This window comes from Eptesicus fuscus, chromosome 24, assembly GCF_027574615.1.
Source record: "Eptesicus fuscus isolate TK198812 chromosome 24, DD_ASM_mEF_20220401, whole genome shotgun sequence".
In the NCBI taxonomy this organism is placed as follows: Eukaryota; Metazoa; Chordata; class Mammalia; order Chiroptera; family Vespertilionidae; genus Eptesicus; species Eptesicus fuscus.
The window spans coordinates 16,733,200-16,877,378 of record NC_072496.1 but is presented as its reverse complement, the minus strand read 5'-3'; the positions used below and the strand labels follow the sequence as shown (position 1 = coordinate 16,877,378).

The following is a 144,179-nucleotide window of genomic DNA, read 5'->3' as shown; positions in this document are numbered from 1 at the left end:
CAACAGCTTGAACTAAAATTAACCTCTAGATACAATCAGCAGGGTGAGTATCCTTGACAAAGCACATGATCCTACAAGGTCGGGTCTTTAAGACTAAATATAGAAATTCCAGCAAAACACCCTGGAGCCCGGACTTGTTTGGAAAAGTCAATGCAGGGCCTTCCACCTTCTGTAAAGTCCCCCCTAGAGACCCCTAATCTTTTGGAGAATCCTCCTTACCGACTTTCCAACCAATTCCTGTGCTTCCCCACAAAACAGGAGACCTGGTCTAATGGAATGATGGCTCCTCATACAGAAACACCTTCACCATGGATCCTCCAGTGAGGAATGTGCACCCTTCCCTGTAAGAGTTGACAGATTTATAATGGGCCCCAAATGCATTATGCACCTTTGTTGATTCATGGTGAGGCCATGTGAGTAATGACACCAAAGAGTCCAAGTCCTAATTCCCAGGACTGGGAAGGTGGTACCTTCTGGAACAGAGACACTGTGAGAATGTACATTTAGGAAACTGGGAATCCCCTTCCCACCAGTTTTCAATGACAGGTTCCTTATTTTTCTTGATCCCTGCCTGCATGATCTTTAATGTTTCTACTTCTCACAAACTCTTGTTCCTCATTATTCAGGTATTTCCTATGATGATACAAGCAGTCTTTATCATGCCCTGCACTGACTTCCGGGCCTTCACTGGAGGAGGCTTTATACCCACATATACAGTAACTCTCTTTCCATGAACACCAGGCATATTTCTATCATCTGCCTCAAAACAAGTCCAGCTTCCTTCCCTTAGCCAGTTCCACAGTCACGTCCAGATTTATGGGTAGTTTCCCAGCAGTGCTCCTCTCTGGTACCAGAACCTGCTCCAGTCCCTGTGGCTGTTGTAGCCAATCCACATGGACTGTGGAAATTCAGCATTTTCTGAGGAGTTCTTTGTAAAAACACACAAAACAGTACTCACCAAAGAAAGTACTGATGAATTGAACCTAATAAAAAAAATATTTGTCCCACCAAATATTCCAACAAAGGAATTAACTTATAAGCTTAGCGAGATAATATATTTCAGAATCATGTGTCTGATGGGAGAATGTGTGAATTACAAGCTAAGGATGTATGTTGTAGGGGAGAGCCCAACACCCTCTCACCACAGTGAGCATCCCCAGGGACAGGGCAGAGGGAGGTTGATTGGGAAGGTTTCATGACAGGGTTGAAGTTCCGTTTCCTGTGAGAAAATGAATGCTAGGAATTCTCCAATTCCCCTCACTCTGAACCCCAACATCACTGATAACACTAGACTGAGAACACAGGTCAATCTCCTTCTACCAGCATTTCCACCTGTGAATGATTCAGGGCAGTACACATACATGATCACTACCTTCATGTCTTGTATATTCTCCATTTAAAACCACGATTATTTCTGATGTAACTAGTTTGAGGTCTCTGAAAACAAGAAAAGTGTGCACAGGAAGTGCCCAAAGTAGTCACAATTATAAAATTTGCAGCGTCAAGAGTAAGGGGTGTCCAACTGCCTGGGATTGAGGAGTACTTTCTCAGGTCAAAGTAATGTGGCAAATTAGGACATAAAATATTAAAAATGTCTGTCCTTTTTATTTTTTAAACAAGGGTAGAAAGTGTTTGTACAACATGAGACTTAAAAATTTAGAAATTTTGGCTTCATTAGGGTTCTGAGATTCAGAAATTGTCTGAACAAATACTAGTCCCTTTTGCATCTGTTTGAAAGATGCATGAGAAGGAAAAAGTGTAACCTGCTCTTCTGGTCCATGTTTCCTCTTATGCTCAGAAAGGTGAGGCTGTGCTTTGACCTGAATCCAATGAGACTCATAACTCATGTGGCCCTCTGTCCCTGATTTACATTCTGAGTGAGATCAAGGGAAGATATGCCGCCACACAGGCCTCAGAAAGACCAGTGTATCCTAAGCCTCAGGCCCTACATGTATAAGAATGGTTGCCCCACATGCAAATTTCTGTTCAAGCTCCAGGGTAAATCCTCTCCTGGGCTGTGCAGGCTCACAGCTCTCTCTTCACACAGGGCTTAGGTCTCTGGGAAGGCAGAGCTGTGATTTAGAAGATGAGACTGCTGGGTCTTCTCCTGTGCCTGGTGACAGCCCCCAAGGTGAGGGTCTCAAGGGTCATACAGGGGTCAATGGGATGGCTGTTATTGCACTTGACTGACAGGACTGATGCTCCTTGTCCCCAGGTTTCCTGTCCCAGGTGCAGCTGCAGAAGTTGGGACCAGGACTGGTGAAGCCCTAACAAACCCTCACCCTCACCTGCACTATCTCTGGATTCTCTCTAACAAGCTATGGTGTGCACTGGACCCACCAGGCTCCAGGAAAGGGTTTGGAGTGGGTTAGGGCTGTATGGTATGATGGAAGTACAAACTATAACCCAACACTGAAATCCCGCCTCAGCATGACCAGGGACACATCCAAGAGCCAAGTTTACTTAACACTGAACAGCATAAGAGCTGAGGACATGGCCATGTATTACTGTACTAGAGACACAGTGAGGGGAGTCAGTGTGAGCCCAGACACAAATCTCCCTGAGGAGACAGCAGGGCTGGGCTACAGGGGGCGCTCAGGGCACTAGGGAAGCACAGGCCTCACAGATTCTGTGTTGCAGCCCCAGGAGCAAGTTGCAGGTGGTGTTTATGGCTGTTTCCTCTGAGGGTTCTGGGCTTGCTTTCTATATAACAGCTTCTCCCAGATTCTCCCTAGACCTATTGTCCTGTGACTACCACTGATGGCTTTGTATTATAACATTTTTATTAAATTAGTAGGGACTCTCTCAGATGCAGCACAGGAGGCATTTTTCATTTGGAGGAAGACAAATGCACAGGGGTTGGTGAGCCTGGGGACACCATCAGCACACATCAAACTGTAGGAAGCGGTTATAGGGTTAAGCCTCGGACTGACCTGCTGGCAAAGTCACAAACAAGTTCGTTTGGAGGGCAGACCCCTTCCAGCATAATTAAGCCTGATCCTGTAACAGATCCCTAGATCCTTCCTGGGTAGCTAGTGGGCTGTGGGAGGGACAGCAAGTGCTGCCAAAACAAGTGAAACTTATAAGAACACTGTCAATTGCCTTGTTTGTCCTTGATTATAAATAAAGCCTCAGCTTTGCAGTCTAGATCTGTGGCCTCAGCCAGACACAGAAAGATCCACCCAGGCTCCCAGCTTCATGAATCTATTTCTGCGTCTTGTTTTCTTTATTTCTATTATTTTCTCAATCCCTGGCCACCTCCATTTAGAACCGGTTCGTTCATCTCTCTTTCTGCGCGCGACATGGAAAAGGGAGATCCCTGCCATGTCTGGCCCCCGCCGCATCAGGCCCCCGCATCAAACTCTGTCCATGAAATATGGAACTTTCATGAACCTCCCTGCATTCCAGGAAGGCCCAGCAAGTCTGTGGCAGATGTCTTCTGGAAGAACTTTCCTTCAGATGATGCGTGAGTCTCCCAGCAATGGCCTTGCTTCAGTGTCACTGCTGAGCTCAGCCGTGGTCTGGGAGTCCTTCACAGCTGTGTATTCAGCCAAGTCCATGGTGGATTTCAGGGAGCAGCAGCTGAGACCTGATTCCTTGTGCTCCTGGTATTGGAGAGAAGGAGGGTGCATTCTCAGGACAACACACTTTATCAATTCTATACAAGATAACATGGTTTTATTTCATTCACTTGGATGGCACATGAAATAAATACGTGGTCTGCAAACAACTGCAATTTCCACACTGACCCCAATGCACTGTGCCTTAGTTCTGTAAGGATTCATGCTGGCTGAGTGTAGCCTCTCACAGGAGGAATTGTTAAATGTGGTGAGGAGACTTGTTCCTGTTTCCATTGGTTCCTCTCCATGCACAGAAATATTCAGTGGAATAACTTTGTATGATTTTTCAAAAAAATCCCTTCCTTCTCAAAATTGAGAGCAGACATGTGTTTGAATGGTGATTCTCAGGTAGGAGCTGGTCCTGCCCACCACAGAGCCAGCAGAGAGCAGACAAGAACTGCAGTTAATAGAGGAAGGTCTTTCCCTGAGTGGGGACTTAGAGGTGCTCCCCTGTCAGTTCATGTTGCTCAGATCTACCTGTGGGATACAGAATTAGGACGCCGGTTAGGTTGTCACTGCTCAGCTCCACATATGTGCAAGTGCTGCCTACTTGCTGTGAAGTTCAACAGTTGTGTTTATCAGTCCACTTATTGGTTGCTTCAGTTTGAAATTTCTCCCTGACTTTGCAGATGGGTATGCATTTTTAAAAATAATTGAAGTAATAACCAAAGCCTCTCAGCAAAGGGAAGTTCATGTCACATGGATTCAAGGGTGAATTCTATCCAAATTTCAAAGAAAAAAGAGTACCTTCTCAATCAGTTCTTCTCAAACACTTACAAGAATTGAAAAAGAGGGTAAACTGCCAAACTAATTTATTGAGGTGACCACTACTTTCATACCAAAGCAAAATAAGTACACAAACAAAAATGACAGGTCATATCCCTGATGAACATAAATGCTAAAATCCTCGACAATCCTATATAATAAAATTCTAATAAATAAATCGGCCGAACGGCAGAAAGACCGGTCCCTATGACAAACACTGACCACCAGGGGTCAGAAGCTCAATGCAAGAGCTGCCCCCTAACACTCAGTGCACTCCCACAGGGGGAGCTCCGCTCACTCAGAAGCCAGGCTCATGGCTGGCGAGTGCAGTGGCAGTGGTGGAAGCCTAAACTGGTGCAGGCCTAAGCTGGCAGTTGGGTATTCCCCATGGGGTTTTAGACTACAAGAGGGTGCAGGCGGGGCTGAGGGATCCCCCAATAGTGCAGGAATGTTGTGCACTGGGCCTCTAGTACAAGATAAAACCTAACAACATCATGAAAGCATCATTTACCATCAAGTGGGCTATTGTCCTAGAATGCAAGAATGGTTCAACCTTTATAAATCAGTAAACTAGATACACCCATCCACAGAATAAAGGAGAAAACTATATTGTCATATAAAAAGATATAAAAATCCCATTGAAAATGTTAAAACACCTTTATGATAAAAATTATCAATAAATTTGATATAGAAGTGGTATACCTCAACATAATACCTGCTGCATTTCTATAGAAAACTGGTAACATTATGCTACATAGAAAAAATTGCAACACAATTTTTCTAACATCAAGACCAAGACCAAGGCACACCAGTGACAACTTCTATTTAACAAAACTGGTAGTCCTTGTCAGAGTTATGTGGCAAGAAAAAAATAAAAATAAATCTGTAAATTAGAAAGGAGCCAATAAATCGTCCCTCTTTATATCTACGGACATGACATGATATTAGATATAGAAAACCCTGAAGACTTCACAAGAAAATTGATAGAACTAGAAAGGTAACTCCAGAAAGATGTAAGGTACAATATCAACACACAAATGGCTTGAGCCCCTGTACACTCTCAACAAAGTGTCTTCATGACTCTAGGAAATATGTGGGGCTCTTTCAGAGGAAAGTGATGAAAGAAAACTTGAATGAGCTTAACAACAAGGAGATGGCAGTGTAATGAAACAAGATCCCTGGACCTGTGAGTCCTCAGGTACGGATAATCCCCATCATGTTCCAAGGGAGCTTCCCCCACAATGTGGCACTGAGTCAGGTGCAGGTTCCAGTTGACCCACCCCCATCATGTGGGGACATGGTGACAGTGGTCCCAAGCGTCACATGCATATGTCAGGTTTCCAATAACAAGATTTTCATAACTTAAACTTAATTATTCTTACATTTTTATCCACATAGTCATAAAAAAATCTTAGTTTTCATTGAGTTTCATCTATATCCCCAACGTTTGAAACTGGCTTTACTGTTTCTCTGTATGGTTCATGCTTCTGTTTCCCAATGATCCACACACAGGCTCCAATCTCCCCCAACACTTGGTCCACTGGCTCTAGGTTCAAGGTCTGCTCTTAGTTTACCCTGTGATCACTTTATGAGAAAATAAGGAATCGGGTGGAACTTCTGTTTCTTGAACATGACACTCTCACACTTTAATCTACCTCTGGTTGTGACGGTTGATCACCTCACTATGTTAATACAGGTAAACTTCCAAGGTATCATGTTTAGAACTTTACCCTTTCTATTTTTCTATTACATTAATTTTCATGCTGAATTATTACACGATCTTATCCAGCCAGGTAGTACTGAGCCCTCAGTGAGAATGCACTCAGGTCAGGAGATGATTCAGGGAAGCAGTTGGTTCCAAATGGGAGGAGCAGAGACCCAGGTACCAGGGCTAATGCTCATCAGCCGTGAGTGCCCTTGGACACACCATACTCTGCAACGATATCCTTTATGTCAGTGTCCAACCCCAGAGCTCCCTATATAGTAGGAGGACATGCCAATAGGCCCCCCTCTGCTCGTGAATTACAACCCAGACCCGGGATCCCAGGTGTTCCCATTCCCTGGTCAGGAGTGAACACAGACCACTCATCCTGGGGTTTGGATCAGCCAGGTTTTCTTTGCTGCTATTTTAAAAGGTAATGTACAGAGAATGAGAGACACTGAGTATGTGAATGAATATGCACGAGAGAAACACTGGGCATGTGCCATCAGCCTGACCTGCATATCTGTTTGAGACACAGACCTTCCTGCAGGGAGAGGAAGGGCCTGAGCTTCAGGAGATTCCCAGGTCCGCCAGGAGGGGGCGGGCACCAGAGAGCGCTCTAGACACCACAGAGGGCTCAGGACCTGCAGGGGGTGCTCAGGCCCGAGTCAGGGCATGTACCTGGGAACAGGCACCCTGAGGGGCTGAGGACCTTTTACTTTAACATGGGTTTCCCTTCTCTCCTCCTTATTCAGTGGCCCAGGGACACGCTCCCCTTGTCATCTGTGCTCTAAGTGCTCACATTCTCCCTGAGGACAACGATGGTGCGAACTCCATTCTCTTTTCCTAGATGAGCTCTTTCCTGTCTCAGGGACCATTCTCCCAGTAGGTTCTCTTCTCTCTGACACACTGAGCATTCAGGGCACCTCTCCATCCCTGGGAGAGGGTCGCAGTTTCCACAAAGAGAAACATCAGCGAAGTCACACCCTGTGTCCCAGCTCACTCCCTCTGCTTTAGACAAGCCCTCATCTGCCCCAGGGAAGCCCTACATCAGACAGGCACAGATCTGCCCCCAGGAGCTCCCCAACGCCCCCCTCCCCGCAGCTTCCCAGGCAATCTCATCTCCCTGCCACAGTGCACTCTCTGGCTCCGCAGGCACTCAAGATGAGGATGATGGCCAGGGTTTGCTCCTCATTCTCTCCACCCCTCAGTCTTCTGGACCAGAACCAGTCCAAGGGAGGTCCTGACTCAGCTCTCAGAATTCTACATAGAGCAGAGAGGAAGAGGAGCCCAGAGATGAAACCCTCTGCTGCCTGCTGGGTAGCCCTCTGTATGGGTCCCTCTGGGCTCTGTTCTGACATGTGTCTCAGCTTCCACATGGGGAATCCACATGGATCATGAGAACCTGCTAGACAGAGTCCTGGTGTACACATAAGCCCTACTGTCCCTCCAGTATCCCAGGACAACTGCCCCAAGATCACCTCTGCTTTCCATTATCCACATTCTCCTTAGATCTGTCCCAGACCTTGAGCTCCATGGCCAGAGCCCTGCTGACTCTCCCCAGCTCCCCCCATAGTGTCAAAGGCAGAGCAAACCCTGTAAAAACCTACATGCCCCCCTTCATCCACCAGCACCCCTCTCACAGGTCCATGCACATGTGATCACCCCAGGACAGGTCACAGACAGGAAACCTGAAGCTGAGCCAGGACATGGTGACAGCGGTCCCAAGGGTCACATGAAGACATTGAGGTTTCCAATAACAAGATTTTCCTGACCCAAATATGGTTATTCCTAAATCATTAACCACATCATCCCCTAAACCCACCGGGTCATGATGGGGATTCTTCTATATCCCAATATATGAAACTGGATCTACAACAGAGACTAGAGAATAAACACCACAAAGGAGGCAGTGCAGCTGCTACAAGTCCAGCACTAAACTCCCCAGAAGGAACAGGACCCAGGAGCTCTGTCGGTGTCTCTATAGTTCATGCTTCTGGTTCCCAGGGACCCACACAGATGCTCCTCTCTCCCCAACACTTGGTCCACTGGCTCTAGGCTCACACTCTGGTCTTAGTTTATCCTCTGATCAGTTTGGAGGGGAAATAGTGTCAGATGGAACTTCCTGTCTCCTGAACATGAGCCTCCTGCACTTTTATTTATTTCTCTGGTTGTGAGGGTTGGTTCACCTTGGTGTGTTCATTACTGGTGTCTTTCAAAGGCATCTCATTTATAATTTAACCTCTATTTTTTAAATTATTCAAATTTTTATTTTGATGTACATTATGAGAAATGGACTTCTAAAACAACTGAATTTTATGGACAATGAACTGGAAATAAATTAGATACATGTTAAAGTAAAAGGTCACCTAAATGTCTAAACTTAAGGATATAAGAACCACAGATAATCTTTGATGCCACAGTCTTCTATAGGAAGTCGAAGTCCTTCAAACAACGTTGCTATGAAGTGGTCCAGAGCATAACAGCATGCAGGAATGCCTAACAAGGGTGCTGATCAGGACACCTTTCCTTGGTGCTGCTTTGATGATGTCATCCACATGCAGAATCACCTCTGTTGCTTCAGCTGCACACAGATGAACTTGCCACTTCACTTGGACACTGTCTGTGATGCCCAGCATTGCCATCACCAATAGCACCTTCCTTCACATCCAGTCCAGCAGTTGTATTGCCTTCACAAAGGGCAGCTCAGAGCTGTGGCACCAGATCTGCACTGTCACAGCCTGCGTTGGCAACTATAACAGCAGGCAACATCCTCAGTGCTTGAGCCCAAGAATCCATTGCAACAGCTTCTTTACCTGGTGTTTTATTGGCAGGTGTGACACAACATGAGCAGCTCAGAACAGCCTCCTCCTTAAACTGTTCTAGAAGCTTTCACAGTGTGTGCAAGAACACAAAGGGCATCATGCAAAGATCTTTCTGCTTCATCTAACCTGTATTGAGTGGCACCACGAAGAACAATAGTGCTAACCTCACCAAGGGCTCCCCCAGAAACGTGAATGAGCATGTCTTCTCCAAACATGACTTCCTCAATGAGCTTTCAACTTCCAAGCTTCACTAGTTCTGGGTGGTCAAAGGTAGAGGCAATTTCACCACCTGTGACAAGAGCCAGGTGTTCTACATGTTCAGTAGCCATAACCCCAGCAGCACCAAAAAGCTGATCAAGAAAATTATAAATTTATTGCCTGTTAATAAAACAATTTATCCAATGCTTAAGAATATGTTCAATGTTTCTCCATCATTTTTTTTCCTTTTATGCTTCTTCTATTTTAGCAACCTTTGCTGTAGAATCAACTCTTACATGGGAACCAAATATCTTTATTTTGTCTGTATCCATACCAGTATTTGCAATAAGAATTTTCAATTCACTTTGGTTGATTTATTCCATTTTTTTAATCCAACAGAAAGCCTCCATCTAAATAGGAATCTATCCAATTTCCTCCTAGCTTCTTGAAGACATGAATTGCTTCCAGATTACCAGAGCCTTTCAATCAGAGAACAGCTTCTACAGCTAACTTAGTAAAGTGATCTTTGTGATGAGTAAGAAGTTTGGAAGATAATGTTCCTGCAATGTTCACTAAACATTGGTGGGATGTATCTAGATCAGAGCCATGATCAAGTGCAGAATTCAACAGAGCCTGTCTTGCTGCCTTTGTGGCTTCTCTCCAACCCACAGTGATTATCTGAGGATGAATCTTTTGTCAAATTAAACATTCTGCTTACCTTAGCAATTCTGCTGCTAAAACAGGAACAGAGGTAGTGCCATCACCAACTTCACATTCCTGAAACCTTGGCATATCAACTAACACTTTGGCTGTTGGATTAATAGCACTGATGCTTTTAGAATAGCTGCACCCTCATTGGTCCCTATAAGATAGACATCCCCTGCACTGCTTCCCAGAATTGTGTCCATGCCTTTGGGTCCCAAGGTGCTCTTTACCAAGTCTCCCACAGAGATGTACAAATAAAGGAAGAGAGCCTAGGTGTCTCTGCTCTCTCTTCATCAGTACCAACCTGGAAGATGTTGACAGGTGCCAGGGATGCCATGGTTCCGAAGAGGTGATAATTCATGCTTCTCCCTCTCAACTCACAGGCTAGATCCCAGGAGAGAGAAGCCAGATGTCACACCACAAGCTCTGCTCTGCAGGGTGGGGCCTTGGCCACTCACAGAAGGTCTGACCTCTATTTTCTTTTCTTTTTATTTCTTTTTTTATTGTTTAAAGTATTACATATAGTAGTACATATATCCCCGTTTTTTTCCCCATTGACCTTCCCCAGCCTCCCAAACCCTCCGTCGCATGCCCTCATCCCACCCACCCCAAGTGTCTTGTATCCATTGGTGTGCTTATATGCATGCATACAAGTCCTTTGGTTGATATCTTTCCCCCCATCCCCAACACTCCCCAGCCTTCCCTCTGTAATCTGACAGTCTTTCGGTACTTTACTGCCTCTGTATCTATCTTTTTGTTCATCAGATTATAATGTTCTTTATTTTCCATAAATGAGTGAGATCATGTGGTATTTTTCTTTCATTGCCTGGCTTATTTCACTTAACATAATGCTCTCCAGGTCCATCCATGATGCAGCAAATGGTAAGTATTCCTTCTTTTTTATAGCAGCGTAGTATTCCATTGTGTACATATACCATAGTTTTCTAATCCACTCATCTGCTGATAGGCATTTATGCTGTTTCCAAATCTTACTGTGCATTGTACTGCTATGAACATAAGGGTGCAAATATCCTTTATGATTTGTGTTTCTAGTTTTTTTTTCGATATATTCCTAGAAGTGGGATTACTGGGTCAAATGGCAGTTCCATTTTTAGTTTTTTGATGAAACTCCATACCATTCTCCACAGTGGCTGCACCACTCTGCATTCCCACCAGCAGTGCATGAAGGTTCCTTTTTCTCCGCATCCTTGCTAGCATTTGTCGTTTGTTGATTTGTTGATGGTTGCCATTCTGACAGGTGTGAGATGGTACTGCATTGTTGTTTTGATTTGCTTCTCTTGGATAATTAGTGACTTTGAGCAAGTTTTCATATGTCTCTTGGCCTTCCTTCTGTCTTCTTTCAAAAAGATTCCATTTAGGTCCATTGACCATTTTTTTATTGGATCATTTATCTTCCTTTTATTAAGTAGTATAAGTTCCTTGTAGATGTTGGAGATTAAACTTTTATCAGTGATAACATTTGCAAATATGTTATCCCATACAGTGGGCTTTCTTGTTTTGTTGATGGTTTCTTTTTCTGTGCAAAAGCTTTTTATTTTGATGTAGTCCCATTTGTTTATTTTCTCTTTAGTTTCCATAGCCCTAGGAGCGGTATCTGTGAAAAAATTGCTTCTGCATATATCTGAGATTTCTCTGCCTGTGGATTCCTCTAGTAGTTTTATGGTTTCTCATCTTATGTTTATGTCCTTTATCCATTTTGAGGTTATTTCTGTGTACGGTGTAAGTTCATGGACTAATTTCATTTTTTTTGCATGTATCTGTCCAATTTTCCCAACACTATTTATTGAAGAGACTGTCTTGACTCCATTGTATGTTCATACCTCCTTTGTCAAATATTAATTGAGCATAGTGGTTTTGGTTGAAATCTGGATTCTCTATTCCAGGGATCCTCAAACTTTTTAAACAGGGGGTCAGTTTACTGTCCCTCAGACAGTTGGAGGGCCAGACTATAGTTTAAAAAAAAAAAACTATGAACAAATTCCTATGCACACTGCACATATCTTATTTTGAAGTAAAAAAAAAAACAAAAAAAACCGGCAAAAACACCTGCATGTGGCCCACGGGCCGTAGTTTGAGGACGCCTGCTCTATTCCATTGGTTTATATATCTGTTCTTGTGCCAGTACCAGGCTGTTTGGAGAACATTGGCTTTGCAATACCGCTTGAAATTTGGTATTGAGATCCCACCTACTTTGTTCTTCTTTCTCAGGATTTCTGTGGCTATTTGGAGTCTTTTTTTATTCCAGATGAATTTTTGGAGAGTTCTTTCTAGGTCTGTGAAATATGCCATTGGCATTTTAATGGGGAATGCATTGAATCTATAGATTGCTTTGGGTAATATGGACATTTTAATGATGTTGATTGTACCAATCCATGAACACGGTATGTTCTTCCATCTATTTATGTCTTCCTCTATCCCTTTTTTCAGTGTCCTGTAGTTTTCTGCGTATAGGTCTTTTACCTCCTTAGTTAAGTTTATTCCTAGGTACCTTAATTTTTTTGGTGCAATCATAAATGGGATTGCTTTTTTAGTCTCTCTTTCTGTAAGTTCACTGTTGGTGTATAGAAATGCCATAGATTTATTGGCATTAATTTTGCATCCCGCTACATTGCCAAAGTAATTTATTAAGTCTAATAGTTTTCTGATGCAGTCTTTCGGGTTTTTTATGTACAATATCATGTCATCTGTAAATAAGGACAGCTTTACTTCTTCTTTTCCAATTTAGGTGCCTTTTATTTCTTCTTCTTGTCTAATTGCATTGGCTAATACTTCCAGTACTATGTCCAACAGGAGTGGTGAGAGTGGGCATCCCTGTCTTGTTCCTGTTCTTAGGGGAAGTGGTTTTAGTTTTTCCCATTGAGTATGATGTTGGCTGTAGGTTTATCATATATGGCTTTTATTAGGTTGAGGTATGATCCTTCTATTCCCACCTTGCTGAGAGTTTTTCTCAAGAAAGTGTGTTGGATTTTGTCAAATTCTTTTTCTGCATGAATTGATATGACTATATGATTTTTATATCTCAATTTGTTTATGTGATGTATCACGTTTATTGATTTGTGAATATTGTACCATCCTTGGGATAAATCCTACTTGGTCATGGTGTATGATCTTTCTGATATACTGCTGGATCCGATTTGCTAGAATTTTGTTGAGGATTTTGGCATCTATGTTCATGAGGGATATTGGCCTGTAATTCTCTTTCATTGTATTTTCTTTATCTGGTTTGGTATTAGGGTGATGCTGGCTTCATAGAATGACCTTGGTAGTGTTCCTTCCTCTTGAATTGTTTGGAATAGTCTGAGGAGGTTAGGTTTTAGTTTGAATGTTTGGTAAAATTCCCCTGTGAAGCCATATGGCCCCGGGCTTTTGTTTGCCGGAAGCTTTATGATGACTGCTTCAATTTCTTCCATAGTTATTGGCCTATTGAGATGTTTAGATTCTTCCTGATTGAGTTTTTGGAGGTGTATTTTTCTAGGAATATGTCCATTTCCTCCAGGTTGTCCAGTTTGTTGGAATAGCATTGTTTGTAGTATTTTGTAACAATCCTTTGTATTTTGGTGGGTCTGTTGTTATTTCTCCTCTTTCATTTCTGATTTTGTTTATTTGGGTCCTCTCTCTTTGCTTCTTGGTGAGCCTGGCTAGAGGTTCATCAATCTTGTTTATCCTTTCAAAGAACCAGCTCTTGTTTTTTTTGTTTTGTTTTTTAAATCTTTTGTATTATCTTTTTGGTCTCTATGTCATTTATCTCTGCTCTGATCTTCATTATTTCCTTCCTTCTGCTTACACTGGGCTTTTCTTGTTGCTCTCTTTCTAACTCTTTTAGTTGTAGGTTTTGGTAATTTATTACCATTGTTTCTTGTTTTTTGCAGTAGGTTTGTAGAGCTATGAACTTTCCTCTCAAGACTGCTTTTGCTGTGTCCCATATATTTGGGATTGTTGTGTTTTCATTGTCATTTGTTGCCATGATATTTTTTTTATTTCTTCTTTGATCTCTCTAGTAACCCAGTCATTGTTTAATAGCATGCTATTTAGTCTCCATGTGTTTGATTTTTTGGATTGTTTTTAATGTAGTTGATTTCCAGTTTTATGCCACTGTGATCTAAGTAGATGCTTGATATGATTTCTATCTTCTTTGATTTGAAGAGACTTTGCCTATGACCCAATATATGATCTATCTATGAAAATGACCCATGTGCACTTGAGAAGAATGTATATTCTGTTGGTTTGGGGTGAAATGTTCTGAATATGTCAATTAATTCCATCTGGTCTAGTGAGTTATTTAGGATTGATGTTTCTTTGCTGATTTTTTGTTCAGAAGATTTGTCCAATGGTGATAGTGGTGTATTAAAGTCTCCTTCTATGATTGTATTGCTGTCAGTCTCTCCCTTGATATCCTCCAGGATATTTTTTTATGTATTTGGGTGCCCTGGTATTTGGTGCATGTAAGTTTACCAGAGTTATTTCTTCCTGTTGGATTGCTCCCTTTAGTATTATGAAGTGGTCTTGCTTATCTTTTGTTAAGTCCATTATTTTGAGATCTAATTTGTCAGAAATAAGTATTGATACCCCAGCTTTTTTTTTTTTTCATTTCCATTTGCCTGAAAACACTTTTTCCATCCTTTCACCCTCAGTCTGTGTGCATCTTTTTTTCTGAGGTTGGTTTCTTTTAGACAACAGATATATGGGTCATGTTTTCATATCCAATCCGTTATCCTATGTCTTTTGATTGTGGCGTTTAATCGATTTACATTTAAAGTTATTATTGAGAGAGGATAGGAAAAAATGGCGACGGAATAGAGTCGGGTTTGGAGTCTGTTCCTGGGGCGGAGAGTCGGAGCAGCAGAGGCTCGCAGAGGGAGTGTATGTGGGCAAGCCAAGGGACAGCTAAACTCCAGGAGAAGGCGGGGGAGTGCTGGGCAGTGTTCCTCTGACCGCGCAGCACCCACAGGGGCTGGGTCCCCTCCTGGAGCTGCGGGCTCGCCGGGCGCCTCGCCATCTTGCAAGGAAAGGAGGATTTTAGTGGAAACCTGACTTTCCGCGACAACTGCAAACACTGAACTGCTGGGAGCACCAGACCACCGGTCCCCTATCAGCGCAAACATTTGGATTCAAAGAAACTCTTCACTGCACCACGGAAAGGTCAGATTTTGTCTGAAATAAGCTGCGGTTTCTAATCCCCGCGGTGGGTGAGGGAAGCGCTGGGTGAGGGAAGTGCGGCAGCCGCAGGACCAGCAGGAGCCGGGAGGTCTGTGCCTAGAAAAATCAGCGGCAGTTGGAACTGCCGTGATCCGTGAATGAGGAGGGGGGTCTTCTGAGCTGCTAACAGAAGTGACCTCTTGAAAGCAACTCATTTTAATCTGACGAGGAGGGTCAGACTAAGAATTTTCAAAGGAGTGCAGGCTCCTTAGTCTGGTGCACAGACCCACGGTCCGCACACCTGGGCTCTTTCCGACTCTGATTGCTAAGCCCAATACAGAGGCAAACCCAGGTGGAAACCCTGAAAGACTGCAGGGGGAAGGTGTTTTTTCAGAACCTGGGGCCAGAGCTGCATGTGACCATCAGAGAGGCAGCTCTGAGGCGCACACCTCTACAAACCTGTAGTGAGTGCCATAGAAGGGGAAAAAAAAAAAGAAAAAAGAGCTAGAGAGGCCCGGAAGTCAATTCAGAAACACTGCCACCCAGGGGCTGAAACGCTAATTGTCTCTGGTGTAATAAAAAATAAATACGAGAAATTAAGACAGGGCTGGCTTAAAAAGCAGGACTGGCTTCCAACACTGAGGAGCCCTGGAATGAAGCTGAACTGATATACCGCCCAGACTGGGAAAAAGGCGTACCAAACAGAATAATAGAGGAAGTGAATGACAGCCGCTACTGCACATTTTAGTCTTCCTATTTTTTAATTTTCAATTCTTTTTTCAACTTTTTAAATTTTTTATTCTCATATTTTTTTATTTTCATTTTTTGCATCTTATACTTAAGAAACTAATATTTTTTCTTTTTCCTCACTTGATTTTCACCTTTTTAATTATTACATTTTTATTTTCAATCAGCAATATTATTACTATTATTTTACTTTTTTTTTTAATGTCATTTGATTTTCTCTTTCTTTTATTTTTGGATTAGTGTCCTACATTCGATTTGCATCTTTCCCTTACAATCGCTTTACCCTATCTCAAAGCTAACATTATGCCATCACTCTCCTCCTAACCTTTCCCCTTTTGGTCCCCAGTTTATCTTAACCCTTTCTGGCTTTAGATTTTCCCTACTTTTTCAGTTTACTCCCTGCTAAAACTTCACCCTACTTATATATCTAATTCCCAACCCCCTGCTCCAAATCCATACAAACCTCTCTCTACGCTACCTTTAAAAAATTATTTTTCTCTCGGGCCTTTTGTTGTTGTTTGCTTGAATGTTGATTAGATTGAATTTTTATGCTTTTTTATGAGATTGTTTTGATTATTCTTTTTGTTGGTTTGGTTGGTTCTTTTGTTTGCTTTGTTTTTGTTTGTTTTTTACTTTTGTTTTCCCTTGCCTCACTTGATATTAGCTGCTGTTGCAGTTTGTATTAATCTCCAGGCTCGTGTTGCTGGAATTTGCTGGGAATAGTGGTTGTTCTAGTGGAGTTTACTCCCCATATATATAGTTTGTTCCCCTTTTCTCTCTTAGTATCATTCTTGTCTCTCTTACTTTTTTTTCTTTTCTTTTTCTTTTCTGTTATTTCTTTTCTTTCTTTCTGCTCTTTTCCCAAGTTCAGATTCACACTCTTTGTTGTTGTTTTTTTTTTCTTCGTTGTTGTTCTTTCTTTTTACTCTCCCTCTTCCACTCCTATTCCCTAATTTGTCTTTCTCTGGTGGTTACCTTTATTGGAGGTTATTAATATCGTGAATACAATTCTGTTCAGTGCCTTGTCTGTTGTGCCTGGTTGTGTTGTATTTTATACCTTTAAATCAACGCCAGACAGAGAAATCTATATAACCAGACATCCAGAGAAGAGAGACCATGAGGAGACAAAGAAACAGCCCCCACAGGAAAGAGAAGCAGGCATCACCAGAAAAGGAAGTAAACGATTTAGAGGCAAACAACCTATCAGAGACAGAATTCAGAGAAATGGTCATAAAGTGGCTGAAAAGGATGGAAGACAAATTCGACAATATGAGTAAGAACCAAGAAGAAATGAAGAAGAACCAAGAAGAAATGAAAAATGACATCGCTGCTGTAAAGAACTCAATAGAAAGCATCAAGAGTAGACTAGATGAAGCAGAGGACCGCATAAGTGAGCTAGAAGACAAGATGGAAAAAAATACCCAATTACAACAGCTTCTAGAAACAAAAATTAGAAAGATTGAGGAGAGCGTAAGGGAACTTCAGGACAATACAAAACAAAACAACATCAGGATAATAGGGGTGCCAGAAGGAAAGGAAACTGAGCAAGGAATAGAAAACCTGTTTGAAGAAATAATAATAGAAAACTTCCCTGATATAGGGAAGAAAAAACCCACACAAATCCAAGAAGCTCACAGAGTTCCAAGCAAAATGAACCCCAAAAGACCGACGCCAAGGCACATTATAGTTAAGTTGGCAAACACCAACGACAAAGTAAGAATCTTACAAGCGGCCAGAGAGAGACAGACAGTTACATACAAAGGAACCCCCATCAGACTAGCAACTGATTTCTCAACAGAAACTCATCAGGCCAGAAGGGAATGGAATAAAATATACCAAGTCATGCAAAGGAAGGGTCTAAATCCAAGAATACTGTACCCAGCAAGGCTATCAATCAAAATTGAAGGTGAAATCAGGAGCTTCACAGACAAAAAAGGACTAAGGGAGTTTATCACCACCAAACCAGCTATGAAAGAAATGCTAAAGGGTCTGCTGTAAAAAAAAAAAAAAAAAAAAAAAAAAAAGAAAAGAAAGAAATAGGAAGCAAAAAAGGTACACAGGGGTATAGAATAAAAATGGCGTCAAATAAGTACCTATCAATAATAACTTTAAATGTAAATGGATTGAATGCCCCAATCAAAAGACACAGGGTAACAGACTGGATAAGAAAACAAAACCCAGATATCTGCTGTCTACAGGAAACCCACCTCAAAAAAAAGGATGCATACAGACTGAGAGTAAAGGGATGGAAAAAGGTTTTCCAGGCAAATGGAAATGAAAAAAAAGCTGGGGTTGCAATACTTATATCTGACAAATTAGATCTCAAAGTGAAGGACATAACAAGAGATAATGAAGGCCACTTCATAATACTAAAGGGAGAAATCCAACAAGAAGAAATAACTCTGGTAAACATATATGCACCCAATACAGGAGCACCAAGATACATTAAAAAACTCCTGGAAGATATCAAAGGAGAGATTGACAGTAATACAATCATAGTAGGAGACTTCAATACCCCACTATCACCATTGGACAAATCCTCTAAACAAAAAATCAGCAAAGAAACATCAATCCTAAATGACTCACTAGAACAGATGGAATTAATCGACATCTTCAGAACATTTCACCCCAAAGCCACAGAATATACATTCTTCTCAAGTGCACATGGGTCATTTTCAAAGATAGACCATATGTTAGGACATAGGCAAAGTCTCTCCAAATTCAAGAAGATAGAAATCATATCAAGTATCTTCTCAGATCACAGTGGCATAAAACTGGAAATCAACTACAATAAAAACAACCCAAAGAAATCAAACACTTGGAGACTAAACAGCATGTTATTAAACCATGACTGGGTTACCAAAGACATCAAGGAAGAAATAAAAAACATCACGGCAACAAACGACAATGAAAACACAACAATCCAAAATCTATGGGACACAATGAAAGCAGTCCTGAGAGGGAAGTTCATAGCTCTACAAGCCTACTTCAAAAAACAAGAAACACTGGTAATAAATTACCTAACCCAACAACTCAAAGAGTTAGAGAGAGAGCAACAAGATAAGCCCAGTGTAAGCAGAAGGAAAGAAATAATAAAGATCAGAGCGGAGATAAACGACATAGATACCAAAGAAACAATACAAAAGATCAACAAAACCAAGAGCTGGTTCTTTGAAAGGATAAACAAGATTGATGGACCTCTAGCCAGGCTCACCAAGAAGCAAAGAGAGAGGACCCAAATAAACAAAATCAGAAATGAAAGAGGTGAAATAACAACAGACCCCGACGAAATACAAAGGATTGTTACAAAATACTACGAACAACTCTATTCCAACAAACTGGACAACCTAGAGGAAATCGACATATTCCTAGAAAAATACAACCTTCCAAAACTCAATCAGGAAGATTCTAAACAACTCAACATGCCAGTAACGATGGAAGAAATTGAAGCAGTCATCAAAAAGCTTCCGGCAAACAAAAGCCCGGGGCCTGATGGCTTCACAGGAGAGTTTTATCAAACTTTCAAGGAAGAACTAAAACCTATCCTCCTCAGACTATTCCAAAAAATTCAAGAGGAAGGAACACTTCCAGGCTCCTTCTATGAAGCCAGCATCACCCTAATACCAAAACCAGATAAAGACAACTCAATGAAAGAGAATTACAGGCCAATATCCCTCATGAACATTGATGCCAAAATCCTCAACAAAATTCTAGCAAATCGGCTCCAGCAGTACATCAGAAAGATCATACACCATGACCAAGTAGGATTTATTCCAGGAATGCAAGGATGGTACAATATCCGCAAATCAATAAACGTGATACATCACATAAACAAATTGAGAGATAAAAATCACATAGTCATATCAATAGATGCAGAAAAAGAATTTGACAAAATCCAACACCCTTTCTTGATAAAAACTCTCAACAAGGTGGGAATAGAAGGCTCATACCTCAACATAATAAAAGCTATTTATGATAAACCCACAGCAAACATCATACTCAATGGGCAAAAACTAAAACCATTTCCCCTAAGAACAGGAACAAGACAGGGATGCCCACTCTCACCACTCCTGTTTGACATAGTACTGGAAGTATTAGCTATCACAATTAGGCAAGAAGAAGAAATAAGAGGCATCCAAATTGGAAAAGAAGAAGTGAAGCTGTCCTTATTTGCAGATGACATGATATTGTACATAAAAAACCCAAAAGATTCCATCAAAAAACTAATAGACTTAATAAATGAATTCGGCAATGTAGCGGGATACAAAATTAACGCCAAGAAATCTATGGCTTTTCTATACACCAATAATGAACTTACAGAAAGAGAGACTAAAAAAGCAATCCCATTTACCATCGCACCAAAAAAATTAAGATACCTAGGAATAAACTTAACTAAGGAGGTAAAAGACCTATACGCAGAAAACTACAGGACACTGAAAAAAGAGATAGAGGAAGACGTAAACAGATGGAAGAACATACCATGTTCCTGGATTGGTAGAATCAACATCATTAAAATGTCCATACTACCCAAAGCAATCTACAGATTCAATGCACTCCCCATCAAAATACCAACAGCATATTTCACAGACCTAGAAAGAACTCTCCAAAAATTCATCTGGAATAAAAAAAGACCCCGACTAGCCTCAGCAATCCTCAGAAAGAAGAATAAAGTAGGTGGGATCTCAATACCAGATTTCAAGCTGTATTACAAAGCCACTGTTCTCAAAACAGCCTGGTACTGGCACAAGAACAGACATATTGATCAATGGAACAGAATAGAGAACCCAGGTATCGACCCAAACCACTATGCTCAATTAATATTTGACAAAGGAGGCATGAACATACAATGGAGTCAAGACAGACTCTTCAATAAATGGTGTTGGGAAAACTGGACAGATACATGCAAAAAAATGAAACTAGATCACCAACTTACACCATACACAAAAATAAACTCAAAATGGATACAGGACTTAAACATAAGACGGGAAACCATAAAAATACTAGAGGAATCCACAGGCAACAAAATCTCAGACATATGCCACAAGAACTTCTTCTCTGACACTGCCCCTAGGGCAATGGAAGCTAAAGAGAAAATTAACAAATGGGACTAAATCAAAATAAAAAGATTTTTTACAGCAAAAGAAACCATCAACAAAACAACAAGAAAGCCCACTGCATGGGAAAACATATTTGCAAATGCTATCACTGATAAAGGTTTAATCTCCAACATCTACAGGCAGCTTATGCAACTCAATAAGAGGAAGATAAATGATCCAATAAAAAAATGGGCAACAGACCTAAACAGAATATTTTCAAAAGAAGACAGAAGGAAGGCCAAGAGACACATGAAAACATGTTCAAAGTCACTTATTATCCGAGAGATGCAAATCAAAACAACAATGAGGTACCATCTCACACCTGTCAGAATGGCTATCATCAACAAATCAACAAACAACAAGTGTTGGCGAGGATGCGGAGAAAAAGGAACCCTCGTGCACTGCTGGTGGGAATGCAGACTGGTGCAGCCACTGTGGAGAACAGTATGGAGTTTCCTCAAAAAACTGAAAATGGAACTCCCATTTGACCCAGTAATCCCACTCCTGGGAATATATCCGAAGAAACTAGAAACACCAATCAGAAAGGATATATGCACCACTATGTTCATAGCAGCACAATTTACAATAGCTAAGATTTGGAAACAGCCTAGGTGCCCATCAGCAGATGACTGGATCGGAAAACTGTGGTACATCTACACAATGGAATACTATGCTGACATAAAAAAGAAGGAATTCTCATCATTTGCAGCAACCTGGATGGAATTGGAGAACATTATGCTAAGTGAAATAAGCCAGTCAATGAAAGAAAAATACCACATGATCTCACTCATTTAGGGATAGTAAAGAACATTATAAAGTGGTGAACAAAAAGATAGATACAGAGACAGTAAAGCATCAAACAGACTTTCAAAGTACAGGGGGAAAGTTTGGGAAAGGTGGGGGAGTTATGAAATCAAACGAAGGACTTGTATGCATGCATATAAGCATTAACAATGGACGCAAAACTCTGGGGGGGAGGGCATGTGTGGGGGTGGGGGGGGGGGGGGTAATGGTAAGATATGTACACATATAATACCTCAATAAAAATATTTAAAAAAAAATAAATAAAGTTATTATTGATAGTTACTTATTTGTTACCATTTTTATTCTTTACCCCTTTGTTCCTTCTTCACTTCCTATTTCTGTATTTTTTTTACAGCAGACCCTTTAGCATTTCTTGAATTGCTGGTTTGGTGGTAATAAACTTCCTTAGTCCTTTTTTGTCTGTGAAGCTCCTGATTTCATCTTCAAATTTGATTGATAGCCTTGCTGGGTACAGTATTCTTGAATTCAGACCCTTCCTTTGCATGACTTTGTATATTTCATTCCATTCCCTTTTGGACTGATGTGTTTCTGTTGAGAAATCAGTCGCTAGCCTGATGAGGGATCCTTTGTAGGTAACTTTCTGTCTCTCTCTGGCCACTTTTAATATTCTTACTTTGCCTTTGGTGTTTACCAATCTTACCTAATAAAAGAGAAACATGCAAATTAACCATCACTCCGCTACGCCCACAGCCAATCAGAGTGAGTATGCAAATTAACCAAACAAAGATGGAGGTTAATTTGCATATTCAGGCGCAGAGCGGTGTGAAGCCTGCTATGAGGGGAAGGGGGATGGCAGAGGGAGCTACTGGAGTGGTGCTCCAGACAGAAGCGAGGACGTGCCGGCTTCCAGGCCCCAGGCGGCCGGGGAGCAGGGACGTGCCAGCTCCCGGGTGGCTGGGAGTGAAGCCAGGGTCCTATTCTTGCATGAATATCATGCAATGGGCCTCTAGTTTAATTATATTGTACCTTGGTGTCAGTCTTTTGGGGTTCATTTTGCTTGGGACTCTGTGAGCTTCTTGGATTTGTGTGGGGTTTTTTCTTTCCTATATCAGGGAAGTTTTTTGTCATTATTTCTTCAAACAGGTTTTCTATCTCTTGCTCTGTTTCCTCTCCTTCTGGTACCCTTATTATGTGAATGTTGTTTCTTTTCATGTTGTCCCAAAGTTCCCTTAGTCTCTCCTCCTGCTTTTTAATTTTTTTTCTATAAGCTGCTCTATTTGGGTATATTTTTGTATCCTGTCTTCTAGCTCACTGATGCAGTTTCTTTTTCTTCTAGTTTACTCTTGATGCTTTCTATTGAGTTCTTTTCAGCAGCTATGTCATTTTTCATTTCTTCTTGGTTCTTCTACATTTCCTCTTGGTTCTTACACATATTGTCGAATTTGTCTTCCATTCTTTTCATCCACCTTATGACCATTTCTCTGAATTCTTTCTCTGACAGGTTGCTTTCCTCCATTTTGTTTACTTCCTTTTCTGGTGTGGCTTGCTTTTCTTTCTTATGCGGGCTGTTTCTTTGTCTCCCTATGATTTCTCTTTTCCATGTGTCTGGTTATTTAGTTCTCTCTCTCTTGTATTGATTTAAAGACACAAAATACAACACAACAAGGTACAATGCACAAGGCACTGAACATAAATGTATTCATGATATTAATATCCCCAGATAAGCGTGACTACTAGAGAGAGGAAATTAGAGGAAAAGAAAGAAAGAAGAAGGGGAAAAAAGGAAAAAAGAGGAATGCAAAAATGAAATTGAGAATAGGAAAAAAGTAAAAGAGAAAAGAGAGAGAGAATAAGAAAGAAGAGTGGGTAAAACTATATATATGGGGAGAAAACTCCAATAGAACAGCCACTAATTCCAACAAATGCCAGCAACAAGTACTTGGAGGTGAATGCAAACTACAGCTAATATCAAACAAGGCGAGGAGAAACAGAAGCAAAAAACAAACAAAAGAAAAACAAAAAAAAGCAAACAATCTCACAAACAAGATAAAAAATCGATATAATCAAAAATCAAGCAAACAACAACAAAAGGACAGAGAGAAAAAAATTTGGATAGTGAAGAAAGAGAAGAGAGAAGTGTGTATGGACTTGGAGCAGGGGATTGGAAATTATATATATAAGTAGGGTGAAATTTTAACAGGAAGTAAAAGAAGAAATAGGGAAAATCTAAAGCAGGAATAGGATAAGAGAAACAGGACAACAGAAGGGGGAAAGTGGGGAAGAGAGTGTTGTCATAAAGGTAAAGTTGAGATAGAGTAAAATGATACTAAAGGAAAGAAGAAAATAGAATGTAGAACACTATTCCAAAGTAAAAAAAAAAAAAGAGAGAGAGAGAGAAAATGACACTTTTAAAAAAGGTAAAATAGTAGTAGTAATAATACTGATTGAAAATAAAAATTTAATAATTATAAAGGTAAAATCAAGTGAGGAAAAAAAATAAAAAAATAGTTTCTTAAGTAAAAGATGAAAAAAAATAAAAATAAATGTGCAGTAGTGAAGGTTATTCACTTCCTCTACTGTTCTGTTTCCTAGTCAGGACAGTTTTTAAGTTCCCTGCATTCTGCTGCTCCTCAGTGTTATAAGCCAGTCCTGATTTTTAAGCAGGCAGTACGTCTCTATTTCATATTTTCCTTTATTTGTTTTTACACAAGAATCAATTTGTGATTCAACCCCTGGGTGGCAGTGTTTCCAGATTGACCTCCAGGTCTATAGGTCCTCTCTAGCTAGTTTTTAGATTTGTTTTCCCTGTGGCACTTAATACTGGTTTGGTAGAGCTGGTTGCCCCAGAGCTGGTTCTCTGATGGTTATTCCCCGCTCTGATCCCCAGGTTCCAGAAAAACAAGTTTCCCTGCAGTCTTAGAGCGACCCCAATTGGGTGATCCTATGTATTGGGCTTAATAATCAGAAGCAAGGATTTAAAGAGGAAAAGAGAAAAAAAAAAAAAAAAAGAGCCAGAGAAACTGTGTGAACTCCAGGGCTGCACGCAAGTCTGTGCAGTCTTTTTTTCCCCTTGGGTCTAAGCAACCGGCACACTTTTAAAAATTTTAGGCTGTCCTTTTGTGCCCAGATCAAAATGGATTGCTTGTTAGAGTTCCCTTCTGTTAGCAGCTCTGTGGACCCCCTTCCACATTCATGGATCACACCGGCCCCAACAGCCATGGATTTTCCTAGGTGCAGATTTCCCCAGGTCTCCAGCTCCCGCCTAGTGCGCGTTTCTCTCTCCTGACCGGACCACAGACCTCACCTCATCCCAGGTGAAATCTAACTTTCTGTGGTGGAGTGTAGAGCTCCTCTGAATCCACGTGCATGTGCCACTCTGGGACCGATGTTCTCGGGTTTGCAGCTGGTCAGTGGGTGCTATAGTTGTAGATTTTCAGGCTTCCGATGACATCCACTTTTGCCTTCAAGATGGTGTGGTCTCCATGTCCTATCTGGTGGCTCTGGGAGGAAACACAGCAGCAGTGGGGGCTGCCTGGTCAGAGGACCCCTGCCCAGCAGTCCCCCACTCTCTCCTGGAGTATAGCTGTCCCTCAACTCACCAACAAACACTCCCTGTGCGACCACACACTCTCCCATTGTTTTCTCACTCACACAGTATCATGCAATCTGCCTTCCCGTTGGCAGCCATCTTCTTTCTCCTCACCTCTATTTTCTTATGTGACCATGGCTGATGTTTCCCACAGGGTCTACCACTATCACTCCAATGTGATAGGCATCCCTCCATAGTTGCTAATTTCCACAATGTCACAGGTCATTTTCCCCAGTAGACTAACTCCTTCCTTCCTGGGAATGAGCACACCTGAGTAACCCAGACAAACCCACATATGCATAGGCACACCTGATATATGTTCTTCTCTGTGATCAACAGTGTATACCAGTCTCCATCCAGGTAGACTTTCCCCTCTGGCATCTTTGGGCCTGTGCACATCGGTAAACACAAAAGACCAGGGACCCTAATGAGAATGGCCTCACCTGCTTTGGATGTCATGTGCGCTTCCCTCCGCGGCCCTCAGACAGGTCAGCCCACATGTCAAGGTGCTCACCAAAGGCCCAGCATGTTCTCCTTGAGCTGCTCCTGGGGACTCTTCAGGGACCTGCATCCAGAGGTTAGAGTTTATGACTTAATCATCCAACAAGATTATTGACCACACTGGTGGTAAGACTTTGTACTCAAGGCTTTGATCATGAAAAAATGAAGGAAAAAACGTTTCAGAAGCTAAAAGCAATGGATGAAAATCATACTCCGCCCCCCTAGAGTGAGCATGGTGGGCTGTACTGTCTTTTCTACTGCGACTTACTCATATGATCTCAAGCACAATCCTAGAATTCACAGGCACGGTGTCTCAGGGGCTGTATTTAAGGGGCCCGGTTCCTAGACAGGGAACTGCCCTCTGTCCATCTGTTCCCTGTGCTCACTGTTTCCTGTAGCTCTACTGCCAATAGTCATGGAGGGTCCCCCACGAATATCAGAAAACATGGTACCTGAGCTAAACAGGCACTGCTGTGTCACATGGTGAACACTCCAGGATGCTGAGTGCACACCAGGCCTGGTGGCAGCACCTCCCACGTGCAAGCTGAGGACCTGGCACTAGAGGCCCGGGCTGTGGAAGGTTATTATCCTCAGGGTCTCCCCTGATGCAGCCGCCTGAGGCCCAGGGCATCCTTGCAGAGAACCAGCTGTGTACAAGTAGCAGGACCGGGGCTGCCACTCTTTCAGAAATGCCAGGGAAGGCTTCCCCTTGGCAGACATGGCTGCCTTATCTCAGGAAACTGGTTCAGACACATGTGTCAGACTGTATAGCTCAGAAAAACCACTAGGGGGGCATTGTCATCTCCACAATCCTGTCCCAGGATGTCTCCTGAGAGGATTTATGTGCAACCTTCCCTGGAGAACCATAAAAGTCCCACTTTCTGTCCTGGCAGAGTGTGTCTCTCACTATTCACAGCCAAGCTTCTAGAATGTGCAGACCAGCCGCTTGCCCCTGAGTCCTGGCCCAGGCACCCTAGTCCACCCACCCTCACCGTGTGACCACAGGGAGGGAGGAGCCCCCTGGCAACTCAGACAGGTCCTCAGGGAAAGACATGCAAATATGGCGCCTCCCCTGCTCATGAAAGCCTGCCAGGCTGGGTCCCTGCAGACCCTGGAGAGGAGCCCTCCTGTGTGAGCCCCTCAGTGTCCACACCATGGGGTCTGCGCTCATCTGGGCTGCGCTTCTCTTCGCTGTCAAAGGTTCGTCCCTGTGCATCAGGCTCATAGGGACTGGGTGACACGGGGCAGTTCTCAGTCTGTGTCTCTGTTTGCAGGTGGCCTGTGCCAAGTTCAGCTGGTGGAGTCTGGGGGAGGTGTGGTGCCGCCCGGGGGGTCTCTGAGCCTCTCCTGCAAAGCCTCTGGATTCACCTTTACTAACTACAGCATGCACTGGGTTCGCCAGGCTCCTGGGAAGGGGCTGCAGTGGGTGGCACGAGTGAGTAAACCAACTGGAAAGACGCAGTGGTATGCTCCAGCAGTTCAAGGAAGATTCACAATCTCCAGGGACAACCCTACGAGCACAGTCTCTCTAAAAATGACCAAGCTGACATCTGAGGACACGGCCATGTATTACTGTACAAGAGACACAGTGAGGGGAAGTCAGTGTGAGCCCTGACACAAACCTCCCTGAGGGAGACAGGAGAGCTAGGCTGCAGGGGGGCTCAGTACCCACAGATTCTGTGTTGAGGCCCCAGGTGCAGTTGCAGGTGGTGTTTATGGCTGTTTCCTCTGAGGGTCCTGGGCTTCCTCTCCATATAACAGCTTCTTCCAGCTTCTACTTAGACCTATGGTCCTGTGACTACCCCTGATGGCTTTGTATTATAACAGTTTTATTAAATTAGTAGGGATGTGCTCACATGCACTACAGGAGACATTTTTCATTTGGAGGAAGAACAATGCAGAGGGGTTGGTGAGCCTGGGGAAACCATCAGCACACGGATTCCCAGGTTCCCATTCCCTAATCAGGACCGAGCACAGACCACTCACCATGTGCTTTAGGCTCAGCTGGGTTTTCATTGTGGCTCTTTTAAGAGATAATTTATGTACAACAGGAGAAACTGAGTATCTGAATGGATATGAGTGAGAGAAATAGTTGACGTGTAAATTTCCTGACCAGGACATATTTTTGTTTGCATGTGTCCAGTTTGAGGTGCTGCTGGTAAAGTCTGGGAAGGTTAGGTGCATCCTAGGAGGTATCTTAGAGTGTCCTGTTCAGCCTCTGGATTCATGTTCAGTAGCTACTGGATGCAGTGGGTCCCTCAGGCTCCAGGGAAGGGGCTGGAGCTGGCTGCTGTAATTAATGCTAACAGTGATACCATAGCCGAAACCGGTTTGGCTCAGTGGATAGAGTGTCGGCCTGCAGACTCAAAGCTTTGATTCCGGTCAAGGGCATGTATCTTGGTTGCAGGCACATCCCCAGTAGGGGGTGTGCAAGAGGCAGCTGATCGATGTTTCTAACTCTCTATCCCTCTCTCTTCCTCTCTGTAAAAAATCAATAAAATATATTAAAAAAAAAAAAAAAAACAAAAAACGGTGATACCATATACTATGCCAACTCTGTGATGGGCCAATTCACTAGCTCCAGAGACAATGCCACGACCATGCTGTATCTACAAATGAAGAGCCTGAGAGCTGAGGACACAGCCCTTTATTACTGTGCTAGAGACACACAGCCAGGGGAAGTCACAAACCTCCCTGAGGGAGACAACAGGGCTGGGCTGCATTGGGTGCTCAGACCAGCAGGAGGAGCTCATTACCCACCCATTTTTAGTTTCAGCTGAAAGAGCAGTTGCAGGTGGTGTTCATGGCTGATTTCTCTGAAGGTCATTGCCTTCCTCTCCATATAACAGTTTGTCCAAGAGTATCTCTAGACCCATGGCATAGTGAATACCACTGATTACTTTGTATTTTAAAAGATTTACGCTACTAAATAGAAACATGCTCACATGCAAACATGTTGTGTATCACTTATTCACTTATAGGGGAAGAAAAATGCAGAGGAGTTGGCGAGCCTAGGGAAACTGTCAACACGCAATCACAGTCTCTCCACAGAATGTGGAACTTGGTTAACTTGCCTGCATTTCAGGGAGGCCCAGAAAATCCACTGGAGATTTCCTGAGAAATCTATGTTTCTGACAGATGACACCTGTGTCTCCCAGCGATGGCCCTGCCCTAGTGTCACTGCTGAGCTCAGCCATAGTATGGGATTTGTGCACAGGTGTGCCTTCAGCACAATCCAGGGTGGATTTCAGAAAGCAGCGGTGGGGACCTGCTCCATGGAGATAGAGTAAGGGAGGTACATTCTCAGGACAACACACTTTATTAATTCTGTACAAGATAACATGGTTTTATTTCATTCTTGTGGATGGCATATGAAATAAACAATAGTCTTAAACCAACTATTGTTGCAACACTGAGCACAGCCTCTGAATATCAACAGTTGTACTTCTCGGTCCAGTTAGTTGGAGCTCAAATTAGGAATTGGATCTCAAATCGGCTCCCTTGCTATGAATTTAAAAAATAATTTATGTAGTAGTTAAAACCTTCCAACAAATACAAGCCAAAGACCAAATGGAATCAAGGGTGAATTCCATGAAAAACTCAAACAAGAGTTCATAAATTTTTAATCAATTCTTCCTGAATTCTTCTATTAATTAAAAGAAGAGTCAACACTTCCTAAGGTATTTATTGAGGTGACCATTACAATGATACCAAATCAAGTAAGGACACACAAAAATGTCAGGTCCATATCCCTGATGATCATAAATGCAAAAACCCTCAACAATATGTGAGGAACCTTAACACCACATTGAAAAGATCACTAACCATGATCCAGTGGGATATTGTGCAATAATGCAAAGATAGTTCACTTTTTGTAAACCAGTAAATGGGCTACCCTCATCCACAGAATGTAGAATAAAGTATACCATCATATCGGTTTATGTACATAGAATATAGCATTTAATTTTTTTTAAATCCCTTCATGATTAAAATTATAAACAAATTAGGTGCAGAAGTGATAGGCTTCAATATAATAAAGGCCGCATTTGAGAAGCCACCAACTGACATCATGCTACACAGAGAAAATTTCAAAGCTATTCTTTTTGCATCAGGCTCAAGACAAGGGCTCCCCTGCGACTACTTCTATTGAACAAAATTAGAAAGCCTTGTCAGAATACTTAGGCATGAAAAAAAATACAAAATCTATGCATCAGACAGAAACGTGTTAAAATGTCTTTATCTCTATACATATGGCATGATCTTGTATACAGAAAACCCTAAAAACTGCACCAGACAACTGAAGAACTAGAAAGGGAACTCAGGAAAGACATAAGGTACAACAGCACACAAATGGCTGTGCCCACTCTCATCAAAGTGTCTTCAAGACTCTAGGAAATATGTGGGACCGTTTCAGATGAAAGTGAGGAAAGATATGGCTAAACAAGGAGATCAAAACCTATTGAAACAAGAATCCTGGACATGTGTGTCCTAGGTCTTGGTTAATCCCCCATCATGTTCCCAGGTAGCTTTCTCCTCAATGTGGTGCTGAGTCAGGTGCAGGTTCCAGTTGATTCCATCATGTGGGGACATGGGACAGTATTCCCAAATGTCACATGCAGGCATCAGGTCTCCAATAACAAGAGTTTCATAGCTAAAACCTAATTACTCCCAAATCTTTACCTGCATCTTCACCACAACAACCTAGTTTTGACTGAGTTTCATCTACATCACCAATGATACAAAAAAGTCTCACAAATGAGTCTACAGAATAAACACCATAAAGGAGGCTGTGCAGCTGCTACAGGTCCAGCAGCAAATGCCCCTGCAGAAATATGACTGCTCTTCTGTCTCTGTAGTTCATGCTTCTGGTTCTCAATGATGCAAACACACACTCCACTCTCCTCCAATACTTGGTCCACTGGCTCTAGGTTCACACTCGGGTCTTAGTTTGTCCTCTGATCAATTTATAGGGGAAATATTGTCAGATGGAACCTACTATCTCCTGAACATGAACCTCCTGCACTTTTAATTCTTACACCGGTTGTGAGGGTTGGTTCAACTAGGTGTGTTCATTACTGGTGACTGTCAAAGGCATCTAATTTATGTTTTTACCTCTATTTTCTTCTGTGACCACGTCTGGCTTTTCCCACAGGGCCCACCACTATCACTCTAATGTGATCAGTGTCCCTCCACAGTTGCTAATTTTCAGTGTCACAGCTCATTTCCCCAGTAGACTAACTCCTTCCTTCCTGGGAATGAGCACACCGAGTAACCCCCAAAAACCCCCATACTCATAGACACACCTAGTGTATTTTCTTATCTGTGATCAACAGTGTGTACCAGTCTCCATCCAGGCACAGCTCCCCACTCTGGCCAGGTCGGATCCGTGCACATCTGTAAAAACCAAGGCGCCGAGGACGCTGATGAGAATGAGAATGGCCTTATCTGCTCTGGATGTCAGGTGCTCTCACCTCCATGGCCCTGGGACAGGTCAGCCCACATGTCCAGGTGCTCACCAAAGGGCTAGCATATTCTGCTTGAGCTACTCCTGGAGACTCTTCAGGGACCTGCCTCCAGGGGTTAGAGTTTATGACTAAATCATCCAACAAGATTATTCACCACCCAGGTGGCAAGACTTTGCACTCAAGGCTTTGTTCATGAAAAAATGAAGGAAAAAACATTTCAGAAGCTAAAAGCAATGGATGGAAATCAACCCCTGCAGAGGTGGGCCCACTTCCTCGTGTCCCAGAGCAAGCAGGACAAGCTGTGTTGTCCTTTCCACTGCTACTTACTCATATAATGTCAAGCACAATCCTAGAATTCACAGGCACAGTGTCTCAGGGGCTGTATTTAAGGGGTCTGGCTCCTGGACAGAAAATTGCCCTCTGTCCATGGTGAGTCTGTGCCCTGTGCTCACCGCTCCCAGCAGCTCCACAGCCAACAGTCATGGAGGTCCCCCACAAATATCAGAAAATATGTTCCATGAGCTAAACAGGCACTGCTGTGCTGCATTATGGACACCTCAGGATGCTGAGTGCACAACAGGTCAGGTGGCAGCACCTCTCATGTGCAAGCTGAGGGCCTGGCACCAGAGGCCTGGGCTGTGGAGGGTTATGTTCCTCAGGTTATCCCCCGAGGCGGCCGCCAGAGGCCCAGGGCATCCTTGCAGAGAACCAGCTGCGTACAAGTAGCAGGACTGGGGCTGCCACTCTTTCAGAAATGCCAGGGAAAGCTTCCCCTTGGCAGACATGCCTGCCTTGTCTCAGGAAGCTCTTTCAGACACATGTCTCAGACTGTGAGGCTAAGAACAACCTCTAGGGGGCACTTTCATCTCCACAATCTGGTCCCAGGATGTCTACTGAGAGATTTTATGTGCAACCTGCATTGAAGAACCTTAAAAGTCCCATGTTCCGTCCTGGCAGAGTGTGTCTCTCACTATTCACAGACAAGCTACTACAATGTGCATAACAGTTGCATGCCCCTGAGTCCTGGCCTAGGCACCCTGGTCCACCTGCCTTCCCCATGTGACCACAGGGAGGGAGGAGCCCCCTGGCAACTCAGACAGGTCCTCAGGGAAGACATGCAAATGTGGTGCCTCCCCTGCTCATGAAAGCCTGTCATGCTGGGTCCCTGCAGACCCTGAAGAGGAGCCCTCCTGTGTGAGCCCCTCAGTGTCCACATCATGGAGTCTGCGCTCATCTGGGCTGCGTTTCTCTTCGCTATCAATGGTGCGTCCCTGTGCATCAGGCTCATGGGGACTGGGTGACACGGGGCAGTTCTCAGTCTGTGTCTCTGTTTGCAGGTAGCCTGTGCCAAGTTCAGCTGGTGGAGTCTGGGGGAGGCGTGGTGCTGCCTGGGGGATCTCTGAGCCTCTCCTGCAAAGCCTCTGGATTCACCTTCACTGACTATGAAATGCACTGGGTCCGCCAGGCTCCAGGGAAGGGGCTGCAGTGGGTGGCAGGAGTGAGCCAACCAATGGAAAGGATCAGTGGTATGCTCCAGCAGTTCAAGGAAGATTCACAATCTCCAGAGACAACCCTTCGAACACAGTCTCTCTTAAAATGACCAAGCTGACATCTGAGGACCTGGCCATGTATTACTGTACAAGACACAGTGAGGGGAAGTCAGAGGAGACAGCAGAGTTGGGTTGCAGGAGGTGCTCAGGACCAATAGGGGTCGCTGAGAACCAGCAGGTGGATCTCAGGACCTGCAGGTCACATGTCTACTCTTGGGTAGGTGCAGAGGGGCAGGGGCAGGCTTCCTATTGAGATGCGTGTTTTCCTCACCTCTCCACGTTGTTTTCTGGTCCCAGGGAAGAGCATGTCTTGTTCTTTGAATCTCTAAGTTCTCACATCATCGCTGGGACCAGAAGGAGAAGGAGCACTGTGTTTGCAGGTGAGTGATGAGCTGTCACTAGAGATTCCCTTCAGCAGTTCCCTACAGGACCTTCTCCATGAGCAGATCAGCCTGAGGATTCTCACAGCTCTGATGGGGACACATTTCCTTCAAAGGGAAACAGCACTGACATCAGTGCCCTCGGGTTTAAGCTCACACTCTCTCTGACCCAGTCAGTGTGGCTCCATGCTAGAGCATTGACTTATGACCCAGGAGGTCATGATTTGATTCGGGTCAGGGCACATGCCCAGGATGTGGATTGGTTCCCCAGCAGGGAGCATGCTGGAGGCAGCTGAGCCATGATTCTCTCTCACCATTGATGTTTCTATCTCTCCCTCCCTGGCTGAAATGAATAAAAATGTCTCTAATAAAAAAGTGTAATATGCTAAGTAGACCAGATGTCCTTCTGGATGAAGCCAGGGCTGCAAGGGAAGCCCAGGTCCTGGGTGCCAGAGGGAAGCCAGTGCCAGCAGCCAGGGGAAGGAAGGCCTAAGCTTGGCAGGAATTTCATGCATTGCGCGTCTAGTATTTAAAAACAAACAAACACCAAAAAAAAAGAATCTCGCACTCTCTGTCCTCAGACTGTCACCCACTGCCCTACATGGCCCCTTACTTCAGACAGGCACTCCCATGCCCCTTGCTGTCTTGAATAAAATTTTAGTCATCAATGCATACAACCCACTTCATCTATTCATTTGACATGAGCATTCCTCCAGAGTCACCGAGGACATGTCCCAGACAAGTGGCCTGAAACTGCCATCAGACCTCTTCATGCAGGAACGTTCCTGATGGACATTTTCTGTAGCGATAGAGATTCATATGAGTTGTCACATTGCTGTGAACATTGTTTAGAAAAGATGTTGCTTAATGCAGGGCACACATGTGACAACACATTATCAGGGCAAGAGCCACATAGAGGATAAATGTACACTGACTTACAGGATGTGGTGGCTCAACTTCCAGGTGCTTGATGGACCAGCACAGACCCACGGGCCTGAGGAAATGGGGATGTCCCTGAACTCTCCCTGGTAGGAGCCTGAGTAACTACCAGTGGTGTCTGAATTCTCACTCCCAACAGCGTACTCAGGGCAGGACTTCCCATGAGGGTGAACCAGAGACGCTGATGCTGGAAGAGATGGAGGCCTCTGCAGGGGCTGATGGTGCAGCTGTGGGTCTCTGAGCAGTGAGTGTCTCTATGTGGGAGGTGGGGGACTGAGGGCAACAGGGCAGGAGCTCACAGGGAAGTTAACCATCAGGATGGAGCATTAAGAATAGACAGACTGCTAGCCCTTCCTGGAATGAGGATCCTGAGGAATCAGAGTCCCTCCCCAAGCAGGCCTCACTCACCTGCCCAATGTGGCCCTGACCATCAGGTGACCTGGGAGAGCAGAAAACCTGACAGATGACAATGCTGCTGCCTCCTCCCCTCCCATTTCTGAGGTGCACACCCAGCTGAATGAGGGGGTCTCTGGGGACAAACTGCAATGCACCCCTGAAGCTATAGGGGTGACCCATCTCCACCTCTTACTCTCCCTGACCTGTTCTTACCTGCATCTGGGTGTACAGGACCTGAAAGAGCATGGACACACAAGAGCCTGCTCTTCAAAGTCTGTGTTTGTATCCTGGGTACATTTGATTGGCTTCCAAAGAAAGTCACATCCAGGCCTAGAATTCCCTTGTAGTCCCTGCTCATATGCTATGTACAGGGAAGAAGGGTAAATGTGGATTTCATAGCAAAGAAAAACATCACAGTGTGTGTGTGTGTGTGTGTGTGTGTGTGTGTGTGTGTGTGTGATTTATTAAATACTAAAAGTGCTGTGAGAGTTGGCCCAAGGCCGGGATACTAACATGGGACTTTCAACGAGAGGAACCTAAGGACATAAGAGGCCCTAGGGCCCCTGGGAGCTTCTGGATGAGGGGAGGGTTACCTGTGTCTGTGAAACTGGGAGTTCCAGGGAAGGGCTCCCTGGTGGCTTCCTAACGCCCTGATTTTGGATCTCCCTGCAAATCCATTGGGTTCAGTAAGGCCAGTTCACTCTATGGAGAGATATCAAAACCATATGGTGTCCTTAAGGAAACAATCTGTAGTCTGTCCTCAGGGCACAGCCTTCACTACTGTACTAGAGACACTGTGAGGTCAATTCCCTGTGAGCCCAGACAAGCTTCTCCCATGCAGAGCCAGTGCTGGGCAGCAGGGTGAGCTCAGGACCTGGAGCTCAGGCTGCTGCCCCAGGAGCTGGTGTGAGGGAGCTGGGCAGGGGATCCTCCAAGTCCTGGGTCTTCCTCTCTTCATACAAACAATCCAAATAGAAATTTGGACATGACTGCTGAGGTGACTGTGAATATCCTGCTCTATCAGAGCATTTACCAAACTCAATGAGACATGAGAACCACACACAAGGGAGGAGTGTCTATGGTTTCGGGATATCTGAATTGTAGGGATTTGAGGTAGGGATGGATTTTTTACCTCATTAGGGGCAGTATTTTGATCCAGGAAGAAGACATGCAGGTATCAAAACCCAGAGCTGGTCCAGGTGGCCCCATGTCACACAAAGGTGGGTCCACAATATGGAGCATGTCCTGTGGAGGCTGGTTCCTCAGTAGGAGGAGCTCTGACTGCACAGAGGTCCTAAACCTTGCAGATGACTCACCTCCTCCACAAGAATTAGGACTTGAACACTCAGACTCTCACTGAGCCTGGTCCCTATGTTAACCATCTTCTCTCAGGTAGGGTCAAGACCTCAGCTATGAAATACTCTGCCTCATGAATATGCAAAATAGAGGAGGTAGACTAGGTTAAATATGGATAAGTCTGTGCCCTGAAGGCATCACCCACAGCCACAACCTCCCCTACTGAAGTGCTCACAGCACAGCCCTCACCATGGCCTGGAGCTGGAGAACCCTCCTCCTGGTGGCCATGGCTACAGGTAAGGGGCTCCCATCCTGGGTTGAGGATGGGACCAGGGATAGTCAAGGGGGACTTCCACCCACTCCTGTCTCCTCTCCACAGGTGTCCACTCCCAGGTGCAGCTGGTGCAGTCTGGGGCTGAGGTGAGGAAGCCTGGGGCCTCCGTGAAGGTCTCCTGCAAGGGTTCTAAATACACCTTCTCCAGCTACTGGATGCACTGGGTGCGACAGGCCCCAGGAATGGGCCTGCAGTATATGGGCTGGATCAACACAGAAACTGGGACACCTACTTATGCTCAGGGCTTTTCAGAAAGATGTGTCTTCTCCATGGACACCTCTGTCAGCACAGCCTATCTGCAGATCAATGGCCTCAAGTCTGAGGACACGGCCATGTATTATTGTGCAAGGCACAGTGAGGGGAAGTCAGTGTGAGCCCAGACACAAACCTGCCTACAGGAGAGGCTGAGACCACCAGGGGGCGCTCAGGGTCCCTGAACACAAGAACCACCCCAGCAGCAGGTGCAGTTGGAGGTTGGGGCTGGTTTCCTGTGTGGTTTCCTCTTCATGTCACAGTTTCCCTCAGGGAACCTCTGGATTCCGGACTCTGCACTTACCTCGGAAGTCCCTGAGTTAGAAAAGTCTGTTGTAAAGAAACGCAAACTTTCTCATGTGGACAAAAGGCACAGAGTCTCTTTCAGACACTCTTGTGTCCAATTGACAATCATCTAATTTTCTGACCCAAATGCCGTGAATCTAACAAGAGGCTCCGCTGACTTAAAAGTACAGCTCACCTGAATGCTCACCTTAAATTGAAAAAATCTCTATTTCTAGCCCTGGCCAACACAGTTATTTGAACTCAAAGCTGAGAAGAAAAACCCCAGTGATGACAGTCATTGTCTTGTCATCATGCTCATAGCACCAAGAGTAAATGACACCAGGCAGAGGCAGAGGGAGACACATAGCTAGGCTGACGACAAACACAAACATTAAGGGACATGGGATGTTCATTATGCATGTGATTGAAACCTCTGGGAAGCATAGGAAATGTCCTTCAGTCAGAGCTGGTTTGATGAAGCCATAAAAGGAGACTGGCCCAGGGCTTTTATTTTATCCAGGCGGTTGGGGATGGTGAGGAATTCCGCTTCCCGCGGGTGATTTCAATCTCAAAATGACATCTAAAGAGAAAACTATAATTTCTTAACTGAATGTGCATGTCAGGGGCAGATGGAGAAGAGGCAGCAATGAACCATCAGTTGTCAGAACTCAAACAAAAAAGAAAATAGCGTATGGCTACCCATTTTGCTTACAACTATAAAAAAGCAAAAATTGAGATGAAGCATTCTTATGTGTGTACAAAAAACAAGAGCTAAAAAAAATGAGAAGAATAATGATAAGTAAGCAAATGATGAGGATGATGAAAATTATGATGGTGATGATGATGATGGGCTGAGACAGTTCCATTGAAATTATGGCTCCTTATAAAGATACACCATCAACAAGGCCCCTCCCACGGGTGTTGTCCACTCTTCTCTGTAAGTGTTGACATATTTTCTACTGGGAGCCCAGTGAATTATGCAGCTTGATTGATCCCTGATGTGACCAGGTGAGTAATGAGGAAAAAAGAGTCCAAGTGTGAATCTTCTGGACCTGGGAAGGTGTTACCTTCTACAACGGAGACACTGTGAGAATGTCCATGTAGGTAACAAGGAATCACCTATCCACAGGGTCCTATTTCTCTTTATCCCTACCTGCATGATCCTTAACATCTCTATTTCTAAAAATCTCCTGTTGATATTTGTTCAGGTATTTTCCCCAATGATAGAAGCTTTCTCCATATGCCCTGCATTTTCTGCTGAGCTTTTAGTGGAAGATGCTTTAAACCCATATTTAGAGTAACAATCTGTTCATGTAAGTCAGGCATATTTCTGATGTGTGATTCAAAATAAATCTTGCATCCTCCCCTTACCCAGTTCCAAAGTTAACAATATAGGACTTATTAAAAGGATCTTTTATTATGAACAAGTGGAATATCATCCATAATGCAAGGATTGTTCAATGTCTGTAAACCAGACTGTAGAATGAAAACATTTCATCACACTCTCTGACCCGGCTTGTGTGGCTCTCTGGTTGAGAATCAACCTATGAACCAGGAGGTCATGGTACAATTCCTGGTCAGGGCACATGCCCAGATTGTTGGTTTGACCCCAATAGGGAGTGTGCAGGAGGTGTCTGATCATGATTCTCTCCCATCATTGATGTTTCTATCTCTTTCCCTTCCTCTTGGAAATCAATAATAATGTATTTTTCAAATATATGCTCACTCTCTCTGTCCTCAGACTGGTACAGACTGTCTCTACATGGCACCTTCCCTCAGACAGGCACTCCTGTACCCATTGCAATCTTCAATATAACTAGAGGCCCAGTGAACAAAATTTGTTCACAGGTAGTGTCCCTAGCGGCCCCTGGCTCCCAGCCAGGGACTCGCTTTCCCTATAGCCTGCTGCCAGCCAGGGCCTTCGTTCATTCTGCACCTCCCCCTGGTGGTCAGCACATGTCATAGCAAGCTATCAAACTCCCAATTGGTCGAACTTCCGAGGGGACACTTTGCATATTAGGCTTTTATATATAGATTTTAGTGATCAACACACACAACCCACTAAATATATTAATCTGGCATGTGCATACTCGATGGTCACCCAGGACATGTGTCAGACAAGTGTCCTGAAGCTGACGTCAGTCTCCTGCTAAGCCGACCCTCCATGAACCATGGCAATACCAGGAAACTCAATGCTACTGATGGATAGGCCTGTGCAAGGTGAGGGCACAACCAGCACAGAGCACTCCTAACAGAAAACACACCTTATGTCAGACACTCTGCCGTCTGTAGGACATCACAGGACACAAGCCCCTGTGATGGGCTGGGTGGGCTGGTGAGCCCAATGTCACGGTGTCCCCAGTACCAGAGCTTATGGAGACAGTGAGATATCTGTGAAGGTGAAAGTCAAAGCACAGACACAAAGCAGACCTGGGAGAGCAATCCACAGCTGGAATAACTTCAGAGAAAATGCAAAGTTTAGTAAATGATGGTAAGAGAGGTGTTTACTAACAAAATTGAAAAGGGGGAAGAAAATGTGTACTTACATTGAGTGTAATTAAACACAAATGAAAACTAATTATTTCCTGGACATTTTTTTCTTATAAAAATGTGTTTTTATTGATTTCAGAAAGGAAGGGAGAGGGAGAGAGAGAGATAGAAACATCAATGATGAGAGAGAATCATCTATCAACTGCCTCCTGCACACCCTCCACTGAAGATTGAGCCTGCAACCCAGGCATATGCCCTGACCTGGAATCAAACTGTGACCTCCTAGTTCAGTGATGGCGAACCTATGACACGCATGTCAGCACTGACACGCATAGCCATTTCTGATGACACACGGCCTCTGAGGCGGCCACATGCCGAGGATGAAACATTTGCTGCTCCTGAGGATGAAACATTGGCGACTAGAGTCTTGGAGTTAGTTTTTTCCTCAAAGTGACACACTACCTGAGTTATGCTCAGTTTTTTGGTGAAGTTTGACATACCAAGCTCAAAAGGTTGCCCATCACTATCTAGTTCATGGGTCAATGCTCAACCACTGATCCACACCAGTTGGGCTCAGCTTTTCGTTATATTAATTCCACTGCCTAAAAGTACCAACTGCCTGGATTGCACACACAAATTCATAACCACAGAAACTTCCAAATATCAAAGTAGCAAGGTACAGCCCCATTTTGTAATTAATAAGTAAACTGTATGTTTGCAAGAAATCCTCAGGTTCCATTTCCTTATACTGCTGTCCTCCTCACAGACTAGCCCTAAACTTAACCATGGTCTTCTCAGCCCAGCCCTCTGCTGGACAGAAAGGCACAGCGTCAGGATGCCCCAGGGCTCAGGGTGACACTAGGGTGCCTTGGCCCCCACAGTCCTGGCCTGGGATGTCTCCTACGTGGCGGCTTAGCAGCAGCCTGCAGGGAGAGTCTTCTTTCACAATCCCACCGCCCTCAGGTGGCGCCCATTCTTTATCCCCTGGACACTGAAGGCTGCCTGTACTCCTGTCTTCAGACTGCAGTTCCGTTCTCCCTTTCCTTCCTCTGCTTCTGGTCTACATGCAGTTCCACAGGCTGCTCTCCTAGGTCAGGAGCCCTCGGCCCTGGCCAATCCAATCCGTCGGCTTCTCCTCACACTCTGAACAGGCTTGGTGCAGCCTTTGTTGTGGTGGCCACGTCCATTCCCTGAATATCTGTTCCCTGTCATCAAGCTTGTCTGCGGGACAGGCCCAGTGCACCCTGGGCTGTGTCTCCACAGCTCCCTGGTATTTAATATGCCACATGCTCAGGACCACTTGGGTAATCTGTGTGAAAGTCCAGTCAGACTGTTAACACTCTAAATTACAGTCTGATGCATTAACCCATTAAATGAATCACCACCTCAGGGTTCAGCAGGGTCAGAGCCTCCAGGACTCCAGGTGCTTTGAGGACAATCACGGTTGACTTGCATGCGCGTGGCTGTGTCCCCTGTGTCCACCTCGGGGCGTCCCCAGTCCTGGCCCTGGGGGCCAACCAAAGCACCTCCCACCAAGGCCAAAGCAGCTCCTGTCCAGGGCCTCTCTGTGACCAGGTTCGGTCAGCCTCCTCCCAATCTCTTCCCAACCAGGCAGTGACCTGTAGACTTGAAGGGCCATCTCTGCACAGCCCACTATCAGCAAGAATCCCATCAAGCTGGTTTGGCTGGAATCCCCCACCCTCAGTATGTGCTTGCCCTCAAGGCCTCATTAAGCCCCTCCCACCCCCCACCCCCCACCCCCCTCCCCGCAACCCCTCCTCAAATGTCTGGTCACCCTGGCCAGCCCCCAGGCTAAAGGCTGTCAGGGCGACTCACCAGGCCCCCGAAGCCCTGCTGTTCCCTCTTAGCACCTGTCCATCCACTGACCCCACCTTCTCCCTGCACCTCAATTCCAACATGTGCTTGTTTCATTCAGACTTGAACCATCTCTCCTATTGACTACCCCTCTGGACCCTAGCCCTGATTCAGTCTGCCTTCCTCTTCCTTCCTTAACAAGTGTGAGGGTGAAGGTATTCCCTCAATGCTCTGCCCACTGAGGGCCTGAGCCAATCAGGACACCTGGCAGCCCTGCCTGTCAGTAGGCCCAGCCCAGAAAGTGCCTGCCACACACTGGGGTCTTGTTGACTTGTGACCAAGTCCCCTTTGGCAGGTGGCAGTTCCCACTTGGGTGTCCTGCCAGGCCAGCAGTCTGGGTGCCCGCCTCGCTCCCTCCTGGGGGCTCAGACATGCACCTCGCCTCGGGCCCCTCGGTTCTTGGTTATGAATGCTGGGACATCTCCCCTGGAGGGCAGGGCAGGGAATATGCAAACTCACCTAGGAGACCCCTCTTTTAACCCAGGAATTCCCTCCCCACCACCCAGAAGAGTGCTCAGAGCTGTCCTCACTGTCCCCCTCCAGCATGGCTGTGCCACCACCCTGGCCATCCTCCTGTCTGTGTTCCCAGGTGAGTCACAGACAAGGTGTTGGGGTCCCAGAGAAAGGAGGCTGGGAGACAGCCCGCCCTGAGTCCTGCTCTCCCATGCAGGTGCCTGCACTCGGGGCAGCTGGTGCAGTAGGGGGCAAGGCGAGAACACCTGGGGAGTCTCTGAGGATTTCCTGCAGCTTCACCTGCTGTTGGTTGTATCTGGCTGCAGCTTCACCTGGTGTTGGTTGCATTGGGTGTGCCTGAAGACGCCAGGGCAGGGCCTGGAGTGGATGGGATGGACCTGGCCTGGTGATGGGGATACCAGATACAGCCTGTCCTTCCGAGGCCAAGTCACCATCTCCACAGACAACTCCATCAGCACAGACTACCTGCAGTGGAGCAGCCTGAAGGCCTCTGACATGGCCATGTATCACTGTGCGAGAGGGACACAGTGAGAGAAACCACATCCTGTGGGCACCAAAACCCTTTTGCCAGTGCAGGGAAGAGGCCCAGCACCTCCCCGCGGACTCCTCAGATCCGCCCCCAGAGGAAGCAGTGTCTGCTGTGCCTACAGGAATGAGAACAGAAGGTCAGCGTGAAGGAGCCAGGCCCTGATGGACCCGTGGGACCGCTCCCTGACCCTCTACCTGGGAGGCAGCTGCTGTGCAGAGCTCACCCCTGGGCTTGGACTCGGCCCCTGATGCTCGTTGTTTCTTCTCAGCAGCTGAGCAGGGAGCGCTGCAGATAACCTCAGTGTCCCCAGCACCCTCAGGGCCACCTCTCTCCATCCTTGAACACAAGCCTCTCATCTTGGATAATGTGTCTGTTTTCTCTTTAAGGTCATACAAATTCTTCACTCAGTGTTCTCATTCTTGACGTGGTGCTTTTCACAACAAAAATTGTACTATTTTTTGAGTACTTATTGTATTTTTTTTATTTCAAAACATTATTGGTTTTATGGGGTTTGCACTGTTCTGCTAATTTTGACAAGGTTTCTTCCTGTAACCAGGTGGAATATAGCAAGTTCTGACGATAAAATTCCATGTCTCACACGTGCTGTAGATGGACTTCCGTTCCTTTTATACATTTTGCCTGCTGGTTCTTTTTTATTTCATCTTCTGCTAGAATTTGCTCCTCATTTGCGGAATCTACCAAGGAACAGTGTCGGAGCTTCGGATGGGATGACGGCAGAGGGTGTGGTCCCCAGGGCTCCTTCAAACAGGGAGAACCTGTGTTTTATAAGAGGCTGAGCACTTGCATTTATTCGGAACCGGTTTCATATCAAGGATGAAGTTGTTGTGTCGCTCCTGTTGAAGCCTGTGATGGCTGATGCTCTAATGCACGGACACACCTCGGCAATCCCACGCGTGTCTTCCGTGTTCCTCACATGCAGCCTCTCAGGGGTGTGGCTGCAGGAAAGCTCCCTCTTCATCCCAGTCTCCATCCCTCCTGCTGTGGAAACTAGCAGTGTTATCCTCTGTCAGCGGCCGTCCTGGGGGAGGGTATGATTGACACATTTTGCTTATTAATACATCTTCCAAAGTAAGGGAGGATTATAAAGCAGTACAAGTATTAATTCCCAAGAAGACCCACATATTAATTATTTATATATCATTAGAGACTAGAAGCCACCTTGGCGTTGCTGGTCTATGGGTCAGAGCACATTATATTTGCCTTTGGTTTCACTCTTGTTTGGGGAGTTCTGGGAGGATTCGCCTTGTTTGCCCTGTGCTGTGTTTACCCTGTGACTACACTCAGACACCAAGCAGGGTTTCTCTCAGATTCTAGGGAAATCCCAGGAGAAGCACACGCAGGCCATAGATGGCAGCACAGTCCACAGGCACCTGCACCCAGCATATGGCATGCAATTTCCTACCCCTACCTAAGAGAGCCCTGGAGGCAGGTGACCATCACCCACACCACCCTTAGCTTGGGTCACTACACCTCTGCCATGCAAACCGACCCAGCTTCAAAGAGAAATCCAGGCAGGTGTGCAGTGTCACTGTGTTCCTGGCTCTGGGCTGGGGTCCCTGGGAGCACTGACTTGTGCAGACACACGAGGCCCCTCCACGGGTCCTGCTCCTTCTGCTGTCCACTGTCTGTAGTACGTGACCCATCAGTCTCAGAAATGGGGTGATGGCATGAGTCAAGTGTCTGTGTGACCCACAGTGGTTCCCTGTCCCCAGGTCTCCAGCCTGAGGACCATCTCAAAGAATAGGAACACCAAGTAGAAGTCTCCTCCCAGATGTCCAGTCTCACCTGAGACACCCCCCCTGCACCCCCCAGGTTTGGAATATTATGTGTGTGGATCCACCGTCACCCAGGAAAGGGGCCGGAGAGGGTCAGTGTGATCTGGACTAAAGGGAAAACTCAGCAAGTCTCCACCCTACAGCACTGATGAGCATCTCCAGGAACACAACCCAGAACCGAGTGTTCATGCAGCTGAGCAGTGTGACAACCAAGGATACAGGTGTGTAAGACTGTTCCCAAGAGCTGTGGTCCAAATCCAGTGGGAGCCAGACATAAGGTCCCTGCAGAGGCAGAAGGGCCAGCTGCAGAGAGCACAAAGCCACCAGGAACCCCAGTATGGCCAGCGGTGGTGGCATTTCACTCTGTCACTTTGGGGGATATGGTTGCCGCTCCCAACAGGCACAGAAAGGGTTCAGTCTGGCCTGGGCAGGGTCTGCTCCAGTCTCTATTGACTTCAACACAAGCAGGAAAATTGCATCATTCAAATGCCTGATGAAGGCTAGGTGATCCAGGGCCACGGTCCCTGGGGGCTCTGGGTCTGGGTCTTCCCAATAAACAGCCACACACAGCAGCCTACTCCCCAGAGCATTGGACAGACTTAGTGGGTCCAGAGGCACATGGAGGGGCTGCAGCCATGACAGTTACCACTGACCTCCTAACACCCACATGGAGATGTCCATGCACATTAGGGCTGGAGAGGGTCTCTGGCCCCTGGTAACAGAGCGGACAGACTGAGGCTGTGGGGATCACAATAGTGGTCCTGGGCCCAACACAGACCTCAGGTGCATGTGACAGACCTGGGGAAACTGGCTCCCCTTAGGTGATGGAGAACCACCTCCCAGGTGAGGCACAGCCTTCTCCCTGGTAGTGAGGACTCTGAGGCCACAGGTGGACCCGCCCTGAAGTGGGGGTAACACCAGAGCACTCATCCATGCTCTCATCTCACACCATGGTTCTGCACCCTCACTGGGCAGGTCCTGCTCTGCCTTGGAGTTGGTTCAGGAGAGCAGTGGTGGCCAGTGTGGAAGGATCAGTCCAGATTCTGGGCTCACTGTTACCAGATGTGGTCATTGGACATGTCCCAAACCTGCCTATGATCCTGTATTTAGTTATTAAAATATTTTCATAACACCATTCTCCCCCAGGAGACTTTCAGCTGCATGGAGACACTGCCCTCCCTGTAGGTGTCCAACCCCAGAGCTCCCTAAATAGCAGGAGGACATGCAAATAGGGCCCTCTCTGCTCATAAAAACCAGCCCACCCCTGACCCTGCAGCTCTGGGACAGGAGCCCAGCCCAGGGATCCCCAGGTGTTCCCATTCCGTGATCAGGACTGAACATAGACCACTCACCATGCAGTTTGGGTTCATCTGAGTTTTCCTTGTGGCTCTTTTAAGAGGTAATTTATGGAGAACAGGAGACACTAAGTATGTTCGTGGATGTGAGTGAGAGAGACAGTGGGTGTGTGAGAGTTTCTTGACCAGGATGTCTCTGTGTTTGCAGGTTTATTGTGTGAGATGCAGCTACTGGAGTCTAGGGAGGGTTTATGCATCCTGGGGGGGTTTCTGAGACTCTCCTGTGCAGCCTCTGGATTCACCTTCAGTAGCTCCTGGATGACCTGGGTCCACCAGGCTCCAGGGAAGGGGCTAGAGTGGTTATGTCAAATGAATCCTGATGGAAGTACCACAAACTATGCCAACTTTGTGAAGGGCCGGTTCACCTTCTCTAGAGACAATGCCAAGAACAAGCTGTATCTGCAAATGAACAGCCTGAGAGCTGAGGACATGGCCATGTATTACTGTACTAGACACACAGTGAGGCGAAGTCAGTGTGAGCCAAGACACAAACCTCCCTGCAGAGGACCTGTGACCATTAGGAGGCCCTCAGGGTCCCTGACCACAAGTGGCATCTCAGCAGCAGGTGCAGTTGGATGTCTGGGCTGGTTTCCTGTGTGGTTTCGCCTTCATGTCACAGTTTCCCTCAAGGAACCTCTGGATTCTTGATTCTGCACTTACTTCTGACGTCTCTGATTTAGAAAGTCTGTGGTAAACAGAGACAACTTTCTCATGTGGCCAAACTGCAGGGAGTGTCTTTCAGAGACTCTTGAGCCCAAATGACAATTAATCATCAAATCTCTGACCTGAATCAGCTAAATCTAACCAGAGTCTCTCCTGTTGCAACAGTGCATCTCAGCTCCACACAGCTCAGGGTCCCACCAGCCAGAAACAGAACTCGTGTGTTCTGGACAGTGAGCACCAGAAGCCTATGAATGCAAAGCTAGAGAAGAAGCACACTGGTGGTGACAGTCATTGACTTGGCATCATGATCATAGCACCAAGAGTAGGTGACATCAAGGAGAGGTAGGGGGACCCACGGCAACTTGGTACAGATGACCAGGATGATGATAAACACACACCAAGGGACATGGAATGTTTATTATGCTCATAGTTGAAATCTCTGGGAAACAGGAAAGACCCTTCGGGAAGTCAGATTTGATTTGATGGATCCAGGAAAGGGGACTGACTCAGGGATTTTAATTTGTCAAGGTGGTGGGTGAGGGGGAGGAATTCTGCTTCAAGGGGCTTGTGTGGTTTCAACCTTTTTTTATTATTATTAAGAGCCAAACAAACTTTTATATTTCAAGGATATCCCAAATGAGTTACTGGTGAGGTTACAGAAGTTCCCACTCATGCCATAGCAGCAAGAATAAACAATTCTGCAAGTTAAAGTAATTACCTCTTTGGATACATAAAAACAATATATTAAAGGATGTCACCAAGTGCAAAAAGACATTCAGCAGAGCAAAACAAACATCAGGCTGATTGTCCTCACAAGAGGACAGATTGTCCTTCTGGAGTTCAGTCCCAGGAAACAGCTGCCACAGGAAAAACAGGTCCAGACATGGGTTTTTATCAATTCGTTACAACTAGTCAAATGCAAATTCAAAGGAAGTTGAGGTTTAGATTTCCCATGACTGTAATAATAACTTAGAAAAAAGAGAACCTTTAACCAAACATCTCATATCTAGGTTGAGCAAGAAATGAGCAGTAAGACTCAGCCAGGGTATATGACCATGACAGCACTTCTGCTGCTGAGCCCTGAGCATCTCCCTCAGGATGAACTAGAATTGCTCCTGTACCAGCATTTCTATTATCTGCTCCTTTGTGTGAGTATCAGGTCTCAGCCACTTCCTAGCAAGCGCTATCAGATGCCTGAAGACTTCCCTGGCCCTAAATGAACCCTCACAGTAGAGCTTCCTGAGTATCTGCCTGAAGACAAGAGTGTTGATAGGATTCCTTCCTGGCCCTTCTCAACATTCTTGACACAGACTTTTTCAAGGTTCTTTGGTGGATGCCCAGAAGGCACTTGTGTAACCTGGGCCTGGGGAGCTGCTGTGAGGACATCTCCTGGCTTCTTGGCCGCTACCTATTTTACTGAACAATTATAAAAATTGAGAAAATGTTGAGAAAAAGGGTCATTATGTGAGTACAAAAACATTCTCCATAGAAAATGAGACAAATGCTTATAAATAACAAAATAATGATGATAATGGTCATGGTGGTGATGCTGATTGCTGGGACTGACTAGCAGACCCTGAGCGATAGAAGAATGGATTACTCTGACACATGTATCTTTGAAAAAGATGGCTAAGGGGCTGCCTGGCTAAAGGAACCAGATAGCCCGGTTCACCTGCCTGTTTAGGCTTTTATTTTAGCAAGAGCGTGAGCTAAAATTAACCTCTAGATACTACCATCAGGAAAAGTACCTTGAGAAAGCACATGCTCCTACAAGGTCATGCCTAAAGACTAAACACCTGGGGGCTTGGACTTATTAGAAAAAGTCAGGGCGGGAGCTGCATTCTTCTGCAAGGTCACCCTAGAGGCCCACATACTTTCGAAGATTCCTCCTTACAGATTTTCCAACCACGTCCTGTGCTTCCCCACAGATGATAATGGTGATGACCATAGAATTGGACAGGGTGTGTGGTTCATTGTTCTGGGTGAGAGCTCTCTCCTATCCAAAACTCTAAGTTGTTTGGAAAAATTTGTATCAACTTTAAGTTGTGGCCATTGTGGTTTTAATTTCCAATGACATCTAAAGAGAAGATTCCTGCTTTTATTATTTGATAAAAAGTCAAAGTGTGTGGACAACCACCATGTCTACAAAATATGAGGATGATTATAAGTAAGCAACTGATGATGATGACGATGTTGGTGATGATGATGATGATGATGATGATGACGACGATAATGATGGACAGAAACAGAGGTCCTGGTCTAAAGAAATGAAATCTCCATATAAGGACACACCATCATAATGGCTCCTCCAGTGAAGGGTGTCCCTCTCCCTTGTAAGTGTTGAGATATTTCATAAATGAGAGCCAGTGAATTATGCAGCTTGGGTGATTCATGGTGTGGCCAGGTGAGTAATGATCCCAAAGGTGTCCAAGTGCAGATCCCTTGCACCTGGGAAGGTGTTACCTTCTAGAACAGAGACGCTGTGAGAATGTGCATGTAGGAAACCAGGATCTCCTTCCCACCAGTTTGCAGCAACATGTTCCTTATTTCTCTTGATACCTGCCTCCAGAATCTTTAATGTTTCTACTTCACACAAACTCCTGCTCTTAATTATTTGGGTATTTCCTACGATGATAAAAGCTATCTCTATCATCCCCTGCACTTCCTTCTGGGCCTTCACTTGAGGAGCTCTTAAACCCATATCTCCAGTAACTCTGTATTCATGAACATCAGGCATATTTCTGTCATGTGACTCAAATCAAGTCCAGCTTCCTCCCTATACCCAGTTCCATAGTCACGTCCTGATATATGGGTGGTTTCCCCAAAACGCTCCCCTCTGGTACCAGAACCTGCTCCTGTCCCTGTGGCAGCTCTAGCCAATTCACATGGTAAGTGGAGGCTCAGCATTTTGGGGGGAGTTCCTTGCCTTACCATGTGAGAGACACAGTCAGTGTGAGCTCAGACACAAATCTCCCTGAGGGAGAAGCTGCAACCACTAGGAGGCGCTCAGTATTCCTGAACACAAGGACTATCCCAGGAGCAGGTGCAGTTGGAGGTTTGGGCTGCTGTCCTGTGTGGTTTCCTCTCCATGTCACAGTTTCCCTGAGAAAACCTCTCTGGATTCCTAATTCTGAGCTTACCTCTGAAGTCTATGAGTTAGAAAAGTCTGTTGTAAACAGAGAAAACTCTCTTGTATGGATAATCTCCAGAGAGTGTGATTCAGACACACTTGTGCTAAAATGACTATTAACTACCAAATCTTCTGACCCATGCCATGTAAATCTAATAAGAGTCTCTGCTGACTCAACAGTGAAGCTCACCTGAATGCTGCATAGCATGCATCACAAGTATGTGACCCCAAAGCTAGTGAAGATGGACCTCAGGTGGTGATGGTCATTGTCTTGGCATCATGATCACAGCACCGAGAGTAGGTAACACCAGGAAGAGGCAGAGGGACCCACAACAGCTTGGTGCAGATATGCAGGCTGATAACACACACACACACACACACACACACACACACACACACACACACAGAGGAAATGGAATGTTTATAATGCACATAATTGAAATCACTGAGAAGCACAGGCAAGGTCCTTGGGAAAGTCAGACCTGATTTGATGGAAACTGGAAAGGAGATTGGCTTGGGGCTCTTCTTTTGGCGAGATATTTGGGGATGGGTAGGAATTCTGCTTCAAGGGGGTGGTTTCAATCTCACAATGATATCTAAAGAGAAACTTAACCAATTTCCCGCGTCGAGGGCAGATTGAATAGACACAGCAATGAGCCATCACTTGTTAGAAGCCAAACCAAAAAAAAATAGGTTATGGCTATATATTTTACTTAAAAAATATACAAAATGAGCAAAAATTGAGAAAGAGTCCTTAAGTGTGTACAAAAACCAGGTCTAAAGAAAACAAGAAGAATAATTATAAGTGAGCAAATGATAATGAAGATGGTAATGATGATGATGGTGGTGGTGCTGGTGATGGTAATGATGGTATGATAGAATTGGAAAGGAATCTTGATCCAATGTCTTGGTGAGAATCTGTACTTTTCCACCAATCTGTCAACCGCTTTTTCAAAGGCATGTATCAACTTACAGTTGGGCTATTGAGGTCTCAATCCCCAGTGGTATACAAAGAGTAAATGCTTGCTTTCTTTTCTGATAAAAAGGAATTGTGTTTGGACAATCACCATGTCTATCAAAAATCAAAGAATGATTAGAAGTAAGCAAACTGTGATGATGATGATGATGACGATCATGATGATTATGATCATGATGATGATTATAATGAAGATAATGGACTGAGACAGGAAACCTGGTCTAATGGAATGATGGAAACTCATACTGACACACCATCACCATGGCTCCTACAGTAACTGGTGTCCACTCTTTCCTGTAATAATTGGCATATTTACAATGGGAAGCCAATGAATTAGGCAGCTTCCTTGATTCATGGTGAGACCAGGTGATTAATGAACCAAACCCAATGGTGTCCAAGTACTAATTCCCCATAACTGGGAAGGGGTTAACTTCTAGAACAGAGACACTGAGAATGTGCATGTAGGAAACAGGGAATTCCCTTCTTAACAGTTGGCAGTGACAGGTTTATTATTTCTCTTGATCTGCCTATCCCCCTCCCACTCAGTGATCAGCTCCCATCCACGGGGTTGGAGGGTGAGGGGGTAAATCGGCCTGGGAGGCAGCCACACCTCCCAGAGCTATCCAGTCCCAGGGGAAGCCTGGGGTGTCAGCTTCCAAAGGGCCTGTTCCCCCATGGTGTGATCCCCCCACACACACCTATAGCTTTGGAAATTCCCTTGCCCCCAGCCAAGTGATTGGAGAGGGGGGGGTAATCTGGGCTATGCTGTCCAGCAAACCTCTCCCATTGGGTAGAAACTTCTGACCAGGTTAGGGAGGTAAATGGGTTTTGTTTAAAATCTTTAGAAACCACAAAGGAAATGTCTGAGGTAGGGTTTCATATCGGAAGTAACGTACAACTAATTTCTGAAGGCAAATGGGGACATTGCATTTACATTACTGGAGAGTATCCCGAGGTCCAGAGATTGGCTCTGCAAGGGCAGTGGCTTGGGTGCTCCCCACCTTGGTTCCTCAGCACCTTGGGCAAGGCTTGAGCAGGGGAGGGCAGTTAGGGGCAAACAGGCTGGCAGGCAGCAGTTAGGCATCAATTAGGCTGGCAGGCGAGTGGTTAGGGGGTGACCAGGCTGGCAGGCAGAAGCAGTTAAGGGCAATCAGGAAGGCAGGCAGGCGAGCAGTTGGGGGCCAGCAGTCCTGGATTGGGAGAGGGATGTCCGACTGCCCGTTTAGGCCCGATCAGGGGATCGGGTCTAAATGGGCAGTCGGACATCCCTTGAGGGTTCCCAGATTGGAGAGGGTGCAGAGTGGGCTGAGGGACACACACACCCCCATGCACGAATTTCATGCACCGGGCCTCTAATATAGAATAAAGTCTTTAAAATTAAAAATCACTTCAGAATTACAATTCTTAACAGGTTGGTTGTAGAACTGATGGACCTCAATATACTAAAGGCCACATTTGAGATGCCAACAAGTGACATCCTGCTACATAGAGAAAATTTCGAATCTTTTTTTCTTACTTCAGGACCAAGACACAGGCTCCCCTCTGACTACTTCTATTCATCCAAACTAGAAGCCTTTGTCAGGGTAATTAGGCAAGAAAAGGCATTTGAAATGTGTAAATAAGAACGAAACAAGTTAAAATGTGTTTTTTTTTCTTATCTGTATGCAGATGACATGATCTTATACATAGAAAATCCTAAAAACTGTATGAGAACCTAATAAAGCTAGAATTCAGGAAGGATATATGATACAAAACCAACACACAAATGGCTTGTGCCCATGCACACTCTCAACCAGGAAAAGTCAAGGAAATATGTGGGCTATTTCAGAGGAAAGAAAACTTGAACTGGCTAAACAACAAGGAGATGATGAAACAAGAACCCTGGACATGTGTGTCCTTGGTCCTGGTTAATCCCCCCATTCATGTTCCCAGGGAGCTTTCCCCCTAATGTGCCACTGAGTCAGGTCCAGGTTCTAATTGACCCCCATCATGTGGGGGCATGGTGACAGTGGTCCCACGGGTCACATGCAGACATCAGTGTAAGGGTTTGGCTGGTGACTAAGGCTGTGCAAGAATTCACAACTAAATGGAGAGATACACAAAGGATTTTATTTTACTTTCAAGAAAAAGGAAAGATCTCATGTGTCACTAGTCAATACAGGGCAGGGAAGAAACCTGACTTCCAGTGTTCAGGAGTAATGGCTGCTGTTGCTAGGTGTCGAGGAAGGGAGAAGAATTTGGGGCTGAACTTGAGCAGATACCAGGGGGATTTTCTTTAAAAGTTACATTGTTTCACTTACCAGCAGACTGGCAGATGCCCTAGGCACATGTCTCATCAGTATATTCCCCTGATCTGTAACATGTGAGGAGCACAAGGTATGAGGGTTTACAAAGAGGCTTGTGTGAAGGGGAGGGGAGAAGGGAACTTTCTACTAACCAGAGACTCCTTGGTGGGAATTATCCCTAAATTCTGAAAACAGCAGAAAGGGATGCAACAATGCAGACTTGAGAGTAGCTTATCTTGTCCCTCAATTTGAACAGAGGGGCTGTTTGAATCAGAGGAGCTAACAATTTGGGGTTCAATGATCAGGTGTTTTGCATAAATTGTGGTGGCCACTTCAATGGAAAAGAAAGGCCCTTTTCCTGTCCTTACAATCAGGTTTCAAATCACATTTTCATGACCTAAACTTAAGACTCCTAAATCGTTACCTGCGTCTTCATGAGACGCATCTAGTTATGACGGAGATTCTTCTATGTCCCAATGTATGAAACTGGATCTACAACAGAGTCTAGAGAATAAACACAACTAAGGAGTCAGTGCAGCTGCTACCCTTCAGGACCAAACTCCCCTGAAGGAACAGGACCCAGGAGCTCTGTCGGTGTCTCTATAGTTCATGCTTCTGGTCCCCAGGGAACCACACAGAGGCTCCTCTCTCCTCCAACTCTTGATTCACTGGCTCTAGGCTCACACTCTGCTCTTACTTTATCCTCTGATCACTTTGTAGGGGAAATAGTGTCAGCAGGAACTTCCTGTTTCCTGAACATGAACCTCCTGCACTTTTACTTCTTTCTTGCGTTGTGAGGGTTGGCTCACCTTGGTGTATTCATTACTGGTGCCTGTCAAAGGCATCTCATTTATATTTGACTTCTATTTTCTTTTTTTATTGTTCAAATTTTTATTTTGATGCACATACTGAGAAATGGAATTTTAAAACAACTGAAATAAAATGAACAGCAAATAAATTAGACCCATGTTAATTAAAAGGTCAGCTAAAGGTTTAAACTTAAAGCTATAAGAACCACACATAAATTTGCACCCCAAGTCTTCATTAAGAAGTTGAAGTCCTTCAAATAATGTTGCTATAAACTGGTCCAGAGCATAATGGCTTATAGGAAAGCTTAACAAGGGAGTGATCAGAGACACGTTTCCTTGGTGCTGCTTTGATGGTGTCATCCACATGCAGAATCACTTCTGCTGCTTCAGCTGCACACAGAAGAACCTGCCATTTCACCTGGAAACTTCCTGTGATGCCCAGCATTGCCACCACTAATAGCACCTTCCTTCATATCCAGTCCAGCATTTGTATTGCCTTCATGATAGGCAGCTCAGGGCTGTGCCACCATATGTGCACTGTAATAGCCTGCATTGTCACCTATAACAGCAGGTGACATCCTCAGTGCTTAAGCCTAAGACTCCATTGCAACAGCTTCTTTACCTGGTGTTTATTGACAGCTGTGACACAGCATGAGCCATCAGCAGCTCAGCACAGCCTCCTCCATAAACTGTTCTAGAAGCCTTCACAGTGTGTGCAAGAACACAAAGGGCATCATGCAAAGATATTTCCGCTTCATCTAAAATGTGCCGAGTGGCACTACGAAGACCAATAGTGCAAGCCTCACCAAGGGCTCCCCTAGAAACGTGAATGAGCATGTCTTCTCCAATCATGACTTCCTCAATGAGCTTGCAACTTCCAAGCTTCACTAGTTCTGGGAGGTCAAAGGTAGATGCAATTTCACCACCAGTGCAAAAGCCAGGCATTTGACATGTTCAATAGCCATAACCTCAGCAGCATCAAACAGCTGATCAGGAAAATGATAAATTAAACTAGAGGCCCGGTTCACAAAATTCGTGCACGGAGGGGGGTTGTCCCTCAGCCCAGCCTGTACCCTCTCCAATCTCGGACCCCTCAAAGGATGTCCGACTTCCTGTTTAGGCCCGATCCCTGGGATTGGGCCTAAACGGGAAGTCGGACATCCCTCTCATAATCCAGGACTGCTGGCTCCCAACTGCTTGCCTGCTTGCCTTCCTGATTGCCCCTAACTGCTTCTGCCTGCCAGCCTGATAACCCCCTAATCACTCCCATGCCAGCCTGTTTGCCCCCAACTTCCCTCCTCTGCCGGCCTGGTCACCCCTAACTGCCCTCCCCTGCAGGGTTGATCACCTCCAACTGCCCTTCCTTGCAGGCCTGATCCCTCTCAACTGCTCTCCCTTGCAAGCCTGGTCCCTCTCAACTGCCCTCCCTTGCAGGCAGGGTGCCTCCCAACTGCCCTCCCTTGCAGGCCGGGTGCCTCCCAACTGCCCTCTCCTGCTGGCCATCTTGTGGTGGCCATCTTGTGTCCACATGGGGGCAGGATCTTTGACCACATGGGGGCAGCTATATTGTGTGTTGCAGTGATGATCAATCTGCATAGTTCTCTTTTATTAGATAGGATAGAGGCCTGGTACAGGGGTGGGGGCCAGCTGGTTTGCCCTGAAGGGTGTCCCTGATCAGGGTGGGGTTCCCTTGGGGCATGGGGCGGCCTGAGCGAGGGGCCTGTGGTGGTTTGCAGGTGGGCCACGCCCCCTGGGTTGCAAGCGGAGACCCTGGTATCTGGAATTTATTTTCCTTCTACAACTGAAACTTTGTAGCCTGGAGCAGAGCCAAGCCTGGGGCTCCCTCCGAGGCCCGAATCCATTTGTGTTGGGGTTATAATTGAAACTTTGTTGCCTTAAGCGGGTGGGCCTGGCCAGGGTGTTCGGAAAGCTTTGCTACCCCTGTTGCTGGCGGCAACCCTGGCCTGCTCTCTCAAGCTCCATTCTGCCGCCATTTGTTTGAATTTGTTTACCTTCTATAATTGAAACTTTGTAGCTTGAGTGGAGACTTAGGCCTGCAATGGCTGGCAGAAAGCTTGGCTTCCTCTGTTACCTAGGAAACCTTGCTCTCTGTGGCTGTAGCCATCTTGGTTTGGGTTAATTTGCATACTCGCTTTGATTGGATGGTGGGTGTGGCTTGTGGGTGTGTCGGAGGTATGGTCAATTTGCATATTTGTCTATTATTAAATTAAATGCCTGTTAATAAAGCATATCCCATGCTTAAGAATATGTTCCACTTCTCTCACTCATTTTTTCCCTTTCCTGCTTGTTCTATTTTAGCAAACTGCAATAGAATCAACTCTTACATGGGAACCAAATATCTTTATTTTGTCTGTATCCATACCAGTATTTGCAATAAGAACTTTCAATTTGCTTTCATTCCATTTTTTTAATCCAACAGAAAGCCTTCATCTAAATAGGAATCCACCAGATTTCCTCCTAGCTGCTTGATGACATGAATTGCCTCCAGATTACCAGAGCCTTTCAATCAGAGAACAGCTTCTACAGCTAACTTAGTAAAGTGATCTTTGTGATGAGTATGAAGTTTTGAGGATAATGTTCCTGCCATGCTCGTTAAATATTGGCAGAATTTATCTTCATCTGAACCATAATCAACTGCAGAAATCAGCAGAGCCTGTCTTGCTGCCTTTGTGGCTTCTCTCCAACCCACAATAATGAACTAAGGAGTAAATTTTTTTTTTGAAATGAAAGATTCTGCTTCCTGTAGTAATTCTGCTGCTAAAACAGGAACAGAGGTAGTGCCATATCCATCTTCATCATCCTGAACCCTTGACATACCAACTAACACTTTGGCTGCTGGATTACCAACAACAATGCTTTCAGAATAGTTGAACCATCACTGGTCACTATAAGAGAGGCATCCCCTGCACTGATTCCCAGACTTGTGTCCATGCCTTTGGGTCCCAAGGTGCTCTTTACCAAGTCTCCAATCGCGATGGACCAATAACGGAAGACAGATGAGCTGCCTCTGCTCTCTCTTCATCAGCGCCAGCTTTGAAGATGTTGACATGTGCCAGGGAAAGGAACACTGTGGTTCTGAAGAGGTGGCCACTCTTGCTTCTCCCTCTAAACTCAAGGCCTGGATCCCAGGGGAGAGAAGATGGATGTGAGGACACACACTCTGTGCAGGGGGCGGGGTATCGGCTGCTCACATTGGAAAGTCTGACCTCTATTTTCTTATGTGACCACGTCTGATTTTTCCCACAGGGTTTACCACTATCACTCCAATGTGATCAGTGTCCCTCCATAGTTGCTAATTTTCACAGTCTCACAGCTCATTCCCCCCGTAGACTCATTCTTTCCTTCCTGGGAATGAGCACATCAAGTAACTCACACAAACCCCCATACGCAAGGCACACTTGGAGTATTTTCTTCTCTGTGCTCAATGGTGTATATCAGTCTCCATCCAGACACACCTTCCCTTCTGGCCAGGTCGGACCCGAGCACATCTGTAAACACCAAGGGCCCGGGAGCCCTGATGAGAACGGCCTCACCTGCTCTGGATGCCAGGTGCTCTCCCCTCCGTGGCCCTGGGACAGGTCAGCCCCCATGTCCAGGTGCTCACCAAAGGGCCAGCATGTTCTTCTTGAGCTACTCCTGGGGACTGTTCCAGGACCTGCCTCCAGGGGTTAGAGTTTATGACTTAATCATCCAACACGATTATTGACCACCCAGGTGGTAACACTGCACTCTAGACTTTATTCATGAAAAAAATGGAGGAAATGACCTTTCAGACGCTAAAAGCAATGGATGAAAATCACCTCCTGCAAAGGTGTGCCCACTTCCTCGTCTCCCAGAGTGAGCAGGGCGGGCTATGCTCTCCTCTCCACTGAGACTTACTAGGAGTACCTGGCGTGATGACATCATCGCGCCAACCCTATCACATACACCCCGTACAAATACAGGTGTATGTGACAGGGTTGGAGCCATAATGTACTTACGTGAACCAGTCACACATGCGTAGAGAGCAGCTACTGTGTAGAAAGCAGCTGCTGTGTTGAAAGCAGCTGCTCTGTTAAAAGCAGCTACTGTGTTGAAAGCAGCAGTACTGGAGGTAAAACGACACTTCATGAATTATAATTACTGGGTAAATGTAAAACCATGTACCGTAAAATCATCAACTACTGCAAAAAAAAAAAAAAAAAGAAAAATCTGTACCATGGGAACTTAATCTGGATGCAGATGTTTTTGTTTTTTTTTTATATTCAGCTGTGGTTGATGTGAATACTGCCCCCTTGTGATAGTAAAAGGTATGTAAAAAAAATCAACACAATGGTAAGTCATAGGAAACTTGAATGAACTGTATTGACTAAACTATGCCATGTATCATCTTTTGTATTATTAAAGCTATTGTTATATAGTATTTTCATTAGCAAACCATCCCATGACAATGGATTGCGTAGAGAAGAATGTTAAGAAAAGAAAATATAGTGAGGATTTTTTACAGTATGGTTTTACCTCAATAATTACGGCAGGAATTGAGAAACCGCAATGTGTTATTTGTTGTGAAGTTCTATCAGTCGAATCTATGAAGCCGAACAAACTAAAATGCCATTTTGATAGCAAGCATCTGAGCTTTGCCAGCAAGGATACCAACTATTTTAGAAGCAAAGCTGATTGTCTCAAGAAAGCCAGACTTGACACTGGTGGCAAGTACCACAAACAAAACGTAGCAGCCTTTGAAGCTTCATATTTGGTGGCACTCAGAATCGCCAGAGCTATGAAACCTCACACCATTGGTGAGGATTTACTGTTGCCAGCAGCCAAAGGCATTGTTGGAGTTATGATCGGAGACAAATTTGTTACGAAATTGAGTGCAATTTTCTTATCTAACGACACTGTCTGCAGAATAGATGACTTGTCTGCTGATATTCTTGATCAGGTAATCCAGAAAATTAAATCTGCTCCACTTCCAATATTTAGTATCCAGCTTGATGGATCTACAGACGTTGCAAACTGTTCACAGTTACTGGTTTACGTGAGGTATATTAATGATGGTGACTTTAAAGATGAGTTTCTTTTTTGCAAACCTCTTGAAATGACAACTACTGCACGTGATGTATTTGACACAGTTGGTTCATTTCTGAAAGAGCATAAGATCTCTTGGGAAAAGGTTCGTGGTGTTTGCACAGATGTTGCTCCAGCTATGCTATAATGTGGATCTGGATTTCAACGTTTGGTACTAAATGAGTCACAAAAGTCATTGGAACTCACTGTATGATACATCGGCAAATATTAGCAATGAAGATGCTACCACAAGAGTTACAAGAAGTAACGAAAAGCATCATAAACAGGGGTTGGGGGCATGTGTGGGGAGGGGTGTGGGCTGGGAATGGGGGGATGAGGACAAATATGTGATACCTTAATCAATAAAGAAATTTTTAAAAAAAGAAAAGCGTCATAAGTTCTGTCAATTTTGTAAAGGCAAGCGCTTTAAACAGTCGACTGTTTTCACAACTGCAATGAGTTGGATGCCCCGAACAATGCTCTGCTATTTCACACTGAAGTGAGATGGTTGTTGAGAGTAAAAGTTTTAAAACGTGTTTTTGAGCTTCATGATGAACTCAAAATGTTTTTTAATCAGAAAGCAAGACCGCAGTTCGAAGCACTTTTCAGCGATAAAAGTGAACTGCAGAAAATAGCTTACTTGGTTGACATCTTTGCCATCTTGACTGAGTTAAATTTATCACTGCAAGGACCAAATGCAACATGCCTCGATTTGTCTGAAAAGATCCGATCATTGCAAATGAAACTTCAGCTTTGGGGAAAAAAAAATCGGATGAAAAGAAAATTTGCATGTTGCCTACCTTATCTTCTTTCTTTGAGGAACATGACATTGAACCAGACAAAAGGATTATGATGATAATTTCTGTGAAAGAACACTTGCACATGCTTACAGATGAAATTTCATCGTACTTTCCAAATCTACCTGACACCCCATTTGCACTCGCCAGAAGCCCATTCACAGTCAAAGTTGAAGATGTTCCTGAGACAGCACAAGAGGAGTTCATTGAACTTATTAACAGCGATGCAGCAAGAACTGATTTCTCTACAATGCCAGTTACAAAATTCTGGATAAAGTGTTTGAAGTCATATCCTGTTCTGTCTGAGACTGTGTTGTGTCTTCTTCTTCCATTTCCAACAACATATCTTTGTGAAGCAGGGTTTTCCAGCTTGTTGGTTATCAAGTCTAAATACAGAAGTAGACTTGTTGTGGAAGATGTTCTTTGTTGTGCAAAGAACTTGCAAAGACTGCCCTGAGAATTTCTGATCTAGTGAGAAAGAAGCAATCAACCTTCGCACTGACATTGGCTTTTTACGCATACTGTTGCAAAATGTAGCAATGTACTTCACTCTTGTTATATTAAGACTGTTATCCATGCTACACCATGCTTCAAGACAAATTTTCATTTATTTGTAATTAGAAATAAATATTTCACAATATATAATTACATATTGTTTTTGTTACTAATCACTATGGTTTAAGTGTGTTCAATTTGTAACAATGAAAATACATCCTGCATATCAAATATTTACATTATGATTCATAACAGTAGCAAAATTACAGTTATGAAGTAGCAACGAAAATAATTTTATGGTTGGGGGTCACCACAACATGAGGAACTGTATTAAAGGGTTGCGGCATTAGGAAGGTTGAGAACCACTGGTTTCCTGTCAGGGCTGGTTTCCTGTCAGGTGTGGGGTTGCCTCTTCCTATCTGAATTACAGAGATTTATTGTAGTAGGAGGAAAACTTTGTCACATGCGCAAAAGGCAGAGAATCAAATGCATTTGCTTACTCTTGTCTCTAAATACCAATTAATCATGAAATCTTCTGACCCAGGTCACATAAATCTATCAAGAGGCTCTAATGACTCCACAGTGCAGGTCACCGGAATTTTGGACAGTGTGTCCCACAATTATGTGAACCCAAAGCTACAGAAGAACAAACCCCCAGTGGTGACAGTCATTGTCCTGTCATCATGCTCATAGCACCAAGAGTAGGTGATACCAGGGAGTCACAGCAGCTTGAAAAGATATGCAGGCTGATGACATACACACACACCAAGGGACATGGAATGTTTATTATTCTCATAGTTGAAATCTCTGAGAAGCACAGGAAAGGCTCTTGAAGACGACAGACCTGTTTTGAGGGAGCCAGGAAAGGAGACTGGCCCATGGCTTTTATTTTGGCAAGGTGGTGGGGAGGAATTCTGCTTCAAGAAGGTGGTTTCAATGTCACAATGACAACTAAAGAGAAAACTATGATTTCATATCCAATTCCCATGTCAGGGCAGGTGGAGAAGAAGCAGCAATAAGCCATCAGTTGTTAGATATCAAACAAAAAATAAAATAGAGTGTGGTTATGTATTTTACTTAAGAAATATATAAAATGAGGAAAATTCAGAAAACTAGTCCTTATGTGTGTACAAAAACTATGTTTAAAGAAAATGAGAAGAATGATTATAAATAACCAAATAACAATGAAGATGGTGATGATGATGATGACAATGATGATGTGGTGGCGGTGGTGATGGTAATAATGACAATAGATTTGGAAAGGAATCTTGATCCAATGTCTTGGTGGGAATCTGTACTTTCTCACCAATATATCATTGGGTTTTTCAAAGGCCTGTGTCAATGTACAGTTGGGCCATCTGCGTCTCAATCCCCAATGATATCTGAAGAGTAAATGCCTGCTTTCTTTTCTGATAAAAAGGATTTGTGTGTGTATAACCACCATGTCTATAGAAAATGAGAAGAATGATTACAAGGAAGAAAATTATGATGATGATGATGATGATGATGATGATGATGATGATGATGATGATGAAGATGATGATGGATTGAGACAGTGCCAGGACTGACCAGCAGACCTTGAGCAATGGATGGATGGATTACTCCGACACGTTTCTGTGAAAGAAAAGGCTAAGGGGCTGCTTGGCAGGAGGCACCTAAACAGCCCCAATTGCCTGTCCCCTTAGGCTTTTACTATAACAATAACTTGAACTAAAATTAACCTCTAGATAAAACCAGCAGGATAAGTATCCTTGAGAAAGCATGTGCATCTATAAGGTTGAGTCTTAAAGACTAAACATAGAGATTCCAGCAAAACACCCTGGAGCTTGGACTTGTTTGGAAAAGTCAATGCAGGGGCTGCTTCCTTCAGCAAAGTCCTCCTAGAGGCCCCAGCCTTTTGGAGAATACTCCATACAGACATTCCAACCAAGTCCCTTGCTTCCCCAAAAAACAGGAGACCTGGTCTAATGGAATGATGGCTTTTCATACAGAAACACCTTCACCTTGGAACCTCCAGTGAGGAATGTGCACTCTTCCATGTAAGAGTTGACAGATTTATAATGGGCCCCCAATGAATTATGCAGCTTTGTTGATTTATGGTGAGAAATTACTCCAAAAATGTCCAATTCCTAATTCCCAGGACTGAGAAGGTGTTACCTTCTAGAACAGAGATACTGTGAGAATGTGCATGTAGGAAACAGGGATCCCCTTCCCACCAGTCTGCAGTGACACATTCCTTATTTCTGTTGATACCTGCCTGCATGATCTTTAACATTTCTACTTCTCACAAACTCCTGTTCCTCATTATTCAGGTATTTCCTATGATGATAAAAGATGTTTCTATAATGCCCCCACACTTCCTTCTGGGCCTTTGCTGGAGGAGGCTTTAAACCCACATGTCCAATAACTCTTAGTCCATGAGCATCAGGTATATCTCTGTCATGTGACTCAAAACAAGTCCAGCTTCCTCCCCTCACTCACTTCCACAGTCACAGCCAGATTTTTGGGTAGTTTCCCAACAGTGCTCCCCTCTAGTACCAGAACCTGCTCCAGACCCTGTGGCTGCTGTAGCCAATTCACATGGACCATGGAAACTCAGAATTTTCTGAAGAATTCTTAGTAAAATCAACCAACACAGGACTCATAAAAAAAGTACTGATGAATTGAACTTTAATAAAATAAAAATAAAACATTTGTCCCACCAAATATTCCATCAAACGAATCAAACGATAAGCTTAGCAAGAGAATATCTTTCAGAATCATGTGCCTGCTGGGAGAATGTGTGTATTACACACTAAGGATGCTGTATGTTTGGGGGAGAGCCTAACACCCTCTCACAACTGTGCATATCCCCAGGGACAGGGCAGAGGGAGGTTGGGAGTGAGGATTTCCTGCCAGACTTGAAGTTCACTTTCCTGTGAGAAAATGTATACTAGGAAGTCTCCAATTCCCCTCAGCTGAACCCCAACATCGCTGATAACACTAGACTGAGAAACAAGGTCACTAAACAGGCTGCCATATCATTTCAGTATATGAAAGATTCTCAGTGGCACACATGCATAGTCACTGCTTTTATTTCTTATCTTTTCTCCAGGTTAAAACATAATTATTTTGGATGTGATTACTTCAGGGTCTCTGCAATATGTCATAGGCTTGCATAAAGAAAGAGTTTGCACAGTGTGTTATAACACAATAAAAAGATTCCAACATCAAGAATCAAGGGACTCCCTCTTTCCTGTGATTGGGAAGTAGATACTCATATCAAAGTGAAGAAACAAAGAAACTATGGTATTAAAACTGGCTCTTAAGCCATAGCTGGTTTGGGTCAGAGGATATATTGTCAGCCTGTGACCAAAGAGTCCCAGGTTCCATTTCTATCAAGGGCATGTGCCTTGGTTGCAGGCTCCGCCTTGGCCCAGGCCCTGGACTGGGATTATGCAGGAGGCAACAAATCTTTCTGTTTCTCACACAATGACATTTATATCTGTTTTTTTTTCCCCCTCTATATTCCACTCTCTCTAAAAATAAATAGAGCCTTAGCTGGTTTGACTCAGTGGATAGAGCATTGGCCTGTAGACTAAAGGGTCCCAGGTTTGACTCCAGTCCAGGGCACATGCCAGGATTGCAGGCTCAGTCCCCAGTAGGGGGTATGCAGAAAGCAGCCAATTATTGATTCTCTCTCATAATTGATGTTTCTATCTCTATCTCCCTCTCCCTTTCTCTCTGAAATCAATAAAAATCTATTTTAAAAAATAAATAAATAAATAGATAGATAGATAAATAAATAAATATCAATAGAAAAATATCCTCTGGTGAGGTTTACTGAAAAAAAAGTTTTTAAAATTTTTCTTACACCAAGGTGAACATAATTAGAATATAACATGACAATGATAAACATTTGAAATTGTAGATATAGGTAATTGTTGGATTTCATAAGCTAACCAAATGCTAATTCCTGTTAAATTTTCTTAAAGATGAATGAGAATTTACCAATGGAACCTACGCATCTAGTGCAACATTACTTCTTCTGCTCAGGTGAGGCTGTCCTTGACCTAATTCCAATGTGCTTCATGATCCGTGTCTCTGACTTACCTAGTGATTGAGGTCAAGGGAACAGATGCCCCAACAAGGGTCCAAAAATGACCAGGGCAACCCCACCTCAGACCCTCAACTTATAGGAAAGGCTGCCCCACATGCAAATTTCTGTTCAAGCTCCAGGGTAAATATTCTCCTGGGCTGTGCAGGCTCACAGCTCTTTCCTCACACAGGGCTGAGGTCTCTGGGAATACAGAGCTGTGGGTCTTCTCCTGTGCCTGGTGACAGCCCCCCAAGGTGAGGGGCTCAGGGATCATGGGATGGCTGTGACTGCACATGACAGATAGGAACTGATAATTCGTGTCCCCAGGAGTCCTGTCCCAGGTGCAGCTGCAGGGTTGGGGCCCAGGACTGGTGAAGCCCTCGCAGACTGTCTTCCTCACCTGCATGATCTATGGATTCTCCATCACCAGTGGTTATTGGCTTTAGATCCACAAGCATCTGGGGAAGGGGATGGATTGGCTGGAGTAGAAACATTATAATGGAGACACTTATTATAGCCCCTCCCTCAAGAGTCAAACCTCCATTTCTAGAGATGCATCCAAGAATCAGTTTTCCCTGCAGATGAGCTCCATGACCACTGAGGACACGGCCGTGTATTACTGTACAATAAGCAAAGTGAGGGAAAGTCAGTGTGAGCCCTGACACACATACACCTCCCTGAGGGAGAGAGCAGGCCTGGGTAGTAGGGAGCACTCAAGACACCAGAGGGCACTAGGGAACCAAAGATCAGAGCATTAGGCCCAGGAGCAGTTGACCTTAGAGATTAAGTACTGGAACCCTGTTGTCGTCTGGGTTTCCCTCTTCATCTGACATTTGCTCCTGTTCATCTTCAGAGTCATGAACTATAAATTATTCAAATTTGATAAAGTTCCATTTGCCATACAACATTCTCAGGCTCCAACCATGACTCAGATGACCACAGCTCCCTCAGCCTTCCCCATATTCACATCCACCCCACAGGCCAATTATGTTCAGCACATCCCAACAACTCCCATATGCTGACTCATTAAAGCACCAACTCGTGTCCAATTTTACCTGAACACCATCATTTGAAAAGTCCCAAATCTCATCTCTACATCAGACATGGGTGACCATTTGGGTGGATTCATCCTGGGAGAAATTCTCTCCATCTGTGGATCTGAGACACTAGGCCACAGGTCACCTCCTCCTAAAATAGAGCTGCAAGGCAGGCATTTCATAACATTACAGACCTTTCCATTCCCAGGAGGTGAAATGGAAGTTGAAAACAATCACCAGCCTGAAGGAATGCCCAACTGAGCTCCTCTGTGGGATACAAGGCCTGGGAGCAGCCTCCTGAGGCTTAGACCCCACCCCTGCACCTGGGGTTCTGCGCTCAGATCCCTCCTCTTCTGTGAAGGGGAACCTGTTGGAACAGAGCACCTTCCTCACCTGTTTCCTGCCAGAAGATGTTTGAGTCCAAAGGCCTCGTCCAGGGTGTTATCTCAGCTCCTAAAGGCAAGTTCTTCTGATAGCGGCTGCATTTGACGGGAAGATACTGTCCAGGGCTCTTGCCACAGAGGTGTAAGCACATGAGAGAGACACAGGGTCCCCTGTGATGCCACAAAGGCTGATGGGGACTTACAGCCAAGGAAGGAGGGGGGGCCAGTGGAGGGAAGTAAGTGAGAGGGGACATCCTCTGAAGAGGGCCATTCATGGTTCTCATTATGGAAGGGACCTCACAGGCAGGCTGGATGAGAGGATGGCGATTGGGAGTCTCTAGTCCTCTGTGGGCTTTGAAGGAAAACGAGCTCTCAGGACACTAGGGGGCGATCAGGATCCACTGAGCTCCTGTCCAGTGGAGGAGGTGGGCTATGGGCTCCTCTCCACTATGGATTTTTATCTCCACTCTCTGAAATACTTTTATTACATGCAGTCACTACCAACCATTATCTAAATGCCATACAAATACAGGGCTGTCCTCTTTTTACGACAAACTCTCAGAAATGTAATAACCAACCTTTCCAAGGACCAGTCCCTGTGATCAATGTAACTCATATCACTATGGCATTGACTGTGAATTTAAGCTGCAAATATGTACATTTCAGACATGAGTAATGTACCTTAAATCTGAGCATTCTCACTGACCACAGGTATCCTGACTTATAACATCTCACTAATTGTCCTATTGTGTTACATCCCTAAGGTTTTCTATTCCTGCCTAGGCAGAGAGGCTTTCAGTAAATGGACATCTGGTAGTGGGGAACCCACAGCCTCTCCATCACCTCCATGAGTCTCTCAAGCTTCTCAGTGTCTCTGAGCCCCAGGGATAGAAAAGCATCTTCTCAACACTCTGTCTTCTTTGTCTCCGTGAAATTCAGGAAGCCAGAGATCCTCAGGGCCAAAGGCACCAACCCATGGAGTGCATAGAGTCGACACTTACAGGAACTTCAGCCTGTGGTCGCTTTACCAGGTGCGTGCTTGTCTTTAGCCCTGAAGGGGTATAACACCAGCCCACAGACACTCATCCATGCTCTCATCTCACACCAGTGGTTCTGCACCATCACCGGGCAGGTCTCTCTCTGTCATGGTTCAGGGGAGCAGTGGGAGCCTATGGGGAGAGCACAGCTCAGATGTTACCAGATGTTGAAACTTGAACAAGCCCCAAACCTCCCATTGAGTCTGTATTTTGTTATTGAAATGTTTTCATGGCACAGAGCTCCGAATATGGCAGGAAGACATGCAAATAGGCCCCCCTTTGCTCATAAGAAACAGCGCAGCCCCAAAACTGCAGCTCTGGGACAGGAACCCAGCCCCGGGATCCCCAGGTGTTCCCATTCTCTGATTAGGACTGAACACAGACCACTCACCATGGAGTTTGGGCTCAGCTGCATTTTCCTTGTGGCTGTTTTAAGAGGTAATTTATGGAGAACAAGAAACACTAAGTATGTGAGTGGACATGAGTGAGAGAAAGAGTTGATGTGAGATAGTTTCCTGACCAGGATATCATTGTGTTTGCAGGTGTCCAGTGTGAGGTGCACCTGGTGGAGACTGGAGGAGGCTTGGTGCACCCTGGGGAGTCTCTGAGACTCTCCTGTGCAGCCTCTGGATTCACCTTCAGTAGCTACGGAATGAACTGGATCCGCCAGGCTTCAGGGAAGGGTCTAGAATGGGTGGCAGTTATATGGAATGATGGAAGTCAGAAGTACTATGCAGACTCTGTGAAGGGCCGATTCACCATCTCCAGAGACAACACCAAGAACATGCTGTATCTGCAAATGAACAGCCTGAAAGCCCAGGACACAGCCATGTATTACTGTGCAAGATACACAGTGAGGGAAAGTCAGTGTGAGCTCAGACATAAACCTCCATGCAGCAGAGGCTGCGGCCACCAGGGGATGCTCAGGGTCCCTGAACACAAGCACCATCCCAGCAGCAGGTGCATGTTTCGGCTGGTTTCCTCTTCATGTCACAGTTTCCCTCAGGGAGCCTCTGGATTCCTGATTTTGCCTCTGATGTCTCTGAGTTGTAAACAGAGACAACTTTCTCATGTGGACAAACTGCAGAAAGTCTTTCAGAGACTTATGTGACCAAATGCCAATTCACCATCAAATTTCTTATCTTCATCAGCTAAATATAACCAGAGTCTCTCCTGACTCAGCAGTGCAGCTCAGCTCCACACAGCTCAGGGTCCCACCAGCCAGAAACAGAACTCCTGTATTCTGGACAGCGGGCACCGGAAGACTATGAACGCAAAGTTAGAGAAGAAGGACCCCAGTGGTGACAGTCATTGACTTGGCATCATACTCATAGCACCAAGAGCAGGTGACACCAAGTAGAAGTAGGGGGACTCACGGCAGCTTGGTATGCATGACCAGGGTGATGATAAACATACAACAAGGGACATGGAATGTTTATTATGCACAGAGTTGAAATCTCTGAGAAGCACAGGAAAGGCCCTTCAGGAAGTCACACCTGCATTGATGGAGCCAGGAAAGGAGACTGGCTCAGGGATTTTATTTGTTGAGTTGGTCGGGGAGGGGAAGGAATCCTGCTTCCAGGGGCTTGTGTGGATTCAACCTCTTATTGACATCTGGAGAGGAGACCCAACCTTTCTTTTCAGATTCCTATGTGGGGCAGAAAGGAGACATCAGTTTTCAACAACCAAATGAAAAAGAAAATAAAGTATGGCTACCTATTTTATTAACAATTATAAAAATTGAGCGAACATTGAGATAAATGGTCATTATGTGTATACAACAACAGTGTCTACTGTAACTAAGAAAAATAATTATAAATAGTCATATGATGATAATGGTGGTGGTGGTGATGCTGATGGTCTGATGACCATAGAATTGGACAGGGACCTGGTCCATTGTCCTGGGTGGGATCCCCCTCCCCCATCCAAAACCATAAGTTATTTGGAAGGCCTTGTATCAACTTTTAGGTGTAGCAGTTGTTGTTTCAATGTCCAATGACATCTAAATGGAAGATTCCTGCTTTCATTATTTGATAAAAAGTGAATGCGTGTGGACAACCACCATGTCTACAAAATATGAGTGATTGTAAGTCAGCAAGTGATGGTAAGGAGGAGGAGGGAGAAGAAGAGGATGGTGAAGATGAGGTTCAACTGAAACAGGGCTCTTAGCCTACAGAAATGAAGGCTGTTCACACAGACACACCATTGCCATGGCTCTTCCAATGAGGGGTGTACACACTTTCCTAAAAGTGTTGAGACATTTCACAAATGGGACCCCAATGAATTAGGCAGCTTGGGTGATCCATGGTGAGACCAGATCAGTAATGACCCCAAAGGTGTCCAAGTGCAGATCCCCTGGACCTGGGAAGGTGTTACCTTTCAGAACAGAGACATTGTGAGAATGTGCATGTAGGAAACAGGAATCCCCTTCCCACCAGTTGGCAATGACATGTTCCTTATTTCTCTTGTTCTGGATTCCTGCTGAAGTTTTAAGCTTTCAATTTCTAAGAAACTCCTGCTCTTAAGTATTCTGGTATTTCCTCTGGTGATACACAATGTCTCTATCATGCCCTGTACTTCCTTCTGGGCCAGCACTGGAGGAGGCTTTAAACCCATATGTCCAGTAACTCTCTGTCCATGAACATCAGGCACATTTCTGTCATGTGACTCAAAACAGTCCAGCTTCCTCCCCTCACCCAGTTCCACAGTCACATCCAGATTTATGGGTAGTTTCCCAGCAGTGCCCCTCTCTGGTACCAGAACCTCTCCAGCCCCTGTGGCTGCTGTAGCCAATCCACGTGGACAGTGGAGACCCAGAATTTTCTGGGGAGTTCTTTGTAAAATCATCCAAAACAGGTCCCATTAAAGACAATAATGATGAATTGGACATTAATATAAGTAAAAACATCTGTGCCACCATATACTCCATCATGGAAATTAAATAACTAGCTTAGCAGGAGAATATCTTTCTGAATAATGTGCCTGATGGGAGAATGTGTTCATTATACATCAAGGATGTTGTTGTATGTTATGGGGGAGAACCCGGAACCCTCTGACCACAGTGAGCATCCCCAGAGACTGGGCACAGGGAAGCTGGGAATGAGGGTTTCCTGACAAGATTGAAGTTCCCTTTCTTGTGAGAAAATGTATGCTAGGAATTCTCCAGTTTTTCTTACTTAAACCCCAACATCACTGACAACACTAGACTGAGAAATTAGGTCACTTAACAGGCTGCAATATCATTTCAACATATAAAAGATTCTCAAATGTGCACATGCATAATCACTGCTTTCATTTATTATCTTTTCTCCAGGTCAAAACATGATTCTTTCTGATGTGATTAGTTTGGGATCTTTGCAATATGCCCTGTGCTTCCATAAGGAAAGAGTTTGCACAGTGTGATATAACACAATAAAAAGTTCCAACATCAAGGATCCAGGGTCTCCCCCTCTCGTGCTTGTGAAGTAGTTACTCATATCAAAGTGAAGAAATGAGGAAAACATGGCATTAAAGATGGCTGTTATTTTTAATATTTTATACTAAAGTAAACATAATTGGAGTATAAAATGACAATGATAATCATTTGGTCATTGTAGATATATCTAAGTGTTGGATTTCAGAAGCTAAACATATCCTAAAGCCTATTAAATTTGTTTGAAAGATTAATGAGAACTTATGAATGTAACCTATTCATCTAGTCCAACATTTCTTATTATGCTCAGGTAAGGGTGTCCTTGACTGAATTCCAATCAGCTTAATGACCCAAGTGGCCCCCTGTCCCTGACTTACCTGGTGAGTGAGGTCAAGGGAAGATGGGCCCCAGAAAGACCAGGGCAGTTTAGCCTCAGACCGAAAACTTATAGGAAAGGCTGCCCCACATGCAAATTTCTGTTCAAGCTCCAGGGTAAATCCTCTCCTGGGCTGTGCAGGCTCACAGCTCTCTCCTCACACAGGGCTGAGGTCTCTGGGAAGGCAGAGCTGTGGTCTAGAAGATGAGGCTGCTGGGTCTTCTCCTGTGCTTGCTGACAGCCCCCCAAGGTGAGGGCCTCAGGGGTCAGACAGGGGTCATGGGATGGCTGTGAATGCAGGTGACTGACAGGACTGATGCTCCTTGTTCCCAGGTGTCCTGTCCCAGGAGCAGCTGCGGCAGTGGGGCCCAGGATGGGTGAAGCCCTCGCAGACCCTCTCCCTCACCTGCGCAGACCATGGATTACCCATCACAACCAGTGGTTACTGCTGGAATTGGATCCGCCAGGCCCCAGGCAAGGGGCTGGAGTGGATGGGGTGCATAAATTATGATGGGAGCACTTACTACAGCACCAACCTCAAGAGCCGGACCTCCATCTCCAGAGACACATCCAAGAACCAGGTCTCCCTGCAACTGAGTTCTGTGACCACGGAGGACACAGCTGTGTATTACTGTGCAAGAGACACAGTGAGGGGCAGTCAGTGTGAACCCAGACACAAACCTTCCTGAGCCTATAGCAGGAGGCGCTCTGGACACCAGGAGGCACTCAGGACCCACCAGCACAGTGAGCAGCCCCAGCAATAGGGGTAAAGGGAGTTGGGGAGGGAAGGGCCTTCCGGTTGGGCTGAGGGATTTCCTCTCAAGCTCTCAGCTGCCTCCAGCAGGAAACATTCTTCCTTCTCATATTCTCACTGCAGACAACAAGGAAGAAGAGACATTGTATGTTTGCAGGTGACATGTTGGCAGTGACAGGGACTCTTTCATGAAGTCTCCTTCACAAATTCTAAAAGTGACTTTTTTCACAGCCTTTTCACTGTTTCCCTGAGTGTGAACTCCACAGGTGGGTTGCTGGGATTGGGCTGTGTGCACAGTTCTGTATCCATCCCTCCTGGGTCACAGCTCCCTCAGTGTCTGACTCTCCATGTGCCCTCCCCCTCCTGGTTCCAAGAGATCACAGGGGCCCTCCCTCTGCTGAAAGCTCTGAGCACACTCAGGGCTGGAGGACCTCACTCTCCCTCTCTGGGTCCACATTGATAAAAACAGGGAACCCCCACATCCGTCCATAGGAGGGGCTCCAGCTGTCCTGCAGGACATAGTGCTAGCCCCACAGTGGAGACAGGTGACCCTGAGAGCTGGGATGTGCATCATAGAACTCCTCCCTCCACCTTTCCTCCTGGATCCAAGGTTTTCTAGCTCCACTGTGGGTGAGATGTGCATCGGATGCAAGTTGGAATCCTAGGGGCATCCATGGACCCCCTGTGTTCACACCCTCTGCTTACTACTTGCCGAGGAAACAGAGTCACATAGACACGCACAATCACACACAGTCACACATACACACAGTTGCACACTCATTTATGGAAAATACATGCATTCACACATGAGCAGTGATACAAAACTGTTTATGTAGTTACACACTGCACTTTATGAATTCTATATACAAAAACATAGTTTTGTTTCATTCTCTTGGATGCTGTATGAAATGTGTGATCTGCTAGCAACTATTATTTCATCAATGACCATGCCCTGTGAAGATCAACAGTTATATTTCTCAGTTCATTTAGTAGGAGCTCAAATTGGGAGTTGGATCCCAACTTTGCTAGATTGCTAAAAAAATTTAAAAAATAATTGAATTAGTAGTGAAAACCTTCCACCAAATAAAAGCCAAGGACCCAATGGATTCAAGGGTGAATTCTACCAGAATTTCAAATAAGAATTAATATCTTTTTGATCAACTCTTTTTTTCTTCAAATTTTTTATTGATTAAGGTATTACATGTGTCCATATCCCCTATTGCCCCCCACCACTCCCATACATGCCCTCAACCCCTAGTGTCTTGCGTTCATTGGTTATGCTTATATGCATGCATACAAGTCCTTCAGTTGATCTCTTACCTCCCCCACCAGCCTTCCCGCTGTAATTTGACAGTGTTCAATGCTTCTCTGCCTCTGTATCTATCTTTTTACTCATCAGGTTATAATGTTCTTTATTATCCATAAATGACTGAGATCATGTGGTATTTTTCTTTCTCTGACTGACTTATTTCACTTAACATAATGCTCTCCAGTTCTATCCATGCAGCTGCAAATTGTAAGAATTCCTTCGTTTTTAAAGCAGTGTAGTATTCCATTGTGTAGAAGTGCCATAGTTTTCTAATCCTCTCAGCTGCTGATGGGCAATTAGGCTGTTTCCAATCTTAGCTATGGTGAATTGTGCTGCTATGAACATAGGGGTGCGTATATCATTTCTGATTGGTGTTTCTAGTTTCTTGGAAGTGGGATCACTGGTCAAATGGGAGTTCTATCTTTAGTTTTTTGAGGAAACTCCATTCTGTTCTCCACAGTGGCTGCACCAGTTTGCATTCCCACCAGCAGTGCATGAGGGTTCCTTTTTCTCCACACCCTTGCCAACACTTTTCATTTGTCGATTTGTTGATGACAGCCATTCCGACAGGTGTGAGATGGTACCGCATTGTCGTTTTGATTTGCATCTCTTGGATAATTAGTGACTTTGAGCATGTTTTCATGTGTCTCTTTTTTAAAATATATTTTATTGATTTTTACAGAGAGGAAGGAAGAGGGATAGAGCGTTAGAAACATCAGTGAGAGAGAAAAATCGATCATCTGCCTCCTGCACACCTCCTACTGGGGATGTGCCCACAACCAAGGTACATGCCCTTGACCAGAATTGAACTTGGGACCTTTTAGTCCCCAGGCCTATACTCTTTCCACTGAGCCAAACTGGTTAGGGCTGATGTGTCTCTTGGCCTTCCTTCTGTCTTCTTTCGAAAAGTATCTATTTAGCTCCATTGCCCATTTTTTGATTGGGTTGTTTATCTTCTTTTTGTTAAATTGTATGAGTTCCCTGTAAATGTTGGAGATTGATAACATTGGCAAATATGTTTTCCCATGAAGTGGGCTTTCTTGTTTTGTTGATGTTTTCTTTTGCTGTGCAGAAGCTTTTTATTGTGATGAAGTCTTATTTATTTATTTTCTCTTTAGTTTTTATTGCCCTAAGAGCTGTATTGGTGAGGATATTGCTTTGGCAAATGTCTGAGATTCTGCTGCCTGTGGATTCCTCTAGTATTTTTATAGTTTCCCATCTTATGTTTACGTCCTTTATCCATTTGGAGTTTATTTTTGTGTATGGTGTAAGTTGGTGGTCTAGTTTCATTTTTATTTGCATGTATCTGTCCAATTTTCCCAACACCATTTATTGAAGAGACTGTCTTGACTCCATTGTATGCTCTTGCCTCCTTTGTCAAATATTAATTGAGCATAGTGTTTTGGCTCAATTTCTGGGTTCTCTATTCTATTCCATTGGTCTATATGTCTGTTCTTATGCCAGTACCAGGCAGTTTTGAGAACACTGGCTTTGTTATACAGCTTGGTTCCTGGTATTGAGACCCTCCCAATGTTGCTCTTCTTTCTCAGGATTGCTGCAGCTATTCGAGGTCCTTTTTTATTCCAGATGAATTTTTGGAGAGTTTGTTCTAAGTCTCTGAAATATGCCGTTGGTATTTTAATGGGGAGTGCGTTGAATCTATAGATTTCTTTGGGTAGTATGGACATTTTAATGATGTTGATTATACCAATCCATGAACACGGTATGCTCTTCCATCTATTTATGTCTTCCTCTATTTTTTCAATGTCCTGTAGTTTTCTGAGTAGAGGTCTTTTATCTCCTTAGTTAAGTTTATTCCTAGGTATCTTAATTTTTTTTGGTGTGATGGTAAATTAGATTGTTTTCTTAGTCTCTCTTTCTGTAAGTTCACTGTTGGTGTATAGATATGCCATAGATTTCTTGGAGTTAATTTTGTATCCTACTACATTGCCAAATTCATTTATTAAGTCTAATAATATTTGATGGAGTCTTTAGGGTTTTCTATGTACAGTATCATGTCATCTGCAAATAAGGACAGCTTTACTTCTTCTTTTCCAATTTGGATGCCCTTTATTTCTTCTTCTTGTCTGATTGCTGTGGCTAGCACTTTCAGTCCTATGTTGAACAGTAGTGGTGAAAGCGGGCATCCCTATCTTTTTCTGTTCTTATTGGAAATGGTTTTAGTTTTTGTCCATTGAGTATGATGTTGGCTGTAGGTTTGTCATATAAGGCTTTTATAATGTTGAGGTATGATTCCTCTATTCCCACTTTGCTGAGCATTTATTTTTTCAGAAAAGGGTGTTGGATTTTGTCAAATGCCTTTTTTCATCAATTGATATGATTATGTGATTTTTGTCTCTGACTTTGTTTATGTGATGTGTCACATTTATTGATGTGTGGATATTGTGCCAGCCTTGCATTCCTGGAATAAATCCCACTTGGTCATGGTGTATGATTTTCCTAATGTACTGCTGGATCCGGTTTGCTAGAATTTGTTGAGAATTTTAGCATCTATATTCATCAGGGATATTGGCCTGTAATTCTCTTTCTTTGTGGTGTCTTTATCTGGTATTGGGATTAGGGTAATGCTGGTTTCATAGAAAGAGTTTGGAAGTGTGCCTTCCTCTTGAATTTTTTGGAATAGTCTGAGAAGGATTAGTTTTAGTTCTTTGAATGTTCAGTAAAACTCCCCTGTAAAGCCACCTGGTCCAGGGCTTTTGTTTGCTGGAAGTTTTTTAATTACTGTTTCAATTTCATCAGTAGTTATCAGCCTATTCAGGTTTTTCGAATCTTCCTGGTTGAGTTTTGAAAGCTTGTATTTTTCTAGGAATGTGTCCATTTCCTCGAGGTTGTCCAGTTTGTTGGAGTAGAGTTGTTCATAGTATTTTTTTACAATCCTTTATATATCGGTGGGGTCAGTTGTTACATCACCTCTTTTATTTCTGATTTTGTTTATTTGGGCGCTCTCTGTTTGTTTCCTGGTGAGTCTGGCTAGAGGTTCATCAATCTTGTTTATCCTTTCAAAGAACAAGGTCTTGGTTTCATTGTTTTTATGTTGTTGTTTTTGTTGTTTTTTGTTTTGGGTTTTTTTGGTCTCTATGTCATTTATTTCTCCTCTGATCTTTATTATCTCCTTCCTTCTGGTTACTGTGGGCTTTTCCTGTTGATCTCTTTCTAGTTCTTTAAGTTGCAAGGTTGGATAATTTATTAACATTTTTCTTGTTTGTTGAAGTAGGCCTGTAGAGCTATGAACTCCCCTCTCAGGATGCTTTCAATGTGTCCCATAGATTTTGGATTGTTGTGTTTTCATTGTCATTTGTTTCCAGGATGCTTTTAATTTCTTCTTTGATCTCTTTGGTAACTCAATCATTGTTTAATAACATGCTATTTAGCCTCCAAGTCTTTGATTTTTTTTCATTGTTTTTATTGTAGTTGATTTCTAGTTTTATGCCATTGTGGTCTGAGAAGATACTTGTTATGATTTCTATCTTCTAGAATTTGAAGAGACTTTGCCTGTGTCCCAATATGTGGTCTATCTTTGAAAGTTTTCCGTGTGCACTGGAGAAGAATGTATATTCTGTAGTTTTGGGATGAAATGTTCTAAAGATGTCAATTAATTCCATCTGATCTAGTGAGTCATTTAAGATTGCTATTTCTTTGCTGATTTTTTGTTTACAAGATTTATCCAGTGGTGTCAGTGGGGTATTAAAGTCCCCAACTATGACTGTATTTCTATCAATCTCTCCTTTGATATATCCCAGAAGTTGTTTTATGTATTTGGGTGCTTCTGTATTGGGTGTATATATGTTTACCTGTGTTATATCTTCTTGTTGAATTGCTCCCGTTAGTATTATGTACTGGCCTTCCTTATCTCTTATTATGGCCTTTACTTTGAGGTCTATTTTATCAGATATAAGTATCGCAACCCCAGCTTTTTTCTCATTTCTATTTGCCTGAAAAATGTTTTTCCATCCCTTCACTCTCAGTCTGTGTGAATCCTTTGCTCTGAGGTGGGTCTTTTGCAGACAGCAAATATATGGGTCATGTTTTCTTATCCATAAAGCTACCCTAAGTCTTTTGATTGGTGCATTTAATCAATTTACATTTAATGTTATTATTGATAAGTATTTGTTTGTTGTCATATTTTTCCTTAATGTTTGTGTTTCTTCTTGCCTTTCTCTTTCTACTTATTACAGCAGTCTCTTTAGCATTTCTTACATTGTTGGCTTGGTAGTGATGAACTCTCAGCCCTTTTTTGTTTGTGAAGCTCCTGATTCCACCTTCAATTTTGAATGATAGCCTTGCTGGGTATAGTATTCTTGGGTTCAGTCCCATGCTTTGCATCACTTTGTAAATTTCATTCCATTCCCTTCTGTCCTATAGTGTTTTGGTTGAGAAATACATTGATTTTCTAATAGGAGATCCCTTGTAGGTAATTTTCTGTCTCTCTCTGGCAGCCTTTTATATTCTTACTTTGTTGTTGGTGTTTGCCAATTTAATTATGATGTGTCTTGGCATCGGTCTTTTGGGGTTCATCTTGTTTGGGACTCTATGTACTTCTTGGACTTGCATAGTTTTTTTTTTTTCTTTCTTTTTTTGTTTGTTTGTTTTTTCTTGCCAATATCAGGGAAGTTTTTTGCCATTATTTCTTCAAACAGGTTTTCTATTCCTTGCTTCTCTTCCTCTCTTTCTGGTTCCCCTATTATGCTAATGTTGTTTTGTTTTGTGTTGTCCCAAAGCTCCCTTAGGCTTTCCTCTTGATTTTTAAGTCTTCTTTCCAGTTGCTGCTATGTTTGTGTGGTTTTTCCTACCTTGTCTTCTAATTCGCTGATGTGATCCTCAGCCACTTCTAGTCTACTGTTTAAGCCTTCCATTGTATTCTTTATTGCAGCTATGTCATTCTTCATATCCTGTTTGTTCCTTTTCATGTTGGTGACATTCTCATTCAGCTCCTTATAATTCTCATTGAGTTGTGTATATTTGTCATCCAGTTATTTGAGCATCCTTATAATCATTACTCTGAATTCTTTCTCTGGTATGTTGCTAGCCTCAATTTCATTTAACTCCCTTTCTGGTGATTCCTCTTTTCCTTTCCTTTGGGGATTGCTTTTTTATCTTCCCATGTTTTGCTGTAGTGTTTTAATTGTAGGTCTGATTGCTTTGCTACCCAGATTCTTTTGGGGATGATGCTACTGGTGTGATCTCTCAGGTCTCCTGGTCTTAGTAATCTAGTGTAGCTCCCTACTTGCGCTATTAGGGTTCTCTTGATGTAGGCTTGCAAGCTAGAAAGGCACAACTGTGGTTTTTAGAAGTCAGCAGCCATGGAGGGGGTTGTCCCAATTTTTTCTGTCTTGCACCCTTCATTGAAATCACACCTGCCCAGCAGGGACTCACAGCGGCCCCCAGGGACCATCTGTTGGGGCAATGGGGCTCAGAGGACTTGTGCTTTGGAAAGGCATGACTGTGGTGTCCAGAGTTCTGTAGTTGTGGGGTGGGCAGATTCAGATTTTGCTGCTGCACCTGTGGTGTATATGCATGCACTACCAGTGGCAGCTCACAGAGCACCTGAGGTGCATTTGCCAGGGAGAGGCACTAAAGCACTCTGAAGGGCCCTGGCACTGAAGCTGCATAAACGAGGCGTCTGTGGGCAGGTATCCAGGATTAGTAAATTCAGAATTTCTACTGCCTGGGGGTGGGAGGAGTGCGTACCTGTTTGTCCAAGATCGCACCCAGGGAGAGCTCACAGCGGCTCCCATGAGAGCCCTGTGGATAGATGGACTCAGGTGCCTGCCTGTTGAAAATGCGGGACTGTGAAGGTGAATTTGCTGGCGCAGAGCTCTGAAACACTTTCAGGGGCCCTGGCACTGAGGTTGAGAAGCTGGGGTGACAGTGGGCAGTTATATAGGAAGAGGGAATTCAGAAGTTCTAAGGTGGGGCAGTGTGTCCTTGTCTGTGCAGAATCACATCCAGCAGAGTCTCACAGCTGCTCCCCAGAGTGCCCTATGGGTAGATAGGCTCAGGGGGCCTGTTCGCTGAAAATGTGCAACTGTAGAGGTGTATTTGCCTGAGCAGAGCAGTGACAGACTCTGAGGGGCCCTGACACTGAAGTTGCACAGCTGGGATGTCCCTGGGCAGTTATTCAGGAAGAGGAAGTTTCAAATTTCTACTGTGGGGCAGCACGCCCTTGTCTGTACAAAAATCACACCCAGCAGGGGATCCCAGTGGCTCCCAGGGGCTGCCTATGGAGTGGTGTGCCCTGGATGCCTGCACACTGGGAATGCATGAATGTGGTGTCCAGAGTTCTGCCATTTGGGAGGGGGAAGTTGCACTTACTGCTGCTGAGTGGTGCACCTTTGGTGGTGGAGGTACCAGGGTCTGAGGGTCTGCCTTAATCAACTCTTGAACTCTACCAAGAATTAAAAGAAGAGGCAACACCTTCCAAACAGATTTATTGAGGTGACCATTACACTCATATCAAAGCCAAGTAAAAATATACAAAAATGGCAGGTCAGTATCCCTGAGGAACATACATGCAAAAACCCTCAACAATATACTAGCAAACTTAACAGTACATTGAAAGGATCATTTAACATGATCAAGTGGGATACAATCCTAGCATGCAAGGTTGGTTCAACATATGTAAACCAGTAACTGTGATATATCTCATCCACAGAATGAAGGGTAAAGCATACCATCATATAAATAGATACAGAATAAACTCTTTAAAATTGAAAATCCATCATAATTATAGTTTTTAACAGATAGTTGTAGAATTAATAGGTCTCAATATAATAAAGGTTACATTTGAGATGCCAACAAGTGACTTCCTGCTACATAAGAAAATTTCAAAGCTTTTATTCTTACACTGGGGCCAAGGCAAAGGCTCCCATATAACCTCCTTTATATGTCAAAACTAGAAGTCCTTTTCAGAATAATTAGACAAGAAAAAAAAAAATTAAAATGTATAAATCAGAAAGAAACAAGTTAAAATGTTTTTTTTTCTTATATGTATGAAGATGACATGATTTTGTACATAGAAAATCCTAAAAAACTGTACTAGAAGCCAATATAACTAATATTCAGAAAAGATGTAAGATACAAAGCCAACACTTGGATGACTTTTGCTCCTGCACATTCCCAACAAAGTGTCTTCAAAGTGAGGGAAGTGAGGGAAGAAAACTTGAACTGGCTAAACAACTAGATGACAATGTAATGAAACAAGAGCTCTGGACATGTCTTGGTTAGTTCCTCCATCATGTTCCAGGGTTGCTTACTGCCAATGTGTGACTGAATCAGGTACAGGTTCCATTTGACCCCCATAATGTGGGGACATGGTGATAAGGTTCCCAAGGGTCACTTGCAAACATCTGTGTTAGGGTTTGGCTAGGGACTCATGCTGTGCAAGAATTCACAACTAAGTGGAGAGATACAGAAAGGAATAATATTTCACATTCCAGAAAAGGAAACGGCTGGTGTATCACTAGTCAATACAGGGAAAGAACAAAACACAGCCTCTACTTTAAAGAGTAATGTCTGCTGTTGCTAGGTGAAGTGGAAGGGAGAAGGATTTAGGGATGAAGTTGAGACAGTTTATTTGTTTTCAAGGAAACAGTCTGACAGATGTCTTAGGGAGGTGTCTGATCTGTATTCATCCTAAGCTTGTAAAACATGCTTAAAGAAAAAGGTATGAGGATTTTACAAAGAGGCTTTTTGGATTGGGGGTGAAGGGAACTTTCTATTAACTAGAGACTCATTGGTGTGATTTATCCCAGAGATCTGAAAATAGCAGAGAGGAGGGGGATGCAAGAATGCTGCCTTGAGAATAGCTTATCTTCTCCCACAGTTTGAACAGAGGGGCTGTTTGCATCAGAGGAGCTAACAATTTTGAGGTTTAATTATCTGGTGCATCTCATAAATTATGGTGGCCACAGCAAAGAAAAAGAAAGGCCCTTTTCCATTCATTACAATCAGGTTTCAAATCACAACATTCTCATGTCCAAAAGTTAATTATTTCTAAATTATTGCTGACATTTTCATCTGGATGAAAATGATGGGGATTCTTCTATATCCCAATGTATGGAACTGGATCCACAACAGAGTCTAGATTTAATACCAAGACCAAGGACACACAGGTCCAGAATTCCTGTTTCATTGGATTGTCATCTCCTTGTTGTCTAACCAGTTCATGTTTTCTTACAACACACTCAGCACCAGACTCGTCTGAAGGAATAGGACCCAGGAGCTCTATCTGGGTCTCTGTAGTTCATGCTTCTGTTTTCCAGGGACCCACACAGACCCCCCTATTCTCCCCAACACTTGGTCCACTAGCCCTAGGCTCACACTCTGGTTTTAGTTTATCCTCAGATCACTTTGTAGTGGAAATAGTGTCAGATGGAACTTCCCATCTCCTTAACATGAACCTTCTGCACTTTTACTTCTTTCTTTTATTATGAAGGTTGCTTTGACTTGGTTGTCATTACTGGTGATTGCCAAAGACATCTCTCATTTTGAACGCTTCTCCCTTTCTTTTTATGGAAACTTTCTCACCTGGATCTTGATACAGGTCCACTGTAGCAGTTGGGTCCAGTGGGGAGAGCAAATCTAACACCAGAGCTCCCTATAAAGTAGGAGTACTAACCCTGCAGCTCTGGACAGGAGCCCAGCCCAGGGATCACCAGGTGTTCCCATTCCTTGATGAGGACTGAACACAGACCACTCACCATGGAGTTTCGGCTCAGCTGGGTGTTCCTTGTTGCTCTTTTAAGAGGTACATTGTGGAGAACAAGAAACACTGTGTATGTGAGTGGACATGAGTGAGAGAAACAGTATTCATGTAAGAGTTTCCTGTCTAGGTCATCTTTGTGTTTGCAGGTGTCCAGTGTGAGGTACAGCTGAGGTGGGCTTTTGTTTTTTTTCATTTCCACTTCCATGGAATTTTTTTTCTTATATTTGTTGTTGATTTGGTTGTGCTGCTATTTTGTTTTGTTTTTCTATTACATGGTTTTGTGTTTTCAACAACTGTACCTCAGATTCCATGATATGGTCTGGTTTGTGCCTCACAGTCAGCCAGTCGGAAGGTCAATACTAACCATGAATGGGTCAACAGAAACCAAGACCCAATTACAACAGGAGGGTTCACATAACACACAATAAGGACAACCTAGAGAATCCAGTTCAAGACATAAAGGAGACTGCACCAATGGAGCTCACATGACATCTACTACATAAGGCCTCGCTCAAAGAATCGGTGGCATAGCAGTTCTATCTGATACATAGAAAGGAATACAGAGACAGCCATATTGGGGAGACAAGGAAACAGGCCCCAGAACAAATAAGAGGAATCTCCTGAAAATGAACTAAATTCAATGGAAGTAATCAATTTATCAGACATAGAGTTCTAATTAATGGTTATATGGATGCTCAGGTAACTTAGTTGGAACTACGATGGCATATAAAATTACATAGAAACTATGAAGAAAAACCTATCAGAAATTAAGAATATTATATCTAACATCAATAATACACTGGAAGGAATAAAATGTACATTGGATGAAGCAGAGGATTGATTCATTTTACTTTTGAAAGTAAAAGTAGGGAAAATGCACAATCAGAGAAGAAAAGATAATTGAAAAGAATGAGGATAGTTTTAGGAAACTTTTGGATAATGTTGAATAAAACATCCACATAGTAGTAGTATCAGAAGGAGGAGACACAGAGCAAGTGATCAAGAACCTATTTGATGAAATAATGACTGAAAATTTCTCTAAACTGCTGAAGGAAAAGGGCACACAAGAGAAACCACACTATCTTGAAGGGGAGAGCTGCTGTGACTAGGAGACCAGTCTCACCACCACCCAGACTGGCCTCAGACACCATATCGGACTCTACAGAAACTATAGCCAAAGGCCTGCTACCTCATCTGCAGACCCACAAACTCCGGGACTCCAGCCTTTCCAGCTGCAGGCTGATGTGAGTCCTGAGTGTGATCCCCTCCCGCCAAGACCGAATCTTCAGCCACAAGCTCCATGCTCCCTGATGCTTGCAATCTCCAGTGATACTCAGAGTGCACAACCCTCCCACAAAGCCCGCTGTTTGAGCCACAGGCCTAATACAAACTTAGTGCCTGGACCCTTGGTGAGAGCAAAAATGGGCAGATAGAGTAACAACCCAAAAAAGGAAAGAAAAGGCATAATTGGGGAAGGACTAAATGAAATGGAGGTGGGTAATATGTCAGAGAAAAATTCACAGTAAGGAACCTACAATTTCTAAACTGGTTGGATAAGAAAATCAAACACTTATGTAAGAATTAAGAGGAAATCAAGAATGATATATCTATAATAAAAACACAATTGTATATTTCAAGAGTAGACTAGGAGATGCAGAGGACTGAATTAGCAAGTTAGAAGACATGGTAGAAAACACACCTCATCTGAACAGCATTTGGAGAAAAAAATTAGAAAGTGTGAGGAAAGCCTAAGGAAGGTTTTGGGCAACATGAAGTGAAGAAAAATCCATATAATAGGTATAGTATTATCCTATATCCATACAACATATGTGTCTGGTAAAGGACAAGAAGAGCAGAAAGAATTAGAAAACCTATTTGAGGACATAGTGACAGAAAACTTCCCTGATTTGGGGAAGAAAAGGTCACACAAGCACAGAAAGTCCCAAACAAGATGAACTCAAAAAGACCCACACCAAGACATGTCATAATTACAATGGCAAATGTTAATGACAAAGAGAGAATCTTAACCCTTTGCACGCGCTTGCTTTTTTCTCGATTCCTTTATTCTAATGCTAACCGTGTCGAGTCACACTCAACATCCTAGTGCAAAAGGTTAAAGGCTGAAACAAAGAGACAGAGAGTTATCTACAAGGGTTCTCTCATTACATTATCAAATGATTTCTTATCAGAAACACATCAAGTTAGAAGGGAATGGAAAGAGGTATACAAAGTGTTGCATAGCAAAGGACTGAATCTAATAACCCCCTATCCAGCAAGGCTAGCATTCAAAATAGAAGGGGAAATAAGGAGCTTTGCAGACATAAAAAGGCTAAGAAAGTTTAGCCATCAATGCAAGAAATACTAAAGGGACTATTGTAAAAAGATGAAATAGAAAGGGAAGAAGGAACTCAGGCATAAAGAATAAAAATGGCTACAAACATGTACCTATCAATAATAACTTTAATCATAAATGGGTTATATGATCAAATCAAAAGACATAAAGTGGCTGAATGTATAATAAAACATGACCCATATATATGCTGTCTACAAGAGACCCATCTCAGAATAAGGGACTCACACAGAATGAAAGTGAAGGGATAGGAAAATATTTTTCAGGCAAACGGAAATGAAAATGACAAAAAAAAAAAAAAGAAAAGCTGGTGTGGCAATACTTATATCTGACAAATAGACCTCAAAATGAAGGCTATAACAAGAAATAAAGAAGGCCACTTCATAATGCTTAAAGGATTGATACAACACAATGATATAACTCTGGTAAACACATATACACTCAATGCAGGAGCACCCAAATGCGTTAAAAAAAAAAAAAAAAAAAACTTCTGAAAAATATCAAGGGAGAACCTGAGTGCAATACAGTCATAGTAGGGGGCTTTAATACCCCATTAACATCACTGATAGATCCTCTAGATAAAAAAATAAAAAATAAAAAATAAAATAAACTTAGAAATATGAAAAAAAAAGAAATAGCAATCCTAAATGACTCACTAGATCAGGTGTTTTCAACAACTGTACCTCAGATTCCATGACATTTTCAGAACATTTCACCCTAAAGCTATGGAATATACATTCTTATCAAGTGCATATGGGACATTTTCAAAGATAGACCAGATACTGGAACACAGGCAAAGTCTCTTCAGATTCTAGAAGATTGAAATCATACGAAGCATTTTCTCAGATCACAATGGAATAATGTTAAAAATCAACTATAATAAAAGCAATAAAAATTATAACATTTGATGACTATATAGTATGTTATTAATCAATTATTAGGTTACAAAAGAGATCACATAAATTAAAAACACCTAGAAGCAAATGACAATGAAAACACAACAATCCAAAATCAATGGGACACAGTGAAAGCAGTCCTGTGAGGGAAGTTCATAGCATTACAGGCATTCCTGAAAAAAGATAAACTGGTAATAAATTATCTAACACAACAACTTAAGGAATTAGAAAGAGGAACAAGAAAATCCGAGATAGAACATAAGGAAGGAAATAATAAAGATCAAAGTGGAAACAAATGAGCTAAATGAGATATTGACCAAATAACTGCGCCCGCGCACGCACACAACACACACACACACACACACACACACACACAATCAATAAAACAAAGAGCTTGTTCTTTGAAAGGATAAACAAGGTTGTTGAACCTCTATCCAGACTCAGCAAGAAGCAAAGAGATAAGACCTGAATAAATAAAATCAGAAATGAAAGAGGTGACATAACAACAGGCCCCACAAAAATACAAAGGATTGTAAAACAAATAAAATAAATACTATAAACAATGCATTACAACAAACTTGTCCATCTAAAAGAAATGAACATCTTCCTAGAAAAATATGACCTTCCAAAACTGAATCAGGAAAAATTTTAAAAATTTAAAAATTTTTAATTTTTTAAAAATCTGAATAGGTTGATAAATATAGAATAAATTGAAGCAGTAATCAAAAAACTTTCAGAAAACAAAGCCCTGGTGCAGACACCTTCACAAGTCAGTTTTACCAAACATTTAAAGAACAACTAAATTCTGCCCTCCTCAGACTATTGACAAAACTCAAGAGAAAGAAACACTTCCAAGCTCTTTTTATGAAGTCAGCATTACCCTAATACCAAAATCAGATAAAGACACTACAAAGAAAGAGAATTATAGGCCAATATCCCTGGTGAACATACATGCTAAAATTCTCAACAAAATTATAGCAAACCAAGTCCAGAATTACATTTGAAAGATCATACACCATGACCAAACAGAATTTATTCTGGGGATGCAATGATGGTACAATATCTGAAAATCAATAAGCGTGATACATGACATAAACAAATTGAGAAACAAAAAATAACATAATCATGGGGGAGAACCAAGATGGCGCCATAGGTTAAACACCTAACCTGCAGCCGGGCACAACAATTTCAAAAATACAACTAGAGGTCAGAATGGACATCGTCCAGAATCACAGGAAAGTTGGTGGACTGAAATGCCCACAGCTGGGGGGAAGGAGAAGGCCACGGGGACAGTCGGGGAAGCCGTAAAAGCCTGAGGTATGGAGAAACGGGCGGAGACACGAGCACACGCGCCTGCGGGGAGGATGGAACCGGAGAGGAAGGGGCGGCTGAGGACCTGGCCGGCGTTCACTGGCAGGAAGGAGATAAAGGCTCCGGAGTGCGCTGAGCGTCGGCTCCGATTGCACTGAACCCCATTCCGGGCGAAACCCTGGGAAACTCACTCACTTTCGCAACTCCGCCGCCCCCGCAGGCCGCCCGGCCCGGGACGCTGGGGACGCCGCCACAGCGGCGGCGCCCGGAGCCCGGCGGGCTCCCAGCACCCGTCCCCGCCGCGCCGCCCCCGCGCGCCGGGCGCCGCGGGCCGCGCGCCCCGCACACCGGACTGAGGCCCGGGAGCCCTCTCCGTGCACCTCCCGGCGGCGCTAGACTTCAGTAGAGTTGACTGAATTCACGGGATTAAGAAGTACAATTTGGGGGGACGCCGCGGCGGCGACACCCGGAACGCGGCGATGGCGGTGCCTGGAGCTCGGCGGCCGCCCAGCGCCCGACCCCGCCGCGCAGCCCTCGCGCGCCTGGTTCCGCGGGACGCGCGCACCGCGCACCGGACGGAGGCCCGGGCGCCCTCTCCGTGCACCTCCCGGCGGCGCTAGACTTCAGTAGAGTTGACTGAATTCAAGGGATTAAGAAGTACAATTTGGGGGGACGCCGCGGCGGCGACGCCCGGAACGCGGCGATGGCGGTGCCTGGAGCTCGGCGGCCGCCCAGCGCCCGACCCCGCCGCGCAGCCCTCGCGCGCCTGGTTCCGCGGGACGCGCGCACCGCGCACCGGACGGAGGCCCGGGCGCCCTCTCCGTGCACCTCCCGGCGGCGCTAGACTTCAGTAGAGTTGACTGAATTCAAGGGATTAAGAAGTACAATTTGGGGGGACGCCGCGGCGGCGACGCCCGGAACGCGGCGATGGCAGTGCCTGGAGCTCGGCGGCCGCCCAGCGCCCGACCCCGCCTCGCAGCCCTCGCGCGCCTGGTTCCGCGGGACGCGCGCACCGCGCACCGGACGGAGGCCCGGGCGCCCTCTCCGTGCAGCTCCCAGCGGCGCTAGACTTCAGCAGAGTTGACTGAATTCAAGGGATTAAGAAGTACAATTTGGGGGGACGCCGCGGCGGCGACGCCCGGAACGCGGCGATGGCGGTGCCTGGAGCTCGGCGGCCGCCCAGCGCCCGACCCCGCCGCGCAGCCCTCGCGCGCCTGGTTCTGCGGGACTCGCGCACCGCGCACCGGACGGAGGTCCGGGCACCCTCTCCGTGCACCTCCCAGCGGCGCTAGACTTCAGTAGAGTTGACTGAATTCAAGGGATTAAGAAGTACAATTTGGGGGGACGCCGCGGCGGCGACGCCCGGAACTCGGCGATGGCGGTGCCTGGAGCTCGGCGGCCGCCCAGCGCCCGACCCCGCCGTGCAGCCCTCGCGCGCCTGGTTCCGCGGGACGGGACGCTCGCACCGCGCACCAGAAGGAGGCCCGGGCGCCCTTTCCGTGCACCTCCCGGCGGCGCTAGACTTCAGTAGAGTTGACTGAATTGAAGGGATTAAGAAGTACAATTTGGGGGGACGCCGCGGCGGCGACGCCCGGAACGCGGCGATGGCGGTGCCTGGAGCTCGGCGGCCGCCCAGCGCCTGTCCCCGCCGCGCAGCCCTCGCGCGCCTGGTTCCGCGGGACGCGCGCACCGTGCACCGGACGGAGGCCCGGGCGCCCTCTCCATGCACCTCCCGGCGGCGCTAGACTTCAGTAGAGTTGACTGAAATGAAGGGATTAAGAAGTACAAATTGGGAAGTTTGAAAAAGATGGCGGCGGAGGTTAAAGGCTGTTCTGTTGCCTCGCACCCAGCGAAATCGGAGGGGATGAGGTGTGGAGGCGCGTGGGTTTGGCTGGTGGCGGGGGAAAGGGGCTTTTGTTCCAAACCTAGGGGAGATTAGCTCTCCATCACCCTGAAATCCATCTTCTGGCGAACCGCGGGAGACCCAGATGCCTGCGGGGAGAGGCGGGACTCGTGCGAAGGTGCGCCCAGCAATCAGTGTTTGCTGCGCTGGAGTGCGGAACGAGGGGACTTAGATACGTGGAAGGCAGAAGGACCAGACTCACAGCCATCGCGGCTCGCCACACCATGGCCTGTTGACGCCCTGAGACCCCGCCCTGCCCTGGGACCCGCCCCGCACGTTTTGAAGACCTGCCCCGCAAGTCTTACAGGCACACCTGCGCCCCAAGCAACGGCTTATGCATGTGGGTGGCCTGCTCTCTGGCAGAGGACCAGATGAACTGCTGTTCTAGTCGGACTGCTCCAGGGCCACTCAGACAGGAGGAAGAAACTACAGTTTTTGCTGTAATCCTTGCTGAGTGCCTAAGGCAGTAGCTGATCTACACCCCATTGGAGACCCAGAAACGAGGGCATCTAGTGGTCTGTGGGAGATGACACCAGATTTCAACCACGTGCATAAGGGACACATTCAACAGGAATATTCAGTGAGCGCCAAAGCTTTGCTGCACCAAGACCCGGCCCATAAACGTGTCTCCTGCACAGCAACTCTTCCTTTATAGACAAAGAGAGCCCCCCCAGTGACACCAACAACAATCAAGACTTAACTATACAAAGGAGGACCAAGATGGAGGCATAGGGCGGAAGCCTGATTGTTGCCTACCACAACAACTTTGAGACTACGACAAGAGAGCAGAGCACACACCATCCAAGACCACCATAGGGCTGGCTGAGTAGATGCTCTACAACTAGAATAAAAGAGGGGTATGTGGGATGATGCTGATGCCGGTGACCCAAACACCACACTTTAAGAACTACGGCTCAGGTGACACAAAAGAACTATGGCTCAGGCGATACAACAGCGGCCTGGAACGTGCTCGGCGCAGTTCCCCCGGCGGTCTCCGGCTGAGGGGACGGCTCCACTGGCAGCCAAGCACGGACAGACGAGCCCCTATGAGACATGGGGTGGGAGACTCCGCGCTTGCTGACCTCCGAGTCCGTCAAGAATCTCAAAGCCCCGGAAGCGGCCAGGTGCGCATGCTCGGCGACCGGCCACCGATGCAGACCCAAGGGCCGACGCAGCGACGCCAGACCGGCCCACCGCCATGCACCGGGTGCACCGGAGCTTCGCCGAGCCGCTGCCCGACGAGTTCTGCAGCAGCCATACTGGAGCTCCGGAAGGATGGCCAGGGGAATTGCTGAGGGGGGATTGACCGGCAGGAATTGGGATTGGGAAGACGGGGCCCCGCTGAGACCCGGGTGCGGGCGGGGTTGCACGCCTCTGGGCTAGGGTGTGGTCACACGCCTCTGGGTATAAGTGAGGCCTCACGTCCCTGGGTCTAGGTGAGGCCACATGCCCCTGGGTCCAGGTGAGGCCGGACTTCGGGTCCGGGTGAGGCCATGTGCCCCTGGACCCGGATGACGCTGGATCCCGTGCCCGGGCGAGGCCAAGCGCCCATGGGTCTGGGAGAGCCCACACACCCCTGGGTCCAGGCGAGACCATGTGTCCCTGGATCCGGGTGAGACCTCGTGCACCTAGGCCTGGGTGAGGTCACGTGCCCCGGGGTCTGAGAGGCCAAGCGTCCCTGGGTCCGGGTGAGACCATGTGTCCCTGGATCCGGGTGAGGCCGCGTGCACCTAGGCCCGGGTGAGCCCAAGTGGCCCTGGGTCTGGGAGAGGCCAAGCGTCCCTGGGTCCGGGTGAGACCATGTGTCCCTGGATCCGGGTGAGGCCTCGTGCACCTAGGCCCGGGTGAGCCCAAGTGGCCCTGGGTCTGGGAGAGGCCAAGCGTCCCTGGGTCCGGGTGAGACCATGTGTCCCTGGATCCGGGTGAGGCCTCGTGCACCTAGGCCCGGGTGAGCCCACGTGGCCCTGGGTCTGGGAGAGGCCAAGCGTCCCTGGGTCCGGGTGAGACCATGTGTCCCAGGATCCGGGTGAGGCCTCGTGCACCTAGGCCCGGGTGAGCCCACGTGGCCCTGGGTCTGGGAGAGGCCAAGCGTCCCTGGGTCCGGGTGAGACCATGTGTCCCTGGATCCGGGTGAGGCCTCGTGCACCTAGGCCCGGGTGAGCCCAAGTGGCCCTGGGTCTGGGAGAGGCCAAGCGTCCCTGGGTCCGGGTGAGACCAAGTGTCCCAGGATCCGGGTGAGGCCTCGTGCACCTAGGCCCGGGTGAGCCCAAGTGGCCCTGGGTCTGGGAGAGGCCAAGTGTCCCTGGGTCCGGGTGAGACCATGTGTCCCTGGATCCGGGTGAGGCCTTGTGCACCTAGGCCCGGGTGAGCCCAAGTGGCCCTGGGTCTGGGAGAGGCCAAGCGTCCCTGGGTCCGGGTGAGACCATGTGTCCCTGGATCCGGGTGAGGCCGCGTGCACCTAGGCCCGGGTGAGGCCACGTGCCCCTGGGTCTGGGAGAGGCCAAGCGTCCCTGGGTCCGGGTGAGACCATGTGTCCCTGGATCCGGGTGAGGCCTCGTGCACCTAGGCCCGGGTGAGCCCAAGTGGCCCTGGGTCTGGGAGAGGCCAAGCGTCCCTGGGTCCGGGTGAGACCATGTGTCCTAGGATCCGGGTGAGGCCTCGTGCACCTAGGCCCGGGTGAGCCCAAGTGGCCCTGGGTCTGGGAGAGGCCAAGCGTCCCTGGGTCCGGGTGAGACCATGTGTCCCTGGATCCGGGTGAGGCCTCGTGCACCTCGGCCCGGGTGAGCCCAAGTGGCCCTGGGTCTGGGAGAGGCCAAGCGTCCCTGGGTCCGGGTGAGACCGTGTGTCCCAGGATCCGTGTGAGGCCTCATGCACCTAGGCCCGGGTGAGCCCAAGTGGCCCTGGGTCTGGGAGAGGCCAAGCGTCCCTGGGTCCGGGTGAGACCATGTGTCCCTGGATCCGGGTGAGGCCTCGTGCACCTAGGCCCGGGTGAGGCCACGTGCCCCGGGGTCTGGGAGAGGCCAAGCGTCCCTGGGTCCGGGTGAGACCATGCGTCCCAGGATCAGGATGAGGCCTCGTGCACCTAGGCCCGGGTGAGCCCAAGTGGCCCTGGGTCTGGGAGAGGCCAAGCGTCCCTGGGTCCGGGTGAGACCATGTGTCCCTGGATCCGGGTGAGGCCTCGTACACCTAGGCCCGGGTGAGCCCAAGTGGCCCTGGGTCTGGGAGAGGCCAAACGTCCCTGGGTCCGGGTACGACCATGTGTCCCTGGATCCGGATGAGGCCTCGTGCACCTAGGCCCGGGTGAGGCCACGTGACCCTGGGTCTGGAAGAGGCTAAGCGTCCCTGGGTCCGGGTGAGACCATGTGTCCCTGGATCCGGGTGAGGCCTCGTGCACCTAGGCCCGGGTGAGCCCAAATGGCCCTGGGTCTGGGAGAGGCCAAACGTTCCTGGGTCTGGGTGAGACCATGCGTCCCTGGATCCGGGTGAGGCCTCGTGCACCTAGGCCCGGGTGAGCCCAAGTGGCCCTGGGTCTGGGAGAGGCCAAGCGTCCCTGTGTCCGGGAGAGACCATGGGTCCCTGGATCCAGGTGAGGCCTTGTGCAACTAAGCCCGGGTGAGGCCACGTGCCCCTGGGTCTGGGAGAGGCCAAGCGTCCCTGGGTACGGGTGAAGCCAGATCCTTGGTCCGGGTGAGGCCATGCGCCCCTGGATCCATCCGGGTGAGGCTGGGTCCCAGGCCCGGGTGAGACCACGCGCCCCTTGTGTATGGGTGAGGCCACGTGCCCCTTAATCCGGGTGACGCCGTGCCCCTGGGTTCGGCCGAGACCAAGCCAGAGGGAGTCGGACCTCCATTACCACCATTTGTCCACCATCCAGAGCTGAGGGGTCAGGGCTGACATGTACACATAAGGAACTACTGGACATTGAAATTGGGTCTCAAAAGAACTGTTGGTCCAGGGGGAAGCTCACTACAGATTGATTCATTTGCCTGTCAGCATAACTATTATTGCTCGTCTCACATTTAGTTCTTGTTAGTATATATCTAGTGACATATGATCTCGCTCATCTAGGGGAAATGATGAACAACATAGACTGAGGAACAAGAACAGAACCAGAAGCAAGGAGGCATCGATCGGACTATAGGGCCTCAGAGGGAGGATGGAGGAAGGTAGGGGGAGGGTAGGGGGAGGGGGAGAGTTCAACCAAGGGACCTGTGTGCACGCATATGAGCCTATCCAACGGTTGAGTTCAACAGGGGATTGGGGCATGCGTGGGGAGAGGGGTGGGATGGAATTGGTGGGATGAGGACAAATATGTGACACCTTAATCAATAAAGAAATATAAAGTAAATGAAAAAAAAAAAAATAACATAATCATATCAATTGATGCAGAAAAATCATTTTACAAAACCCAACATGCTTTCCTGATAAAAACTTTCAGCAAAGTGGCAATAGAGGGATCATACCTCAATATAATAAAAGCCTTACATGACAAACCTACAACTGACATCACAATAAATGGGAAAAAACTCAAACCATTTCCTCTAAGAACAGGAACAAGACAGAGATGCCCATCCCCACCACTCCTGTTCAACACAGTACTGGAAGTACTAGCCATAGCAATCAGACAAGAAGAATAAATAAAAGACTTCATCATAACCACTAGACTTAATTAATGAAATTGGCAATATAGCAGAATACAAAATTAACACTCAGAAATCTATGACTTTTTTATACACCAATAATGAACTCACAGAAAAAGAAACAAGCAAAAATATTCCCATTTACCATTGCACAAAAAAAAAAAAATTAAGATACCTAGAAATAAACTTAACTAAGGAGGTAAAAGACCTGTACTCAGAAAACTAAAGGACTTTAAAAAAAAGAGAGAGATACAGGGAGAGAGAAATAATGGAAGAATATACAATGTTCATGGATTGGTAAAATCAACATCATTAAAATGTTCATACTACCCTAATAAAACTACAGATTCAATGCAATCCCCATTAAAATTCCAAAGACATATTTCACAAACCTATACAAACTCTTCAAAAATTCATCTGGAATAATAATAAAAAAAGATTCCAAATAGCTGCAGCAATCCTGAGAAGCAAAGAAATTGGAGGAATGACAGCTATCAAGCTGTATCACAAAGCCACTGTTCTCAAAATGGCCTGGTACTGGCACAAGAACAGACGTCGAACAGAACATAGATCTACCCAAGCCATATGTTCAATTAATATTTGACAAAGAAGGCAAGAGCATACAATGGAGTCAAGTCAGCCTCTTTAATAAATCGTGTTTGGAAAATTGGACAGATGCAAGCAAAAAAATGAAACTAGACCACCAACTTACACCATACACAAAAACAAACTCAAAATGGCTAAAGGACTTAAATGTAAGATGGGAAACCATAAAAAATATTAGAGGAATACACAGGCAGCAAAATCTCAGACATTTGCCAAAGTAATATCTTTACCAATACACTTCCTAGGGCAATGGAAACAAAGGAGAAAATAAGCAAATGGAACTACATCAAAATATAAAGATTCTTCACAGCAAAGAAACCATCAACAAAACAATAAGAAAGCTCACTGCATGAGAGAATATATTTGCCAATGCTATATCCGATAAGGGTCTAATCTCCCAAATTTATAGGGAACTTATACATCTTAACAAAAGGAAGATAAACAATCCAATAAAAAATTGGGCATAAGACCTAAATAGACACTTTTCAAAAGTGGTCATACTTTTGAACAGTGGGAGAAGGCCAGAGACATATGAAAACATGTTCAAAGTCACTAATAATCTGAGAGATGCAAATAAAAATGACAAGGAAGTACCATCTCACACCTGTCAGAATAGCTATGATCAAAAAATCAACAAACGACAAGTTCTGGTGAGGATGTGGTGAAAAAGAAACCCTCATGCACTGCTGGTGGGAACGCAGTTTGGTGCAACCACTGTGGAAAACAGTGTGTAGTTTCCTCAAAAAATTAGAAATAGAACTCCCATTAGACCCAGTAATCCCACTTCTAGGAATATATCCAAAAAAATCAAAAACATCAATCAGAAAAGAAATATGCACCCCTATGTTCATAGCAGCACAATTTATAATAGCTAAGATGTGAAAATGGCTTAAATGCCTATCAGCAGATGAGTGGATTAAAAAACTGTTGAACATTTACACAATGGAATGCTATCCTATCTAATAAAGACAGAATATGCAAACTGACCATCACTTCATGACAAAGATGCCGGTGCCCATAGCCACAAGATGGAGGTGCCCAGTCCCCTCAGCAACACCAGAGTACCCCAGTCCTTTAAGCCCTCTCCGTGCGAATGAGGGGCAAGCAGTGCCCCAGTCCCCCATGGGGAGCAGACAGCAGAGCACTGCTTGCCCCTCTTTACAATGAGGGGCAAGAAGTCCGACGCAGTGAGAAGACAGAAGGGCCCTGCTTGTCCTGGGCTGTGGTGGCAAGGGGCAAGCAGGCCCCCAGAGAGAGCAGACAACAGGACCTTGCAGCCTTGCAGTGGCATTGAGCAGGCAGGTCTGCAAAGAGCATAGAACCACGGGGAGTGGGCCTAAGACATCAGTAGGACATCCTCTGCATGCTCCCAGAATTATGAGGGTGCAAGTCCAGCTGAGGGACCTCCCCCATGCACGAATTCCATGCACCGGGTCTCTAGTACTGCTATAAAAAACAAAGAACTGTTACCATTTGCAACAGTATGGATGGACATGGAGAGCATTATGCTAAGTTAAATAAGCCAGTGGGTGAAAGATAAATATCACATGATCTCACTCATTTGTGAAATATAATCAGCAACATAAACTAATGAACAAATAGACAGAGAAGCATCGAACCTCAGAAGGAAGGTAGGGATGGTGGGGCGGGGGGGGGAGGGGGGCAGTTTAAGAGATTAACCAAAGGACTTGTATGAATGCATACAAGAATAACCAATGGACACTGATTTAGGGGGTTGAGGCCATGTGCTTGTGGGAAGAAGTGGCAGGGGGAAAAGGAGACATATGTAATACTTTAAACAAAAAGAATAATAATAAAAAAGACACACAAGTTCAAGAAGCACAGAGTCCCAAATAAGATGAACCCAAAAAGGCACACAAGACACATCATAATTTAAATGATAAAAGTTAAAGACAAAGAGAAAATCTTAAAAGCAGCAAAGGGGGGATCTTAAAAGCAGCTAATTACCTACAAGGCAGCTCCCATAAGACTGTCAGCTGACTTCTGAATGGAAATATTTCAGATGGAAGGGATTGGCAAGAAATGTTCAAAGTGATGAAAAGTAAGACCTACAACCAAGACTACTTAACTTAGCAAGATTTTAGAATTGAAGGACAAATAAAAATTTTCCCAGAAAAGAAAAAGCTAAAGGGGTTTGTTACCACCAAACCAGTATTACACAAAATGTTAAAGGGTCTGTTGGAAGAAATAGGAGGAGAAGGAGGAAGATTAAAAAGAATTAAGCATACAGAGGTAAAAGTATGTAAAGGCAATAAATATGTATTAATAAATCATCACTTTAAGTGTAAATGGCTTAAATGCTACAATCAGAAGACAGGATAGCTGATTAGACAAGAAAGCAAGCCTAATTTATATGCAGTCTATAAGGGACACACTCCACAATGAAGGACATACAGAGATAAAAGTAAAGGGATGGAAAAAGAAATTCCATGGAAGTGGAAATGAAAAAAAAAAAAAAACTGGGATAGCAATACTTGTACTTGACAAAATAGACTTTGAAACAATGTCTGTATAAAGAGACAAAGAAAGAGACTACATAATAATAAAAGGAGCAATCCAACAAGAGGATATACTCTGCTAGACATTTATAAACCCAGCATAGGAGCATTTGAATATATAAAGCAAATCTTGAGCCTGGCCAGCGTGGCTCAGTAGTTTAGCACCAACCTATGAACGAGGAGGTCACAGTTGGATTCCCAGACAGGGCACATGCCTGGATTGCAGGATCAATCCCCAGTAGTGGGTATAGAGGAAGCAGCCAATCAATGATTCTCTCTCCTCATTGAAGTTTCTCTCTCTCTTCTCTCTCTCTCTCTCTCTCTCTCTCTCTCTCTCTCTCTCTCTCTCCCTCTCTGAAATCAATAAACTACACTTTTAAAAAGGAAATCTTGAAGGATATAAATGAAGAGATTGACAGTAATACATTCATATGAGGGGATTTTTAACACTCCATTGACATCAATGGATAGATCTTCCAGACAAAAAAAAAATCAACAAAACACAGAAATCAAGAAAACACAGATCTTCAATCACATACTAGAGAAAATTGATTTAATTTATATCTTCAGAGCATTCCACCCCAAATGTACATTCTTTCCAAGTGCACATGAAACATTTTCTAGGATAGACCACATGTTAGTACACAATACAATATCAATAAGTTAAAAAAGATTTAAATCTTCTCTGACTATAATTGTATGAAATTAGAAATCACCACAAGAAACACACACACACACACACACACACACACACAGAGAGAGAGAGACAGAGAGAGAGAGAGAGACAGAGAGAGAGAGAGAGAAACACACAATGTCCTTGAGGGGAGGGAACATGCTACTGAACAATGAATTTGCTATCAGTGAGATCAAGGAAAAAATAAAAGTTACATTAAAACTAATAAAAATGAGAGTACAACAACCAAAAACCTATGGAACACAGCACAATAAGTTATAAGAGGGAAATCTGAACCATCACAAGCCCACCTCAGAGAACTGGAACAAAGATTAACAATCTAACTCTACACCTGAAGGAACTGGGATAAAAAGCCTGGAGTAGAAGAAACGAAATAATAAAGATCATAGCAGAAATTAACAAAATATAGTCTAAAGAAATCAATGAAACCAAGTGCTGGTTCTTTGAAAAGATAAACTAGATTGACAAACTTTTAAACAGACTCATCAAGAAATAAATACAGAGAAGACAAATAAATAAAATAAAAAATAAAAGAGAAGTAGCAACTAACACCATAGATAAAAGGACTCTAATAAACTACTATGAACAACTACATACCAACATAGTGGACAACATGGGCAAAATGGATAAATTCCAAGAATCATATATGCTTTCAAAACTGAATCAGGAAGAATCAGGAAATCTAAATAGACCAAATTAACCTAATGAAATCATAGCAGAAGTCAAAAACCTCCCAGCAAACAAAATTCCTGCACCTGATGACTTCACAGGTGAATTTCACCAGGCCATCCAAAGGAGAACTAACCCCTTTCCCTCTCAAAATATTCAAAAAAATTCAAAAGCATGGAAAGCTCCCAATCTGCATTCCACTGTCCACATGCTCCCTAGATTTGTCCAGACTCTGAGCTCTGTGGCAAGAGCCCTGTGAACTCTCCCCAACTCCTCCCACAGGGTCAAGTGCAGAGCAGACCCTGTAAACCCCAAATGCCCCCCATCATACACCAGCACCCCTCCCACATCAATATCTGCCTGTGGCACAGCCAGCTGGCTCAGTGGCGATCATCAGCTATGAACCAGGAGGTCACAGTTCAATTTCCAGTCAGGGCACATGCCTGGATTGCAAGCTTGATCTCCAGTGTGGGATGTGCAGGAGACAGCCAATCAATGTTTCTCTCTCATCATTAGTGCTTCTATCTCTCTCTCCCTCTCCCTTCCTCTCAGAATATATATGTGTGTGTATATATATATACATATATATATATACACTAGGGGCCCAGTGCATGATTGAATCATACACATGTAGGGTCCCCTACACGCTTTCGCTTTCGATCACGGGGAGCTGGGTGCCTGTCTGCTGGTGCACCAGGTGCCGGAGGCTTCTGAAAGGCCTGCTGCCTGAGCGGACAGCCACCCAGCTCCCACACTTTTGCTTTCGATTGCAGGGAGCTGGGTGCCTGTCTGCTGGTGCACCAGGCCTTTCAGAAGCCTCCAGTGCAGCTGAGGCTTCTGAAAGGCCTGGTGCCCCAGCGGACAGGCACCCAGCTCCCACATTTTTGCTTTCGATCGCTGGTGCACCAGGCCTTTCAGAAGCCTCCGGCGCAGCTGAGGCTTCTGAAAGCCTGGTGCCTGAGTGGACAGGCACCCAGCTCCCATGCTTTCACTTTCGATCACTGGTGCACCAGGCCTTTCAGAAGCCTCCGGCGTGGCGGAGGCTTCTGAAAGGCCTGCTGCCTGAGCGGACAGGCACCCAGCTCCCCCGCTTTTGATGATCCCCGGGGCGGGACGTGAGCTCGCTGCCCCAGAGGCCCCTTCTGTGCCACAGCACAGCCATGGCGCAGACGCTGAGCTCGCGCCGCTGCTGGCAATGCAGCTCAGCGTCCTGCCAGCCCAATCAGCTACCCCGGCCACCCCGAGTCCCGCCCCCCCTGCACCTCCTGGCCAATCATGGGCATAGTGAAGGTACTGTCAATTTGCATATTTGTCTATTATTAGGTAGGATTCCCTCTGTAGACACCCCAGGACAGGTCATAGACAGGAGAGCTTAAGCTGAGAGTCAGGACATGGTGACAGTGGTACAAAGGTTGACATCAGACATCAAGGTTTCCAATAACAACATTTTCCTGACCTAAACTTAATTATTCCTAAATCATTACCCACATCTTCCCCTAAACACACCGGGTCATGATGGAGATTCTTGTACATCCCAATGTATGAAACTGGATCTACAACAGAGTCTAGCAGGGGTCCTCAAACTTTTTTTTTATATATATATATTTTATTGATTTTTACAGGGAGGAAGGGAGAGGGATAGAGAGCTAGAAACGTCGATGAGAGAGAAACATCGACCAGCTGCCTCCTGCACTCCTCCTACTGGGGATGTGCCTGCAACCAAGGTACATGCCCTTGACCGGAATCGAACCCGGGACCTTCCAGTCCGCAGGCCGACGCTCTATCCACTGAGCCAAACCGGTTTCGGCAGGGGTCCTCAAACTTTTAAACAAGGGACCAGTTCACTGTCCCTCAGAGAGAAGGAGGGGAGTTGGAGACTGTGGCACACATTCCACACATGCACGCTGTGGGCCCAGGACGAGTCCACTGCTAAGCAGGACAGGCAGCGGCGGCAAAAACACCCTGCGGGCCGGATAAACATCCTCGGTGAGCCACATGTGGCCCGCAGGCTGTAGTTTGAGGACCCCTGCTCTAGAGAGTAAACACAACAAAGGAGGCCATGCAGTTGCTACACATCCAGCACCAAACTACCCTGAAGAAATAGGTCCCAGGAGCTTTGTCTGTGTCTCTATATTTCATGTTTCTGGTTCCCAGGGACCCACACAGATGCTCCGCTCTCCCCCAACACTTGGTTCACTAGCTCTAGGCTCACACTCTGGTCTTAGTTTATCCTCTGATCACTTTTTAGGAGAAACAGTGTCAGATGGAACTTCCTGTCTCCTGAACATGAATCTCCTGCAGTTTTAGCTCTTTCTCCGTTGTGAGGGTTGATTTCTATTGATTGTCATTACTGGTGACTGTCAAAGGCATCTTTCATTTTAAAGTTCTTCTTTTTATTTTTATGACAATTTTATCTCCTGGATTTTTGTACAGGTCACCTGGATCATTTGGGTTCACTGGGGAGGACATGTCCAAGAAGTTGGGAGTAATTGCAAATAGACATGCACCCTTGGACATGTCACACTCTGGAACCATGTCCTTTATGTCAGTGACCAACCCCAAAGCTCCCTATATAGTAGCAGGACATGCAAATATGGCCCCCTCTGCTCATAAAAACCAGCCCACCCCTGAACCTGCAGTTCTGGGACAGGAGCCCACCCTGGGGATCCCCAGGTGTTCCCATTCCCTGATCAGGACTGAACACAGACCACTCACAGTGGGGTTTGGTCTCAGCTGAGTTTTCCTTGTGACTCTAGTCACAAGCAACACTGAGTATGTGAGTTGTTTTGAGTGAGAGAAATAGTGGATGTGTGAGAGTTTCCTAACCAGGACATCTGTGTTTGAGGTGCAGCTGGTGGAATCTGGGGGAGGCTTGGTGCAGTCTATGGTGTCTCTGAGACTCTCCTGTGCAGCCTCTGGATTCTCCTTCAGTAGCTATTGGATGTACTGGGTCTAAAGAAGGGGTTAGAGTGGGTTTCTGCTATTACTCATACTGATGGTAGCACATACTATCCAGACTCTGTGAAGGGCTGACTCACCATCTTCAGGGATAGCACCAAGTATACGCTGTAACTGCAAATGAACAGCCTGAGAGCCTAGGTCACAGCCGTGTATTACTGTGTGAGAGACACAGTGAAAGGAAGTCAGTGTGAGCCAAAACTCCTGAGGGAGACAGCAGGGCTGGGCTGCAGTGGGTGCTTAGGACATCAGGGGGTGCTCAGGATCCACAGCACAGAGAGCAGCCCCAGGAGCAGGGGCAGAGGGAGTTGGGGGAAAAGAGGCCTTCCTGTTGGGTGCAAGTATTTCCTCTCTAGCTCTCATCTGTTTCCAGGGATGAGTGTTACTTTTAATATTCTCAATGCAAACAGCATGGAAGAAGGGACATTGTCTGTTTGCAGGAAACATGTTAGCAGTGGCAGGGACTCTGCTTCACCAAGTTTTCTTTGCAAATTCTAAGTGTCTTTTATCACTGTCTTTTCAAAGTTTCCCTGATGAGTGTGAAGTCCCCAGGAAGGCTGGGGGACTGGACTGTTTGCACAGCTCTGCTCCATCCCTCAGACTCACAGCTACCCTCAGTGTCTGACTCTCCATATGCCTCCCCCTCCTGGTTCCAGGGAGATCACAGAGCCCTCCCTCTGCTGAAAGGCCTGAGCACACTCAGGGCTCAGGGACCTCACCCATCCTCTCTGGGTCCACATTGACCCCAGAAGAGCTGTCAGCTCAGTACACCAAACACAGGGAGCCTCCACATCCGTCCACAGGAGGGGCCCCTGCTGTCCTGCAGGAAGCAGTGCTAGCCCCACAGTGGGGACAGGTGACCCTGAGGGCTGGGATGTGCATCATCAAACTCCTCCCTCCAGCTTTCCTCCTGGATCCAAGGTTTTCTAGCTTCACTGTGGTGAGATGTGCATCGGGAGCATGTTGGAAGCCGAGGAGCAACCATGGGACCCGCTGCATCCAAACTATCCTTTTATTATTTGCTCAAGAAACACAGTCACATAGACACACAAAGTCACAAACAGTCACACACAAACACACACACACGTAGTCACACACACTGTCACAATGCACAGTCACACATACACAAAGTTGCACACTCATTTCTGGAATAGTCATGCCTTCACACATGAACAGTCATTCAAAACCGCTCATGTCATTATACACTGTACTTATGAATTCTGTACAAGAAGACATGATTATATTTCATTCTCTTGGATGCCATTTGAAATAAATATGTGGTCTTCAAGCAACTATTATTTCAAAATTGACTACACACAGTGAATATCAACAGGTGTATTCCTCAGTCCACTTGGTAGGTGCCCAAATTAGGAAATTGAACCCAACATTGCTAGATTGTTATGAATTAAAAAAAAAAAGAATTGAAGTACTAGTGAAAACCTTCCAACAGATAATAGACATGGGCTAAATGGACTCAATGGTGAATTCTACCAGAATTTTAAAAAAGAATTTATAACTTTTTAATCAACACTTCTTGAACTATTCCAAGAATTAAAAGAAGAGGCAACATTGACAAACAGACTTATTAAGGTGACCATTACACTGATACCAAAGCCACATAAGGACACACAAAAATGACAGATAAATATTCCTGGTGAGCATAAATTCAAAAACCCTCAGCAATATACTAAGGTACTTAACAGCACATTGAAAGGATCATTTACTATGATCAAGTGGGATACCATACCAGCATGCAAGGATAGTTCAACATATGTAAATCAGAAAATGTGATACATTTTATTCACAGAATGAAGGATAAAGTATACCATCATATAAACACATACAGAATAAAACTTTTAGAATTGAAGCTCCCTTCAGAGTTACAATTCTTAACAGATTAGGTGTAGAAGTGATAGACCTCAATATAATAAAAGACACATTTGAGACTACAAGTGATACCATGCTACACAGTGAAAATTTCAAAGCTATTTTTCTTATATCAAGACCAAGACAAGAGCTCCCCAGTGACTACTCTATTTGTCAAAACCAGAAGTCCTTGTCAGAATAATTAGACAAGAAAAATAAATTTAAAATGTCTAAATCAGAAAGAAACAAGTTAAAATGTTTCTCCTTATCTGTATGCAGATGGCATGATCTTGTACATAGAAAACTCTAAAAACTGTAAGAGAAGCTAATAAAATTAGAATTCAAGAAAGACATAAGATACAAAACCAAGACACAAATAACTTGTGCCCCTATATGCTCTCAACAAAATGTCTTCATGACTCTAGGAAATATGTGGGCTGTTTCAGAGGAAAGTGAGGAAAGAAAACTTGAATGGGGTTAACATCAAGGAGATGACAACCCAATGAAACAAGAACCCTGGACCTGTGTGCCCTTCATCTTGGTTAATCCCCCATCATGTTCCCAGGGAGCCTTCCTCCCAATGTGGCACTGAGTCAGGTGCAGGTTCCATCATGTGGGGACATGGTGACAGTGGTCCCAAAGGTCACATGCAGACATCAGTGTAAGGGTTTGGCTGGTGACATGTGCTGTGTAAGAATTCACAACTAAATGGAGAGAAACAGAGAGGAAGAGTGTTTTACTTTCCAGAAAGGAAAAACACTGGTCTATCAGTAGTCAATATAGGGCAGGAACAAAATCCAGCTTTTACTGTAAAGAGTAATGTATGCTGTTGCTAGGTAAAAGGGAAGGGAGGATTTAGGATTGAAGTTGCGCAGATACCAGGGGGATTGTCTTGAAAAGTGACAATTTATTTGCTTTCAAGGAAACAATCTGACAAATGCCTTAGAAAGGTGACTTACTAGTATTTTTCAGCCTGTAACATGCTTAGAGCAAAAGGCATGAGAATTCACAAAGAAGCTTGTTTGAAGAGGAGGGGTGAAGGGAATTTTCTTTACACTAGACCAGTGGTTAGGAAACTGAAGCTCTCAAGCAGCAGTTTGCCTCTCTGTTGACTAATGAGCATCCCAACCACAGCATAAGGCATTACCCTTACCCAGAAGTTTTGACTTCAGGTTAAAGACATTAGTACATTATTAAAATATTTTAAGTGTTTTTCCCTAGCAGTGGTCGGCAAACTCATTAGTCAACAGAGCAGCAAACTGTGGCTCACGAGCCGCATGTGGCTCGCTAGCCACAGCTTGCCTACCACTGCACTAGACAATCATTGTTGTGAATGTGCTCTGAGTTCTAAAAACAGCAGGGAGGAGGGGAGATGCAAGAATGCAGCCTTGAGAGTAGCTTATCTTATCCCTCAGTTTGAACAGAGGAGTTGTTTGAATCAGAGAAGCTAACAATTTTGGGATTTAATTATCAGATACTTCTCATAAATTGTGGTGTATACAGCAAAAGAAAAGAAAGGCCCCTTTCCTGTCCTTACAATCAGGTTCCCAATCACAACATTTTCATGATGTAAAGTTAATTACTCCTAATTAATTACTGAGATCTTCACCTAAACACACCTGTTATGCCTAAGAGTGTTCTATTACCCAATGTATGAAACTGGTTTTCCAAGAGTCTAGAGAAAAAACACCACAGAGAGACCCATGCAGCTGCCACACCTTTAGCACCAAACTCCCCTGAAGGAATAGGACCCAGGAGCTCTGTCTGTGTCTCTATAGTTCATGCTTCTGGTTCCCAGAGACCCAAACAGATGTTCCTCTCTCCCTCAACACTTGGTCCACTGGCTCTAGGCTCACACTCATGTCTTATTTCATCCTCTGATCACTTTGTAGGGGAAATAGTGTCAGAAGGAACGTCCCATCTCCTGAACATGAACCTCCTGCACTTTTAATTCTTTCTCAGGTTCTAAGGTTTGGTTTCTTTTGCTTGTTGTTATTTTGACTGTCAAAGGCATCTCTTAGTTTAAACCTTCTCTTTTCACTTGTACAGCAATGTTCTCTCCTGGGTTCTGTGGAGGTCTCCTGCAGCAGGTGGGACTAGTGGAGAGGGCACAGGCCCAGACGTGGGGAGTAACTCTTCACAGACAGCAGCCTTGGACATATCACACACTGGGATAATGTCTTTAATGTTAGAGTCCATTTCCAGCACTACTTATGTAGTAACAGGACATGCAAATAGGGGACCCTCTGCTCATAAAAAAACAGCTCAGCCCTGACCCTGCAGCTCTGGGACAGGAGGCCAGCCCTGGGATCCCCAGGTGTTCCCATTCCCTGATATGAACTGAACATAGACCACTCATCATGGGGTTTGGGCTCAACTGGGTTTTCCTTGTGGCTCTTTTAAGAGGAAATTTATAGAGAACAAGAGACACTGAGTATGTGAGTGGACATGAGTGAGAGAAACTGTGGACATGTGAGAGTTTCCTGAACAGGACGTCTTTGTGTTTGCAGGTGTCCAGTGTGAGGTGCAGCTGGTGAGGTCTGGGAGGGAGGCTTGGTGCATCCTGGGGAATCTCAGCTGGCAACAGAGTAGTGTGACCCCAAAGCTAGAGAATAAAGACCTTGGTGGTGAAGGTCATTGCCTTGGAATCATGCTCATAGCACTGAGAGTATGTGACACCCAGTGGAGGCAGTGGAGGCTCAGCATTATCAGAGTTCTTTGTAAAATCACCCCAAATAAGACTCATTATAGAAAATATTTTTAAATTTGATTTGGTTAAAACTAACGACTTTTGTCCCATCAAAGATCCAATTGAGCAGATGAAAATGCAAGATAAATATAAGGAATGTATTTCTAAGTCACATGTATGATATGAGAATGTATAAATTACACATAAGGGATGTTATATGTTTGTGGGAGAGGCCAGCACCCATGACCACAGTGACCTACCAGGGGAGGAGCAGAGGGAGGCTTTCAATGAGGGATTCCTCCTGGGGTTGAAGTTTCCTTTCCTGTGATAAATGCTATGGTAGGAATTCTCTTCACTCACCACCCTCTGGACCCCAACATCACTGATAACACTAGACTGAGAAACAGGTCATTGTCCTTCCATCATCATTACAACATATGAACGGTTCTAAGTTGTACACATACATGATCTCTGCTTTTATTTCTTCTCTTTTATACACTTGAAGCCATTAGTATTTCTGAAGTAACTAGTTAGGGGTCTCTGCTATAGGCCATGGGCTTGCATAGCAAATAGTTTGCACAAGAAGCTGTAGACACAATCACAGAATTTCCAACATCAAGAATCACATATGTCCCACCTGCTGTGCTTGGGAGGTAGTTGCTCAGATCAGAATAACATCATAAGTTAAGATGTAAGATAATGAGAGTGACTGCCCTTTATCGTTATATTTTTCACAATGGTAGGAATTATTTATATAAAATAGATCCAAAAACTTTGGAAATGTGGATACAATAAGATTTTGAGATTCAGAAATGATCTGAATAAACGTTAATCCCTTTTACACCTGTTTGAAAGATGCATGAAAAATTCAAAGTGAAACCTCCTCATCCAGTCCACCATTTCTTCTTATGTTAAGAACATTTAGGTCATTCTTTGACCTAAATCCAATGTGTTTGATGGCACATGTGGTCCCCCTGTCCCTGAGTTACATGGTGAGTGAGGTCAGGGTAAGAGATGCCCCCACAGAGATCCCAGAATGACCAGGGAAGCCTGGTCTCAGGCCCTGCACTTATAGGAAAGGCTGCCCCACATGCAAATTTTTGTTCAAATTTTAGGGTAAATCTTCTTCTGGGCTGAGCAGGTTCACAGCTCTCTCCTCACTGAGATCTGAGGTCTCTGGGCAGGCAGAGCTGTGGTCTAGAAGAAGATGAGACTGCTGGGTCTTCTCCTGTGCCTGCTGACAGCCCTCCAAGGTGAGTCTCAGGAGTTGGACAGGGTCATGGGATGGCTGTGACTGCAGGTGACTGACAGGACTGATGCTCCTTGTCCCCAGGTGTCCTGTCCCAGGTGCTGCTGCAGGGTTGGGGCACAGGACTGGTGAACGCTTCGCAGACCCTCTCCCTCACCTGCGCTGTATATGGATTGTCCATCACCAGTGGTTACTGCTGGAATTGGATACGCCAGTCTCCTGGGAAGGGTCTAGAGTGGATGGGGTGCATATCTTATAATGGAAACACTTACTACAGCCCCTCCATCAAGAGCCGAACCTCTATTTCCAGAGACACATCTAAGAACCAGTTCTCCCTGCAGCTGAGCTCTGTGACCACCGAGGACATGGCCCTGTATTACTGTGCAGGACACAGTGTGGGGAACTCAGTGTGAGCCCAGACACAAACCTCCCTGAGGGAGGCAGCAGAGCTGGGATGCAGGGGGTGCTTGGGACACCAGGGGGCGCGCAAGACCCAGTGATCAGCTCTGGCAGCCCAGGTGCAGGCTCAAAGGGAGGCTCAGCCTGAACCCTTTTGGAGGCTGGGCTTCCTCTTCATGTGACATTGGCTCCTGGACCTTCTCCAGAATCATGATCTGGGCACAGACAGCTGGTCAGTCCTGATGGAGAAGAGAGGACATGGGGTGGCAAGTGCCCAGCCTCCTGCACACAGAGATGATGGCTGTGGGCTCTGTGCAAAGGCCAGCAGGGTCCCGCCCATAGCACCTTTAGAGGCTGAGTCTGAGGATGCCCACACACCAGGGGATAAGATGATCTGTGCTCTAACATAACCTCGGCCTCAGGAGGCAGGGAGGCCTCTCCAGCAGATGCAATGGCCTCAGGGAGCCAGAAGAGGGACTGGCTCATGGTGAGCTGTGTCAGGGAGTGAGGACTGGTGGAGTTCCTGTGCTGGGCAGGGGTTAGAATGGATGGATCCCCTCCAGTGGCAGAGGAGAGACCACCAGGCTGCCTCACCCGCATGTTCAGATGTGGGCAGAAGTGGAGGAGAGAGGGCAAGGCTTGAAAGCTGACAGACGTCAGCACCAAACCTGGCATGAGACTCCTGTGTCAACCAAACTGCAATAATAAGGGAAAGGGAAGGACTCATGCATTCGGAGTGGACAGCAACCAGCGATGATGGGCAAGTCAATAGGCACAAAGCAGGAGTGAGAGTGGGGTTTTGTTCTCACATTGACTGAAGTTTCCACTGTGATCCTCCCCTTGTACAGAAGGTCAGGGGTCCGTTTCTGCTTCCAGAATTGCAGCTTCTGGAGGATTCTGAGATTCCTGAGTTAGGAGTCCTGCACTGGAGCAGTTCTCAAAGGTGTGGACGCTGAATTGCTCCATGAGCTGTAAGGTGTGAACTCAGGGAATAATTGCAGTTTCACCTTGGCCTTTATTATTGAAACACATGGTCAGGTCTCTTCAGTGGGTTCAAAAGCCCTTTCTTCTCATTATTAGGTAAATAACAGTTAAGTGATTTAGTACAAGACACAACTGCTCTACACTTTGATTCTCCCTCCATCTGCAGTCTTAGCACATCATGACCTCACAGGCTCCTTCCCAGAAAGTCAGCCTCCAGATTCCCTTCCTCCCAGGGTCTCAGGTGGACGCTTGGAGGGCAGGTTCCACAATGAGTCTCTGGGACCAGGAGCAGGAACTCACCTGTCCATTGTGGGCCCGCCCACCAGGTGACCTGGGAGAGCAGCCTCACCTCACAGCTGACAATGCTGCTGCCTCCTCCCCTCCCAGTGTTGAGGTGTATTCCCTGCTTCCTAAGGGGGGTCTCCAGGGGACGCCCAGCAATGCACCCCTGCAGTCAAAGGGGTGACCCAGCCCTACCTCTGACACTCCCAGGAGCAAGCCTGACCTGTTCTAACCTGCATCTGGGTGTACAGGACCTGCAAGAACAGAGACACACGAGTGCTTGCTCTTTAAAGTCTGTGTTTGTATCATGGGTGCATTTGATTGGCTTCCAAAGAAAGTCACACCCAGGCCTAGAATCCACATGTTGTCCCTGCACATGTGCTAATGTACCAGGAGGAAGGACAAATTTGGATTTCATAGCAAAGAAAATCATCAGAGTGTGTGTGTGTGTGTGTGTGTGTGTGTGTGAGTGAGAGAGAGAGAGAGAGAGAGAGAGAGAGAGAGAGAGAGAGAGAGATTTATTGAATAGAAGTGCAGTGAGATTTGGCCACACACTGAGATATGCAAATGGGACCTTCAACGTGAGGAACCTGAAGACATAAGAGGCCCAGGGCCCCCAGGAGCTTCTGGATGAGGGGATGGTCGGCTGAGTCCCTGCATCCAGCAGCTCCAGGGAAGGGCTCCTGGCTTCCCTCAAAGCCTGGTTTGGGGTCTCCCTGCGGAGCCAATGGGGCTCAGTAAGGCTAGTTCACTCCACAGACATCAAAATCACACAGTGTCCCTGAGGGAGCAATCTGAAGTCAGGGCACAGTCTTCACTACTGGACTAGAGACACTGAGAGTTCAATGCCCTGTGAGCCCAGACAGGACCCTCCCCTGGAGAGCAAGGGCTGAGCAGCAGGAGATGCTCAGGGCCCAGGAGCACAGGCTGCTGCCCCAGGAGCAGGTGAGAGGGAGCTGAGCAGGGATTTCCTCTGAGGCCTGGGGCTTCCTCTCTTCATATAAACAATCCAAACTGAAAGTTGGTCAGGACTTCTAAGGTTACTTGAAAATCCTGCTCTTTCAGAGCATTCATCAAACTCAATGAGACATGATAACCATACACAAAGGGGTGTTCTATGGCTTTGGTTAACTGAATTGTAAGGGGCTGGAGCAGGGATGGATTTATTACCTCACTAGGGGCAGACTCTGCACTTACCTCTGACGTCTCTGAGTTAGAAAGTCTGTTGTAAACAGAGACAACTTTCTCATGTGGATAGAAGGCTGAGAGTTTTTTTTAGACACTCTTGTGCCAAGTACCAATTAATGATCCAAAATTCTGCCCAAGTGAGCTACATAGAACCAAAGACTGTGCTGACTCAACAGTGCAGCTCAACCCCACACAGCTCAGGGTCCTTACCAGCCAGTGGGACACATGTGTGCTGGGCAGTGGGCACCAGAGGAGTGTGCTTCAAAAGCTAGAGAAGAAGGATCCCAGTGTACTTCAAAGCTAGAGAAGAAGGATCCCAGGTGGTGAAGGTCAATGACTTGTCATGATGCTCATAGCACCTCATGCAGGTGACGCCAGGCAGATGCAGAGAGACCCACAGCAGCTTCGTACAGATGTCCAGGGTGACAACAAACACACACAACAAGGGGCATAGAATGTTTATTATGCTCCTAGTTGAAATCTCTGAGAGGCACAGGAAAGGCCCATCAGGAAGTCAGACCTGCATTGATGGAGCCAGGAAAGGAGACTGACTTAGGGATTTTATTTAGTTGAGATGTTAGGGGTGAAGGAGGAATTCTGCTTACAAGGGCTTGTGTGGTTTCAACCTCTTTTTAACATACAGAGAGGAGTCCCAACCTTTCTTTTCAGCTTTCCATGTGAGGCCAAGTGAGAAGAGGCAGGAATAAGCCATCAGTTTTCAGAAATCAAATGAACAAGAAAATAAATTATGGCTACATATTTTACTGAACAATTATATCAATTGAGCAAACGTTGAGATAAAATGTCATTATGTGTGTACAAAATCAAAGTCTACTGAAAATGAGAAAATAATTATAAATAGGCAAATGATGATGATAATAATTGTGGTGGTGGTGCTGGCCATGGTGATAATTGCCAGGGCTTACCAGCAGACCCTGAGAAACGGATGAATCATTACTCTGACACATGTTTCTGTGAAAGAGAGGGCTAAGGGACGGCCTGGCTAGAGTAACCAAACAGCACCCTTTGCCTGTTTCCTTAGGCTTTTATTGTAACAACATCTTGAACTAAAATTAACTTTTAGATACAATCAGCAGGGCAAGCATCCTTGAGAAGAAACATGAATCTGCAGTGTCCTTTAAGCAAGGACGTCTGAAGACTAAGCATAAAGATTCCAGTAAACACCTGGGGGCTCACATGTACACAGACTTGTTTGGAAAAGTCAAGGCAGTGGTAGTTGCCTTCTGCCAACTCCCCCAGGAGGTTCTGACCATTTGGAGTTTTCTCCTTACAGACTTTCCATCCAAGTCCTGTGCTTCCCCCTAAAAATGACCACAGAATTGGACAGGATGCTTAGTCCTTTGTCTTGGGTGGGATCTCTCCCCTGTCCAAGACCACCAGCTATTTAGAAGGCTTTGTATGAGCTTTCAGGTGAGGCTGTTGTGGTTTCAATTTCCCAGTGATATTAAAAGAGGAGACTCTTACTTTTAATATTAGATAAGTTGTCATTGTGTGTGGACAACAACCATGTTTACAGAATATGAGAACGAGTGTAAGTAAGGAAATGATGATGGTGTTGATGATGGTGATGAAGATGATGATGGTGATGACGAGGCACAGGGGTCCTGGTCCATTGAAATGATGGCTCCTCATACAGACACACCATCACCAAAGCTCCTTCAGTGAGGGGTGTGCACTCTTCCTTCCAAGTGTTGAGAGATTGCATAAACAGGATCCTGATAATTTTGGGGACACGGATGATTCATGGTCTGACTATGTGATTAACGACCCCAAAGCTGTCAAAGTATTAATCCCCTCGACTTGGGAGTGGGTCAGGATTATGTGGGCTGTTGGAGATACAGACTATAACCCAACACTGAAATCCTAACTCAGCATCACCAGACACACATCCAACAGCCAAGTTTACTTAACTCTGAACAACCTGAGAGCCGAGAACATGGCCGTGTATTACTGTGCTAGACACACAGTTGGGGGAAGTCAGTGTGAGCCCAGACACAACCTCCCTGAGGAGACAGCAGGGCTGGGTTGCTGGGGGAGCTCTGAACACCAGGGGGCTCTCATGACCCACAGCACAGAGAGCAGCTCCAGGAACAGGGCCAGAGGGAGGTGGGGAGGAAAGGGAGTTCTGTTGGGTGCAGGGGTTTTCTCTCAAGTTCTCAGCTGCCTCCAGGGATGGATCTTCCTCTGCATATTCTCACTGTAAACATCAAGGAAGAAGACACATTATCTGTTTGTAGGTGACATGTTGGCAGTGATTGGGGACTCTCCTCCACCAAGTCTCCTTCAGAAATTCTAATAGTGACCTTGTTTCACTGTCTTTTCAACATTTCTCTGATGAATGAAAACTCCGCAGGTCTGTTGCTAGGACTGGGCTGTGTGCACCGCTCAGCATCCATCCCTCAGGAGACACAGCCTGACTCTCCATGTGCCCTCCCGCTCCTGGTTCACAGGGCCCTACTCCTGCTGAAAGGCCTGAGCACACTCAGGGCTGTGGGACTTCATCCATCCTCTCTGGGTACACGTTGATCCCTGGAAGAGCTGTCAGCTCAATGCACAAAATACAGGGAGCCCCACATCTGTCCATATGAGGGGTTCCTGATGTTCTGCAGGAAGCAGTACTAACCCAACAGTGGGAACAGGTGACCCTGAAATATGGGATGTGCATCATCGAACTCCTCCCTCCAGCTTTCCTCCTGGATCCAAGCTTTTCTAGCTTCACTGTGGGTGAGATGTGCATTGGGAGCATGTTGGAATCCGAAGAACAGTCCATGGGACTCCCTATGTCCATACCATTCACTTAATACTTGTCCAGGAAACACAGAGCCACATAGACACATAGTCATACACACAGTCACAAACAGACACAGACAGAAATACAGTCACACACACAGTCACACACACACAGTCACACACACAGTCACACACTTATTTCTGGAAAAGACATGCATTCACACATGAGCAGTGATACAAAACCATTCGTGTCGTTACACACTGTACTTTATGAATTCTGTATAAGAAAATGTGGTTATATTTCATTCTCTTGGATGCCATATGGAATAAATACATGGTCTGCAAGCAACTATTACTTCAACAATGACCACAACCTGTGAATATCAACAGTTGTATTTCTCAGTCCACTTAGTAGAAGCTCAAATTAGGAATTTAATCTCAACTTTGCTAAATTGCTACAAATTTTAAAAAATAATTGTGTTAATAGTGAAAACCTTTCACCAAATAAAATGCAATGACCAAATGGACTCAATAGTAAATTCTACCAGAATTTCAAAGAAGTAATAACTTTTAAATCAACTCTTCTTGAACTATTCCAAGAATTAAAGAAAGAGGCAGCATTTCCAAACAAATTTACTGACCATTACACTCATATCAAAGCCAAGTAAAAACATACAAAAATGACAGTCAATATCCAAGATGAACATATATACAAAACTCCTTGACAATATACTGGGAAACTTAACAGCACACTGAAAGGATCATTTACCTTGATCAAGTGGTATACTGTCCTAGCTGCAAGGATGGTTCAACAAATGCAAAAAAGTTACTCTGATATACCCATCCATAGAATGAAGGATAAAGTATACCATCATATAAATAGATATAGAATAAAGACTTTAAAATTGAAAATCACTTCAGAATTAAAATTAGCAGATTAGGTGTAGAAGTGATAGACCTCAATGTACTAAAGGACACATTTGAAAAGCCAACTAGTGATGTCCTGCCACACAGAGAAAATTTCAAAGCTTTTCTTCTTACATCAGGACCAAGACAGTTGCTATTTTACACAGTGTCACAGCTCATTTCCCCAGTAGCCTCACTCCTTCCTTCCTGGGAATGAGCACACCTGAGTAACGCATGCAAACCCCCATGCGTATAGGCACATCTGGTGCATTTTCTTCTCTGTGCTCAACAGTATATACCAGTCTCCACCCAGACATACCATCCCCCTCTGGCCAGGTTGGACCCTGGGCACATCTGTAAACACCAAGAAACTGGGGACACCTAATTAGAATGGCCTCACCTGCTCTGGATGCCAGGTGTTCTTCCCTCCACGGTCCTGGGACAGGCCAGTCCCCATGCCCAGGTTCTCATCAAAGGGCCAGCTTGTTGTCCTTGAGCTGCTCTTGGAGGGCTCTTGAAGGACCTGCCTCCAGGGGTTAGAGTTTATGACATAATCATCCAACAAGATTATTGACCATCCAGGTGGTAAGACTTTGCACTCTAGGTTTTATTCACGAAAAAAAAAAATGGAGGAAATGACCTTTCAGACGCTGAAAACAATGGATGAATATCACCACCACCCCCCTCCCCCAGAGTGAGCATGGTGGGCTGTGCTATCCTCTCCACTGAGACTTATTCATATTATCTTGGGCACAATCTTAGAATTCACAGACACGGGGTCTCAGGAGCTGTATTAAAGGGGCCTGGCTCCTGGTTAGGGAACTGCCCTCTGTCCATGGGGAGTCTGTCCTTTGTGCTCACCGCTCCCTGCAGCTCCACTGCCAACAGTCACGGAGGGTCCCCCACAAATATCAGAAAACATGTTCCCTGAGCTAAACAGGCACTGCTGTGTCGCATGGTGGACACTCCAGGATGATGAGTGCACACCAGGCCTGGTGACAGCACCTCCACGTACAAGCTGAGGGCCTGGCACTAGAGGCCTGGGCTGCGGACAGTTATGATCCTCCGGTTCTACCCGAGGCGGCCGCCTGAGGCTCAGGGCATCCTTGCAGAGAACCACCTGTGTACAAGTAGCAAGACTGGGGCTGCCACTCTTTCAGAAATGCCAGGGAAGGCTTCCCCATGAAAGACATGCCTGCCTTTTCTCAGGAAGCTGGTCAGACACCTGTCCTCAGACTTTGACGCTCAGAAAGACCACTAGGGGGCACTGTTATCTCCACAATCCTGTCCCAGGATGTCTCCTGAGAGGTTTTATGTGCAACCTGCACTGGAGAACCATAAAAGTCCCACTTTCCATCCTGGTGGAGTGTGTCTCTCACTATTCACAGACAAGCTACCAGAATATGTAGACCAGCCACGTGCCCCTGAGTCCTGGCCCAGGCACCCTGGTCCACCCACCCTCCCCATGTGACCACAGGGAGGGAGAAGCACCCTGGCAGCTGAGAGAAGTCCTCCTCTGGGGAAGACATGCAAATGCGGCGCCTCCCCTGCTCATGAAAGCCTGTCATGCTGGGTCCCTGCAGACCCTGGAGAGGAGCCCTCCTGTGTGAGCCCCTCAGTGTCCACACCATGGGGTCTGCGCTCATCTGGGCTGCGCTTCTCTTCGCTGTCAAAGGTGCGTCCCTGTGCATCAGGCTCATGGGGACTGGGTGACACGGGGCAGTTCTCAGTGTGTGTCTCTGTTTGCAGGTGGCCTGTGCCAAGTTCAGCTGGTGGAGTCTGGGGGAGGCGTGGTGCCGCCCGGGGGGTCTCTGAGCCTCTCCTGCAAAGCCTCTGGATTCACCTTCACTGACTACAGCATGGACTGGGTTCGCCAAGCTCCAGGGAAGGGGCTCCAGTGGGTGGCAACAGTGAGTCAACCAACTGGAAAGACGCAGTGGTATGCTCCAGCAGTTCAAGGAAGATTCACAATCTCCAGGGACAACCCTACGAGCACAGTCTCTCTTAAAATGACCAAGCTGACATCTGAGGACACGGCCGTGTATTACTGTACAAGAGACACAGTGAGGGGAAGTCAGTGTGAGCCGTGACACAAACCTCCCTGAGGGAGCCAGGAGAGCTAGGCTGTAGGGGATACTCTGGACTAGGGGTCGCTCAGGACCCACAGATTCTGTGTTGAGGCCCCAGGTGCAGTTGCAGGTGGTGTTTATGGCTGCTTCCTCTGAGGGTCCTGGTCTTCCTCTCCATATAACAGCTTCTCCCTAGACCTATGGTCCTGTGACTACCCCTGATGGCTTTGTATTATAACAGTTTTATTAAATTAGTAGGGACTTTCTCACATGCAACACAGGAGGCATTTTTCATTTGGAGGAAGAGGGGTTGGTGAGCCTGGGGAAACTGTCAGCACACATCAAACTCTGTCCATGAAATGTTTAACTTGTGTGAACCTCCCTGCATTCCAGGAAGGCCCAGCAAGTCTGTGGTAGATGTCTTCCACCAGAACTTTCCTTCTGATGAAGCCCAAGTCTCCCAGCAATGACCCTGCTTTAGTGTCACCGCTGAGCTCAGCTGTGGTTTGGGAGTCCTTCACAGCTGTGTCTTCAGCCAAATCCATGGTGGATTTCAGGGAGCATCAGCTGGGACCTGTTCCTTGTGCTCCTTGTATTGGAGGGAAGGAGGGTACATTCTCAGGAAAACACACTTTATCAATTCCTCACAAGATAACATGGTTTTATTTAATTCACTTGGATGGCACATGAAATAAATATGTAGTCTGCAAATAACTGTAATGTCCACACTGACCCAAATGCACTTCCTTTAGTTCTATAAGGTGTCCTGCCGGCTGAGTGTAGCCACAGGAGGAATTGTTAAATGTGTTGAGAAGACTTTTTCCTTTTTCCATTGGTTCCTCTCCATGCACAGAAATGTTCAGTGGAATAACTTTGTATGATTCTTCAAAAAAATCCCTTCCTTCTTCAAAATTGAGAGAAGACATGTATTTGAATGGTGATTCTCAGGTAGGAGCTAGTACTGCCCACCACAGAGCTGGCAGAGAGCAGCTCAGGACTGCTGTTTATAGAGGCACATCTTTCCCTTGGTGGCGACTTTGAGATGCTGCCCTGTCAGTTCATTTTGTTCAGATCTACCTGTGGGATGCAGAATTAGGATGCCGGTTAGGATGTCACTGCTCAGCTCCACATATGTGCAAGTGCTGCCTACTCCCTATATAGTTCAACAGTTGTGTTTATCAGTCCTCTTATTTGTTGCTTCAATTAGAAATTTGCCCCTGACTTTGCAGGTAGGTATAAGTTTTTTAAAATAATTGAGTTAATAACCAAAGCCTCTCAGCAAAGGAAAGTCCAAGACACATGGATTCAAAGGTGAATTCTATCCAAATTTAGAAGAAAAAAAACAGTACCTTCTCAATCAGTTCTTCTCAAACACTTCCAAGAGTTGAAAAAGAGGGTAAACCTCCAAACTCATTTATTGAGGTTTGAGGAATGGTTGACGAGCATTAGCCCCACTGTTCACCCTAATTGGACCCAACTGCTTCCAAAGCAAAATAAGTACACAAACAAAAATGACAGGTCATATCCCTGATGAGCATAAATGCTAAAATCCTCAACAATCCTACATAATAATATCTTAATATGTAAATCGACGAAACAGCGGAACGGCCGGTCTCTATGACACACACTGACCACCACGGGGCAGATTCTCAATGCAGAAGCTGACTCCTTGTAGTCAGTTCATTCCCACAGGGGAGCTCCGCTCAGCCAAAAGCCAGACTCATGGTTGGTGGTGGCGGGAGCCTAAGCAGGCAGCAGACCTAAGCCAGCTGTTGGGCATTCCCCAAGGGGTCCCAAACTGCAAGAGGGTGCAGGCGGGGCTGAGGGATTTCCCCACCCCCGCCCAGTGCAGGAATGTCATGCACTGGACCTCTAGTATAAGATAAAACTTAACAACATCTTGAAAGCCTCATTTATGATCAGAAAGTGGGATATTGTCATAGAATGTAAGGTTGTTTCAACCTTTATAAATCAGCAAACTGGATACACCCATACACAGAATAAAGGAAAAAACCCTATTGTCATATAAAAAAGATATATAAAAGGTCATTGAAAATATTATAACACCATTATGATAAAAATTCTCAATAAATTTGGTATAGAAGTGGTGTGCCTCAATATAATACATGCTGCATTTCAATAGAAAACTGGTAACATTATGCTACATAGAAAAAAATTCAACACAATTCTTCTAACAGCAGGACCAAGACCAAGGCACCCAGTTACTACTTCTATTTAACAAACCTGGAAGTTCTTGTCAGAGTAATGTGGCAAGAAAAAAGTAAAAAAAAAAAAAATCTGTAAATCAGAAAGGATCGAATAAATTGTCTCTCTTTATATCTATGGATATGACCTGATCTTAGATATAGAAAACCCTGAAGACTTCACAAGAAAATTGATAGAACTAGAAAGGTAACTCTGGAAACATATAAGGTACAAAACCAACACACAAACAGCTTGTGCCCCTGCATACTCTCAACAAACTGTCTTCATGGCTCTAGGGAATATGTGGGGCTGTTTCATAGGAAAGTGAGGAAAGAAAGTGAGGGAAGAAAACGTGAACTGGCTAAACAATAAGGAGATGGCAACCTAATGAACAAGAACCCTGGACCTGTGTATTCTCAGTCTTGGTTAATCCCCCATCATGGTCTGATGGAGCTCCCCCCGACCAATGTGGCACTGTGTCAGGTGCAGGTTCAAGTTGACCCCCCCATCATGTGGGTACATGATGACAGTGGTCCCAAGGGTCACATGCAGATGCCAGGTTTCCAATAACAAGATTTTCATAACCTAAACTTAGTTATTCCTACATTTTATCCACATTGTCATAAAAAATCTTAGTTTTCATTGAGTTTCATCTATATCCCCAAAGTTTGAAACTGGCTTTACTGTTTCTCTGTATGGTTCATGCTTCTGTTTCCCAATGATCCACACACAGGCTCCAATCTCCCCCAACACTTGGTCCACTGGCTCTAGGTTCAAGGTCTGTTCTTAGTTCATCCTGTGATCACTTTATGAGGATATAAGGTATCAGGTGGAACTTCTGTTTCCTGAACATGACACTCCTGCACTTTAATCTCTCTCTGGTTGTGACGGTTGATCACCTCACTATGTTAATACAGGTAAACTTCCAAGGTATCATGTTTAAATCTCTACCCTTTCCCCTATTGTTCTATTACATTAATTTTCATGCTGGATTATTACACAATCTTATTCAGCCTGGCAGTACTAAGCCCTCACCGGGAATGCCCACAGGTCAGGAGATGATTCAGGGAAGCAGTTGGTTCCAATTGGCAGGAGCAGAGACCCAGGTACCAGGGCTAATGCTCATCAGCCATGAGTGCCCTTGGACACACCACACTCTGCAACGACATCCTTTATGTCAGTGTCCAACCCCAGAGCTCCCTATATAGTAGGATGACATGCCAATAGACCCCCCTCTGCTCATGAATTATACCCCAGACCCAGGATCTCAGGTGTTCCCATTCCCTGATCAGGAGTGAACACAGACCACACATCCTGGGGTTTGGATAGGCCAGGTTTCTTTGCTAGTATTTTAAAAGACAATTTATGGAGAATGAGAGACTCTGAGTGTTAGAGAGTGGGAATTTTTGAGCATGCTTCCAGAGAGGCCATGGACTATGCCCCAGATAGAATTGTCAGTGCTGACACCAGGCCAGGCCTTGAAATAGGGTCTCATGGCCCCTTCCCAGTATGTAGGCCTTCTTTCACAGAACACTGTCAGCTTTCTGAAGAACAGGATGACCCTGTGAATAACATGGTCATCAATGGCATGACTCTGACGCTGCTTGGGAAAAACTTTTGTCTTGGGTTACTTGTTCTGCAAAAACAGGATGTGGTTAATGGGCTTAAAAGTGGTCCTACACAAAGGGTCACTGCAGCTCTCTGGTCTCCCTGTGTGGAGAATGGCAGAGCAGTCGCCTAGTCGGCTGGCCGGCTAATAAAGGCTCCCTATATTTTAATTTGGTCTGGGCTCCAGTGGTCCTTCACTCACCTTTGCTCCACAACACTGACTATGTGAATGAATATGTGTGAGAGAAACACTGGATATGTGCCCTCTGCCTGACCAGCATGTTTGTTTGAGCCACAGGCCCTCCTGCAGGGAGAGGGAGGGGCTGAGCTTCAGGAGATGCCCAGGTCCACCAGGAGGGGGCGAGCACCAGAGGGCGCTCTGGACATCACAAGCTCAGGACCAGCAGGTAGTGCTCAGGCCCCCAAGTCAAGGAACTTAGCTAAGAACAGGAGCCATGAGGGGCTGAGGATCCTCTGCCCTTTTTTTCAGGGTTTCCCTTCTCTCCTCGCTGTGCAGTGGCCCAGGCACACGCTCCCCTTGTCATCTGTGCTCTAAGTGCTCACATTCTTCCTGAAGACAACGATGGTGTGAACACCCTTCTCTTTTCCTAGATGAGCTCTTTTCTATCTCAGGGACCATTCTCTCAGTAGGTTCCCTTCTCTCTGACACACTGAGCAGCCAGGGCTCCTCTCCATCCCTGGGAGGGGGACACAGTTTCCACAAAGAGAAACATCAGCGAAGTCACACCCTGTGTTTGAGCTCACTCTCTCTGCTCTAGGCAAGCACTTACCTTCCCAGGGCCCCATCCCTCAGACAGGCACAGATGTGCCCATGACCCTCCTCCCTCAGATAGGTACAGATCTGCTCCAGGGCAGCCCTCTCTCAGACAGGCACAGATCTGCACAGGGCAGTCCTCCCTCAGACAGGCACAGATCTGCCTCCAGTAGCTCCCCTGACAGCTGCCCAGGCAGTCTCCTCTCCCTGGGGCAGTTCACCCTCTGGCTCCACAGGCACTCGGGATGAGGGTGATGGCCAGGGTTTGTACCTCACTCTCTCCACCCCTCAGTCTCCTGGACCAGAACCAGCCCAAGGGAGGTCCTGACTCAGCTCTCAGAATTCCACGGGGAGTAGAGAGAGAGAGAGGAGCTCAGAGATGAAACACTTCGCCGCCTGCTGGGCAGCCCTCTGCGTGGGTCCCTGAGAGCCGTCTGGGCTCTGCTCTGACATATGTCTCAGTTTCCACATGGGAAATCCACATGGATCATGAGAACCAGCTGGACAGAGTCCTGGTCCACACACACCCATTGCTGTCCCTCCAGTATCCCCAGACAACGGCCCCAAAATAACCTTCTGGCACGGCTGGCATGGCTCAGTGGTTGAACATCGATTTGTGAACCAGGAGATCATGGTTTGATTCCCAGTCAAATTCCCTGAAGCTGAGCCAGGACATGGTGCCTGGGGTCCCAAGGGTCACATGCAGATATCAATGTTTCTAATAAAACATTTTCTTGACCTAAACTTAGTTATTTCTAAATCATTACCCACGTCTTCCCCTAAACACACTGGTTCATGTTGGGGATTCTTCTATATGCCAATGTATGGAACTGGATCTATGACAGAGGCTATAGAATAAACACCACAAAGGAGGCAGTGCAGCTGCTACACGTCCAGCACCAAACTCCCCTGAAGGAATAGGACCTGGTACAGATAGGACTCTGTGTCTCTATAGGTCATGCTTCTGGTTCCCAAGAACCCACACAGACACTCCTCTCTCCCCCAGCACTTGGTCCACTGGCTCTAGGCTCACACTCTGGTCTTAGTTTATCCTCTGATCACTTTGTAGTGGGAATAGTATAAGAGAGAACTTACTGTCTCCTGAACATGAACTTCCTGCACTTTTACTACTTTTTCAGGTTGTGAGGCTTAATTTCTCTGGTTGTCATTATTGGTAACTATCAAAGGAATCTATTGTTTAAGCATTCTCTTTATATTTTTATGATGATTTTCTCTTATGGGTCTTTGTACAGGTCTCCTGCAGCAGGTGGGTCCAGTGGGGAGGGCACAGGCCTAGATGTGGGGAGTAATTCTTAACAGACACCACACATAGACATGTCACACTCTGGGACAATGTTCTTTAGGTCACAGTCAAACCCAAGAGCTCCCTATATAGTAGGAGAACATGCAAATAGGGCCTCCCCTGCTCAAAATACCAGCCTAGACCTGACCCTGCAGCTCTGGGACAGGAGCCCAGACCTGGGATCCCCAGGTGTTTCCATTCCCTGATCAGGACTGAACACAGACCACTCACCATGAAGTTAGAGCTCAGCTGGGTTTTATTTGTGGCTCTTTAAAAGGTAATTTATGGGAGGGAAAAAAAGGCAGTGGAATAGACAGATGTGTCCCAAGCCTTGTCCTGGAGCAAATAGAAAGAACAACTGAGTGTTTGTTGGTGATTGAGGGACAGCTATACTCCAGGAGATGATGGGGGACTGCTGGACGGGGCTCCCCTGACCAGGAAGCCCCCACTGCTGCTGGGTTCCATCCCGGAGCAACTGGCTTGGACACAGACACCACGCCATCTTGAAGGGGAAAGTGGATGTTATCAGAAACCTGAAAATCTACAAAACTATGGCACCCACTGAACAGCTGCGAACCCCAGAACACCAGTCCCCAATTGGCGCAAACACGAGGATTCAGAGGAGCTCTACATGCCACCATGGAAAGGTCAGATTTTGCCTGGGATAAGGTGAGGTCTCTGGTCCTGGCAGGAAACGCACGCACTGCAGGAGCTGGAGGACTGGGAGGAGTCTGCGCCTAGAAAAATCCGTGGCTGTTGGGGCTGGCATGATCTGTGAATGTGGAAGGGGGTCCTCAGAGCTACTAAAAGAAAGGATCTCTAAAAAAGCAACCCATTTTGATCTGACGCAAAAGGACAGCCTAAAAATTTTAAAAGTGTGTCGGCTGCTTAGAAACAAGGGGGGTAAAAGACTGCAAAGATTTGCGTAAAGCCCAGGATTTAGAACGCTTATGCTGGCTCTTTATTTATTTTTTTCTTTTTATTTTTTCTTTTTCTTCTTTAAATCCTTGCTTCTGATTACTAAGCCCAATACATAGGATCACCCAATTGGGGACACCCTAAAAGACTGCAGGGGAAAGTTGTTTTTCTGGAACCTGGGGATCAGAGCAGGGCATAATGATCAGAGAACCAGCTCTGGGGCAACCCACTCCCACAAACCGGTATTAAATGCCACAGGGAAATCATGATCTAAGCACTGGCTAGAGAGGACCTATAGACTTGGAGGTCAATCCAGAAACACTGCCACCCAGGGGTTGAATCACAAATTGACTCTTGTGTAATCACAAATAAAGGAATACAAGAAATTAAGACGCACTGCCTGCTTAAAAATCAGGACTGCTTACAACCCTGAGGAGCAGTGGAATGTAGGGAACTGGAATACTGTACTGACTAGGAAACAGCCATGCCAAACAGAACAGTAGAGAAAGTGAATGACCTTCACTACTGCACATTTTTATTTTTTTTTCATCTTTTACTTAAGAAACTATTTTTTTCTTTTTTCCTCACTTGATTTTACCTTTTTAATTATTACATTTCTATTTTCAATCAGTATTATTACTACTACTATTTTAACTTTTTTTTTAAAGTGTCATTTTATATTCTCTTCATTTTACTTTGGGATTACTGTTCTACATTCTATTTTCATCTTTCCTTTAGCATAATTTTACTCTATCTCAACTTTACCTTTATGTCATCACACTCTTCCTAACTTTTCCCCATTTGTTGTCCTGTTTCTCTTACCATTTTCCTGCTTTAGATTTTCCCGATTCTTTCTTTTTACCCCCGGTTAAAATTTAAACCTACTTATATATCTAATTTCCAATCCCCTGCTCCCAGTCAATTCACACCTCTCTCTTCTCTCTTCACTATCCAAAAAATTGTTTTTCTCTCTGTCCTTTTGTTGTTGTTTGCTTGAATGTTGATTATATCGATTTTTTATGCTTGTTTGTGAGATTATTTTGCTTATTCTTTTGTTTGTTTGTTTGTTTTTGCTTCTGTTTTCACTCTCCTTGCTTGATATTAGTTGTTGTTTGTAGTTTGTATTCATCTCTAGGTACTTGTTGCTGGCATTTGTTGGGATTATTGACTATTCTATTGCAGTTTTCTCCACATATATATAGTTTGTTCTCCTCTTCTTTCTTATTCTCTTTCTTTTATATCTTACTTTTTTTTTCCTTTTCCCAATTTCATTTTTGCACTCCTTTCTTTTTTTTCCTCTTCTTCTTTCGATTCTATCCTCTAATTTGCCTTTCCCTGGTGGTCAATTTATTTGGGATTACTAATATCAGGAATGAATTTCTGTTCAGTGCCTTGTGCATTGTACCTGGTTGTGTTGTATTTTGTGCCTTTAAATCAACACAGGAGAGAGAGAACTACATAACCAGACACCCAGAGAAGAGAGACCAACGAGAGACAAAGAAACAGCCCACATATGAAAGAAAAGCAGGCATCACCAGAAAAGGAAGTAAATGAAATGAGGGCAAGCAACCTGACAGAGAAGAATTCAGAGAAATGGTCATAAGGTGGCTGAAAAGAATAGAAGACAAATTCGACAATATGTGCAAGAACTAAGAGGAAATGAAGAAGAACCAAGAAGAAATGAAAAATGACATTGCTACTGTAAAGAACTCAATAGAAAGCATCAAAAGTAGACTAGAAGGAGGAGAAACTGCATCAGTGAGCTAGAAGATAAGGTAGGAAAAAATAATCAAGTAGAGCAGCATCAAGTAAAAAAACTTAAAAAGCAGGAGTAGAGCCTAAGGGAACTGTGGGACAACATGAAACAAAACAACATCCACATAATAGGGGTTACAGAAGGAGAGGAAACTGAGCAAGGAATAGAAAACCTGTTTGAAGACATAATGACAGAAAACTTCCTTGATATTGGGGGGGAAACACACAAATCAAAGAAGCGCACAGAGTCCCAATCAAAATGAACCCCAAAAGACCAATGCCAAGGCACATTAAATTAAACTGTCAAACACCAATGACAAAGTAATAATCTTAAAACCAGCCAGAGAGAGATAGAAAGTTAACTACAAAGGATCTCTCATCAGACTAGTGACTGATTTCTCAACAGAAACACATCAGGCAAGAAGGGAATAAAATGATATATAAAAAGTCATGTAAAGGAAGGGTCTGAATCCAAGAATACTGTACCCAGAAAGGCTATCAATCAAAATTGAGGGGGAAATCAGGAGCTTCACAGACAAAAAAGGACTAAGGTAGTTTAATACCACCAAACCAGCAATGCAAGAAATGCTAAAGGATCTGCTGTGAAAAGAAAAATAAGAAGTGAAGAAGGAACACAGGGGTACAGAATAAAAATGGCAACAAACAAGTACCTACCAATAATAACTTTCAATGTAAATGGAATAAATGACCAAATCAAAAGACATAGGGTAATGGATTGGATAAGAAAAAATGACCCATATATCTGCTGTCTACAAGAAACCCACCTCAGAAAAAAACGAAGCACACAGACTGAGGGTGAAGGAATGGAAAAAAATTTTTCAGGCGAATGGAAATGAAAAAAAAAAAAAAAGCTGGGGTAGCAATACTTATATCTGACAAATTAGAACTCAAAGTGAAGGACATAACAAAAGATAAATAAGGAAGGCCACTTCATAATACTAAAGGGAGCAATCCAACAAGAATAAATAACTCAGGTAAAAATATATGCACCCAATACAGGAGCACCCAAATACATAAAAAAAAACTCCTGGAGCATATCAAGAGAGAGATTGACAGCAATACAATCACAGTAGGAGACTTTAATACACCAATATCACCATTGGACAAATCGTCTAAACAAAAAATCAGCAAAGAAACATCAATCCTAAATGACTCACTAGACCAGATGGAATTAATTGACATCTTCAGAACATTTCACCCCAAAGCCACAGAATATACATTCTTCTCAAGTGCACATGGGTCATTTTCATAGATAGATCATATATTGGGTCAAATTCAAGAAGAGTGAAATCATATCAAGCATCTTCTCAGATCACAGTGACATAAAACTGGAAATCAACTACAATAAAAACAATCCAAAAAAACAAAGACATGGAGACTAAACAGCATGCCATTAAACAATGACTGGGTTACCAGAGAAATCAAAGAAGAAAGAAAAAACATCATGGCAAAAAATGACAATGAAAACACAACAATCCAAAATCAATGGGATACAATGAAAGCAGTCTTGAGAGGGAAGTTCATAGCTCTACAAGCCTATAGAAGAAAACAAGAAACAATGGTAATAAATTACCTAACACTACAACTCAAAGAGTTAGAAAAATAGCAACAAGAAAAGCCCAGTGTAAGCAGAAAGAAGGAAATAATAAAGATCAGAGCAGAGATAAATGACACTGAGACCAAAAAAACAACAACAACAACAAAAAGTTCAACAAAACTAAGAACTGGTTCTTTGAAAGGATAAACAAGATGATGAACTTCTAGCCAGGCTCACCAGAAAGCAAAAAGAGAGGACCCAAATACACAAAATCAGAAATCAGAAATGAAAGAGGTGAAATAACAACAGACCCCACCAAAATACACAGGATTGTTAAAAAAAATACTATGAACAACTCTATTCCAACAAACTGGACAAACTGGAGGAAATGGACATATTCCTAGAAAAATACAACCTTCCAAAACTCAATCAGGAAGAATCTAAACAGCTCAATAGGCCAATACCTATGGAAGAAATTGAAGCAGTCATCAAAAAGCTTCCAGCAAACAAAAGGCCGGGGCCAGATGGCTTCACAGAGGAGTTTTACCAAACATTCAAGGAAGAACTAAAACCTATCCTCTTCAGACTATTCCAAAAAATTCAAGGGGAAGGAACACCTCTAAGCTGATTCTATGAAGCCAGCATCACCCTAATACCAAAACCAGATAAAGACAACACAATGAAAGAGAATTACAGGCCAATATCCCTCATGAACATAGATGCCAAAATCCTCAACAAAATTCTAGCAAATCAGATCCAGCAGTACATCAACAAGATCATACACCATGACCAAGTAGGATTTATCCCAGGAATGCAAGGATGGTACAATATCTGCAAATCAATAAATGTGATACATCATATAAACAAGTTGAGAGATAAAAATCACATAGTTATATGAATTGATACAGAAAAGCATTTGACAAAATCCAAAACCCTTTCCTGATAAAAACTCTCAACAAGGCAGGAATAGAAGGATCATACCTCAACATAATAAAAGCTATATATGATAAACCCACAGCAAACATCATACTCAATGGGCAAAAATTAAAACCATTTCCCCTATGAACAGGAACAAGACAGGGATGCCCATTCTCACCACTCCTGTTCAATATAGTACTGGAAGTATTAGTCATTGCAATTAGACAAGAAGAAATAAAAGGCATCCAAATTGGAAAAGAAGAAGTAAAGCTGTCCTTATTGGCAGATGACATGATATTGTAAATAAAAACTGGAAAGGCTCCGTCAAAAAACTAATAGATTTAATAAATGAATTTGGCAATGTAGCAGAATACAAAATTAACGCCAAGAAATCTATGGCATTTCTATACACCAATAGTGAACTTACAGAAAGAGAGACTAAAAAAGCAATACCATTTACCATCACATCAAAAAAATTAAAAACTAGGAATAAACTTAACTAAGGAGGTAAAAGACCTATACACAGAAATCTATAGGACACTGAAAAAAAAGATAGAGGAAGACATAAATAGATGGAACAATATACCATGTTCATGGATTGGTAGAATCAACATCATTAAAATGTCCATAAAGCAATCTATAGATTCAATGCAATCCCCATTAAAATACTAACAACTGTTTCAGAGGAAAATGATGAAATAAAACTTAAACTGACTAAACAACAAGGAGATGACAACCTAATGAAACAAGAACCCAGGACATGTGTGCCTTTGGTTGTGGATAATCCTCCATGTTCCCAGGTAACTTTCCCTCCAAAGCGGCACGGGGTCAGGTGCATGTTCCAGTTGACCACCATCATGTCGGGACATGGTGATGGTGGTCCCAAGGGTCACCTGCAGAAATCAGGTTTCCAATCACAAGATTTTCATAACCTAAACTTAAAATATTCCCAATCTTTACCTGCATCATCACCAAAACATCCTAGTTTTGGCTGAGTTTCATCTACATCACCAATGATAGATATGGGTCTTACAAATGAGTCTAGGAAATGAAAGAAATGAGGGCAGTTCAGCTGTTACATCCCCAACACCAACTCCTCTGAATAGATAGGACCTGGGAGCTCTGTCTGTGTCTCTATAGTTCATGCTTCTGGTACCCAGGGACCCACACAGACACTCCACTCTCCCCAAACACTTGGTCCACTGTCTCTAGCTCACACTCTGGTCTTAGTTTATCCTTTGAACTATTTGTAGTGGAAATAGTGTCAGATGGAACTTTCCATCTTCTGAGCATGAACCTCCTGCACTTTTATGTCTTGCTCTGGTTATGAGGGTTGCTTTCTCTTGGTTGTCATTACTAGTAACTGTCAAACACATTTCTCATTTTAAACTTCCACTTTTTCTTTTTATGACAGTTTTCTCTCTTGGTTCTTTGTACAGGTCTCCTGGAGCTTTGGGGTCCATTGGGGAGAGCACAGGCCCAGATATGGGGAGTAATTATTAACAGACGGCACCCTTGGACATGTCACACTCTGGGACAAGGTCCTTTATGTCATAATCCAACTCCAAAACTACCTATATACCAGGCAGACATTCAAACAGGGCCCCTCTGGTCATAAAAACCAGCCCAGCCCAGACCCTGCAGCTCTGGGACAGAAGTCTGGCCCAGGATCCCCAGTGATCCTATTGCCTGATCAGGACTCAACAGAGACCACTCACCATGGGGTTTCGGCTCAGCTGGGTGTTCCTTCTTGCTCTTTTAAGAGATGATTTAAGGAGAGCAAGAGACACTGAGTATGTGAGTCAATATGAGTGAGAGAAACAGTGGATGTGTGAGAGTTTCCTGACCAGGTCATCTTTATGTTTGCAGGTGTCCAGTGTGAATATAGCTGGTGGAGTCTGGGGAAAACTTGGTGCATCCTGAAGGGGGGTACTTCTGAGACTGTCCTGTGCAGCCTCTGGATGAACCTTCAGTAGCTACTGGATGTGCTGGATCTGCCAGATTCCAGGGCAGGGGCTGGAGTGGTTCTACTACTACTCATACTGGTAGTAGCACATACTACCCAGACTCTGTGAAGGGCCAGTTCACCATCTCTACAGACAACACCAAGAACACACTGAATCTGCAAATGAACAGCCTGAGAGCCGAGGACACAGCCGTGTATTACTGTGCAAGACACACAGTGAGGGGAAGTTAGTGTGAGCCCAGACACAATTCTCCCTGCAGGAGAGGCTGTGACCACCAGGAGGCGCTCAGGGTCTCTGAACATGAGGAACATCCCAGCAGCAGGTGCAGGTAGAGTTTGGGCTAGTTTCCTGTGTGGTTTCCTCTTCATGTCAGTTTCCCTCAGGGAACCTCTGGATTCCTGATTCTATGCTTACCTCTGAAGTCTGAGTTAGGAATTCTGTTGTAAACAGAGACAACTTTGTCATAGGTTGTCTCAGACACTCTTGTGCCAACTAACAATTAATGATGAAGTTTTCTGCTCAAGTCAGCTAAATCCAACCAGAGACACTGATGATTCAACACAGCTCAGCCCCACACAGCTCATTGTCCTAGCCAGGCAGCAGCAAGACATGAGTGTATTGGACAGTGGGCACCAGTGGATTGTGACCCCAAAGCTAGTGAAGAAAGACTCCTTTGGTAAAGGTCATTGTTTTTGTCATCGTGCTCATAGCACAGAGAGCAGGTGACACCAGGCAGAGGCAGAGGGAACCATAGCAGCTTGGTACAGATGACCAGGCTGAAGACAAACACACACACCAAGGGATATGGAATGTTTATTGTGTGCATAGTTGAAATCTCTGGGAGGACAGGAAAGTAAGAACTGCTTTGATGGAGTCAGAAAAAGGGACTGGCTTGGTGCTTTTCTTTTGTTGAGGTGGTGGTGAAGGAGGAGGAATTCTGCTTCCAATGGCTTGTTTGGTTTTAATCTCCCAATGACATCTAAAGACAAAACCATGATTTCTTACCATATTTCCCCTGATGGCAAATGGGAAAGAGGCAAGAATAAGCTCTCAGTTGTCAGCAGTCAAACAAAAAATACATTAGAGTATGGCTACCTATTTTACTTAAAAACTTTACAAAATAAGCAAAAATTGAGATAAAGTGTCATGTGTTCAAAAAATAGGTCTAGGGAAAATGAGAACAATAATTATAAGTAACCAAATGAGGATGATGAAGGTGATCATGATTTTGTTGGGATTATGGTGAATGTAGTGGTTACAGAGATGACAGAATTGGACACTGGTTTTAGTCCAATGTCATAGTGGGATATGTACTTTATCCAAGGTCATCAATTTTAAGAAGGTCTTGTGTCTCCTTGCAGGTGGGCCATTGGGGTTTCAATTTCCCAATAACATCCAAAGAGGAGACGCCTGCCTTCTTGTCCTCTTAAAAGTCATTGTGTGTGGACAACCCCATGTCTATAGAAAACGAGAAGAATGATTGTAAGTAACCAAATGGTGATGATGACGATGATGATGATGATCACTACGATGGCGTGAGACACGGGTCTTGGCCTAATGAATGATGGCTCCTCTTTCAGACACACCATCACCATGGGTCCTCCAGTGAGGAGTGTCCATTCTTCCTGTAAGTATTTAAAGATTTCATATATTGTAACACAATGACTATGCATCTTGGATTATCCATGGTGAGACCAGGTCAGTAATGACCCTAAAGGTGTCCAAGTGCGGATCCCCTGGACCTGGGAAGATGTTACCTTCTAAAACAGAGATACTGTGAGAATGTGCATGTTGGAAAAAGGGATCCCCTTACCAACAGTTTACAATGACATGTTCCTTATTTCTCTTGATCCCTGCCTTCGTGATCTTTAATGTTGTTATTTCTAAGAATAATCCTGCACAACATTATTCGGGTATTTCCTATGATGATACAAACTGCCTCTATCATGCTCTGCACTTCCTTCTGGGCCGTCACTGGAGGAGGCTTTAAACCCATATGTCCAGTAACTCTCTGTTCATGAACATCTAAGATATTTCTGTCATGTGACTCAAATCAAGTCCACCTTCCTCCCCTTACACAATTCCACAGTCAAGTCCAGGTTAATGGGTAGTTTCCAGGCAGCACCCACTTCTGCTACCAGAACCTGCTCCAATGGCTGCTGTAGCCAAACCAGGCTCATAATTTTCTGGGTAGTTCTTTGTAAAATCAACCCAAACAAGTACCATTAAAGAAAATATTATGAAATTAGCCTTGGTCAAAATTAAAGACTTTTGTGCCATCAAAGATTCCATTAAGCAAATTAAAACATAATCATAAAGAATATTTTTCCAAGTCAAATGTCTGATGGGAGAATTAATAAATTATACATTAAAGATGTTGTATGTTTTTTGAAGATCCTAACACCCTCTGACCATTATGACCTCCCAGGGGAAGGGCAGAGAAAAGCTGGGAGTGAGGGTTTCCTCTCAGGGTTGAGGTTTCCTTTCCTGTAAGAAATTCTATGGTAAGAATTCTCTTCACTCACTGCCTCTGAACTCTGACATCACTGATAACACTAGACAGAGAAAACAGGTAAACCTCCTTCCATCATCACTTCAACATTTGAATGATTCTGAGTTGTGTACATGCATGATCACTGCTTTTCTTTCTTGTCTTTTCTCCACTTAAAGTCATAAATATTTCTGATGTAACTAGTTAGGGGTTTCTGCCATAGGCCATGGGCTTGCATAAAGAAATATTTTGTATAGGAAGCTATAGACACAATCACATAGTTTCCAACATCAAGAATCACGAATGTCCCACCTGCTGTGCTTTGGAGGTGGTTTCTCAGGTCAAACTACCTTCATAAATTAAGATATAAGGTATTGAGAATGGCTGTCATTTATTTTTTTTTTCACAAAAGGGAGGAATTTTTTCTAAAAATTAGATTCAAAAATTTTGGAAATTGTGTAAACAATAAGATTTTGACATTCAGAAATGGTCTGAACAAATGCTGATCCACTTTACACCTGTTTGAAAGATGTATGAAAAGTTAACAATGTAACCTACTCATCAAATCCACCATTGCTTCTTATGCTCAGAAAGTTTAGGCCAGTCTTTGACCTAATTCCATTGTGTCTCATGAGCCTTGTGGTCTCTTTCCCTGACTTACATGCTGCTTGAGGTCAAGGAAATAAATGCCCAAAGAGGGGCTCCAGACTGGCAGGGAGGCCTAACCTCAGGCCCTACACTTATAAGAATAGGGCTGCCCCACATGCAAATTTCTGTTCAAGCTCCAGGGTACATCATTTCTTGGGCTGTGCAGGCTGACAGCTCTCTCCTCACATAGGGCTGAGGTCTCTGGGAAGACAGAGCTGTGATCTAGAAGAAGATGAGGCTGCTGGATCTTCTCCTGTGCCTGCTGACAGCCCCCCAAGGTGAGGGTCTCAGGGGTCAGACAGGGGTCATGGGATGCTGTGACTGCTCGTGACTGACAGGACTGATGCTCCTTGTCCCCAGGTGTCTTGTCCCAGGTGCAGCTGCAGGAGTCGGCCCAGGACTGGTGAAGCACTTGCAGACCCTCTCCCTCACCTGCACTGTGTCCGGGGGCTCAGTCACCAGCAGTTACTACTGGAACTGGATCCGCCAGCACCGGGACAAAGGGTTGCAGTGGTTGGAGTACTGGACAGGGGGCACAAGCTACAACACAGTGTTCCAGGGCCGCATCTCCATCACTGCTGACAGGGCCAGAAACCAGTTCTTCCTGCAGCTGACATCCTTGACCACTAAGGAGACGGCCTTGTATTGCTGTGCAAGACAGTGAGGGGAAGTCAGTGTGAGCCCAGAGACAAACCTCTCTGAGGGAGGCATCAGTCCTGGGCTGCAGGGGGCCCTCAGGACAACAGGGGGCTTGATATCTGGTATTGAGATCCCACCTACTTTGTTCTTCTTTCTCAAGATTGCTGCAGCTATTCTGAGTCTTTTTTTTTTTTTTATTCCAGATGAATTTTTGGAGAGTTCCTTCTAGGTCTGTGAAATATGCCGTTGATATTTTAATGGGGAGTGCATTGAATCTATAGATTACTTTGGGTAGTATGGACATTTTAATGATGTTGATTCTACCAATCCATGAACATGGTATGTTCTTCCATCTGTTTACATCTTCCTCTATCACTTTTTTCAGTGTCCCATAGTTTTCCGCATATAGGTCCTTTACCTCCTTAGTTTAATTTATTCCTAGGTATCTTAATTTTTTTGGTGTGATAATAAATAGGATTGCTTTTTTCGTCTCTCTTTCTGTAAGTTCACTATTGGTGTATAGAAATGCCATAGATTTCTTGGCATTAATTTTGTATCCTGCTGCATTGCCGAATTCATTTATTAAGTCTAATAGTTTTTTGATGGAGTCTTTCGGGTTTTTTATGTACAATATCATGTCATCTAAAAATAAGGACAAGGAGAAAGAAGATGGCGACCGGCAGGAAGGTAGGGAAAGAGAGAGTGTGAGTGAGGAACCCATAGAGGAGAGTGTAGACATGTGTGGTGTGTGTGTGTATGAGCTAGGGTCAGTTAGATTCTGCAGGTCTTCCAAGGGGCTGCTTAACCGGGCAATCCTAGACGGCGGAGCCCCGTGCACAAAGCGGACACATCTCCGCGGCTGTTGCGGATGCGGAGACCACGCCATCTTGAGAAACAGAGCTGCCTGAGACTCGGATCCTGGCTTCTGACACAAACCAGGACCCTGCAGCCACTGGGGACAGAGAACTGCTATCATAGCTTCAGACCAACAAACAACAAGAATCCAGACTTCCCGGCAGAATTCCGTGAGTCAAATAGCCTATCCCCCTTCCCGCAGGCGCGCAGACAGCGCCATTTTAACTGATAGACCCGCCCCTCGCCCAAGCCGCAGAACTTTGCGCAGGGACTCGCTCCTCCTCAGGGAATTTGACGCGTGTGCACGCGTGCAGGACAGAAGCAGCTCCCTGTTGGGGAAATCTGTCAGTGCGCACAGAGGGTTCCCCTTCGGAGAATTTGGGGGAATTTGGCTTGCCGGTCACAGCTCCCCCTTCGGGAATCTTAGTGCTTGCACAGAGGGGCTTCTCCTTTGGGGAATTTGGCGCGCAGGACGGACTCCGCCCCCCTTCCGGGACTCCAGTACAGTGCACAGAGCTAGCTCACCTTCAGGAAATTAAGAGTGTGCGCCCTAGCCGGTTTGGCTCAGTAGAGAGAGCACACACAGGACGCAGCTCCACTTCAGGGAATTTGGCACACCGGACACAGCTGCCTGGGATCCCTGACTCACAGCGCATTCACACTAAGAGCCAGCGACCCCAATTGTTGGTGCATGCACACACAGGGACCCTGATTCTCAACGAGAAACTGCACAAGGCAACAGAGACTCTGACACTCGAGTCTTGGTGCAGAAACAGGGAAACTCTGACTCCTGATACATGCTAAGGATCTCATTTTCGGCACATACCAACAGTGTGGTGCAGACAGTGTGCATACGAGACCAAACGGAACACTGGGGACACTGACCCTGGGCAAGTCTGGTTCCCACCAACCAAAGGCAGCCACACGTCCTAGTGTCAGAGCACTTCAGTGAAACTCGGGTGGAGCGAAGTCCCCACAGCACACGACCCAGGTCCACGCAAACGGAAGCTTGAGCTTTCTGGTGATAGCCAGAATGGGGAATCGAAATAACTCACAGAGGAAAGAAAATGTGGAGTCGCCAAGAAAGGAAATCAGTGAAACTGAAGCTTGCGACATGACCGAAAAGGAGTTTAGAGTAATGGTCATGGAATTTATACATCGGATGGATGAGAAAATCAACAACTTATGCAAGAATCAGGAAGAAATGAAAAGTTATATAGCTATAATCAAAAACACCATGGAAAGTTTCAACAGTAGACTACAAGAAGCAGAGGACCGAATTAGTGAGTTAGAAGATCAGGTACAGAAACAAGCTCAAACTGAACAGCAATTGGAGAAAATAATTAAAAAGCAGGAGGAAAGCCTAAGGGAGCTTCGGGACAACATGAAACGAAGTAACATGTGTATAATAGGGCTGCCAGAAGGACAAGAAGAGCAGCAGGGATTAGAAAATCTATTTGAAGAAATAATGACAGAAAACTTCCCGGATATGGGAAAGATAAAAATTACGCAAGTACAGAGAGTCCCAAGCAGGATAAACCCCAAAAGACCCACACCAAGACATGTCATAATTTCAATGGCAAATATAAATGATAAAGAGAGAATCTTAAAGGCGGCAAGAGAGAGACAGAGAGTTACCTACAAAGGAATACCCATCAGATTGTCAAATGATTACTCAACAGAAACACAAAAGCTAGAAGTGAATGGAAGGAGGTATACAAAGTGTTGCAAAGCAAAGGACTGAATCCAAGAATACTATATCCAGCAAGACTATCAATCAAAATTGAAGGGGAAATCAGGAGCTTTGCAGATAAAAAAAGGCTCAAGTAGTTTATCACCACCAAACCAGCATTGCAAGAATTGCTTAAGGGAATACTGTAAAAAGAAGAAATAAACAGGTAAGAAGGAATACAGACACAAAAATAGATATGACTACAAACAAATACCTTTCAGTAATAACTTTAAATGTAAATGGACTAAATGCTCCAATCAAAAGATACCGAGTAGCTGAATGGGTAAAAAAACACGACCCATATATATGCTGTCTACAAGAGACCCACCTCAGAACAAGAGACTCACACAGATTGAAAGTGAAGGGATGGAAAAATATCTTTCAGGCAAATGTAAATGAAAAAAAAAGCTGGGGTAGCAATACTTATATCTGACAAAATAGACCTCAAAGTAAATGCCATAACAAGAGATAAAGAAGGCCACTTCATAATACTAAAGGGAGAAATCCAACAAGAAGAAATAATTCTGGTAAACATATATGCTCCCAATATAGGAGCACCCAAATACATAAAAAAACTCCTGGAGGATTTCAAGGGAGAGATTAATAGCAATACAATCATAGTAGGAGATTTTAATACCCTACTATCACCACTGGACAAATCCTCTAAACAAAAAATCAGCAAAGAAACAGAAATCCTAAATGAATCACTAGACCAGATGGAATTGATTGACATCTTCAGAACATTTCACCCCAAAGCCACAGAATATACTTTCTTCTCAAGTGCACATGGGTCATTTTCAAAGATAGACCATATGCTGGGTCACAGGCAAAGTCTCTTCAAATTCAAGAAGATAGAAATTATATCAAGCATCTTCTCATATCACAGTGGCATAAAACTGGAAATCAACTACAATAAATACAATCCAAAGAAATCAAACACATGGAGACTAAACAGCATGCTATTAAACAAGGACTGGGTCACCAGAGAGATCAAGGAAGAAATATAAAACATCATGGCAACAAATGACAATGAAAACACAACAATCCAAAATCTATGGGACACAGCGAAAGCAGTCTTGAGAGGGAAGTTCATAGCTCTACACGCCTATTGCAAAAAAACAAGAAACAATGGTAATAAATTACTTAACCCTACAACTCAAAGAGCTAGAAAAAGAGCAGCAAGAAAAGCCCAGTGTAACCAGAAGGAAGGAAATAACAAAGATCAGAGCGGAGATAAATGACATAGAGACCAAAAAAACAATACAAAACCAAGAGCTGGTTATTTGAAAGGATAAACAAGATTGATGGACCACTAGCCAGGCTCACCAAGAAACAAAGAGAGAGGACCCAAATAAACAAAATCAGAAATGAAAGAGGTGAAATAACAACAGACCCGGCTGAGATACAAAGGATTGTTACAAAATACTACGAACAACTCTATTCCAACAAACTAGACAACCTGGAGGAAATGGACATATTCCTAGAAAAATATAACCTTCCAAAAATCAATCAAGAAGAATCTAAAGAGCTCAATAGGCCAATAACTATGGACAAAATTGAAGCAGTCATCAAAAAGCTTCCGGCAAACAAAAGCCCGGGGCCTGACGGCTTCACAGGAGAGTTTTACCAAACATTCAAGGAAGAACTAAAACCTATCCTCCTCAGACTATTCCAAAAAATTCAAGGGGAAAGAACACTTCCAAGCTCCTTCTATGAAGCCAGCATCACCCTAATACCAAAACCAGATAAAGACAACACAATGAAAGAGAATTACAGACCAATATCCCTCATGAACATAGATGCCAAAATCCTCAACAAAATTCTAGCAAATCGGCTCCAGCAGTACATCAGAAAAATCATACACCATGACCAAGTAGGATTTATCCCAGGAATGCAAGGATGGTACAATATCCGCAAATCAATAAACGTGATACATCACATAAACAAGTTGAGAGATAAAAATCACATAGTCATATCAATTGATGCAGAAAAAGCATTTGACAAAATCCAACACCCTTTCTTGATAAATACTCTCAACAAGGTGGGAATAGAAGGCTCATACCTCAACATAATAAAAGCTATATATGATAAACCCACAGCAAACATCATACTCAATGGACAAAAACTAAAACATTTCCCCTAAGAACAGGAACAAGACAGGGATGCCCACTCTCACCACTCCTGTTTGACACAGTACTGGAAGTATTAGCCATTGCAATTAGACAAGAAGAAGAAATAAAAGGCATCCAAATTGGAAAAGAACAAGTAAAGCTGTCTTTATTTGCAGACGACATGATATTGTACATAAAAAATCCGAAAGACTCCGTCAAAAAACTAATAGACTTAATAAATGAATTTGGCAATGTAGCAGGATACAAAATTAACGCCAAGAAATCTATGGCCTTTCTATACACCAATAGTGAACTTACAGACAGAGAGACTAAAAAGGCAATCCCATTTACCATCGCACCAAAAAAATTAAGATACCTAGGAATAAACTTAACTAAGGAGGTAAAAGACCTATACACGGAAAACTACAGGACAATGAAAAAAGAGATAGAGGAAGACGTAAACAGATGGAAGAACATACCATGTTCCTGGATTGGTAGAATCAACATCATTAAAATGTCCATACTACCCAAAGCAATCTATAGATTCAATGCACTCCCCATTAAAATACCAATGGCATATTTCACAGACCTTGAAAGAACTCTCCAAAAATTCATCTGGAATAAAAAAAGACCCCGAATAGCCACAGCAATCCTGAGAAAGAAGAATAAAGTAGGAGGGATCTCAATACCAGATTTCAAGCTGTATTACAAAGCCACTGCTCTCAAAACAGCCTGGTACTGGCACAAGAACAGACATATAGATCAATGGAACAGAATAGAGAATCCAGATATTGACCCAAACCACTATGCTCAATTGATATTTGACAAAGGAGACATGAACATACAATGGAGTCAAGACAGTCTCTTCAATAAATGGTGTTGGGAAAATTGGACAGATACATGCAAAAAAATGAAGCTTGATCACCAACTTACGCCATACACAAAAATAAACTCAAAATGGATACAGGACTTAAACATAAGACGGGAAACCATAAAAATACTAGAGCAATCCACAGGCAGCAAAATCTCAGACATGTGCCAAAAGAAATTCTTCACTGACACTGCCCCTAGGGCAATGGAAGCTAAAGAGAAAATTAACAAATGGGACTACATCAAAATAAAAAGCTTTTTCACAGAAAAAGAAACCATCAACAAAACAACAAGAAGGCCTACTGCATGGGAGAACATATTTGCAAATGGCATCACAGATAAAGGTTTAATCTCCAACATTTACAGGCAGCTTATACAACTTAATAAAAGGAAGATAAATGATCCAATAAAAAAATGGGAAACAGACCTAAATAGAATATTTTCAAAAGAAGACAGAAGGAAGGCCAAGAGACACATGAAAACATGCTCAACGTCACTAATTATCCGAGAGATGCAAATCAAAACAACAATGCGGTACCATCTCACACCTGTCAGAATGGCTATCATCAACAAATCAACAAATGACAAGTGTTGGCGAGGATGCGGAGAAAAAGGAACCCTCGTGCACTGCTGGTGGGAATGCAGACTGGTGCAGCCACTGTGGAGAACAGTATGGAGTTTCCTCAAAAAACTGAAAATGGAACTCCCATTTGACCCAGTAAACCCACTCCTGGGAATATATCCGAAGAAACTAGAAACACCAATCAGAAAGGATATATGCACCACTATGTTCATAGCAGCACAATTTACAATAGCTAAGATTTGGAAACAGCCTAGGTGCCCGTCAGCAGATGACTGGATCAGAAAACTGTGGTACATCTACACAATGGAATACTATGCTGCCATAAAAAAGAAGGAATTCTCATCATTTGCAGCAACCTGGATGGAATTGGAGAACATTATGCTAAGTGAAATAAGCCAGTCAATGAAAGAAAAATACTACATGATCTCACTCATTTATGGATAATAAAGAACATTATAAACTTGAACAAAAGGACAGATACAGAGACAGTAAAGCATCAAACAGACTGTCAAATTACAGGGGGAAAGTTAGGGAGAGGTGGGGGAGATAAGAGATCAATCAATTACTTGTATGCATGCATATAAGCATAACCAACGGATGCAAAACTCTGGGGGGTGAGGGCATATATGGGAGTGGGGTGGGGGGTGGCAATGGTAAGATATGTACACATATAATGCCTTAATAAAAAAAATTGAAGAAAATAAAAATAAAAAATAAAAAAAATAAAAATAAGGACAGCTTTACTTTTTTTTTTTTTTTTCAGTTTGGATGCCTTTTATTTCTTCTTCTTGTCTAATTGCAATGGGTAATACTTCCAGTACTATGTCGAACAGCAGTGGTGAGAGTGGGCATCCCTGTCTTTTTCCTGTTCTTAGGGGAAAAGGTTTTAGATTTTGCCCATTCAGTATGATGTTGGTTCTGGGTTTATCATATACGGGTTTTATTATGTCGAGGGATGATCCTTCTATTCCCACCTTGTTGAGAGTTTTTATCAAGAAAGGGTGTTGGATTTTGTCAAATGCTTTTTCTGCATCAATTGATATGACTATGTGATTTTTATCTCTCAATTTGTTTATGTGATGTATCACATTTATTGATTTGCAGATATTGTATCATCCTTGCATCCCTGGGATAAATCCTACTTGGTCGTGGTGTATGATCTTTTTGATGTACTGCTGGATCTGATTTGCTAGAATTTTGTTGAGGATTTTGGCATCTATGTTCATGAGGGATATTGGCCTGTAATTCTCTTTCATTGTGTTGTCTTTATCTGGTTTTGGTATTAGGGTGATGCTGGCTTTATAGAAGGAGCTTGGAAGTGTTCTTTCCCCTTGAATTTTTTGGAATAGTCTGAAGAGGATAGGTTTTAGTTCTTCCTTGAATGTTTGGTAAAACTCCCCAGTGAAGCCGTCTGGCCCCGGGCGTTTGTTTGCTGGAAGCTTTTGGATGACTGCTTCAATTTCTTCCATATTTATTGGACTATTGAGATGTTTAGATTCTTCCTGACTGAGTTTTGGAAGGTTGTATTTCTCTAGGAATATGTCCATTTCCTCCAGTTTGTCCAGTTTGTTGGAATAGAGTTGATCATAGTATTTTTTAACAATGCTTTTTATTTTGGTGGCATCAGTGGTTATTTCTCCTCTTTCATTTCTGATTTTGTTTATTTGGGTCCTCTCTCTTTAATTCTTGGTGAGCCTGGCTAGAGGTTCATCAATCTTGTTTATCCTTTCAAAGAACCAGCTCTGGTTTTGTTGAACTTTTGTACTGTTTTTGTTTGTTTGTTTTGTTTTTGGTCTCTATGTCATTTATCTCTCCTCTGATCTTTATTATTTTCTTCCTTCTGTTTATGCTGGGCTTTCTTGTTGCTCTCTCTCTAACTCTTTGAGTTGTAGGGTTAGGTAATTTATTACCATTGTTCTTGTTTTTTGCAGTAGGCTTGTAGAGCTATGAACTTCCTTCTCAAGACTGCTTTCACTGTGTCCCATAGATTTTGGATTGTTGTGTTTTCATTGTGTTTTTTGCCAAGATGTTTTTTATTTCTTCTTTGATCGCTCTGGTAACCCAGTCATTGTTTAATAGCATGCTGTTTAGTCTCCATGTGTTTGATTTTTTTTTGTTTTTATTGTAGTTTATTTCCAGTTTTATGCCACTATGATCTGAGAAGATGCTTTATATGATTTCTATCTTCTTGAATTTGAAGAGACTTTGCCTGTGACCCAATATGTGGTCTATCTTTTAAAATGACCCATGTGCACTTGAGAAGAATGTATATTCTGTGGCTTTGGGGTGAAATGTTCTGAAGATGTCATTTAATTCCATCTGGTCTAGTGAGTCATTTGGGACTGATGTTTCTTTGCTGATTTTTTGTTTAGAGGATTTGCCCAATGGTGATAGTGGGGTATTAAAGTCTCCTACTTTGACTGTATTGCTGTCAATCTCTCTTTTGATATCCTCCAGAAGTTTTTTAATGTACTTGAGTGCTCCTGTATTGGGTGCGTATATGTTTACCAGTGTTAATTCTTCTTGTTGGATTTCTCACTTTAATATTATAAAGTGGCCTTCCTCTTGTTATGTCCTTCGTTTTGAGACCTAATTTGTCAGATATAAGTATTGTTACCTCAGCTTTTTTTTTTCATTTCAATTAGCCTGAAAAGTCTTTTTCCACTCCTTCACCCTCAGTCTGTGTGAGTCTTTTATTCTGAGGTGAATTTCTTGTAGACAGAAGATATAATGGGTCGTGTTTTCTTATCCAGTCCGTTACCCTATGTCTTTTCATTGGGGCATTTAGCCCATTTACATTTAAAGTTATTATTGATAGGTACTTATTTGTCACCATTTTTATTCTTTATCCCTGTGTTCCTTCTTTACTTCCTTTTTATTTTCTTTTTTTTTTTTTTTTTCAGCAGACCCTTTAGCATTTCTTGCATTGCTGATTTGGTGGTAATAAATTCCCTTTGTCCTTTTTTGTCTATGAAGCTCCTGATTTCACCTTCAATTTTAATTGATAGCCTTTCTGGGTACAGTATTCTTGGATTCAGACTCTTCCTTTGCATGACTTTGTATATTTCATTCCTTTCCCTTCTGGCCTGATGAGTTTCTGTTTCTGTTGAGAAATCAGTTGCTAGTCTGATGGGGGTTCCTTTGTAGGTAACTTTCTGTCTCTTTGGCTGCTTTTAAGATTCTTACTTTGTCATTGGTGTTTGCCAATTTAATTATAATGTGTATAAAATACATTTAAATAAATAAGTACATAAAATGTTTCAAGTTTGATTTCCTATAGAATCATATATGAGACACAACTAACTGATCAACATTTTTCTCTCACATCAATGTTTTCTCCCATTCTCCTTTCCTTTCCCTCTAAAAATCAATGAAAATATCCACAAAGGATGATAAAAGAGAAGATCTATATCTATATCTATATCTATATCTATATCTATATCTATATCTATATCTATATCTATATCCCTGGAAGCAGAGGCACATTGATTTTATCCCTAAGGAGTCACTGATTGTTCCCACATCCTACTTTCTGACCACCTCCTGCAGCACATCTCCTCCTGTGGAAGAAGAGGTCTCTGGGCACGGTGACCAGGACCCAAAGGAGGGCCTGGTTTTCTGAGGGTACAGTCAGCACCTCCTTCCAGGAGAAGCCCCAGAGACCGGGACCTCCCTCACCTCTTGCCCTTTGTATGTACAGACACCTTCCATATGCAAATGCCCACATAGCTACCAGACACACACACACATAGTTGGTGTCCACTTAAATGCAAGGCTTCCTCACGCTGGAGAATACTTTTGGGAGATAAGAACCTCACTTACAAGACATGAATCCCATGTGGCTCTTCCTCTTCTGGCTGTCAGCTCCCAGATGTGAGTGACTCAAGGCCTTAGACATGAAGAGATGGGGATCCTGCATCTGAGCCCAGGACTCACAGTGACCTCTCTGTCCCAGGTGTCCTGTCCCAGTTACAACTGCAGGAGTTGGGCCCAGGACTGGTGAAGCCCTCACAGATCCTCTCCCTCACCTGCACTGTCTCTGGATTTTCCATCACAACCAGTGGTTACTGCTGAAGCTGGATGCGCCAGCCCTCAGGAAAGGGACTGGAGTGGATGGGGTGCATAAATAATAATGGAAACACTTACTACACCCACTCCTTCAAGATCCGAACCTCCACCTCCAGAGACACGTCCAAGAACCAGTTCTCCCTGCACCTGAGCTCCATGACCACCGAGGACACAGCTGTGTATTACCGTGTGAGAGACACAGTGAGGGGAAGTCAGTGTGAGCCCAGACATAAACCTCCCTGAGTGAGGAAGCAGGGCTGGGCTTCATGAGGATGCTCAGGACACCAGGGAGAGCATGAGGACCAGCTCAGGAGCTGGGACCTAGAGGGTATATTCTCTGATCATCTGGTAAGTGGTTTTATTCTCCAGGAGTAAACACCCTCCTCAAGGACTCACTGCCTCCTCACTTTATGCCTTATGTTTCCTTTCACACCACCCCTTAGAGGAAGTCAGTTACTTCCTCTGCCCCAGTGATCAGTCAGAAGGAGTCCTTAATATTCCCTTTGATATCCCCTCCAGGAGACATTGCAATTTTAAGGAGGCCATTGGGACATTGTTGGGCAGTGACCAGAGAAACGTTATTGCAGCCCCAGCAACCAATAGCCTCCGCTGTGCTAGCAAAGGGACAGTCTTCTGTCAGGAGCTTCTGGTGGATAAAACACACAAGGGCTTTAATCTCACAGAAAGGAGTTGGCAGAACTGCTCTGTATTTTTAATTTCTAGAGGATAAGAAAATAACAACATCTGAAATGAAAAATACATGGAGTAAGACTAACACTAAAGAATAACTGTAAGTGAACTTATAGAAGTATAATGGAAACTCTCTGAAATATAACACACAATTAATTTTCAAAAAAAATAATCAAGTGACAGGAATGTAAGAGACAATAAAGCAGTAATATATATAGATATATATATATCTATAGATATAGATATAGATATAGATATAGATATAGATATAGATATAGATATAGATATAGATATAGATATAGATATAGATATAGATATATAGATATATATAGATATATATACATACATACATACACACACACACACACACACACACACACACACGTAATGGGAATACCAGAAAGAGGAGAGAGGGGATACCAAGTAAAATGTTTGAAGAAATTATAGCAAATAGATTTTCAGAATTTCATGTAAACTATAAAGAGATCTAAGGACACCTATGTACCCCAAGAAGAATGAAAATAAACAACATTAAATTAAGGCACAATAAAGTCAAACTCATGAAAAAATATGCCTAAGGCCAGCAAAGAAAAAACCACAAGTGAGTCAAGGAACAAGATTAATAGAAACATCAAAGGTCACATGATAAACTACCAAAACCAGAGAAAATTGAGTGAGGACTCTAAAGAGCTGAAGGAACATTGAAGAAACATCAACATAGAATTCTAAACTAACAGATAATGTATTTCAAAACAGCAAGAAAATGAAATTACAAAAATATCAAATTTTCTATGATGGAGCTAGAGCAGTGCTTAGAGGGAAATGTTTAGCATTAAATGCTTATGTTAGAAAAGAATAAATACCTTTAAATCAATAATATAAGCCTCTTGTTTAAAAAATTGGAAATAAGTGAAAACCAATTTGGAGACATAGTTAAATGCATGTTCTTCCTGCCTCCCACAACCACATGAAATGTACAACTAAAAGATAGAACAACCATCATTCTGTTCTGGAAGCTATGGGAGAAAGCACACCGAGATTGGTAGGAAGGGCAGAGGCAGGGAACAGGCAAATCCGACATCCACATGTGGTGTGTGCTTAATCAGGAGGGATATCTCAACTGTGGAGGCCCCTTGTGAGAAGCAAAGGGTCCCAGCCCCACACCAAACCCACAACCCAGGTTTGCAGAGCTGGTAATAGAAGTCCTCATAAGTTCAGGTTGTAAAAACCAGAAGAAATTGTCTTTGAGTGACATGGAAGGAGCTGGCGACCCAGGCTGTTCCTCTTAAAGGGCCAGCACAGTAGTTTAAAGGATCTTGCTTCCTCTGAGCTCCAGCCATAGGTGATGAAATTGGGGGATCCTGGGAATAAAAATAAAAAGGAAGAGAGAAGTAAGGCTTTGTGGTGTTTGACCAGCCTATGCCCCACCCCCTCCCCAGTGTGATTGCACTTTCCAAGTGGTGGTGGCCACCTTCCCAGAAGGAGCAAGTGACCACAGTCCCAGATTCCTGTGTCCGTCTGTCCTCACCTGCCTGGGGCGGCAGAAGGATGACACAGGTGGCTGCTATCCTCTGAGACGGGAGGTGCTCATCTGCCCCCAAGGACGACTTGGTGCCTCAGGTTTCTATCCAGGATTTTGCTCCAAGAGACATCACATTCCATTTTTTTAATCATTCTTTTGAAATTATTTAATTTTTATTATTTTTTTGTTAGTTAATAATCACCCAAGGATATTTTCCATTGTCTTTAGGGAGAGTGAAAGGATCAAGGAGAGACAGAGAGAAACATCGATGTGAGAGAATCACATTGATTGGTTGTCTCCTGCATGAGCCCCGACCAGGGAAGGAGCCTGCCACCAAGGTAGGTGCCCTTGAGTGGAATCAAACCCGGGACCTTCAGTCCACAGGCCGACGCTCTATCACCTGAGCCACACCAGCCAGGGCTCCTTTTGCACACTAACAGCCCAGAAGTTTAGTGAAATGTAAACTGGTGACAGGGAGAGCCATTTTGAGACAGAGGTTGTGGCCTCAGCATCTAGCCCAGCCTCTCCTGACTGGTCACAAGTGAACATTAGAGTTTTGTGGAAGATCTGAATGAGGAAAACAACAAAGAGAATCTTTCAACTTCAAAGTAAAAGCATTATTCCAATGCAAATTCCTATTCCCAACCCCAAGAAAGGCCCACAGCAGGTGAAGAAGACCAAGAGGAAGCCCCACCAATAAGCCTCTGGGGCAGCACACCTGGGTCCTCATCAAAACCCCAAGGATGGAGGACTCTCAATCCTGGAAGCTGCCCCCAAAGGAATGGGGTCAGAGTGACCAGCTGTCGAGAAAGAAGGGAGGGAGGGTGGGTTAGGACTGTCCCTCTTGTGGCCAGCATCCTATAGTCATTTCCCATCTGGGCTCGCCCCTAGGATGACAAGGTCAGGCATGCAGCCCACGGTCATGGCTGCAGCCTTATATGCAGACTCTATGCAAATGGGGCTCTCCTCCTGCTCATAAAAGAGGGCCCAGCCCCACATGCTGGGGAGACACCCAGAACCCACGTGCCTGAGACAGGACCCCAGCAGCTCCACCATGGACTTGGTGCCAAGCTGCGTTTTCCTCCTGATCATTCTTCAAGGTCATTCTCAGGAGAGGGGAGCGCTGAGACCTGTGCCTGTGCCTGTTTGTGCTTCCATGTGATTCTAAGTCCACCTTGTGTCTCTGTGTTTGCAGGTGTCCAGTGTGAGGTGCAGCTGGTGGAGTCTGGGGAGGCTTGGTGCCACCTGGGGGGTCTCTGAGACTCTCCTGTGCAGCCTCTGGATTTACCTCCAGTAGCTATTACATGGACTGGGTTTGCCAGGCTCCAGGGAAGGGGCTGGAGTGGGTCTCATCTCATAGTATGTGCTGACAGAAGTAGCACATACTATGCCAACTCTGTGAAGGGCCTATTCACCATCTCCAGGGACAACACCAAGAACATGCTGTATCTGCAAATGAACAGCCTGAAAGCCACAGACACAGCCATGTATTACTGTGTGAGAGACACAGTGAGGGGAAGTCAGTGTGAGCTCAGACAGGAACCTCCCTGAGGAGACAGCAGGGCTCGGCTGTCAGGTGGAGACACAGCTGACCACTGGCTTCAGAGCATCTCCA

The 144,179-nt window shown here is 44.6% G+C and overlaps 2 pseudogenes and 4 gene segments (V, D, J or C); 4 read left to right on the top strand and 2 right to left on the bottom strand.

Moving 5' to 3' along the window:
* Positions 1-3,455: 3,455 nt before the first annotated feature.
* Positions 3,456-10,152, bottom strand: LOC129147091 (T-complex protein 1 subunit beta-like; annotated as a pseudogene).
* A 25,794-nt stretch (positions 10,153-35,946) lies between these two features.
* Positions 35,947-36,404, top strand: LOC129148312 (immunoglobulin heavy variable 7-4-1-like). The segment is given in 2 exon segments: positions 35,947-35,992; positions 36,076-36,404. Coding segments are annotated over 2 exon segments (375 nt in total).
* An 18,897-nt stretch (positions 36,405-55,301) lies between these two features.
* On the bottom strand, positions 55,302-56,967 carry LOC103304236 (T-complex protein 1 subunit beta-like; annotated as a pseudogene).
* Positions 56,968-66,235: 9,268 nt separating this feature from the next.
* LOC103304237 (immunoglobulin heavy variable 3-33-like) lies at positions 66,236-67,582 on the top strand. The segment is given in 2 exon segments: positions 66,236-66,281; positions 66,386-67,582. Coding segments are annotated over 2 exon segments (615 nt in total).
* Positions 67,583-69,835: 2,253 nt separating this feature from the next.
* LOC114229511 (Ig heavy chain V region 3-6-like) lies at positions 69,836-105,182 on the top strand. The segment is given in 5 exon segments: positions 69,836-69,881; positions 69,965-70,294; positions 73,360-73,372; positions 77,811-77,817; positions 104,913-105,182. Coding segments are annotated over 5 exon segments (666 nt in total).
* Positions 105,183-129,726: 24,544 nt separating this feature from the next.
* LOC114229631 (Ig heavy chain V region 1B43-like) lies at positions 129,727-130,158 on the top strand. The segment is given in 2 exon segments: positions 129,727-129,772; positions 129,869-130,158. Coding segments are annotated over 2 exon segments (336 nt in total).
* Positions 130,159-144,179: the final 14,021 nt, after the last annotated feature.